Here is a 144,179-nt window from a genome sequence, read left to right on the forward strand (position 1 = left end):
CCAGACAACAAGACCCCCTCATCCTCACTGATGTGGTCCAATGGAAAGCAGAGCAGTACATCTGGCACTCTTGCATTGATGGAACAATTGCCTTAGTACTATGTCGAATTCCACCCCCTTTTTTCATAGATAAATTATGAGTCTGATACCATAAGGGCATTGAGAAGTTTTACTTCTTTAAGTGTAACAAACTAAACAAGCCTGTTCAAATACTGGCGAGTGTCAAGCATTTTATCACATAAAGCCATCTGAAAAGCAAACCAACTATCCAATACTTTAAGAGTAGTCAGCAGCGAAATATGAAATCATTGGGGGGGGGGATGTGATTTTTTAAAAAATAAATAACTTCAGTTATAAAAAGGTGGAGCACACTGCGGATATTCATTTATTTTCTCTGTGAAAGAATAATCATTTTGAAGCACACACAGGAAGGCTAATTCAAGTCTATGTAAATACTTTCATTTTGAGATAATTCCCTTTTATGGGAAAGTTGGTTAAAAAAAAAAATTCACTGGTTCTGTTTCCTTTTAGGAATAGGACATGACTACCAGTGGATTGGCCTAAACGATAAGATGTACGAGAGTGACTTCCGCTGGACTGATGGCAGCGTGCTGGTAAGAGACCTATAAAACAGTATCTGGAAAACGTTTCAGTTGTTTGTGACACTGCTTCTTAGAAAAGAAAATAGGTCAGGCTGCGAGAACAATGGAGAAAACTATATCCTAGCAAACAACCAGCCTGATTTGCTATGGTATGGTGTTCTTATTATTGTAATGTAGGGCAGGCAATAATAATGCCAAGGTAGTTTTGGATTTGAGCCCCGGTGAGTGTGACACTTCATGTGTTTGTACATAACTTTCCTTACTCCTGGTCCAGTCTTTCAAATTCCAGCTCAAAACTTACCTCTCCCCTTAACCCTTTTGCCTTCAACCTCCAACTAAAATAAAGTGGCATATGCTTGAATTCATCCCATCTTAGCATTTGCTCACACTCTTTTCTACTGTTGCCCCACCCAACTGAATTAGATTGCATGCCTGGGACAAAGACATGTCATTTGCTTGTATAATAGGGCGAAGTAAGAGAAATGGCTAAGGAAACAGCTTAGCAACTTAAAAACGTAGCTTATACACAACCATTGTATGGGCTTTATGCAAACGGCGGATAAACTGTGGCTCTCCAGATATTTCCAAACAAAGACTCCCATCAGCCCCAAACAGCATGGCAAATGACCAGAGATTATGGTGGCAGTTGTACTCCAGCAACTTCTGGAGGGCGTCAGGTTAGCTGCACCTCCTCTAGGCATTTACTTAAGCTAGGAGGGGTTCAGATTAGATCAGAGAGCCAGTGTGGTGTAGTGGTTAAGAGCGGTAGACTCGTAATCTGGGGAACCGGGTTTGTGTCTCCACTCCTCCACATGCAGCTGCTGGATGACCTTGGGCTAGTCACACTTCTTTGAAGTCTCTCAGCCCCACTCACCTCACAGAGTGTTTGTTGTGGGGGAGGAAGGGAAAGGAGAATGTTAGCCGCTTTGAGACTCCTTCAGGTAGTGATAAAGCGGGATATCAAATCCAAACTTCTCTTCTTCTTCTTCTTCTTCTTCTTCTTCTTCTTCTTCTTCTTCTTCTTCAACCTAAGGCCCATGGGCCACAAATGGCCCATGGGGGTCGTTTAACCGCCCCCAGAGCCGAGCTGCCTGCTCAGCGAGTCCCTGCGCGCTGTGCTAAACTGGTGCAGCGGGGTGCTGGGACTCGTTTTCGCGGTGCCGGAAATCGCGTCTACGCAGACACAGAATGCCAGAAATCGCGAGTGTGTGTGTGTGTGTGTGTGTGTGTGTGTGTGTGTGTGTGATCTGGCCCATGGAGGGATCTCCACCCGGGCAAGGACAACCTTACCGACCCCTGGATTAGATCTTTCTCTAGTCCCTAGTTTCTATGAATGAACCTAAGTTTTAATAGCAACTTCTACTCTCAGCAGAAGTCCAAGCCCACTACTTACCTTCACAAACCACCAGAATATACCGCCCTTCATCACAAGAGTGGTTCACAAGATGAAAACATGAGACAAAAGCACAAATAAATAGTTAAAACAGAAACAATGAATCAATAACTCCCCCTCCCACAAACACATTTAAAAGGCTGTGGAATCAGTCAGAGGCCTGGTTGAAGAAGAATGTTTTGTTTTTTTTTGGCTGGTGCCTGTAATAGATGTGCCAAGCAAACCTCCCCCCGGATGAGAGCATTCCACAAATGGGGAGCCACTGCAGAAAAGACCCGCCCTTGTGTTGCCTCCAGATCCCACATGGAGAGGAGGCACACGAAGAAGGGCCTCAGATGATGAATGCAGAGTCCTGGTCAGTTTGTATGGGGAGAGGCGGTCCTTGAGGTATTTCAGTGAGCTGCAAGCCCTGGATGAGTGAACATTTGCACTAACATTTCCTGTGCTCTCTGTTGGTACCTTTAATACGCAGTTATTTCCTAGGAGAAATGGAGCATCTGGACCCCCCTGAATACAAATTGCTGAGGCTCCTATAGTCCCAGCTGCATTGCACAAAGTCTGCCAACCTGCAGCTACAAGAATAGGTACCCAACGTCCCACACTGAAGTCCTTGCCTTGCGTGTATTCTGCTTTGGAGACTGAAGTCTTCCATGTTCTGTTCTTTTCTAAGGGCTTAAATGGCATTGACGTGAATTTTTATTTTATCCTAACCCAAATTGCCGTGGTGGTGTGGATTTTCTCTGATACCTTGGTGTGGGAGGGGAAGCTTAAATCTGCCCTCCACCCCATATTGTGCTCCTTGGAACAATTCCTGCTCCGTGCCTGGTATTTAATTTTTTAAAAAGCTACAACATGATTGCTAGTGACGTCTTATTCCTGCCCCATGTAGCCAGGCCCTAACTGGGATGGTGTGGGACATTCTCCAATTGAATAGCGTGAACTGAAGTCGGTTCACTCTCCGACCTAAACGCAGATGCTTTGCAACAAAATACTGCATAAATTCAAAAGTAAAGCAAATAAAACTGCTGCTCACTCAGCTGCCCCTTTCTTTTTAAAACAGGGTTTTGTTTCATCCAAGTCAAAAATACCTTTTTTCCATATGAAATATATATATATATATATATATATATATATATATATATATATATATATATATGATTTTTTAGCCTGTGGATTGTGCACAGATACTGGGGCTACGCTTACTATTTGCCTTCTGTTGTCAGGACTCCAGGAAAAGGTCTGGTCCTGGCATCACTTCTGACTATCACACATGTCAGCTTCAGAAAGAAGTCACTGAAGAATCCGCCTTGATTGATTACCATTTAGAGTTTACCAGAGGGTTTGAGCGGCTTTGTGTGTGTGCATGTGTTTGAAGGACTCTTTTCTTTAAGAGCTGCTATTTGCTGCAGGTGACAGTGTAGAAAATGAAAAAGGGGAGCAACTCTTTCCTTCTCTTAATGTGCTATATTGCTGACGTACTTTATTGCTGGAACAAATGTGCTTTATTGTGCCTTGAGGAGTAGTTTCTCTTGGCGTGTGGCAGGAGAGAGCCTGTTTCTCCCCAGGGCACCCTCCCACCCCCTTTTTTTCTCATTCTTGGAAGCCTCACGCATTCTGTCTGTATTGTGGGCTTGAATGGCCTTGTTCTCCACTTGCCATGTTTATCCTCCCCCCACCCTTTCATGATTGAATGCATTCTAGCACTCCAAGAATTGTATTCGCAAGATCAGCCTGTCTTCAAGCTAGTCAGTATTAAACATGTGATAAACCTCAGGGTGGGAGAGCCAAGAATGGCATGGAACCAATCTTCAGACTCCAGGAAATGAAATCCTAATTCAGGCTTTTGAACAAACCCGAGTGTTAAATTTTTAGCTTCTTTTTTGAGATGAGGAAAAGAAGGCATTTGATGAGCAGGATAAGGACATCTGCCAACAGACCTCTTTCCGACTGATCTCCATCCCATTTTTTCCTTCCTTTCTGTTAACCACTTCCCTCCACTTCTTTTCTTTAGAAACAATCAATAACGTTTATGCTTTTTCCAGCTTATACAAACAGGATTAAAGCCAGACTTAGCAGTGATTAGAGCAGTTCTACTGAAATCAATAGAACTTAATTCAGTCATTGCTAACATTAATGGATATCATCTGAGCATGACCAGTATTTTATGCATCCCAAAGTGTTAAACAGCATGCCTCTGAATATCAGTTGCATGGAAATAACAGGAGAAGATGCTATTGCACTCAGGTCTTGCCGGGGTTTCCCACAGATGTATTGCTGGTCACTGTGGGAAACATGATCCTGGACTCGACTGATCTTCATTTTGATCCAGCAGTGCTCTTATTCATTTCTTATGTAAACTTCCTGCCTTCCCAGCTCACTCAGCAAAAGAGAACTGGTCCCAACTTCCACTAGTTGCAATGAATATAATTTTAACCCGCCATCCTTCCAAACACTACAATTCTACGATTCTGTGCATCCTTTTTTATTTAAAGGAATGGGGAAATGTTGTGCGAGAGTTTGGAGAGGAGGAAGGCAGGGGACTAGGGTATATGAGAAGTAGCAAAGAAGTCTACCATGGCTGTATAAGCTTGCCCTCTTCATTGGCAGGGTGTCAAGAGCTGAGACTACAGTGGTACCTTGGGTTAAGAACTTAATTTGTTCTGGAGGTCCGTTCTTAAGCTGAAACTGTTCTTAACCTGAGGTACCACTTTAGCTAATGGGGCCTCCCGCTGCCACCGCCGCGCCGCCATGTGATTTCTGTTCTCATCCTGAAGCAAAGTTCTTAACCCGAGGTACTATTTCTGGGTTAGTGAAATCTGTAACATGAAGCATCTGTAACCTGAAGCGTCTGTAACCTGAGGTACCACTGTACATCTTATCTGCACATTTTGATGCAGCTTTTTCCAACTTTCCAATCAATTAATGAACGTGCACTGTGTTTTGAGCTGAATTCTGACACAGGTTATAGAACTGAAGGGAGTAACAAGTTCACCTGATAGTTCCTTGCGTTGTTTTATTAAGCAATGACTTATTTCCTAAATACCAGAGTGGCTAACCTGCAACCCTCTAGATGTTGCCGGACTCTATTTCCCATCATCCCCAGCCAGCATAACCAGCAGTCAAGGCTGATGAGAGCTGGAGTCCAACACTGAGTGCCACAGGTTAGCTATCCCTGCTGTAGATAGGAGAGTGGTAGTACTTCTGGGGGGATGGACACATTGTGCTCCTTCTGGGGTAGTTTATCCACCTTTGGTCCCCACCCTGCACTTAGCTGTCACCTGTGGTTCCCAGAAGCTGTTAGCAATGTCACAGCAGCCACACCCTGGGAAACCAGTGCAGTGATGCCTAACAAACAAAAGGGACTTCACTATGGATTTCATCCATCTGGGATATCCAGTGTATGTCACTGTGAGGCTCTCTGAAAGAATAATCCCACACTGGCCTAAAGGCACAACCTTGCTGATACGTCTAGTCAGTGCCTAGATGGGTGATAGCTTGGAAACTGCCTGTACACTTTCTTGGGCTCCATGATGGAAGAAAAGCAGAAGATAACGTATATTTTAAAATGTGGGATATGGAAGTGTAATTAGTAGGCAAGACAGACAGATAAATGAATGAATATATTCAACGCAGAGTTCTGAAATAAATTATGAATTGGCACAATGAAATATTTTCAGCTGCTGTCAGCTTTGTCTTCAGAAATTCTCTTCTGTCACTTCTGCTTTTGTTTTTCTCCTTTTCCTGGTTTCTACTTCTTCATAGGAACAGAACATTTTAATGGGAAACTACCATGGCAAATTATAGAATGTGCTTTGGGGTTGCTTCAGTGCAAATCTTTTTCATGAAGTTATTGAGGAAGTCCTCAGCTTTCTCATTCTGTCCATGTAAGGCAATTTGTTTGGCAAGAACTGGCAATATATATTTTTAGAATTGGATTGTGTTTTATAGGATTGGAGGAAACAGATTATCTAGTCCAGCTGTTTTTGAAGTCCAAGGATTCTCCATCACAAAGCTTTGCTCCAACAGGTTAAACTGGGAAGGGAAAATGAGCGGAGAGAGAAAGCCCCAGGATAGTAACAGTTGGGGGGGGGGGTTGTAGAACAGTCACATAGCACTTTTGTTCCAAACCATTCAATATTTAATTTATAGCTATAGTGATATCTTTTGTCTCCTGTGGAGAAGCATCTCTTATTTTCAAATCTTAGAAGAAAAATAAATTTTGGTTGAAATAATTTGTTTCTTGACAATAAAATAAATTTTTTGAACCTTAAAAAAATAAAAATGTAAATTAAATGAAATTTTTAACAGGTATATTTGTATAGTTGGTGGCTATAGCTTATTTAAAAACTGCAGCTCGTAAATGTTTGATCATTGCTAGAGTCTAGGGAATTGCACACAGAATCACAGATTTACAGAACATAATCATAGAATGATAGAATTGTAGAGTTAGAAGGGACCTCGAGAAATCTCAGCTAAAGCATCACTGACAGTTGGCCATCCAACCTATGCTTAAAAATCCCCAAGGGAGTCCATTCCATTGTCGAACAGCTCTTACTGTCAGAAATTTCTTCCTGATGTTTAGTCAGAATCTTGTAACTTGAATCCATTGGTTTGGGTCCTAGCCACTGGATCAGAAGGAAACAAGCTTGCTCCTTCTTCTATGTGATTGCCCTTTAGATATCTGAAGATGGTTACCATATCTCCTCTCAGTCTCCTCTTACCCAGGCCCAACATGCACAGCTCCCTCAACCGTTCCTCATCAGGCTTGGTTTCCAGACCCTTGATCATCTTGGCCGCCCTTCTCTTCTACCCAATTTAATCTTCTACCCATTTTTAAATAAGGAGATACTTGGAGGAATCTGCAATGTTCCAGAGATCAGTAGATGTTCATATACAAGTTTGTAAGACTTGCTACATATGTTCTCTGAGGGCATGGTTCATATTAACAAAAAGCTTCCACCTGAAATTCCCATTGGAGCCAATACTTGAGAGAAGACTTCTTTGAATCAGGAGAAACTAGTTGCATGCTGAAATACAGTAGAGTTTTCATTCCAATAACTTTATTGAATGGCAGCTTTTCACTCTTTTGCCCAGTAGTACAGTCTTTGCACAATGCCTTTGTACAAGTAAGGCTCAACTGCTATATTGTTAACTGAATACTTCATCAATCAATGTGTTAGACGAGAAGTGTAATTAAGAATCAAGGGTCTACCTGTTCATTTTCAGAATTCTTGGGTTACTTTTTCCCATGGAAATTATCAGCTGTTGGCAATTTACCAGAATTAACAACTGTAAAAATACCAGACTTGTGCACTGCATTTTTTTTTCATACCCTGACTGGAATGCATATGAAGTTAACAAAAATAATTCCAGTAAGTGGAGTAAGCTTCTAATCCATGAGGACTCATTGACAAGCAAAGCTTTGCAGGAAAAAATGCTTAGGTCACTGCAGAGCCAACCACGAGCTGTCACACTGGAATCATTCTTCATGGACCAAACAAAATTGCTTTCATGCATTTCACCAGTAATACCTCAAGTTTTTCAAAAGCTTAAAAAAAAAAAAGTTTGGGAAAACCACCCAAGAATAAAAAGGAGAGAGAGAGGGAGAGAAATGCAGTTCCTAGTATCTTGCACCCTGGAGGTGTCTGGAATTCAGCAGGGCTTCCTATATAAACATAGCTCTCTCTGTAGGGTTCATGCTTAGCGTTAAAGGAGCTTTATTAAAATTGCTGCAAGAGTTTGCATATGAACTGAACTTCATGAACAAAAGCAAGTTAAGACTTCTTACCAATGTAAAGGCATAATTTGCTGCAACTCTTGAGCCAAGCACTTTTGGTTTTTTTTATGAAATATTTATTAGGATTTTTCAAATTCAATACAAAAAAATAAAAAAGAACAAAAAAAGCAAAAAAAAAATAAGAAAGGAAAAATTTAAAAACACATAAAATTTACAGTTCCATATTTTCATTACCATAATTCCCAGACTTCCCCACACCTCCCCTCCTTGCATTCCAATTCAAGTTGTTTGTTCAACAAGTTCCTATCCCCAATTTTTAACCTTTTTATATTTAATTCATTTCTTTTTTTTTAACTTATTTTAACTTATAAACATCAATATTTGTACCTCAATACACAAACCTTTTTCCTAAAGTCGACCCTAATTCCATTCCACGAATTTCCCAATTTTCATATTAATAACCAAACAAAAAAAATAAGACAGATCATAATTATACACCCTTTGGATTCTCAAACCCCACCACCCCCTTTCCCGGTTTCGATCCCCAACAAATGTCCAGTCTTAATCTTCTATCAGCCTGGAGATCTCACGTCCGAGGCTCTTAATTCTCTCTCAGTTCCTCTCTGCTGGTTTTTTTTATAGTCGTTAATATTAAACTCCAAATTTCGGAGGAGCTCTGTCCCAATGAAGTCCAAATTTCTTCCAGCCAGACCTCCATACTTAGAAGCAAGGTCCAAAAGTCCAATTGTCACAAAAACTCCAGCTTCCACTTTAATCAGATTTGTAATCCATAGGTCTTCAGGTCTCCACACAAAGAGATCTCTCCATTCTTCCGTCACCAATTTAAACCAGAATTTCATCATCCAGTACTTATTTTCCTTTGTAGTCATCCTGTCAGGCCTTTGGTTTAATTTCTTGTTTCCCTTTTTGAGCATGATATCAGGCCTCTGGCTCTCCTTTGTCATTTGCAAAATTACAGCTCCTCCTTCCTTCTCCTCAGGAACAACATATATCTCTTTCTCCACACTTTCAGAATTCTCAAAGTTCTCTTTTTGTCCAGCTGCATGGGCTTCCTGAGTCAAGTCCTTATCAAGTTCCGTAATGTTATTTACTTTTAAGCTCAAGGTTGTTACATTTGTAGACAAAACCTCAATTTGGCCTTGTAACTTTCCCAGGAGAACAAATACTCTGTCCAGCCCAGCCTGAATTTTCCCTCTTCCAGCCATTCTTGTAGTGTCCCAAATCCCCCTCTAGAGGGATTTGGTAACTTAGTATTCTTTCCAGTTAAAATCCAAAAGTCCGGTTAATTTGTGTCAGTTCTTATTTATTTTCAAGAAAATATAACCAAATTACAGCAACTGTATCCAGCAGAGACAGCAGAAACAAAGTTCTCTTTTTCCTTTTTGACAGCTAATTTTGACAGCTGTCAAACTTCTCTATATCTCCTCAGCAGGCTCTCTCGCGAATCGCTCCCGGGTCCGGGGGGGGGGGGGGGACTTCAACTCTCAAAATTAACTCTTATCCTCCAGCACAATTACTTATACTTGTATCGCCAAATCGTGAAATTGATATCTTTTATCGAAAAGACAGTTCTCTCAACTTTAGTTAACTAGTCCTTGCTTTAGATCTTTTACAAGGCGGGGAGGCGGACTTCCTGTTTGCGCCTTCCCCGATTGTGCCAAATTCCAAAGAAATTTCCTTAAAAAGTCCAATTTCCGTACTACTCACAGGTTGTTACTTTTAGGGTCCAATTGTTCACAGGAAAAAGTCAGCGCCCTCCGACCATGGCTCGCGGCTTCACTCCCCAGGAGAAGCAGTCGACTCTCAGCACCGCGCCACTCACCCCGTCCCCCGTTCCAAAGCCTTTAAAAAGGCTTCTTCACAGGTCGGGGGGGGGCGCAAATGGTGCCCGCCGAGTCACCAAGTTCACAGGCTTCCGCGCCTGTGATTTCTAAGGGTCCCCGCGTCGCCGCAGCGACAAGACCCCACTCCTGAAGAGCCGATTCCCTCCGGAGCTCGGAGGGAATCCACCATTAGCCGTTCGCGCTAACCCGGAAGTCTTGAGCCAAGCACTTTTGAAAAGAATTTCAGGTCTCAGGTTTAATACCTGGTGTCCCCAGATATGTCCCACTCCTGGGATTCCCATAGGCATCTGGTTTGTCCACTAAGAGAACAGAATGCTAGACAGAATGTGAGACTTTGGTTTGAGCCAGAAGGACTACTCTTACGTTCTTATGGAAAGCTCACAAGCAGATCCAACTTGGACTCTCTTGTAGCCTGATTCGCCTTGCTCCAAGTTTTGTAGCAATAATAACTGTGTGCCTAAGTCTAGACATAATATACTAGACATACCATGGTTTGTTCTAACCATAGTTCAGAAGCCCCACATTACGATGTGACCTTCCAGGTGTAAAATATGCAAACTATTGCTTAGAGCTGCTTGTCTAGTGTTTCCCATCTGCTCAGTACTCAGCTTCAGAGCTGAGACTTGGATTAGTGCTGTGCGTGAGCCAACTCATTAAAGCTAGGGTTGCCATATTTCCAAAAGTGAAAATCTGGACACAAAAGTTGATTATTATTATTATTAAAATAATTTTTATTTATATACATTTCAGTAGTTTAACCATAGTTCTAACATTTCAAACCTCGACTTCCTTCCTCCTCTTTCTGTGCTTCCTTAAATTTATTTTATCATTTCCTGCATATTCTAACTTAACTTATTCTTTTATTCATCTATTTTGATTATATATTCTTTTGAAACTGCGGATTATTATAATAATCTAGCCAATGTCTTTATCTGTTGGACATAAAAGTTGTTCAAGAGCTTTTTTTTTAGTTTTGCCCAAAGTTGTTGATTTCTCCCCCTCTTTTTTCTTTGCAAAATTTATGGAGTTATTCTTAAGCAATTTTGCCAAAATCTGTGCTTCCGACGTATGGCAGCCCTAATTAAAGCAAGTCATTATTTACCTATACAGTGGTACCTTGGGTTACATACGCTTCAGGTTACAGACGCTTCAGGTTACAGACTCTGCTAACACAGAAATAGTACCTCAGGTTAAGAACTTTGCTTCAGGATGAGAACAGAAATTGCAAGGCGGCAGCAGCAGGAGACCCCATTAGCTAAAGTTGTGCTTCAGGTTAAGAACAGTTTCAGATTAAGAACAGACCTCCGGAATGAATTAAGTACTTAACCTGAGGTTCCACTCTACAAGCCATGGTGCCATGTGAAATCTGAACTACAAAAGGATTTGACCATGGGTTCTTCACATTTCAGTCCTGTTGGATTTCCTGGGGTTTCCTTAGAAGCACATGGGAATTTTATGATTCAAGTCTTGACAAGCCTGGGTTGCTGCCCAAACTGGGGGGAAAGCCTTTATCATATAAACACAGGGGCATCTGTTGATCAAACAATTCCTGTCTCTAAGGTTTGAGTTCCTAAAGTTCTGCTGCTTCCCCCTTTTAATTACTTGAATTCTTTAAAAGAAAAAGAAGAAAAAGATATGCACATGCCGTGAGTAAATAGCCCCCTTCAGACATCATTAGGAGGTGTTTAAAAACCTTGTAGGGAAATTGCATTTCAAATAATTCAATTAGATTGGCGAGTGCCAACTTTGATATCAGCAAAGCCTAACCATGTAAACAGAAAAAAAGCAGGTATTGTTTTTGGCACATTTTCCACTGAACTTGGATGGTTACCATTTTGCTATTCGGGACCTTTGCAAGCAGGCGAAGCTGTAAAGGAGTCCACTGGAACCATTCATGTTATGGATTAACTACTTACAGCTACTCGGGGTTGTGCGCTGGGCCTCTTTCTCACAGGGGGGAGTTATTCATATCCTTTGGAAAACGCTGCTGATAATTAGTACTTTGTATGGCAGTGAGCTCACTCACATTACACAAGATTAGTGCTTTATTAAACGAGCAGACTGGTCTCTGCAGCCAGATTGTGTCTCACCCCTGGCTTGCTGGCAGCAAGGAAACAGGCGCATTGCCACTTTAAAACTGTCCAGAGACCTATGCTCATTTCGCTTCCCTTCCATGCAGACACATTTCACATGTTTATAATATGGGTTTTCAGGATGCCAATGGGAAGAGGCAATGTTGCAACAAAAGGAAACAGAAGTTCTTTATGCGAAAAGAACAAAGCATTTTTTCTTTCTTTCTTTCTTTCTTTCTTTCTTTCTTTCTTTCTTTCTTTCTTTCTTTCTTCAGTTTTACCCTACACAAATCTGTGCCTGTGCCCCTTTCAGAGAGAGTATAAAGGAAGGTGGGGAGGGGAGAGAGACTGTGAGCCTTCCATGGAAGAAAGTTGCCTGGGAGAGTTAAATAAAACAAACAACCCCCGCTTGAGAGTGCTGCAGGCAGACTGCAGACAAAAAGCCTGTTGTGCCAAAGACCCCCGGGACCCTCGAATAAAAGGATTTTAAAACTTAGCAAATATTTTCATTTTTGGTTGGTACGGCTTCAATTTAAGATACCCATTTGACCTACTCTGAGGAAGAGGAGGGGGAAGCATGCCACTATAATTACTTGAAATATATTGTTTGGTGACAAAATTGTGTTTATTTTGCTCAAACTAGTAAAGAGGCCACTCACACAGGCATTTGTTTGGAATTTTTGCTTAGTGAAACAAGGTAGCCCATTACCTTCAAACAGCACATATATGGGCATTTTGCTTTGTTTTTTAATCTTTCAGCTGGAACAAATGAATCTTAGAAGGCAGAAGCAGATTTAGCCTGGAAGTGTCCCTCTTTTCCAGAAACGTCCCTGATTTAGAGAAGCCGTCCCAGTTTCTTATTTGACTCCAGAATGTCCCACTTAGGATGTACCTATTTTCATTGGATAAATGTTCAAGGCCTTAGTTTTAAAATCCTCAGTTCTTCAAAGACTCAGACTAATATACCTCCGTGACTTCATCTCCCAGTACCAGCTGCATGCTTCAGATCCAACCTTGCCATGTGAGCCAATAATATGTGCTGTGAAAAACAGGCCTTTGTGGTGGTTGTCCTGAGACTGTGAAGTGTTCTTGCTTTCCTTGGCCTCTTCCTGTTTTTTTGGAAAGGCTGCAAGGTGCTGCTTTTATGATTGCCATTTGGTATAACTGGATTTTTTTTTAATTGTTAATTATGCTTTTGCAAAGCTAACTGAATTGTCTGCTGTTTATCATGTTATAGTTGTGACAAGTTGGAAAAGCCATTTTAATCACAGAGACCCATAAATTGTGTAGGAGGGATATGTAGGCAGGCTGTTTCTTCATTGTCTGACAGGGCTGGCCCAAGATATTTTGCTGCCTGGGGCAAAAAGCATGGTGGCACCCCATCCCAGAAGCTGACTGGAGTGGCGGTCAAATCTTTCAACACTTGTGACAGGACAGCATCCTCCACCATATCCGTAACAGAGGACAGCAGCTGGGCTTAGAGAGTGCAGAGCAGGCTGTGTGGGACACACAAATCTGTCACTCAGCACCTTGTAGCCACTGCCTGCTCCCCTGTATCTTCCATCTGAGGTGGCTGCCCCCCTTTGCCTAATGGTAGGGTGGGTCCTGTTGCCTGTTGTGATACTATGGCACAAATGTCTGAAATGGGAATTTTTGAGTGTAGTCTTCAGTGTTGAATGGTTTGTTGTTGTTTTTTGTAAACTGCTGATGTAACAAAACCAGTTGCTTGAATCTGCATTTTATTAAGACTTGCTCTACAAACCCAGTTCCTCTCTTTGTTCTTCCTTCTTGTTTCCTCTCCCAGCTAGAGACACCATACCATTAAGCACACGAAGCTCGCAGAAGGCAATGGGAAGATTGTGATTGATTTCCTTGGTATTTGTGCTGAGCACTAAAGGAATCACATCTTTCCGGTGTATTAAAGCTCTTAACCTCCTTTAATCAAGGGCGTTTATTATCTTGGTTCAGCAACGAGTAAACAGCTCCATCTAGTGGGGATTTTCCGTGACGCTGAATAAGCATTTACACTGAGCTGATCTCTTCAAGTTTCAGTGGATAATAGCTTTAAATCTCCAAATGATTGCTCCCCAATAGCAAAATACAAATTCAGAGCATTTTATTTTTTATTTTTTTTACATAAGGCACTTTTTTATACCAGGAAATCATTGCGAGACATGTGGAAAACGTATCTCGGAAGATATATGTGCTGAGAGATCCACAGGCTTAAAATCTGGCATGCAGTCAGAAATTTAATAGTATCCCACATCCTAATAAGTCATGTTAGGCCCTTTCATATGGAGAATTCTCAGGTGTCTGGTGTGCAAAACTCAGTGTACCTGAGGTACACAAGTAATATTTACCCTAGTCCAATCAGCAGACTCCAGTAGGAGGGAGCTAATAAGATTTTATGTGGGTGGCACATCCAAAGTAGAGACTTGTATAACTTTTTGTCTGTCGTGCATTAAAGTATGCAGATCTGCTTTCTGAATGTTTCCATCAACTCTCTTATTCTTTTACTCAGAGTGGCACGTTTAACCATGCAACTAGATTAGGTCTATCCTCGCCGGATTCATTGCAGCCTCCTGGGGAATTCCAATGATACATTTGTCTTTTCCCACCTCTGTGTGTGAATATTGGCAGCACACATAGGTTCATCAATGGTAGCTGTTGGGATGGGAGAATATCTTCCTTCTGTTCTGTGCAACATCTCTGCCTTGATTCAGAAGGGGAAGGTGGAGTTTGTACACTTTTTCAAGTCTGGCAAAACCTGCTGGTTACACTGTACAAACACATGACTCCTAAACACACTGTTTTTGTGTGTGCTTACGATTTTTGAATGTACATAATAACATGTGAAGGAGACAACGCATCTGTCAAACTGGTACACTTAGCCATTGATCTTAAACACCAACTAGTGGGTCTCCAGCTCTTGTTGGACTTCATATCCCATCAGCCCAACCAGGGATGGGAGGGCCACAGGTTCCCTACCCCTGTGATGCAAACTGTGATGCCCCATTGAATACACTGCGACCTATTTCTGACAAGTCTCTTGACTCTCTTATCATTGTACCTATATAGTACATGTTGATAAAAATGTTTGTAGCTTGCACGCATTAGGTGTGCATTTAAAAACCGTGTTTGTTTTTACTACATCTAAAAAGTGCCATGGGCAATGTGCAGTGTTATACTAATTAAAAGCTGCCTTCAGTGGAACCAAAGCCATGCTTAGTTCATTATGAATCAGCTCAGTCTGAACTTACTAAACTAAGGGCACCCTTGATAGGTCAACTTGCAGACAAACCAGCTGTTCATGTGGGCAATGGAAGGACTTTACTTGAAGTTAAATAAACTTCAGAAGAAATTTACCCATGTAGGAAGCACACTTTCTAGATAAAAACCTGAAAGGTCTTATCTGCCTCAGTGGAAGAGTTTTTCCCCTAATAGATAGGAGGGATTATGGGAAAGACAACACTAGTTAATGAAGGTTTCCGGTGTTCAATTTTAAAGCACTCACTGATAAATGCTAGGCTTATTTTGCTTTGCTTTGAAGGTGTCCTTGGCTCCTTGGGTTTTATGAAAGGCTTGTAACATCCCCCCTGTGCACATAGACAAAAATTTCCAGGGGATAGTGGAAGGAAGGGAAAGAAAACCTCAGTTCTCTTAAGGAAGCATTTAAAGAAGCTGAAAATTAAATGACTGACTTACTTAATTTTGGGACGTGTTTATTAGAAAGAACCACATACTTGATATTGGATGCTCATTGGTTTCTCACACAACGGTCAAGTAATTATGCTTTCTGCATTGGCAGTTGATTTAGTCGCGGTTCATTACACTCTGTCCCATTGACTGCTCTGGAATGTGAAATCCCAACTATTGATCCCAGGCACTTGGTGGGGATTTCAGAGATAAAAGGGATAGCTGTTATCATTCAGTATCTATTGCATTGCTTAGATACTGTTCAGGACAGATTCACCTTGACAACATTCAAACAACTGAAGAGCCATGAGAATTACTTATTGGTTACCCAAGTAACTAAGCTGCTATAAAGCTAGACTAGGTTAGGATACATGCAAAAGATTTCAAGAAAGAAAAGCTAGAGTTGTATATTTTGGATGTGCGTTGTGAGTGAATGACAAAAGTTAGCAAGCAGCTAACAAAAACAATTGTTGTTTTTATCTTGTTTTGCCTAAATGCAGTTTCAAGAAAGGATTTCTGTATCTCTTGTGGCATGGAGCAGTATAATTTAACTGAAACTTAAATGTTAGATACCATAGAAATGGGTAGCAGTAGGAACACAGTCCTATAACTAATAAGGAATGACCACACTACTGTATATACTTTCTCTGAAAGAATGATAAATTATTGGAAAGTGGTGCTTAGTTGGCGATGCAGAAAGCAGCTTAAATTTCCTGTAATGAATCTCACCAAGAAAGATCTATGTGAAAGCCAGCATGGGATTATAGTTTGGATGTCCAATTAGGACTGGAGAGTCGCAGATTTAAGTCTATCCTTGACCATGGGCCAGTTAATGTTCCTCAGCCTAACCTACTTTACAGGGTTTGAAAAATATGGGTAGCATGCACCATCTTAAATGAGGAATTCTCCCAAACTGGGGTTGCCTCTTCTATGCTGGTGCCTTTTACAACACATCTGCATCATCTAAAAAACAAAGACAGTGTGCTTTTGGCTTCAGAACTCTTGTTCAATTAACTTGCAAAATCAATGTATTGATGAACTATTTAATTAATTAAAGCTTGTAAACTAATCAACTTAGAGAGAAGCCCCTGTTGGTGAAGCAACCACAATCCATTGCTTTGTTCTTTTCTTGTGGGGAGGCCCAGAGGTTGAGCAAAGTGTGTCCTTCCCTCCAACTGATGACAATGTGCTGCCATAGGATCGTGCCATTTCTGCATGTATTGGGAAATGGGCTTTGAACATGGTGCTTCCATGATCGCTCCCCATTTTTACCCAGCTTTCCTTCCCTTTAGCAGGATTCCCCAACAACAGCATCTGTCATCTAAGGTAGCTGCTTCAGTTAACCTAATGGTAGGGCCAGCAGTGCACCCACTTGTTTTTCAGGAAATGGGGTACAGGAGAGCTTGGGTTCAAATGGATGTCAAAGCTGGAAGTACCAAAAATCTGTTGAGAACATCTAACCATCTAGCTCAGCATCCTGGGTTATGCTGGTTTTGCTTCGGCATATGTTGTTTTATCTTTACGAGTGCTTTCCACCAGTTTTCCAGAGACTAATATTAAGAGAAGTGACCTGGAGAAGGATCCTCTTCCCCTCCATCCCTTTTTAATTTTTTTTAAAAAATGGTGTTACATTGGCTACTTTCCAGTCCTCAGGTATGGAAGCTGATCTTAGGGACAAGTTGTATATACTTGTTAGAAGACTGGAAATGTCACATTTCAGTTCTCATCTGTTGACACTTGTATGTGAGGATCACTCCCGTAAAGATCTCTGTGCATTTTGTTCCACATTCTTGATGCCCTGTATATATCCCCAAGTAGCACCACTCTGCACACACAGAACATACCCCCACATGCCATTGTATCTGTGGAAGCTTGCTGTTGTACCTGGATCATCCTTGGGTTGATTTAAGTACAAAAGCGAGACTTTTAGCTGGTGGCGTCATTCATCTATTAAAGCATAACACTTTATTTCTTCATTTATACAAAGATGTAACTTAGCTGGAAAGTAACTGGGAAAGGGGTATTGTTTTTGTATCCGCCTGTTCATTTGGCTGGCTAAGCTTCAAAAATATAAGACATTGTTCTGTGCCAAAACTGGAAATGAAACATTCTGTTTCTCTTCCATGTGTTATTTGAAAAATACAGAAATAGAATAAAATAGAAAGTACAAAGACATGGAGCACAAACCACAGCAATGTTGCCTGCAGGAGCCCTGTTGAAATTAGGTGATGGAAATCAGTTGAAAGCTTCTGCACAAGACACTTCCATGAATACACCAGGAGAAGCTCCCATGAAACGATGTCCGTTTTCACCTAAATCTATTAAAAGATATATCTGGATCACGTTCCCATTAGCAGCCTTGCTCATGCATCAGTTAACTGATACTGTGGTTGCTGAAATCCCAACCCCTAAGTCTTGCAGCAGATTGTAGTTGTGTAGCTTAGTGAAAGATTGAGGTCCTTTCTTCTCATCAGAAAGTTAATCTATCTACTATTATTTTCCATCCTACTAGGGAGGGGGGGCATATTATGCTGCTTCTGGGGTAGTTTGCCTACCTTTGGTCCCCAGCCTGCACTCAGCTCTTACCTAAAAGCTGTCAGCAAGTGACAGCGGCCACACCACAGGAAATGGTTTTGACTGGCAGGCTAAACTAGGTGAGGTAGCCAATGGGTCTCAAACCCTCAGTGAGTTAGAGATTTTTCCTGCATGCCAAGGCAGGCTCCAGTGGGTTGGGTGGGCAAGACCAATAGTGCGTCTAACAGTCATGAAGACACTTTCTGCACATGCTGTAGAGGGCAGTGAGAGGCAGATGGGGCTCATCAACCTGGGAAGGTAGCCCATCTTAGAGAACATAGGAGCCAAGTCTTAGGGGCTGAAGTCCCTTCACCCCACCCATAAAATATTTAAGAGGGCTTGGGCTTCCCAAAGTTTATGGACATTGTCATTCAAACGGTGCATGGGATCAATTATGCAGGGCAGGACTTACCTGGGCCACCCCAATATTTTATTCAAGTTGGTACCCCTGGAGAAGGAAAACACTGAAGCTAAACCTCCACTGCCTTGCGGGAGATCTTTGGGAGAAGAAAAGGTTTGTGAGCAAACCCTACACAAATGCAGAGCTGGATGGCGCCTTGTACACCTCCTTCCAAAAATTCCTGCAGCCTAGCTGACGCCCAACATATTGCTCTGCTTTGTTTGGACCACATCAACGAGGCCAAAAGAGAGGCCTTGTTGTCTGGGCAGCCCAGAACCTCCATACACACTGCAGGGCACCCAGGGGAGGTAATTTCAGCGTTGCTAATGTAGTAGTTGGACTTCACCCCCAGAGGCGTGCTCGATTATCTCTGGAGACAGGCGAATGCCAACAACAAGAAGCACGTGGTGCCGCACAGGTAGTCGCAAAATGTGAAACTTGCCTTGATCATATGAGCCGTATATGGGGTTTGCAGCCTGTGGTCCTCTAGATATTGTTGAGCTACAGTTCTCTCCATCCCTGGTCACTGGCCATGTTAGTTGGGACTGATGGGAGTTGGGAGTCCAACAACAACTGGAGGGCCACAGTTGCCTCACCAGAGCCATCTGAGCACCATCTGCACTGGGATCTTCCAATAACTGGTCTGCATCAGTTAAACCTGACTTCCACCCATATTTGTAAAAGGAGGAATCAAGCCTCCAATGCACTTGTCTTGTGCCATGTTTTAATGCGGGCCGAGGGAACCGTTTCTGAAGGCTTATCTCCCCATCAGTGATGCTTGCCTAAATAAGGAAATGGAAAAGTTCAATATGTGTAGCATGGAGAGTTAAGAAAGCATTTCAGGAGTCTGGAACCTCCTCTGTTAAGTGGTTCTGGCATTAGTAAAAAGCAGCATGCAGGTCAGAAAGCCAAAGTAAATGTGCGCAGTGATGATATCAGCTGTGAGGCAACAGCACGTTACGGCTGGGGATGTGGTGCAATCTTGCAAAATCCATTCCATGGGACTGAAGGGCCTTGCCAGCAGCATATGCAAGCCAGGGCTCACGGCTGTTATTGCAGGCCCTTGATGTAAAGGCTCTTGAATCTTTGTTGGCTGGAATGTAATGTCTTGAAATCCCAGGGCTGCCATTTCTGCCAGGAGTTGACCACCAGCATCCCCTACTAGCATATGGAAACTAAAATGAATGTTCAGCTATTGGAGGAAAAGGTGTTACTTAGAGGTTTGGCTACGGAGTGACTGAAGTCACTTAGTAGTTTTGGATGAGGTTTGCAAAATAAGCCCTGACTCTTGCAGTTATTTTCAGAGTTTTGCACCTGGTTAGAAAGCAAGTCAATTCATTGCTTGGGATAGAATTGTAGAGTTGGAAAGGACCCTGAGGGAGTCTGTTCTGCTGTCAAGCAGCTCTTGCTGTCAGAAAGTTATTCCTGATGTTTAGCTGGAATCTCCTAGAAGACCAATGTGTATTATACCATGATACCAGGCAAGAATAATCAATGAATAGTTTGACTCTATGCACATTTACATAGGAAAAAAGACTCTGTAGTTCAGTGGGTCTTACTCACAGATAAGTAAGCATAAGACTGTAGCCCTAGCCTTATGGCAATTAAAATGTTTTATAGCCTGGCACAGACAATACTTTTAATGCAGCCCAATTTAGAAGTCTACAGTTCACTTGCCTGTATACATAAAAAGCCATTATTGACATACTGGAGGAAATACGACACTAAAATACTATACAGTATTCAAAATACTATATTCCGCTTTTCCACAGCCAGGATAATTAAGCACCACTTTTGTGTGGTGCATTAACTTTATTAGTAAAATGTTCTCAGAAAGACATTATGTTTGGATTACTAGATAAAGAATTAAAGGAAAACAATTTGTGCTTTTTATAAACATGTAAGTGGACCAGCTCCAAGAAGTAAGCACTGAGATTAAATAAAAGCACTTGTGAACTGTGCCATTATGACCATTTAAGGGACAGAGTGACTGGTACATGCCAGGTATTTATGAGGATTCTTGCTCTTCTAGAAACTTATTTTTATCCACCATTAATTTCTACTTGAAATGAAAGTTTTGTAGCACCACAGAGAAAAGCTAAGAAGATTTCAAGTATTCTCCCTCTCTTTTCCTGATTACTCATATATCTGTATCTGTACACAAGACAAAGAATAGTACAATGTAGTACTTATTCTGCCGTAGTCCTATTTATTCAGATAAAGAGTTTTGAAACGTTGTTATTGTTTAGTCATTTAGTCGTGTCCAACTCTTCATGATCCCATGGACCAGAGCGCACCAGGCACTCCTGTCTTCCACTGCCTCCCGCAGTTTGGTCAAATTCATGCTGGTAGCTTCAAGAACACTGTCCAACAATCTCGTCCTCTGTTGTCCCCTTCTCCTTGTGCCCTCAAACTTTCCCAATATGTTTTGAATATGTTTTGAAACATATTCTAGTGCTATGCATTACAGAAATGAAAAAGGGATATCTTGGTAAGGCAAGCATTTTCTCTCTCTGGGCTATTTGAGAAACAAGACACAAGGCTGTAGTAGTGCATACTGGATAGTACAGAATGTCCACATGGCAATCTCTGATAGGTGCTTCCTTGTTAGACTCTTGACGGGGTGAGCTCCCATTGCTCTGTCCCAGCTCCTGCCAACCTAGCAATTCAAAAGCACACCAATTCAAGTAGATAAATAGGGACCACTGCAACAGGAAAGCAAACGGTGTTTCCATGCGCTCTGGTTTCCGTCATGGTGTCCCGTTGCACCAGAAGCAGTTTAGTCATGCTGACCACATGATCCAGAAAGCTGTCTGTGGACAAACACTGTCTCCCTCAGACTGAAAGTGAGATGAGTACCACAACCCCATAGTCGTCTTTGACTGGACTTCACTGTCTGGGGTCCCTTACCTTTACCTTACTGTATTTAATGTACACATTTTTTTAAAAAAATCAAATAAGAGCTATGGTACTCAGGGAAGGATAATTAGTGGAATACCAATGGGTGGAGAACCCTTCCCCATTTACTGTGATCCTGATGAAAATCCGCCCCCTGAAGCAGCTATTTGCATTGGGAGGGAACACTTTATTGACTTCAGGGGAAAATTTCTTCCCAGTGCAGATAGCAGCTTCAGAGGACAGGTTTTCCTTGGGACTACGAGGAGGAAGGAAATATTTACATTTCATTCGTCCTTAACTTAGCAAGCCCTGCTTGAATTCAATTTCTTTTAAACCATGCTTCTGGTATTTTTCTTTATCTTCTTCAGCAATATGAAAACTGGAGACCAAACCAGCCAGACAGTTTCTTTTCTTCTGGAGAAGACTGTGTTGTTATAATCTGGCATGAGAATGGCCAGTGGAACGATGTACCATGCAACTACCATCTCACCTACACTTGCAAGAAAGGAACAGGTAAGGATTTTCAGACCAGGGTCACAAACTGCCACATGAAATACACAAGAAGTGCAGGCTTGTGAACTTACACGTGCAAGTCATAATGTCTGAAGACTAGCATATTTCATTGCAGGCCGAGCTATGTTAGTGCTGCAGAAATCAGTGCTGGCTGTGTTATTGAAATTGGCTGCATGCCATTATTAAAAATATGCTGAAACAAATGAATGCACTCTAAGTAGAATTCTTCATCCCTACTTTAGCTTTCTTGTAATTTCATGTTTCAGCTGTGTAAGAGAAAAAGGCAATGACATATGACTGCCATCCTAACTCCACTTATTTTAATTCAGCACTCAATTCAATAGGCTTTATTTCTGAGTAGATGTGGTTAGGATTGTGTTGTTCCACTTGTGAGATCCTTCAAAGAGCAGAGTTCCTTCTCATGGGGCTTTGGTTCCAAGGCTCCCTCATATGAGCAAAAATGCCTATATGCAAATTACTCCCTTGGAACTGCCCCCCCCGAGCAACCCTAGTTTTCTGGAGCTGGCGCGCCTTGCCCCCCAAATCAGACAAAGAGTTTAAAAGCTCTTTCGTGCTGGGTAACCCAGGCAGACCTGGCATGAAAAGAGCTTTTAACCTCTGTGCCTTGATTGTGGGGCAAGGCCGTCGAAGCATGCTTGTTCTTGGATGCTCTCATGACATCTCAGGTCGTTGATGTTACTGATGTTCCGGTGAGATTTCACATGAGCCCTCCTAGCCTTCCTCCAATGTTATAAACTTCTAGTGACTATTTAGGAAAGGTTGAAAACTGTTGTAATCAAATTAAGTTATACTTCCGATTGACTAATTTAGTTTTTAAAAATGAAGGCTATGGGTCCCCTTTCATCAAACTCTCTAAAAATGACTGAGAACCCAGTCTGAATAGTGGGCTTTTTGGAGAGAGAAGGGAGCTTTGTCTGAGGTTGTAGGGTGGAAGAAAACCGACAATAAGTCTGAATTTGTACTTTTAGTTGCCTGTGGCCAACCCCCAGTTGTAGAAAACGCAAAGACTTTTGGGAAGATGAAGCCTCGTTATGAAATAAACTCCTTGATCAGATACCACTGCAAAGATGGTTTTATCCAGCGCCATGTTCCAATCATCCGGTGCCAAGGGAATGGACGATGGGATTTGCCTAAAATTACCTGCATGAATCGTGAGTTGCCTATGCAAAGGGATTTGTGATGGCCAAGGTTCAGGCTAGACCCTCACCAGTCTGTCAAATGTCTTTGCATGGAGGAGGAGAGACCATCCCTGCCCCAACACACCTCTCCACTCTACCCTGTAGATAGTGTTATTTCATGCAGGTGTTCCTTCCATACAGGTGTATGACCATTCTGATGCTCATTTTATTCCATCATCTTATTTTTATGATGTGGGAGAATTGTGCCAATTGGACATCTGCACAATTGGATTTCCAGACAGAGAGCCTGAATTGCATGTGACTCTAGGATGGTTCACAGGTTACCCTGAATACAGTACAAGCCATCTTTGCACTTGTACAAACATTTGTGTGAAAGAGTGTACACTTGTTCATATGAAGAGCTCTGCTGTTATATAGGCAGGTACACAGACTGTACACTTGCTGAGCAACACACATACAGTACTGTATGAGTGTGTAGCTCAACTATTTGTGCTCCCAGTTTCACAGACTGTACCCTCGTTGAATGTAATGTGTGAACACCCATGTTACCTCCATGCCCTCTCCTCCACCACACAAAGACTCTACACTGGTCAGGAAATGTCCGAACCTGAGTTGTGTGTCTAACACAGTGCATCTCTTCATCATGCTTCTAGTTTTGCTGGCATGCTTACAACATTTTCCTTCTTTTCTTTCTCTTTTGTTTCCAGCATCCTCATTCCAAAGGACTTACTCTAAGAAATATTATTATAAACATTCTTCACCAGGAAAGGGAAACTCATTAAATTCATCAAAACATTTTCATCGTTGGATCAGGACATGGCAGGATTCAAGGCGCTGAACGCACTCTGGCAAAAGCGGGATGTTCTCCATGCCAGCCAAAGTCCTAACTTAACTGTGCCTTTTTAAAAATCAATTATAGGAGTATTACCAAGCATTTTTATTTTTTTGAAAACTTAAGGACCTCAGAACTCTCAGCACACATCTGTGATTGCTACAAATGCAAAAATCGAAAAGGGAGACATTGCCAGCCATCTATAGCATGTTAATGTTCATATGTCATTGATGAGGGAACATTAGAGTCCCTGTCCCAGCGTCCTATAATAATTAAAACTCTTCCATTTTAGCACCAATGATAATGTAAATAAGATGATTTAATGGTGTTTTAATGTGTGTTACGTTAAAAGAACAGCAACCCTGTATATACAATGAAATGTCACACTAAGTTCAAGTTTATTTATGGCTATTTGGCCTCAGAGGTCTTTAATCGTTTTTTGTTTGTTTGTTTGTCTTGAGGTACTTCATCAGGCTGAAAATAAGTGTAAATTGCAGTCTGCTCTCTCTTTTCTTTTTGTAACCATGGGAGAAAACGGCTGTTGCAATGGCTGAAGATGAGCAAAGAAGCAGAGGAACACTGCTCTTTCCCAGCAGAGGTCCATAGAGAACTGTGTGATGAAACCTTACACATAAGGAGCACAGCAAGCAGGAACAACCCTGAACAATGGACTGCAATGTGGAACTTGACTTCCGTCCTTTTCAGCATTGGCACTGATTGAAAAGGGACTTGCCTGGAGGACTTTTTAAAAAAATGACAAGGAGGGCCTGTAGGAATAACAATAATAATAATAATAATAACAATAATAAGTGCTAATACAGTAAATCTCAACCAGGGCCACTTTTTTTTTTTAACGATGACTTTTACAACACTAACCGTGGGTCTACATTACAGCTCTCTGCATTTTAAGATGGAGATACGATAGACCTACAACTTTTGTTGTACAAAAACCCCCGAACAAACGAAAAAGTAAATAATTTTGTATATATAAATATATATAACCATTTTTAATCCTTTTATAAAGTAATGAATGTTTGTGTATGAATGCTGCAGCTGTGAAGCGTACCTAAATAAATGAAGTAAGCCATACTGATATAATTTATTGGATGTTCTTTTTATCTTGAAATAGCTTGGTAGCTTGTTTTCAGCCTCCAAGCTCATCCTGATGCATTTGGGAGAACTAGAGTTGGCTTCAAATGTTTTTGACTTGACTTGAGAGAATATATCTATATCTATATAATAAATGGGATCATGAGTGAGAGCTGTGTGACTTGTAAGCAATCAGTACCTTGAGTTGTGAATAATCTCTGTGTTCCTAGAACTATTGTAGATTTTTCTGCCTAACAGGCCTAGTTTAAGGAGGGGATATGTCTCCTTAGCTCTTCTCGATTCATCTTCCATGGCCAGGTGGGGTACACTAATTGTAGAAAGTGGTACTTTCTAAGGGCTAGGCTGGGTCGGTACTTTCAAGGGCTAGAAGTATCTTATCTCCAGGTCCATGCCATGCCTGGGAAGCAAGGGTGTGTCTTCCCTCTCCACACTTCTGGTATGCCTTCCTCACCTCCAAAGTTGCCACTGCCCACACAAGTGTGTGACATTCTAATCTGGCCTTGTGCATCAAGTCTAACACAGGACAATTTCTGGATTTTATCTGGGATATCGACCACACAAAAATGGGTCTGCTCTGCATGGATGCCTGGTGATATCAGAGAAGCAGTATAGGCATTCCAGGAGTGTGCAGGGGGATGTAATGTACACTCTCTGCGTCAGGCACAAATGGTGGATCTTCGAACAAGTATGGTCCTATCTGGCCCAAAAGAATCCCCCCAGTTGCAATATTCTGTTTTTATCTTTGTTGAGGAGAGAAGAAAAGATCTGAAATGTTCTGTCCAAAAGCGTATTAAAGAAGAAAAATATTCTAGTTGTATCAGTACATGTGAAGTTTGTAAGTAGAAGGTAACATTAATCAGTAAGGGCTAGCTGATAGACTGACCTCTTCATAATCCAATTCTGTTGTGTACGTTTAGTATGTGATGTAGCTATAGTTGTGAACAGAGCTCACGTGTACTCTCACAAGTCAGGAAACTGGCCCTGGATTGGTGCAGCAATGTGTCTTCCCACATAAATGTTGTGCGGCTAGAATTTCATATAGATGCAGCCTCAAGTGGTGTGGATTATTTACTTGTAAAGGGCTTCCTCTCAAGTCCCAGGTTATGGTCTGAAGGCACATTTTGCTGACACTAAGCAACTCAGTGCCTGGATGGGAAGACTTCCTGGGTCCTTTGGTGCCATGATAGAAGAGAGGCAGGATAAAATGTAAGAAAACAAATAGTAACTCTGATTTTGGCATGTTCCCCTAGGTAGTTTACAGTTTCCCACTGCCTGAAACCTCTTTCAGCTGAATGAATGCACCCTGAGAACTTGTGGTAACCATAGACTGATTAAATAATGTGTGAATCTATGGTAGATTAACACAGTATCTTTCCCCTGTGCAACATTCTGCAAACAAAATATGGAGGAATCTAAAAGAAACTGGGCCATTTATTAAATGAGCTTCAAGACAATGATGCACAATATCTGGCTGGCCAAAAAACCAGAGTTGGAGAGGAGTGGTGAGATCCCATTTCAGGTGCCCTGTTGTGTGATGATCAGAAGCAAAACTGAACCATGCTGTGGGCAATAGGTGTGCTAACCTTCCATGTTAAGACAGAGGTAGTTGGCAGGTAAGCTTGCTCACCAAAGGTATACAATGAGCATAAACAATATATAGCTTCATTTTGTTGCACATTCAGTAGCTTCACTCTTACAAAGGCCCAGGGGTTCCCAGACTGGGACCAGTTTTGTGAAATATAAAATCACATTGAGAAGAATCATGGTCTCTCATAAAAAGCTACCACTGTTTTGAACTGTACATTTCTTTCCTTTTCTATACCCATAATACTTTTTTCACTATTTGTATTCTATTTTGTATGGTGTGTAATGTGAATATTTTGGGGTTTTTTTGTGAAAGAACTTTAGAAACCTTGTTAATTTTTTATATATATCAGCGTCTGGCTCACCAAAGAAATCTTGTTTTGCTCTACTGTGATATGTTCTGTTTATTGCATGTCTTCAAATTTAAGTCTATGTAATGTCAAGTTCTACTGATGAGTCAAGTCAAATAACCAAGAACAACAAATACTGAGTGATGCAAACACTTTCATAACTTTTTTCTACATTTCTAATAATAACTTTTTAGCTGATTAACCAGGGTCAATTTTTTTGATTGACTTTTAATGGGAAATTGATTTGACCATAGTCAATTAGATGCAGGTAATTTATGAAATCTGTTTTATAATATACCATATAAATATATATATAAATATAAAAAATAAATCTTGTGTAAACTGAGATTATTCTCAATAAACAGTATATATATGTCCTTTTGTACAAAAATACACTAGTGTAGGTTTTATCACTGCTTTTCACCATTTGTACTGAAACAGACATTTTGATTTTGTTGGTACCAACACAAGGATTACTGCTGTTATTCCTGAGACTCGCTGACAAATCAAGGTAAGTGGGGGAGAGGGAACTGAAGAATTGCTGAACCTCAGCTCAGCCAAATAATAATACAAAGACTTCAAAGGATTTGAAAGTGGGGATATACTTTGCAAAGTAGAGGTGCTCTATCATTACAAAATAAAAAATAAAATCATTTGGCATTGTGCTAAGTAAGTGCATGTATTTCTGAGTCATGCCTGCCCTCCTCCTTAGTTGATTTCTTTGTGAAGGTTGGTCTTTGAAACAGTTTGCCAGTCTTAGTGAACATATGCACTGTCTGGCCCTTACACCACCATGGTGGCTAATGTTTGGCCCCCCAGATTGGAGCTAGACTACAACTCCAATCTTCCCTGACTATTGGCCATGCTGGCTGGTGCTGATGGGTGTTGGGATACAATGGCATCTAGAGGGCCACAGGTTAACTGCCTCTGCTTTACACAATAAGCCCATGTTCCTATTCTCAAAGTCAATGGTCTGGGGCATTGGTAGGCAAACTAAGGCCCGGGGGCTGGATCTGGCCCAATCGTCTTCTAAATCCAGCCCGCGGACGGTCCGGGAATCAGTGTGTTTTTACATGAGTAGAATGTGCCCTTTTATTTAAATTGCATCTCTGGGTTATTTGTGGGGCATAGGAATTCGTTCATTTCCCCCCCTTCAAAAGGTCTGAGGGACCGTGGACCGGCCCCCTGCCGAAACAGTTTGCTGACCCCTGGCTCTGGGTAATGATCTCAGTTCACTGAATCAAGGTTTGCTGGATCAAGAACAGCCTTTTAAGTCCTTGCACTCTTGCTTGCCCCTCCCCTTGTCTCTTTTACATCTCGTTTCAAAGAAGGTACTAGGAATGCATGAACATTTTCACACTAAATTCTTTGTGCACAAGCCAAGCAACCACATCCAAAAGACTAGTGGTTTCTGTGTTCTCCAAGCGGTCGTGCACCAGACACCCACCGGGCCTCAAAGGGCTTGCCTTCACCATTGCCTGATCCTGTTTCCATTCAGTGGCCTATTTACCTGGGTTTGGAGAAGGAGGGTACAGTGGCGGAGCTTCATGCTCCGGCACTGGGGGGGGGGGTGGAGAGCAGGTGGGGGCAGGGCTGGTGTGCACCCTGGGGGCGTGGCGCCCAGAGCGGGGTGTGTGTGTGTGTGTGTGCAGCCGCGATGGTACCCCACCGGGATTGCACTGCCAGGGGCTGTGCACTCCCTCCGCACTCTCCTCCGCCACTGGGAGCATGCTTCAAATGTGGTGGCAGGCTTGCCAGTTCCTTATCAGGCTATTTTACCACCAAGAGGGTTCACAATATTAAGTTTCAGCATCCCTGTCAGATATCTGACGCCCTGTGTGCTCCTTATCCCTAAAGTCTGGCTAAACCTCCTCTAAGCCAGCCATGCCCAGCCTGTGGATTGCAGCCCACTGGGCAAGTGGGTCATGGACTTGGTAAGTAAACCCCAAATAATTATTGCATTTACCGTATTTTTCGCTCTATAAGACGCACCAAACCACAAGACGCACCTAGTTTTTGGAGGAGAAAAACAAGAAAAAAAATATTCTGAATCTCAGAAGCCAGAACAGCAAGAGGGATCGCTGCGCAGTGAAAGCAGCAATCCCTCTTGCTGTTCTAGCTTCTGGGATAGCTGTGCAGCCTGCATTCGCTCCATAAGATGCACACACATTTCCCCTTACTTTTTAGGAGGGAAAAAGTGAGTCTTATAGAGCAAAAAATACGGTAATCCCTAACTCATAGGATGAATATCCCTTACAGCTTTTTGTTTGGCTGGCCTATTATAATGATGTGTTGATACTTGTAACTGAACATCAGCAAAGCCCAAGGCTTACATTTTAACACATGGGAGCTGCTTGCTGGTGGCAGAGCTGTTGACAGTTTGCCACAGGCTGCTCATGCAGGGTGTGCATAGGTGCCTGTGATGTGCAGGTGCTTGTCACCAGATCTGCTGCAGAGAACAGCTTGTAGTTGAGCCAAGGGTGATCTGAAGTTTGCTTAGGTGAAATAATAATTAAAAGCATTAGCCAATGTAACAATAATGATTTGAGAGTATGTCTGACAACCATCACTGACCAACTCATCGGCAAAATGCAAGCTCAGCCATCCCACTGATGCTTGCCAAAATGGACTCTATTGTAAATAGGATTAAAAAGCTTACTAGTTCATTATATCTAACGCTGCTTGAGTAACGTTTTAGAATAAAAATTGTAGAGCTTACGGAGCAATATCCTGCAATTAGATGGTTGGTGTTTTTACGTTCCCATGAACAAAACTGAATAACTTTGTAAGTACTATAAATATTTCAACAAATTCCACATTAATAGAAGCATTAAGTAAATTTTTGTTGAGGTGGTTATAAATTAGGCAAACGTGCAGTTAAAATGCACACAGCCAATGGCTGCCAAAGACCAAAGGTCCAAAATTCATGTGACGATAAAACGAAGGGTCAACCTACCAAGTAAAATTGGACTTGTGGGTTGCCACACCAAAACAGTTGGGAACTACTGCTCTATGTCACTTCTCTCTCTTTTTCTTTGTTTCTATGCTGTCACTTTTGGGTTTTTCTTCCCTTAATCTGCATTTCCCTCTTGTTCCACTGACTTCTCCTGTCTGCTTTACTAACTCTTTTACTTAGTTCCATTAACATTGCAACACATTGCCAAAGGCTCCATTCCATCTTCTGTTTTTTTCTGTTCGTTTACCCTGCAATAGTTCATTGCCCACTGATTTAACACTCTACTGGGTCTTTTGTTCATTTAATTTAAAGATAACCTTGAAAAATATAAGCACTGCTCACATGTTCCCTGAATGCTTGTACAGGGCAGAATGGGATTGAACCAGCTTGTGTACCTCCTGGACCTATGAGTGCTTGGTGCCATGTCTACAAGAGCCTAAAGCCATTCAAACTGTATGAGCGATAGGCTCTGTTAATGTGATTGAGGACCTTTGAATGGGCAGGGCCAACAATCAAATGAACAGGTATGTTTGGGTGTGCAGTTCATATACACACTGGATCTGTCAGACATGCCAAACACGTATACAAGGCAGGAAGAAGATTGTGAGTAGGCAACATGCAACACAAACCCAGAGAACATCTGAACAGGGCTATAGTTGTCCTACAATATGCTTTCAAAATATACTTCAGCAGCTGCAGGGTACGAAATTGCATGGGTCTGCTTTAGGCAGAAGATGTAACCCAACTCAGAAATGATTAGAACAAACCTGGCAAGATCAGGGTCTTCATGCTGTGGCAGTGTATTGGAAATAAAAGCTGACTTGTGAGAACCTGTGTTGATATCTGCAGCATGCTCTCAGCTTCCCACCACACACATTTACAGAGCTGAGTGGTCCAAACTCTCTCCGTTAATGGACACCTACGTTTGCTTTCCTACATTATGTTTTAAGTTATGGGCGCAATCCAACACCACCTCTTTGTTTATAGGAAAGGTTTTATACACATAAATACCGAACTTGAAATGAATAAATGCCAAGAACACCAGGATTTGCTGAATAGCACCTGGGTTCTCAGCTTGCCTTAGCTTTTAAAGGAAGCGGAGAAATGCATAAGCTCTTCCTGTGCTATGTTTGTATATATGCAAGAAGAACATTCCTTCGATTTCAAAAACGTAAAAGTGAGATGTCTGAAAGACTTAGGAAACTGCTGTTTCCCTGCAGCGTATACTGAACACCTCTCCTTCCAACTCTACCTTGCTTCTTGCTTTCCTTCTCTCTTCCAATACACACACCCACAAAACATGCACATCTCTTTGCAGAGAATCAGAAAGGTAACAGCTCACAGGACCATAGGGAGTCAGTCGCTGGTCCATTTTGCTCAGTTTTGTGCACACTGAGTGGCAGAAGCTTTCCAGGTTTTTCTGCTGGGAGTCTTTTCCAGCCCAACCTGGAGATGCCAGGGACTGGAACCTGTAAACAGTAAACCACCTTGTGATCCTCAGGTGAAGGGCAGCATATAAATTTAATAAATAAATAAACCTGGGACAGCGGCGGAGCATATGCCTGCACTGCCCAGGGTGGGCGCACTCCCGAGGGGGGAGTGGCACAGAGGGTGCCCTCCCAGCCGTGAGATAGCCGCTCAGGTGCCCGGAGTGGTGCGCTCACCCTGAAGCCAGGGGATGAGTGAGCTGCCCATGGCAGACATTTGGTGCGCCACCCGCCAGTGACTCCCAAGCCCCCCCCCAAACTGTCAAAATGAAGGGGGGAGGGGGGAATACCGCTGGTTACAGCTCAGGGTAGGCTTGGGAGTCGTAGGTGGGCGGCACGCTGAATGTCACCCCCCTCAGTGAGGGCACCCGGGGTGGTTTGCCCCCACCAACACTCCTTCCTATGCCCCTGACTTGGAACCTTCTGCATGTAAAGTTGTATAAAGTGGTACCTTGGGTTAAGTACTTAATTCGTTCCGGAGGTCCGTTCTTAACCTGAAACTGTTCTTAACCTGAAGCACCACTTTAGCTAATGGGGCCTCCTGCTGCTGCCGTGCCGCCGGAGCACGATTTCTGTTCTCATCCTGAAGCTAAGTTCTTAACCTGAAGCACTATTTCTGGGTTAGCGGAGTCTGTAACCTGAAGCGCATGTAACCTGAAGCGTATGTAACCTGAGGTACCACTGTATGCTGTACCACTGAGCTGTGCCCACTCACCCAAAGCACTAAAATACAGCCTCCCCAAAGTTTTGCAGCATCCTTCAAGTCACAGGTTCAATCTCCATTCAGAGGAGCTGAGATAGTAGGGGTGGTCTGACTCAGCAAAATATAGCTTCATAAGTGAAAATAATAGTCCTAGAATTTGAGTTTTTTTCTCAGGATGAAAAGATTAAATAAATAGCCTGAAGCATACCTGCTGAAATGTAGAGGTCAACTGCACATTATATACAAATGCACATAAGCTTCAACTCTTTTGTGTTTTTTTTCCTTCCTGAAAAGCAGTCTTGAGGGGCTGCAATGTTGCACAGTGGAAGAGCAGTGTGGGGAGCCTGCTTAATCCTTTCCCCACCAGCCGTATTGTCAATTAAAACTGCCCACACACCACAGCTCCCCGTGCACGTCCAGATGTATGACTGCTCTCATCAAATGCATCTTCCACGCTGCAATTTAGAAAAGGAGCTTGGGACAGGCATGATTGTAACTGAAAAACAACCAGCACAGAAAGGAACATAGGAATCTGCCTTCTACTGAATAAGACCATTGAGCAATCTAGCTCAAAGTAGCCTACTGTCTCCAGGGTTTCAGACGTAGCCCTTCCTGGAGATGCTATGAATGGAATCTGGGACCTTCTACATGCAAAGCATGTGTCCTGCCATTGTGCTAGAGTCCTCGCCTTTCAAGGGTTCATCACTTCCCCACTCCTGCACCCAAATGCACAGCTTTTAATTTCCAAGACTGCTTTTAATTTAAAAACCAACAACAACAAACCAGAGAGAGAGGGGGAAGAAACATGGTTTAGTACAGGCATTTGTGTGTATATTTTTGCCCCTTAAGCTCAAATCCCACCAAAGTCTGTATAATATAAACTAATATAGTTTAACTTACTTAGACTGTGACATTGCTTTTCACTAACAGCACAAAGCATGGGAAAACTTGATCATTTCTAAATACACATTTTTTATTTTACAAAAAGTTAATTGTGTTGCAATGAAGGAAAAAAGCCAAAATTAATAAGGAAGCTTTTTAAAAATAATAATAATAATAATAACTTGATGGCTCAGGATAGCTTTTTGATTCACGGCGCCAGAGTCTCTTCCAAATGCAGTCCCTCTGCGTCCAAGAAAAGGAGTGAAAGCCAAGAAACAGTGCAGAACCATCTGGAGGTTATTAGGGTTTAAATCCTTGTGTTGTAGGAGTGATGCCTCAGACAAAGCAAATTTGCGCCAGCAGCTGAACAATAGCTATCAGAAAACAGTGCCAGGAGGACCACCCCAACCTGTCACAGGGCCCTGAAACAGCCTTTCTTTCTGTAGGCTGAAGGCACAGGCATCGAGGGACCACCAGAAAAGGGTTGCTGTCACTTCCATATCCTAGCATGAAACTAATTCTTCTGTCCTGGCTATTGGTACTAGGACTCTTGTCCCTATTCCCCACCTCCCAGATTGGTGTTGCATTGTGGGTGGATTCTGCAATATGTTCTTGGCATAATACTAATGCATTCAGGTGGATTTATTCTGCTTTCTTCTTTATTTATTTCTTAAATTTCTATACCACTCTTCATCCGAAGATCACAGGGCGGTTTACAATATAAAAACACCAAAAAGCAAAGGTAGACTTTGGCAATATGGCCCCCTGAGTGAGGACAAAATCCCCCTCCCCTGAATATTTCTTATTTTAACAATAATTCCTTTTGGTACAGTTGCTTATTAACAGGTATTCTCAGTAGGTACCTGTTATGTACTGAGTTGAATAGGATCCAAACTGCAGCAGTCTGATTGGTCCTAGAACAATAGGATCCAAAAGGCAGCAGTCTGATTGGTCCTAGAACAATAGGATTCAGAATGCAGCAGTCTGATTGGTCCTAGAACAATGCAGCAGTATGATTGGTTGGCAGGAACCACCCAATCATGCTCCAGATAGAAGTGAATCCACAACCTGGTTGGCTTACAGTAGAATTCCGGAATTAGCCAATCATGTGCAGCCCATTGTGTAAATAATGTATATAAATCAGATACTTTGAGGGGACTTTCATTCATTCCTCCTCACCACTATGAGCTGAATAAAGAGCATGAAATCACTTTGCGACTCTGAGTATATTTCAGTACCCATATAAAAATAGGCTTCTTCTTCTTCTTCTTCTTCTTCTTCTTCGTCTTCTTTTGTGCTTTGTCGGCTCAGCGCCCTGTGCAGGGGAACCACCTGCACCACCCAAAATTCGGCACTGCAAATTACATTCCATAGTAAAACAGCAACAACAACCTGCCCCCTCCTCGAATTGCTACCATATCATTGCTCTCTGGAAGGGTTAGCACAGTAAAAGCAAGGCACCACCTCCCAGAACATGTGTGGTCTGAAAAGCTATATGATTTCAGCAGGACATTCAGTGATTGGAAATGAAGCCATAAGAGTTCTCTGAAATTTTAGTAAGTGCAAATGTTGTAAAAAGTGGGATTGTGTATGATTGCCCTGACAGCATCACGAGTACAAGTGAATTCCCAATAATTTGCACATTTAGTAAAAATGATAAGTAAAAATAATAATAAAGTATAAAATGAGTGCACATCTGGAGGGGCCCCTTGGCTGCAATTATCAACCTGGGCAGGTAGCCCACTGAGGTGAAGGTGTAAACACTGATCCTAAACATCTGCTGCCTTGCTTCGAGAGTAAATCCTGAGGAAAAACCTGTACCCGCTGCCTTGTGGGACATCTATGGGAGAAGAAAAAGCTAAGGAATAAACCCTACACAAATCCTGAGTACGGACTTTGGATAATGTATGGCAAATGCAGGAAAACAACTTTATAATACAGTACACACTTGAAGTAATGGATTCAGCTGCTGCAAAGGCCCTGGAACGCGTTCCGGTGAACTGAGAAATCCTAGTTCTGTTGAAAAGTCATGCCTATTACGGAGGCACAGTGGAAAGACTGTTATTTCCGTGAGCTGATCTGCCACACGTAGGTTTTAATTTCCTTCAAGAAATGTGATTTTGAACACATCATTTTTAAATTCCACACACTGTAGTTTGAGCATGCCACCACTAGATGTCAGCCACAGGAGGCTTTATTACGTTGGATCTGTTAAAATTGGTTTTGGAAAGGGCTAGGTTGGCTGTTGAATGGAAGAAGGGTAACTGTTTACTCATAACACCTACTTGCCGAGAGGCATTTATCTCCCTTTTAGAATTCAGGGAAAGCCTGCCACTGATTATTATGAAAATGAATTGATTCTCACAGAGTCCAGTGAAGTGGGCTATAGTCACTGAATTTGGAACAGCCACAGCTGGAGTCTCCCAGGGTCCAAAGTTTCAAAACAACATTGTTAATGGGTGCGGCTTGCAGTTTGGAGCCATAATGGAAGGGACACGTTGTTTTCATTTTGAGGAGAGGCACTCCTCCAGTCGGATTTAGGAGGGGACATGGGCCCCCCACTTTCCAATTCACTTTTGTGACATTGACATTAACCTGCCAATGGAAGTAGACCCGGGTATTATTTTTTTGTTCCTCAGCTACTACTGTTTCCCACAGATAATGTGGAAGAAAAGCACACCATTTTCAAAAAGTGGAAATACATGTGTTACAACAACAGCAAAGTCAAAACAAAATGTGTGACTGGAATCATAATTTATACTGCTACAAAGGAAAATGGCAAGTTTAAAACCTATGGGGTTTTATACCGACATGATGAATTTTGTATTGTCCAGCATAGGACTGTAAAATGGTTAATGCATAAAACTTGATTCCGAATGGATCTACACAGTTCTGATGCAAATATGGAAACGAAGAAGATGGGGCTGCTTTACTGAAGCAGTAACCTTTATGTCTGAATATTAAAAGGTTATGTATAAATTATCTGATTGTGGAGAGGAGAGTCAGGCATTAATAGCCTTTGCCTGAGGGCACTGCAAAACAGTTTCTCTGCCAAGTAAACTTATTAAATAGCCTTTTAATCAAATCAATAATTCACAACCAGTGGATAATATTACAATGAGCTGAGACGGAGTCAAAGATTAATAACACAAAGAGTGTGGTGGAGGAAGGCTACTCTATCGCTGATGTTGCTTCAGATGTCAACTTAGCTGGAGAAATACATTTTTGGAGTGGGAGGAGTTCCTTATTTTTTCCACGTCCAGTCAGGATCAAGACCCAGTGCTAAGTACATTACTTTCCTGTAAATCTTGTGGTAATATAGTGATCATTTTAATACCTGATGACACACCTGTAACATGACTGACAACACAATATGTTTCCTTAGAATAAATGCCATTGAATTCAGTGGTGCATACTCCCATTAAAGTCTGCACAGGATTGCAGCCTCGGCTGTGAACCTACATATACATTCCTGCCTCATTTTTGCCACAGTCATTGCTTCAGTTCTTAGTAGGCCTCAGTTCTGGAGTTGTGGAGAAATGGTTGCCCCCCAACCCACTACACCATTACCTCAGAATGAGTCTTTGAAAATATAGCTGTCATAACCTGTGCTAGACTTTGCTGGTTTGGAAGACAGCAATGAAGCAAATACATGACACACATTAAGCTTATAATGATGGTGAGTCACTGTCCAGCTATATCAAGCTGCGGTGGACACCATCTTAAAAGCCTTAGAAAAAGGAGGGAATGGCCCAATAGATTTTCTTCACTGTTGGAAAGCAAGAAAATCTTCCAAAGGTATTCTAAGATTTGACAATGGCACGAGCAAATATATTATAAGAGATATGTGTGGGAAATAGGGCACTTTGTCCTATTTACTTGGTGCAGGATTCTTCTTTAGCTGTTGCAGAACAAACAGTGTCTTGTGCGAGTGCTAAAGGCCTGGAAAGAACTAAGCTGCCAATATGTCATAAGTGTAATTCATGAGCAAATAAAGAATTGTAGACACATAGAGAAGTGTTTTCCTGTGTAAATGTTAAGGTTCCCTCCTCTGCAACATCTCCTGTACTTACTTACTTACTTACCTACCGTACTTACTTACTTACATTTCTATACTGCCCTTCATTTGAGGCAGTTTTCCTTTAAGTTACAGGATTTCTCCCTCTATGTCTCTCTCTCACTCTCCTTCTCAACCATTTTTAGATACTCAAGACAAGAAAGGAGTAAAGAGCCTCCCAGGCTTCACACCTTGCCTTACTTTACTAAGATATCCCGGAGAAGAAACAGAGAGGCACATTGTGAGAATAGAAAATTTTGATTAATTGGCTTTGCTGTGTGGCCGTGTGTGTGTGTGTGTCATATAAAACCAGCTGCAAATGCCTGGCCAAACCAAGATGATCACAGCCAAAAATGTCAAGGAAAGTGTTTCTGGTCTCCTTTTTTCCTACCACAGTGGGTCTGAAATAGTCATAGAAAATTCCTCTTGAGGGTAACTGCAGAAATGTTCTGTGTAAATGTTTTGTTTAAGGGTGGGGAGAGGGAATCACCTTCCTCACACATCCTAGAAAAATGTTGGGGAAAGTGGTACGTTATTTTGGACGTTTGCTTCAACACTGAGGACAAAGACACACTGTTACTTCGTTTTACTGGTTGGCTGAGTTGCTTGGATGGTTTTTGCCAAGGACAAGCTTATACAGCTTATTCAGTCTACACAAGGAAGCATGTACTTAACTCTTCCATCGAAATCAATGGGACTTGAAAGTGCTTAATGTTGGCTGGATCACACCCATCAAAAGAAAGAAATGACAGACAGAAAGTAAGAAAGCCTTGAAATACTTCTTTCCATCTCCCTCAGTCTAAATTTAATCTGCAGGCTGCGGTAGGTTATGTGAAATATGTTTGCCATGTGTGGAGATTGCATGTGTCAGATCTGGTAACTTTCAGCAGTTGTGTGTAGAAATTGGCACAGCCAGTCTAGGCACCCTCACTCACTACTTGAGGAAGTAACGTGATTTGATGTTCAACGAAGGCAACCTGGTATGAGTTAATCACCAAAAAAAGACATGTAAACCAGCCCAGAGTTGCTCCTACTTTCAGGGGAGGGAAACCTTCCCAGCTGGTGGGTCACATTCTTTTCTGGGGGGCCACACACCAGAGCTGGGCAGGGCCAGAGACAAAAAATGGGTGGAGCACTGGATGTGACTCTTATTTCTGTACAGTAGGCTACATTCAGATGATGCACACATCTCCCTTTGTCCAGGCAAGCAAGAGCCATTATCACAATTCATTCATGGACACATTTCAGCCAGAAGAAATCTCTTGAGGAAGCTGCAGAGCAGGACTAGAGAGGGTTGTTCCCTGGAGAGACGGGATGTGGTTCAGGAAGAGGCATGGCCTGCAGGTAGACCTGAGGGCCTGAGAGAGGTGCCTGGAGATTACCACTGGCCCCTGGGGCTGAGGTTCCTCATGACTGCTTTAATCCAAGGTCAATGGACCCTGTCATGTTGCACAAGGAGAAGAGAACCCTCGGGTGTATTTTCCTTTGCTACAATGTCTTGGTTCCCCCTTCACTTTGTATGTTCATAAAATATTCTGTTTACTGTCTGCATAAATTATTCTGGCATACCCAGAGAAGAAAGAAGGATTTTCTAGGTGTATGACTTGGCTGGACTGACCATCTAAACATAGAGCAGAATGCTTGGTTAAGCTCTTCTCTTGGAAAAGCAAGGGATATGGCAACCATGGCAGTGTGTAAAAGATTTAATTATGTAATTAACAGTAGTCATTCCAAAAACAGTTCACAATGGTAAACAGCAACCACTTTAACTAAATCAAGCTGTATGAATACAGAAGTATGCATATATTCAAGATTCATAACCACATCCACTCAGTTCTTCATGAATTTCTAAAATTCAGTATGAAGCCTCACTGTGCACAAAACCTTTCCTGTAGTTTTGTACACTGGATGGTTGGTGGATGATAACTCATCGGAAAAGAAGGACACTCTCTTTCCACAAGCTCAGAGGGATATTCCAGGGTGTGGTCTGAAGGCATGTGATGCAGCAACCTTGCTGAAGCGAAACAGGTGTGGGTCTGGTTGGTGTCAGCATGGCAGACTGCCTGGGAACTTCATGTACACCAGCTTGGGTTCCACAACGGAATAAAGTTGGGTTGTAAACAAATAAAAACTCTTCTTAAGTGTGGCTACTTCGAACATTCTGGCAGTGACCGTCTGTTCAAGGATTCAGCTCTGGCTCAGTTTGTGCTGGGTCCAGTTTAACGGCTGCAGTGTCAATAATATACATATTGCTGCATTAGAGGTTGGCTAGCCTGCTGTGCCTCCTGACATGGCAAATTAGCACTACTTGCTGAAATGGTGCCACCTCATCCCTGTTTCAGCAGTGCAGCTCAAAAAGTGGCTGTTGCTGAACCTGGAGAGGAACTGGTGTCAGATCATAGCTTGATGCCAGAAATTGTAGCATCATTTGAGTGCTGGGAGCCTCACACCTGCTGAATAGACCTTTAAGGTAGTGTTTGTTCTGTTCTGTTTTGTTTTTGCAGAGAGGGCAAAATTGTCAGCAAATTCAAATATTTGCACGCTCTCCTTCCTGCAGCTGGCAGAGTCAGGACTGCAGCAGCATAAAGAATGATGCTTTTTTCTAGTCCTTAATGTGTTCTATATCTGAACAGGCTCAGCATCTAGACCACTGGGCTGGTTATAACTGTGGATGTGGGTGGTCTGGATCCACATTGGATCTGCGCTCATGAAAGTTATACAGTCCCTTAATTCTGGCTGTTTTTTAGCATGTGAAGTGCTGCTCAAAAGATACACTATTGGGGAAGAAATATCTGGGTATTTATATTATTTAGCATCATTTGCATAATTTATAGTTTCTTAAGATTTTTTCCCCTTTCCATTTCCCACAGCATACTCCTATATTGAATTAAAAAAGAAAAAAACCATTTCCATACCACCACTTCCCTGTTTTAAAAACTGAACTTGGTATAAATGGAGCACGTCTCTTCGTACTGGAAACGCAAGAACCTTTACAATAAACTGTTACCACATACCGGTAATTTATTTTTACAATATGAGGCTATGCTAATTGACATACCTCAATTAATACAAAACACAATTTAGTATAACTTTATGTAGATATTTATTTGGTAAACAGATGAAAGAGAAACAGGTCCCATTCCAGTATATCATCAGCACTGGGGAAACATCTGCATTGGTGTAGCTCTCAAACTTCAGGATCCATTCTGAACCACCTTAAGCAATAGCCTTATTTGCATTTCACTTTAAACCATGGTGAAAATGATATAAGCTATGAAGGTGAAGCTGCAGCATGCTCAGGCATGATGCAAAAATCATGAGTACTTTGCTCACCTGTTGCTTCCATGCTGCTAGGATCTAAGCCATGGTTTTGCTTAGCTTTCTATCCAAACCTGGGTTTATGGTTTGTTTCTCTCCACATAAACCACAAGCTCTAAGTAATGTTTGTTCTTAAGTTAGTGCTTGTGTTTGTTTGTGGGAAACAAACCCTGAGCCTGGGTTCAAATGTAACACTAAAGCAAACCATGGTTTCGCTACCAGTGGTGCAGCACGAGGGATGGAATTCTAAACACATGTATTACTAATAATTTTAATGATAATAATGATAGCAATAGCATACACCACCTTTCATCTCAAGAAGACAAACCAAGGTAGCATTAGGAAGTAAGCGGAACTTACTTCTGAGTAAATAGGTATAAGATTGCACTGCATGCAACCTTGGGAGACTTCTCAGCAAAGTCTGCTTCACATGGATCTTGGCAAAGGATAAAAGAGAATAGCCCCATATTTGCCATCCTCAGCTACCTGTAAAGTGTGGAATACAAATGTGATGAATAAAAGACAGATTAAAAGTGCATGCAGACCTTTCATAGAAGAATTCCCTTGAAGTTCTGTATATGGGTTTCTCTAGAAGCAGCATTCAAATTCACTTCATCTCTCTCTCTCTCTCTGTGTGTATCTGTTAAACTAATGTGGTTAGTTGTACAAGTTTTTACCTCCCCCACCACGTGCCCAATTATAGTACTTTCAAAAAGCAGAGTGGAGCTTTCCCCGATGGCTCTAATGGAATACTTAAATACTTTATAAAGGCAGAGCCATGATCGGAAACACTGACCTGTGTTGAGTGTGCTGGCCCACAAGTGTGAAATGGATAGGCAATCCGATACGCTGGAAACAAGACTCTTCGATGTCAGTAAGATTTCTAGGGCACCCAAAACATGTTTACTTAGGCAAAGGATACTTGCCAAACCCATGAGGAGTAGGAGAAGACTGGAATGTGTTTCTCAGAGATCCAAAACAATGCACAGAGGATGCTTCTAGATGGGGGTTAAGATTGCATCATTCAGATATCACAAAGGAATTACTGGCAGTTTTTAAAAGAGACTTTCTGGATTCTTTCCAAGAAAGTATAAATCAGGGTTAAACAAAGGGTGATGGTGGTGGGGAGAAGCTGGTATTTTGCTGTCAATGGAGTGTAGGTGCTGTGAAAAAATGTCTGCATGCATCCATCCCACAATATGCTCTTGCCTGGAACGATCTGAACTCTACTGGAATGTAGAGTAAGAGTGAGAATTCCATAGAGACAATGTGTGTGATAGTATCCAGAGCTACTAAACTTACATTAGTCAAAGGTGTTTTTGAAAGATCTGTAAGGCATGTATGCCTAAATATATGGCTATATTTTCACTTCAGATAAAGCTGTTGATGCTTCAGGTAACCATGGTTAAGCAAAAGAAGTTCAATAAAGCACAGATATATATATATATTCAGTAAGGATACTATTTTTATTATTTATGGAGGAGCAATTTGACATATCCCAGAGATGAAGCATATCTGACTTCCTAGTGGTTCCTTGGAATAATGCACACTTTATGACTACACTGTGGCTTCCACTAACCCTCTGTGATAGAATTCTTACAGTGCAATCCTAATCGTGGATACTAGGATTGAAATCAGATGGAATGTCATATTGAACTCAGTGAGGCTTACTCACAGGCAGGTGAGGTTAGAATCGCAGCCTTAGGCAATCAAATCTGCTCTGGAGTCCAAATAAAGCATATCTGTAAAAAGTGTTCACCTCGTGCTGTTGGCAGGTTGCTTAGCTACAAGACACGCACATTTGCAACAGGGGGAAACATGGACAGGGTCAGCGGTCATTTGAGAGAATGAAGCATGTAGCGACATCATCCTAGTGTAATTTGTGACATATTTGAGATGGCAGGTCTTTTTGTCCCTTGCTATTACAGTGCGTGGCGCTGTGGGTTAAACCACAGAGCCTAGGATTTGCCGATCAGAAGGTTGGCGGTTCGAATCTCCGCGATGGGGTGAGCTCCCGTTGCTCAGTCCCTGCTCCTGCCAACCTAGCAGTTTGAAAGCATGTCAAAGTGCAAGTAGATAAATAGGTACCGCTCCGGCGGGAAGGTAAACGGCGTTTCCGTGGGCTGCTCTGGTTCACCAGAAGCGGCTTAGTCATGCTGGCCACATGACCCGGAAGTTGTACGTCGGCTCCCTCGGCCTATAGAGCGAGATGAGCGCCGCAACCCCAGAGTTGGTCACGACTGGACCTAATGGTCAGGGGTCCCTTTACCTTTACCTTTATTACAGTGCAGGTCTTCATCTTCAAGACAGAAAAAGTGTGTGCCATGCTATAACATAAAAGTTATATTGCTTTCTTTTAAATGCTGGAAAAGCTAACAGGAGAGAGTGTGTTTTATTGATAATGGAGAACATTAATTCTCAGTGGCTCAGTGTGTCTGCACCAGGTGTCATCATTGTTTAATCGAGTGGGTGTCAGGCCTGTGTTCAAGATGCTTACCTTTATATTGATATTTCTCTAATCATTGCTTCTCTGCTAACCTTCTTATTGGCTAAGGTTGTTCAGAAACTACTGAAGAAACCATTGTTTTCCTAATGGAAGCTTTCCTGTTTGGTTTCACAGCTCAGCATGTACTGAAGATGACATTGGTCTCTGTTTTCAGTAAGTGAGCATGGATGATTCCAAGTGGATGCTTATTTTGGAATTGGTGGTCTTCATGCATGCAAGTTTTTTCTTTCTTTCTGCAGCACATACGTGGCATCATCACTTTATCAAAACGCCAACCCACATTTCGTCCCTTTTAATATGGGTTTACTTTTTCTGGGGGGGCAAACCTGTTGCTATTTACATGTTTGCAATATCTCATTTACAGCACCAAGCCCCTGTCTGGAAGCTCCCAAAGTTTAATTACCGTATACTTGAAGCTCACAGGGATACTGAAGTAAGTGGGAAGTAAGTTTGCAATGGCACTCCTTTGCTTCAGAATTTTAGAATGAGATTCTGTTTCATTAAAATGAATGGGAGTTGAACCACAACATCAGTGGAATTGGAATCACACCAATGAGGTACAGCAATATCTTTTCTTGAACCAGGTCCTGGGCTGGTGCCTTTTTTCACTAACGAATGGTAGTCTCATAACGCAGTGTCATGACTAACTCACCAGAGCTGTATGGCCACAGAGAGACACGTTATAAGGTCATTGCTTTGAACGCTGAGAAGATTTGTGCTGAAAATATATTTTTGGTTAATGAAAAGTGTAGATCTAACTTGTCATTATTTATAAACAGCTGAGAAACTGCAGGAAATTGCAGTGGATGAATGAAATGGATAAAGGAATGAAGGAGAATTACTTTTTAAAATCTTCTTAGCCATTTTAACCTCTATACCTTAGGTAAATAGACTGTTTTTCTGCTGGGTTCTGACCCAGACCTGCCCAAAGCAGGCTGTATACTTGTTTCTATCACCTGGTTCTACCACATTTTTTTTTTTTGTTTCAAAAGTTTGCACTCCATCCCTCCACTGTTGCCCTGCCCACTTGCCTGTGTGCAGTTCCACATACTGACCTTCTTTGAATTCTTTGCTTCTTAGGGCTACCAGGCTAGTGCTTAAATGCAAGGTCAGATTAAGCCGCAAGTGTGCACAGCCCTATCTTGGATTGTGATCATGGAGGGCTTATTATTAATTAATTAATTAATTAAATTTGTATATTACCCTTCATCTGAAGATCACAGGGCAGTTCACAACATAAAAATACAAAATGAGAACATTTTGTGAATAACTCACCTCTACAACTAAAAAAAGTCCAATCGCAGCACCACTTAAGAGACATATTCTCATCTTAGCCCAAATGGGCCAGATTCACATTGGGTTGAACTCAGAAGAGACTGGGGTAAGAAGGATAAAATATCACAGTCTACTTCTTTCAGTTCAAGACCTGGGAGGGTGAAGGGATTATTTCATTCTGCCCACGCTGTCATTTGGTATCTGTGGAACTGGTGAGATGAGATAGGCAGCTAAGAAGCTCTTTTCTCTAGTTTCTGCTCGGCTGGTCTGAAAGAGATAGGGACTTGCCATTTATAGCAGTAAATTTTCTTTTTGATCCAACATTTAGAAGAGTGAATTTCTAGTTTATAGTCTGCACTTTCATTCACGTGTCACTGTTAGTAGCGAGTGGGTGACTGTGGGGTTTTCTTTTGTGCACTAATGGTGGGTTGTGTCCAAAATGAGAAAAGTTCTGTAGCATTCCCTCCAACATTTGGAGGGTATGAAATGTCCCCTCCAGCATTTCTCCAATGAAAATAGGGATATCCTACCATACCCTCCATCATCCAAAGGAAATAGGGATGTCCTAAAGAAAAGTGGGACATTCTGGGATCAAATCAGACACCAGGGTGAAATCTACACACATATAAAAACCATTCTGAAAATGCTTTTTTTTTTTAAAAAAAGCATTTTTAAAAATACCTTGAATTTTCCATAAGGCTCACCATCGCCATCAAGTGTCACATTGTGTATTTCACTTAAAACACACTTAAAAGGTTCTATTTGCAACTGTGTAGCTGAGTCCCAGAACAGCATCTGTAAATCTGAGACTGTCCCTGGAAAATAGGGACACTTGGAGGGTCTGCTGTAGCTGCAGTCACACCTTTACATACCCTCATGTTCTTCCAGTTAATACCTGTCAGAGTTATGAGCATGCACATGAAAATTGCCCCTTTGTGGGTTGTTGTTGTTGTTGTTTTTAATGCCTAGTGTTCCAGAATTCTACTCTTGTGGGAGGCCAGATTAGAATAGGAACTACATGTCTGCTTGAGCTATGGTAAACCTGGTTATTGTGATGAAATTTTGTCTGCAGCTAATGGTATCATGGGTAGTACTTTGACTCAGTATTATAGTTTTCACCTGTCATTTCTGCCCTCTGTTCTAATCTCACAAACTGACAAAGATGTGTGAAACATGTCTCCCAAACTGTGCCCACCAACTCCCAACCCCTCCACACAGAAATTGGATAATACACATGTCCCACAAAAGAACCATTCTGGATCTTTCCTAAATGTCAGATTATTATTTTTTCAGTAGAGGAAAAAGTGGGTTTTTGAGTACATTATTCTGGTATAACAGGTGAATAATGTCACTGTGTAGCATCATGCCAATAAAATGGGTGTGGTTGGGTGGAAGAAACTATACCACTATACATGGTAAGTGTGGAAAGTGGGGGAAAGGGAGAGAAAATACCTAGGGGAAACTCTTCCTTTTTCAATGCTTCTTTTCTAGCAACAGATTGTCTCAATTCAAGTATTCCATTACCCAGCCAATCCTCAGCTAGATAGTTTGAGCATGATTTGTTTTCAGTTTCCATAAAATCTTGCATTTGAGGTCTGGTTACGCAATAAAACTCGTCATGTAAAATGAATTGTGCTATGCCATGGCTTGGTTCTTTGTATACAGTTGAACATATAAACAAATAAATTAACGAATGCTCAAGAACAAATATTTGATCCACATAACCTTTCCTGCTGCAATTTACTTTTAGCAATTGCCAATAAATCTTTTTATTACTGAGAAATAATGTATGAAGCATCCCAGTAAAGTGAAGAATGGCTTCATTAATAGGAGCCTCTATCAGTCTAAATGTCAATGACTCACACTTGCTGTGGGATATTACAGTATTTCAACACTGAATTCAGACAAGGCTCTGTAATGGCAGGTAGCAAAAATAAAAGTTGTGTTAATAGATGCATGCTTGCAAAATGTAAATAAGCATTAATATTTGTGAGTCTGTTATTTGTAGAGAGAATGAATAAAATGTATCAGTTCTGTTCCTTAGAGAGATTGAATACCTTGCCTAGGGATGTCGGCCTAGCAATGTACTTTGAGACGCCCGCTATTACTTTTGGAGATTTAGTTACCATTGTGAACTATATTTCAGTCAAATCTCAGATATCTTCTTAGGTTTGGGAGAAGTGGAAAAGTGTAAACACTGCCATTCCTCTTTTTTTTCTTTTAATTGAATTTGTATGCCACCCCTCAGTGGAAGACTACAGAGTGGTTCACAACATAAAAATGCAAAATGAGAAATCCTTACAATCATTTTAAGTAATGTCATCTCTATGTAGTTTCTGGGCAAACTGATTCTGAGATAGAGATCCGAGGGTCAACCATACTGTGCAATAATAGGAAAGGAAAGGAAAAACACATAGATAATTGTTCCATTGGTAACACCAATGGGCCATGAAAACACTGGCCGCATACCGCAAGGAGAACAAACTAGAACTTAATTACCAGAAAACAAAAATCATGGTATTTGCCAAAAGGCCCAAATCTCGGTCATGGTACAATGATGGCCAAAAGATCGAGCCGGTCACCTGCTTCAAATACCTTGGCATAGCCCTTCATTCCTCGGGAAGCAGAAAAGCCCACGGGGACTAGGTTGCAGGGAACGCCCAGAGAAGCGCAAAAGCCATACTTAAATATCTCAGGACCAAAGGTGGCCACTTCATACCTGCAACCCTCAAATTGTTTAAGGCAAAGTCAGTTGCGCAGCTGCTATATGGTGCTCAACTGGTACCCCCCAACTGCACAACATTGGAACTGCTACAATCTAAATTTCAAAGATCAGCCCTACAAGTGCCCAAAAACGTTTCCAATGCAACCCTACACCTAAAAACTGGACTTGTAAGAACTGAGGCTAGAGCGTGACTTGCCACACTTAATTACTGGTTAGACTATCCTTCCCATGTGACCTTGTTCTCCTAACTATAAAGGACGACTGCCAAACAACTTGAAAACGAGAAGTGTTAAACAAAATAACAACCCTAGGTTTTATCTCACAAATTTTACTTGACATGGGATATGAAAAAGCAAAAAAAAAACCCCACCAAACAACATATGGAAGACATAGAATACAAGCAGACCTAACCAGATCCCCCAATTTTTCCATCGGTGAAACCAAAAGATACCTCAGTTCCCAAATGCTATATATAACCAACCTAGAAATACCCAAACAGTGAAGGGCCTTAACTTTGGCCCGATGCCAGGACCTCCCCCAGCTATCTAGGAAGGCCGTTTTAGAAATGTACTGTACGAGGAGAGAAAATGTCCCTGTGGCTCAGGGCAACTAGAAACTACTGACCATGTCTTCTTCCACTGCCAATATTATACAGATATATGAGTCAGGTTCATCCCGCCAATACTACACAAATTCCCTGGAGAGACAGAACAACTCTATAACTCCTTGCTTCTTCAAGATGCAAACCCAGACATAACATACTCAGCCAGATTTTGCACTGCTATGATGGTCATTCGCACCAGACCTAAACTGAAGACTTATACGCAAGACCCGTTCCCTCTCTTGCACCCTCCCTTCTATAGTTACTTTTGCAACTCTTTGCTCTTAACCCTCTAGCTGATTTTAAGTCTCCCTCACGCACCCCTCCCTTCTTTGAGTCATTCCTTTTACCCATTTTACCTGTTTTATTTCCTAAATTACTGTGTGTTTCTATTTTAACATGCTGGTTTGTGACTGTAATAAAGATGATGATGATGATGATGTTCGAATGGATCCCATTCTACTAAGAATATTCCAATGTTTATGCCTGGGTTTCGGATGACAAACATTTGGATATATCTAGGGTTCAAATCATGGTATTAGCTCCACCTCGACCCCAATTTTGATTATTGTAATAATTTTCTGGATACCAAAGAAGAGAAAGAGTTGAAAATATATTAACTTTTATTCCTTCCCTCACTCATAAGTCCTTGTGAGGGACAAGTGACACAGATAGAGATTTATTTACGAATAAAAGAGACGCTTTGCTTATAAAGAAAGAAGTTCTCATTTTGAAAAGATCAACATGATTTAATTGTTGCCATACGAGGGGACATTAAAATTCAGATACATTGTGAAAATACAATAAAATGACACAGTGCATTAATTCATTTCTTATTATGATCGAGGGTGGTTTCTTTCTTTCCAAGAACAGTAGCACCGACATAAAACCAGTTCTTAAGCATTCCCTTCAGACACTGTTGAAGCACCATTTCCTCATAGAAGAATGCTCTGCAAGTCCCAGTAATGCTGTAAAGCTCATGTATTAATATTCATATTAGCAAGTATATAAAATAAAAATTATTTCTGCTTACTTTGTATTGATTTTCTTTGTGAGCTTACATTTTATTATTTTTCCACCTAACTCCTTACAATGTAAGAAGTTATTTTCTGCAGCCTTATATGCCAGCACTATGACATCACTTGGGATCCGAAACTACTCTTACTTCAGTTAGAATATATGAGAGAAAATGAATGCATCAGGTCTTTAATAATGTTAGGCACAGAAACTGATTTGAATTGGGTGCAATGCTGGAAAGCTGCTGCAACTGTATCTAAATGTAGAGCTCAAATGAAATTGACCTTAATTATTTTGGAATGGCTTACTCTTGCCTTGTCTCTTTGCCACATTTTAATATTTCTCTGGTGCTGCACTGGTTTGTTTGGATGCCACCCTCAAAATCATGGTTCTACCCATGCCATGTTCAGGGATGTGCTAATAGCTTGAGGGAAAGCCTTCTTGTTATGGGCATACACTAGAGTTACCTTCAGTGTGCCCTGATATATTGGCTTTAGGATTTGGTCACCTTTAGGATTTGGGTGCTGCTAAGGTGCTGTAAGGTTATCAGATCCTACATACAGCTGATTTTGGCCAGACTCAAATTTCAGATGGTGGGATTCATCAAACAGACCCTATCAGTGGAATCCCTGTGCAAAAGCTTTCACTTACATAACATGACATCCCTCTCCTCCCAGGTGCCTCTACACTGAAATTAGATCAGGGGGATTGGGGGATCCAGCTGAAATCCCCAGTTGCACATGGGAGAATGGAGGATCATTCCATCTGTCAGGCTACGATGCTTGTGCAGATAGAATACTTGCAATACTACTGAATTCCACCCAGAGGGCCCATGTCTTTCAAAGTGTTGTATCTCAATATTGGAAGAAATTGTTCAGATCAGGTTATCCTATGCTAAAAAATAAAATGAATGAAGCTTTTTTTAAAAAGAGCTGAACTCAGAAACCCAGATTCCCCAAGAGTCTAGGTTGTTTTGTTTTTTAATGTGGGATTGTATCATTTTAGAATTCAGGTAGGGGATCAGTGTTTGAATGTAAGTAAGAAATATGCAGACTCAAAAGCCGTCATGTTAGAACCATAATATTATATCAGTCTACATGATAATCTTTGACATTCTAGCTTTCCATGGATAGGGTGTTACTGACAATTCAGAGTATTCATACATGTAATCCCCACAGGCATTCTAAGTTGGTACAAGCCAGCAGGTGTAATTTGTTTGTGAATGCACACATCAATGTGTGTGGTCAGCTCTTGGGAGAGACACACAGTATATCATTCAATGTCATTTGCTTTCTCTAAGCCTTTAAAAAAGAAATTACCTCCAAGTACATGGGAGTGAAGGTACTGTATGTGTGCAAATGATTGTTTAAAAAATGTGTTGATGTTCCTTCTAGTTAAAGAATTTGATAGATTTGGGGGTTTTGTTTTGTTAAAGTATTTTAAAGCACACAGAAATGCCCACCCTTTAACTTAAGTTAAACAGAGTTTCTGGTTAATGTTTTAGTGTAACTCAGTCTCATTATTAAATAAAAGGGATGCACTGCTGTCCAAGTGATCTCTTTCCCCCTATATGTGTTTCTCAACTGATAATTAAGGACATCAAGGAGCTTAAAATAGCTGCATTTTTTCATCAGCTACAAACCAAAAGCAATGTGTAGATTTGACGTACACAATCACTAGTACACATGGCTTACCTTCAGAAGAAAACGAAAAACCCCAAACCCTAATATGAACAAGTGGCAGAATGGAAAGCAGTGTTGAGAGCAAATTGAACCAAGTCCAAAAATCCATAACAAAAGGATGGGGATAAAATTATTCTTCAGTGCAATCCCATGACCATAACCAGATAAATCAGTACCACAAAATCAAGGGTAAAACTTGTAGAGGGGATTTTAAATTAATCTCCAATACAATTACACTGTAAGCCCATTCTAGAAATACTCTCAAGAAAATTAAGCAATTTCGTTCACCTTATGCTTTTACACATGTTAACATTTTCAATTCTTTCTTTTTTTTAAAAAAAGGTATTTTCAAATTCATGCAAAGATGCATTTGGTATTATGAGTTTGTTTGGAACCATAATATATCACAATACTCTAATACACTCATACCGCATAACCTAGTTAATAGATCTTTCAGCTCATGAGGAAACTGATTTATTTATTTGAAAAAAAACTGCACAGAAATATTTGTGAAAGCATATCAGCTGTGCTACACTACAGAATATAATCACATTTAAATGTGATCAAGCATGGTTCCAAGGAAAGAGTAGTATATGCCCTTTGTCTTAACAGTAAACTGATGAATGTCATTTTTTAAAACAACCATTGTTTGGTTCTGATAGCTTGGATTATTATTCTATGTATGAGAGAAGCTTTGGAAAGTGACTTGATACTTTGCAAAGGTTAACTTTGCATTCTTTACAAATAAAAGTGCCTCACAGCTCAATCCTATAATATCAACTCAAAAAGTGAATCCCAGTTAGTTAAATGGGTCTTACTTCCAGTTAAGTAGATATAGGATTACAGTCTCAGGGTGCTAAAAAAGGCAGTGTAGCAACTGCTGAAATATAGATTTTCCTTTAGCCAATGGAAAACTTTCTCACTCCTGTTTTCTTTAGAACAGACTTTCCCAACCTGGTGCCCTCCATATATTTTAGACTACAAATCCCAACTGTGCAAGCTGGGACTGATGGGAGTTGTAGTGGCTGCTTTAGACTATAAACTCTTATCCCATTAGTTCTTAGCTTCTCATATTTTTGCTGCATGTTCCTGAAAAGGAAAACATATTAGGCAGGATGCGAAACAGATTTCCCGTTTCTTTCTTTTTTTTTTCTTCTTTAGTGATTATCTCTTTTTTTCATTTCTCTTCCTCCATATATCCCATTGTTGCCCTCTCCTCTCCCCCTTCTTCCTAACATCTTGGGCCAGATTACAGAAACCTTCAAAAGTCAAACTTTCTAAACACAAATTGATGAATGAATTGCAGCTGCTCTTCCACTCAGTAAATTCTTTGGATGCTTACAACATTTCTCCCAGATTTTAGGGTTCCAAATTATATCTGATCTTGCTTACAGTGTCACCAATGCATTAGTGACCCACCATTCTGTTTTATTTCCAGACTTTGTTCAAGACTCTGTACGGGTACAGATACTCTGCAGTCTTAAAGTGAGCACCAGAACATTTGCACGTTGATTAAAACTGCACAACAAGGAATCTTGAGACAATTGCACTGTATTTTAATCAATGCATGCACATGCCCTTTCCTTTGATTTTCTTCCTCCTCCTCATATTTTAGTTATAAACCACGTAAGATTGCCCTGAGCTGATTACATTGGCACCAACTAGTACTTGACATTCTATGCCTCCTATCGAAAGAATGGCCAATCTGGGACACAATTAGTACATCTGGTCCCTTCAAATAAACCAGTAAAGATTACAATCAGTTGACTACACTGCTCACAAGTATTTGAATGCTGTGATATGTATATCAAAGCACAGGCATATATTATAAGGCTACCTTGCGTGGGGAATAAGAAACCATGCTTGATATAGAAGTATGAAGCCACTGTAACTACTGAAAAATTGATTCACTGTCAACTGTCCAGCTAGTTGGGCTGAAATCCTAAACCTGCTTATCTGGGAATAACTGGAATGGGATTTACTTTTCAGCGGACATGTTTAGAATTGTACTTTAAGTTCCACTGAAGGCCACGGGACTTTAGTTAATCATGACTAACTTTTCCCATTAGTTTCAGCAGAACTAATTTTTGTCTTCTAGGCAGGTCTGCCCACCCTATTGCGTTTGTTGCTCTTTTAATGCTTTCCCTCAGGAATATCATGTAATAGGTAACTTTTCCTGGGTTCTGTAGCAAGGGATAATATCCCATAATCGGAATACTGATCAGCTGGAGAGTCAGAAATAACTATCTGGGTGAAGTAGATAATATTCTTCCTGATCATTTGTGGGCATGGGGATTCCTTGCTCCTTCACTTCAGTGGAGAGACAGCACCATAGGCATGACATTGCCATGAGTGGGGAAATGCAAAGAAAAACTACATTTGCAAATTGGAATGTACATGGGGAACTGATTACAGAAATATCTTCCCCTTTCATAATTGGGATCAGAGGTTTTTTTTTTTTCTTTTGTAATCATAGAGTGGATAAATATGTTTCAAGATTCATTCAAATGTTTGTCTTTCACATGTATAACTAAGAAAGAAATATTAAATATTTAAATGCTTCATTTATAAAGACAATACTATTTTAAAAGCTAACATGAATCAAGCTGCTAAATTTCAGACATTTGTGTTTCTTTCTGTCCAGCAGTTCATTTATATATAACTGCCCTGAGTAAATGCTGCTTAGCAAAATGGCCTTTAGAGTTAAAAAAAGAAAAGAAAAAGAAATCCTCTCCGTAAAGCTACTCAAAGGTAATGCAATACATCTCAGGCATATTTAGTTTGCATTAAGAAGAAGGTAGGGCCCATCCTTTAATTATTCATACACACATTATCTACTACATACACAATAAGACTGGGAATGACGTTCAGAAGATTTAGCTGTGCTTGTTGGAATGTTATGAGATTATTGAGCAGGTTTTGATAAAAGGCAGGATTTTAAATAGTGAAGCAGTTCTCGTATTGCAGACTTCAAAAAGCACTGTCACTTTAACTCGTGTTCACATCTTTGTATTTAATTGCTCGCAAAACCACATGGCAGTCAAGGAAAGATTAATGTAGTTCAGACCTGCAGATCTCATTATTCTATTTTAACATGATGCAAATATGTAAACTCGGAAAGGTGTCTGCTTTGAGTAGCCTTACATTCCTTAACTTAAGTCCTAGCAATCATCAAGCTATTGCATGCCCCATTCATGAAAAAATATGCTTTGTTGGAATGACGTAGCTTAAACAGTTACACTTCAAGCACTTCCTTACCTAGAGCTTCCTTTAAATTATATTAATTTAAAATATCTATTGAATGATAGTTTTTTTAAAAAATAACCAAAACAAATTAATAGGTTGGGGTTTTTTTTATGAAAATGACTCTTTACAGTAAGTAAAAAAGATTTATCACAGTTTTGGTAACTTGCATGAGTTCGTTGAAACAAAATCCTTCACATGATGGATCGGATGTTGTTGTGCTCTAGGTACATTCACTGGTATGACCTAAAGCAGTAGACACCATAGAGCTTGTGCTTTTTATCGGGAAAGCCCACAAAGCGGACTGCTGCTTCAGTAGGACTGCAGCGTTTCCTTGGCCTGGAGATGGGGTAGCGGACGCTGCCATCAGCCAGCCAGCCGGCATCACAGCGGTCGTATCCCAGGAGTTTCCAGGCTGCAAACATTTGGCCTACTTTAGCAATCTGTGCACCATCTTTGAGGCAGGCATGCACTGCTTCATCGTAGGTCAGCTTGGTTGGGTGTATTAGGTAGTAAAAACGGCCTAATGGAAGCAGAGAAAATACCAAGAACAAGATAAAGTTATAATACGTTTTCTTTACAGTTCTTTAAAGCAATCACTGTTGAGCAATGAAGTTAAAATTACAGTTCTCTTTTCATAGAAAAATTACTTATTCATTTGCCAGCTTTCAACAGATCTCACTATATAATCTTGAAGTGACTACTGTTGTTTGTGTAAGAGCAGTTGCACAATGCCTCTCATTAATAGTGCTGGACATTACATTGCCTTTTGATAAACAGTGGGGTTGTATTTACCTATAGCCACAAACCAGAAGCTTGTGTTGATATTAAGTGATGCACCATGTACTGAAGTTTTTAAAAAACTGAAATATGGCATGCAACTATGAACCATGAAGGTTACAAAATGTCTATATTACACAGCAAAAACTGCATTACCATAAATATGAACACATTTATTTATTATACCATGAGCTTCCTTGGATTAAGGCTAACTTTATCATTACATGGAGTGAAATCTCAATTCACTTCATGCATTTGGTAAAACCGTGCCATAATAAATACATTTGTTAGTCTTTAAGTGACACAGGACTCTGTTAATATTGCTGCAACAGACATGGGGCTCATGCAGATTTCCTTCTGCGCTGCAATTTCCAGGCACAAGCCCAGACTTTAAGGTTCCGTGCCCAGCTCTCCTTCAATTAATGCTCTGCCTTTTTAAAATCCTTCTTGGGTGTGGATTGGGAAACTACACAATCCCTTTCTTCAATTGACTTTTAGGATATGGAAGAGATTGTGTTCACATTTAGTTCCGTCTACAACCCCTTTAATTCCTATACCGGACCACCCATCCTTTAGCCTTACGGATGGAAGGCAGCAGAAGTTTATAGAATTAATGATATTCTTTCTAATAGTCTTCCTGTTTCCATGTCTGTGCATAAGTTGTTGGTTTTTTTTAATTGAGATGCTAAGGAAGCAGTTTGTTCTATTACATAATGCAAGCATGCTCACACATCTGCACATGAAGAAGGGGCATGAAGGAACCAGACCTTACAGAGTGAAATGAATTTTCATTGCAATTATTCAAAGGCTGACTAGCCCTTTTTCATGCCTGGTTGTTTGTTTATTATTTATCCCCTTTTCTACAAACTGCATAAAACTGCTTACATGGCACAGGATTTATTTGCATTAACTTAACCATCCCCTTCTGGAACAATTTAGCTGGATCCGGATCAGGTAAACATTTGCACAATGTTTTAACTCTGGTTTTGAAGACTATTTGTTTTGGAAAAGCAAACTCAGGATTGCTCAAAGCAAGAGAAGTATTTGCTCTTTGCATGTTTTAGGGCAAATAAATTTAATTGTCAATACCCAGAGCGTGTGTAAGCGGAGAATGTGAGCATCTCTGAGCTCACAGGCTACAGGCCAAACATCTGCTCCCCAACATGCATACAAGTTAAGACATATGGGAGAGGCCCATGCTTGAGGAACACAAGACAGTCCAAGTTGTTGCTGAAGAGGGAAGTCTGTTGTGTGATGGTCCTCCCCTCCTCTCCTAAACAGACCAGTGATTTCCAGGCTATATAGAGCAATTCAGTTGACTTTGCAAGTTCATTTATTATTGTATTCTAGCACTGGACAAAAAACACAACTACCCTTTAATTTCATTGCCCCATTCACACCACACCCCTGAATTCTGAGCTGAAGGTTCCCATTAGGATGGAAATATTTCAATAACATAAAATAAAATGGTATCAGATCATACTATTTATCCACCAAGCCCAGTATTGTTGAACCTCACTGGCACTGTTTCTCATGAAAAACTACACACTACAATTAATGCATAGTGTGTGACTGTGCCTCTTGTTCTCCTTAAATTAATTACAGATTATTTGATTGTTATCAGGATTGAAGCATGCAGGGAGTGGAGGCTTACTCCTTCTCTCTCCAGCTGTGTCCCCTCGCCCCCAAAAACACCCTCCCATAGGCTAGGAGGCTTAGCAAAAAAAGTTCTCAGTGGTGCCAACTCTCCCTTCCCTGCATGTTGCAATGCCAATAACAACTGGAGCCCCCTACAGCTGTAATTAATTTAAGAAAAATCACAGGCATAGCTGTGCAGTGTGTATTAACCATAACACAGAGCTTGACCCTCAGGGTCTCCAGCAGAGGCCTTTCCCACCAAACATTACCTGATCATTTTAACCAGAGATGCCAGAGAGTGAACCTGTGACCTTCTGCATGCGAAACATGTGTTCTACCAGTGAGCTATGATCCTTTCCCAAAATGAGTAATAAATTGTTTCGGCTTGTCATTCTTTCCCCCTAAAGCACCAATGGGCCCCTTTGAAAAGGGAGTCAAAATTCCTTACCATTAAAATGGGATGTAAAACAGAAGACATCGTATCTACTTTGATCTTTATTTGAGAAGCCATAATTCCGGATTCCAGGCACTGTATTTTTCCCACCGCAAGGCTCCCTGGGATGCGTAATGGGATATTGCACTGACCCGTCGCTGAGCCAGCCAGCATTGCACCAGTCCAGGCCTGCTCTCCACGCATCGTACAACTGGTCAAACGAAGCGATAACTGCATCTTGGTCCAGGCAGGCTTGCTGAGCCTCGTGGAAGTTTAAGTTGTAACGACCCAGTCGTGGGAAGTAAGGGAATACAATGCCTGAGAGAGAAAATAAAATAGAAGTGGGTGAAATGAACGGTTTAACTATAATTTTAAACATGTGTGTATTCACACATGAATGTCATCAGAAGAGGTGCAAGGAACATTTGCTGGAAGTGTAGGGTTATGGTGGTGAGAGAGTTACATGTATATGATGCCAAAAGAGCAACCTGTTAAGCTTTATATCTGGAGATATTGGCTGTCAGCGAATGAGCTGTTTAGTCTGAGAGTTCTGCCTGTCTCCGCAGACAGAAGGCTTCTCTCTCAGACAGAATCACACCCTTTCCTGCTGGAATGCCACCAATCCCGCATGCTATTCTCAAGTGTGGGCCATCACCAATTAGAAACATTACTCTCATTGATCAGTTCTATTCTCCACAGAGCAAGCATACCAAAATGGAGAAACCTAGGGAATATCCAGAAGAGCAAAGGAAATCAAGTTGGCAGAGGACTGCTTCATTTAGACAACAACAACAACATATGGAGAACTGGGCAAACATGTTCTTTGGTATGGGTCATAATGAACAGTTATCACATAAAGCATTGTTTCATGTTGCACCTTTCAGCACCATCTCTATGGAGCAAATATATCAGTGGTTGTTAGCTATGATACTGTAGCTACATGAAACCTGTATCTCTGAACAGCAACCGGATGTCTTGGTTCACACATCACACACTAAACCAAACAATGGCTTAGCCCCAAGGCATGTGCATGTGTGCTCCCAGATTATGGCTCTGTGACCATTCTGCTGCTGGGTTAGCATCAAAGGTAGGTTAGATGAAGAATGATTACTTGGGTTTTTCCCTGCACAGTGACCTTAAACTGTTTTTATGAAGATTTATTGAGGGAAGTCAACGCCAGATGCTGGTGGGGAAGCCCTTTTGGGAGTTTCTTAGCTGAACAGGTGAGTGAAGCACTCTTCAATACAAGGGGCAGGATTCAGCTAGCAAGTCCCATCAGTGGAAGTGCTGCAGAAGGGCTTCTGCTTGCTCAGTGGGGCTTTCCCTTACTCTTCTATGCCTGCACATGCACACCCTGCAAACCATACTCCCCTCCTTAAATTGGCTCAGGGGTCAGGGGTTGAAAATAGACAGGACCGTTCCATCTGGCAAGCCAAGATGCTTGTGCTGGCGGAACGATCACCTCAGTGCAATGTTGAATTCCTGCCAAGGTCCTGAACTAAATGGACCTTTCCGCCTGAACCAGAATTTTTTGAATGTTCTTATAGTCTCAATATTAGGGCAGGTTCTTATGTCAAATGCACAGCAGTGCATTGTGGGAATGCAGAGAACAATCTAAAACAAATACACATGAAGTCCCCCCCTTGAGAATAATTTAGAATAAACTAAAGTGCAAAGAGTTAGAAAGGAAAAATACATTGCTAACTAACTCTGTGCCCATATTCTAAACGGTACAGTGGGAACAAGGCATTCATATTTACACAGTAACTGTTTAAAATTTTCTAGTTACATTTTTGTAAAGCATAGTTAGTTCATATTCAGGGCTAAATGCCAAACTGGCATCTTTCCCAAGTAAACAGGTCTGCAGCATTTCTGTGAAAGATACCTTCCTCCACTTCCTTCTTTAAAGGAAAATTTAATTCAAACTGAAAGCAGAGCCTATGTACTGGAATCAACGTCTACATTTAAAAATTCTGCCTATTTTTCTGAAGATGCTCAAATTAAAACAAAGCCTATTTCTGTATTTACAAAGTGTATTTGTTTATTTACAATATTCCTTATTCTATGCCCTTAATATGGCATCTGAAATTATGTACAATGCAATTAAAAATTAAACTGTAAAAACATGTATCAATAATAAGACATTTTAAGAGCTAGCAACACATATTAAAACTTGCAACAACCCAGAAAGGAAGCTGAACCAAAAATAGAAGGGAAATGTTAGGTGTCACTCAGTCCTGTTAAAACAAGAGTCACAGCATTCTCTGCCAGCTGAAGCTTTCCAACCATCCTTGGAGAACTACTGAAACATGGGATGACAAAGATAAATCCAGTGTCTGGGCTCTCACTTGTGGGGTGCCTCAGGGTTCCGTCCTCTCCCCCATGCTTTTTAACATATATATGAAGCCACTGCAAGAGATCACCAGGGGGGCTGGGTTGGGTGTTCATCAGTATGCAGATGATACCCAGCTCTACCTCTCTTTTTAATCAGAACCAATGAAGGTGATGAATGTGTCCTGTGTGAGTGCCTGGAGGTGGTTGGAGGATGTAGGATGGATGACGACTAACAGATTGAGGTTGAATCCTGACAAGACAGAAGTACTGTTTTGGGGGGACAGGGGGCAGGCAGGTGTGTGGGACTCCCTGGTCCTGAATGGGGTACCTGTGCCCCTGAAGGACCAGGTGCACAGCCTGGGAGTAATTTTAGACTCACAGCTGTCCATGGAGGTGGAACTAAAAAGGGGCCCTCTACTGAACTTAACACCCAGGATTGTTTGTAGGGAAGGAGATGATCTTTCAGATTTGGGGGGGGCCTAAATAATTTGAGACTTTAAACATTACTGTAAGCATCTTGAATTGGGCCTGGAAATTTGTCCTGGCACCAAATGGAGTTCTTTTAGAATAGGGGTGATATGGGTTCTAACAGCAGCACCAGCTGCTGTATTTTGGCCACTGTATTTTGGACCAATTGAATTGTTGAGTCTTCTTCAAGTAAGCCTCTAAGGTACTAAGGCTCAAAAGGTGGTTATTTAGAGCAGTATTTCAAAGGGAAGAAATGGATAAATCAGATATATTGGGTATAACTTATTTACCTATAAAATGCAAACATTTTCCCAACTGCTGTTGTCACTTGATGTTTCTGGTCATCCAGTGTATTGTACAAGAAACCACTAATTGCAGTTGTTCAGCACAGTGCTGATGCTAATAATCTAGCATTCTTAAATGTGTGCTTTTTTAAAAAATAAGCTGAGTCTCTCTGACAGTGAAGTGCTATTAGGTACCACTGGAGAGCAATATCTAACATCTGCTTTTCACTATAGAATGAATATTGGTCTACTAAGCCAAAGACTTAGCTAATAAATATTAATGCGCCCTATCCAAAGCTCTGCCAAAATCTGAATGCTGAGGAACACTTCTCTTCAGCTTGGAAGACCCAGCCAACAGAAAAGGCTATTTTTCCCATAGTCATGTAATTCCATCTTTCTCTCATTTGGAGGCTCAGGTTACCAGCTGCATACAGTGACATCCATTTACTTCTTCCAGAAATACTGGCAGAAGATATTCTGGAGCAAAGAACAGTCACATAGAGACGTTTGATATCCACTTAACATTGATCACTGCATTTTGAGAAGCCTGTGTTGTGGAAAACAATATGCTTTGATAGATACCATTTTCTAAGGACAAATTTTAGATTTAGGATTTTAACTGTGACAGTTGCAAAGGGTGCTGGAGTTGCTGAGTTAACACTGTAGTCAATTATCAGTTTTAAGAATAACTGGTCTGTATTTACAGAGAGACTTAAATTTCCTGTACCATAAGTCCACATGGAAAAAAAGAGGCTAGCCTCAGCCAGAGTAAAGAAATTGGCTTCCTTTGGTGCTAGTCTAAACAAAAATGTCAGACTTCTCATAGCCAGAGTCAACATGGGATACAGTAGGGCTTGCTGCAGTCCACCATAGTGTAATAATCTTAACCTGGCATGCATATTTGCCTAACAAGCATTTTTCCAATTGATGTTACTGTAATACTGTGATTTTTAAAAATCTCACACCATAATTCATTGCTCTCCCACAGCTGCATTCAGGAAGCAAGGTCAGGAAAAGAGGAAACTGCCTTAGAGTCAGATCATTGGTCAATCCAGGGCACTCTCCACCAATTGGCAGCAGCTCATCTTTCCCAGCCCTACCTGAGGATTTTAGAGCTTGGTTCCATGACCTTCTGTATGAAATGCATGTGCTCTTCTGGTGACCTAAACCCCTTAAAACTATTTGTCCAGTATCATCTACCCTGACTGCTAGCAGCTCTGCACAGTCTCTAGCAGATTTCTGTCACTTTAGTGCTATATCATCCTCTTAGATAGAGATGCCAAGGACTGAACCAGAGACCTTCAGAATGATAAGCGTGTGCCCCAACTCTAAGATATGATCCCTCCTTCTGCCAAGGTTCTCCCATCCCAGAACAAACTTTGAAGTTTTATTAGTGCTGTATCTACAGGATTCCGCCCCCCTCGTTGATATGATGACCGTATGTTGTTGGACTACAGCTCGCATCAGCCCCATCTAGCATGGCCTGGTCAAGAATGGTGGAAACGGTGGTCCAACACCATTTGGAGGGCACCACAATGGTTTTACTTGCAGGGCTATCCCAGGGAATCCACAAATTCAGGGAATTCGGGGAATTCACAAAGCCAGGATCTATAAAGCAGCTTACAAACTGAAAAATTAGCATCAGGAGAAGGAAGCCCCTTGAAACAGAGAGTAGATGTCATTGTTATGACAAATATGGTTTCTGAGTGAAGTTACATATGAATGATTAACTGTTTTGTCCAGCTTAGAGACATTCCTGGAAATAAATGTTTTTGTCAATCTGCCAAGCATCATCCAATAAGACCATTATCTAGGGACAACTGTCGTATTGATTCACAGTTTCATCAGCGGTTACACTTGTTCCATCAGGCAACTGAAGACTGTGTGCAAGTGTCATGTAGGAAAGAAACTCAATTGTTCTAAAAGAAAGATAATGCTTTGCTGAATTGTTCTAAAGGGACTCTTTTGCATTTTCAAGTGTAAATTTCCATAACCATGGCAAGAAGTTAAACATTCCTGTAGAATGTAAAGAGAAGAGAGGAAAGTATGATTGCCATATAATTGAATGAGGCCCTTTTTTCTAGATCAAACCAGCTATATATATATGCTTTTTATAAACCTATGGTCATTTTTATCTCAAATATGGTGACTTCAGCTGCAAGCCTAAGGAGAAATGTGGTTTGATTGCCTCATTTAATATCCTACCTGGCTCTACCAGCAGGGCAGAAGGAATTTATGGGCTTTGGATTTTTAAATCTTTTAGAAATTGTAGGTAATGGGGAGGGTAAGGTCTAAGCATGCCCAAAAGCATGTCTAAATAATGCTGTGGTTTGGGGGCATGGCAGGGGACTAACAGAGCTTAAAATTCTTACAAGCCCACCAACTTCCATCTCATTCCTTTTTGGGGCCTTTGCAGCCTTAGTCTCTTTTGGAAGGGACACAAAGTAAAACACAGAGATAAATGTGAATGGATACCAGAACAGGACTGAAAAAGTAATTTTTTAAAAGCATTATATAGAAAAGCCATTTGTGCACAATCATGTATTCTTCAATGTCAGTATTGTGGCAACTTAAACGTGTTTATGGCTTGAACGCACCTTGTTGCAGTTGGTGGACCAGATTCAAAGTGGGAGAAATAACCCCCTTTCATGTTATTGCTGAGTTCACCACACAAATCAAAAGACACTCCCTTAAAAATGTACCAAGACCAAAACTTGATTTTATCACAGACAAATCCAAAACTATTACTAAAATGATTTATAACTAACTTGTGTTGACAGAACGGAAAATGAAATGTGCCACAACATTAACATGTACAGAGAACTTGTAGCTGCTTAAATTCCGTGTGTGTGTGTGTGTGTGTGTGTGTGTGTGTGTTTTCTGTTTCTTTAAAGACAACAGATAATTTCATGGCTAAATAAAATAAGTCACCTTAATTTCATGTCAACTTTTAGTGGATATTTATTTATTTATTGGGAAGCAGATTCAAAGTTAATATTTTCTAAGAGAAAAAAATAAATAAAATAAGAATGGCAGACATGTTAGCCTGCAAACTGCAAGACAAAGAATTTTGTGGCACTTGCAAAATTACCTGGATTGTTGCAGCATGAATAATTGTACATAATGCCATATTTCAAATGCATCCCTACAAAATCTCATGCAGCATTAGATCTAAGCCAGTTAACGAGGGTGACATAACCTTCCTTGACTAAGAACCAAACTGCATGTGATGTAGTTCATGATATCTCCCCTTGCAGATATTATTTCTGAAGTAGGTAGTTCAGGGCTCTTGATATACATTGGCACACTGGTGTGGATGTAGGGGGATTTATCAGCAGTTAAAGTTGTACATTTTCTAAAGAGCTCTATGTATGTAAGCTGTGAAACAGGGTCTCCAAAAGGTGTGTCTGTCATCTTCATTGTATAGCTTTCACCATAAGCTGAAGACACACACACACACACACACACACACACACACACACATGTATATATGATTTTTATATTGTATTTTATATTATGTTGTATGTTGTTTTTAACCTGCCCCAGGACCTTAATGGTGAAGGGTAGATAAGAAATATGACGACAACAACAACAACAACAACAACCAACACCAGCAATTCCAGGACTACTTGCCTTCTAAGTCCAGAGATACGACAGTTGTGTCATCTTCTAAACCTTCAATCACTTCACATTTGTATTTCCCATAATCCTCCAGCATTATATTTGTGATTACAAGGGAGGCATCGTTTTCAGTGCTTTTCTTCAGGAAAACTCTTCCTTGGTAATTCCCATAGCTCTTTTTGTGATATCCCATTTCAACATAGACATCCACTTCCTTGAGGTAATCTGAGGTGAGTTTGGTCCACTTGACCCGAATTTTATGGGATCCCGAGTCAGATGATCCATGGTCACGATAAAATTTACATGGCAGTGTAACATTGCCACCCCGTTGTGAGAAGATTTTTGTTTGATCTGCTTCCACAAGGAGGCGAGGTCCATTTTCTGGTCACATATTTGGAAGAAAAGAAACAATTAGTTTGGCATTCCATCCTACATTTCACAAATTTAAAAGGGGGCATTCCTGTGCATGGTTGTGGGGGTGGGGTGTAGGGTGGGCAGCTTATGATCTTTCCAAGCATTGTTAGACTTCAGTTCCCATGAGCCTCAGTCAGCAAGCTCATTGATCAGGGATGATGGCAGTTGTCATTCATTAATATCTGGAGAGCTACAGAGACCCACTCATGGTCTAGGAACATACGTGCCAGCTGCACAATACTGGGGATAGCAGATTCCAGACTCAGATATGTCATGAAGATAAAGTGGAAACTAAATGTGTGTGCAGGCAGATGGTTCCAAATGACTAAAGCAGTGAGGCAAGTCACACAATGCACAGCAAGCCAAATACCAAAGTCCTTTAAAAACAAACAAACCACTATACTGTGCTTATACTATTTAGGCATTGATCTCCCTTTACATCTGAGTAAACTGAGGCACAGCAATGTGGCTAGTGAATACATGACACAAATGCTTAAGCATGATAATGCATAGTAATAAAGAGAGCATCTCAGAGAACTTCTCATTTGTAGTCAAATAATTGTAGTCAAATTCAGAGTTTCCTACTGAGAATTCCTCCCCCTCTCTGTACAAATGACAGTCCTTAACCTTTAATGAAGGGGCAATTACAAGTGTAGATAAAATGGCCTATCCAAAACAATTTGTCTTTTCCAAGTGGTCTGCATTAGCAGTAGATCACCATCTAGGGTGCTGTATTAGGCTCAAGGACATGGACTTTTAAATCAACTTTTTGTACATAGCATGCAAAGGAACAGAACTCTTATGCTTTGTTCAATTGCTTGCTTATATTTAGAGTTTAATGTAAAACAATATAGTCCTATGAGAAATACTATCACTCTAACCTTGCATAAAATTAAATTTTTGATGGTATAAAGTAAAGTGCATTTATATGAAGCTTGCTTTTTCATCCAAATTTAATGGCTCCAATTCATTGGCAAAGTTTTGGGTGGCTAAGCAAGGAAGGTGTCCTCCACCACTGAGTTTGGAAGGAGAAAGACCACTGTGTGCCTGCAGCACTTCCCCTGACATAAGCAGTAGCAGGACAGCAACGTGTCATTTCCATACATAGTTACCATATTATAATTACATAGTAAGTCTTCCACTGCCATGCATCTTGCAATCCTGATTTTTTTATATATGAACGTAATTTCATTGCTTGACACAGGACTAAAAGTGGTTTTGTGGATAAGGGTCATAGCTCAGTGGCAGAATATCTGCTCTAGGACGCTTAGTTTGATCAGAATCGAGTATACACTTCCAGAGTTAATGCTAAATACATTACTTCTGATAAATGAGCCACTGTAGCTGCTAGAGGGCCATGCAAATTTGTGTCCTGGGCTTTTTAGAGTGGTCTGCCCACATACTATCTGAAACCCAAGGGGCACATTGGTTGCCAGATGTGTGCTTTTCCCCATCTCTCCTACCCCACTACTTGGTTTTTATTATTTGGATTGATTTTAGTAATGAAGAATAGACTAGAAATATTTTAAACAAACAAACAAAAATAAGTAAATGGGATCCTCTTTAACGAGGGTCCTGGTTGCGCACGGGCCCCTGAGACAACCACCACCAGGTTGAAGGTGCTGGGCATGGCCCAGGCCTTGTCGGTATGGTCCCACAATCACACCAGGCCATTTGGAGCCAATCAGTGCAGGTGGCGTGATTGGTAAGGGCCTATAAAAGCAGCAGCGCAACATGGCTGAGGCACGGTTTGGCGGTTAGGCATTGGCTTAACAAAGTGTGTGGGAGGGGAGGTGCGGCCATCACCTGCCCCTCCATGAATAATGGTAAAGGAATCTGGGGGTCCTGGATCTCGTCCGAAGTCCGCTTGATGGGCTAGGGCCATGCCAGGACCACAGGAACCCCGGGGTGAGCTTTGGTTGATCTTCATCGATTTTGCTCCCTCGTTTGGTGCTTACCCTTTCAGACTACCAGCCAGAGAGGCAGGAGTCAGTTACAGTCTGTTGCCAATGCCTAAACCAATACCAGTCACTTTGCTGTAATCAATAAAGTTGTAGCCTAAATTTTGCCCATTAACTTAAACCAAAATTGTGTGCAGGTGTGAAGTTATTTACTTGGGAAAGGCCTTGGGGGCCTTGGGGCACAACTATTTTGAAACACATCCGAAACAGACCCAATCAACAGATCTTTCTTCTGTTTCATACTTCATGTATTGGCAATTACTAGCATAGGATTTATTTATGCCTTATAACAGATTTCAAACTTTTGGTGACTGGCATGTCAACATGTTCAGAAGAGTTGGGCAATACTTCTTTGCAAAAACCTTGGTAGTTTGTAAATCATGTTTCTGCCTTGGGGATAACAGTGGTATACCCAAAGCTGAAAATGACACAGCCCAGCTGGTAGAGTAACTCTCCTCCAGTGCCCTTTTGATCCCTGTTCTCTTACATATTTTGCAAAGAAAACAAAAACCCTGGCTTCAGATACAACTGTCTCTTAGCATTACATATACTGGGGAAGACAAGCCAGTGAATAATCACACATCCTCATGCTGTAAAAGAAATGGTGATCTCACTGCAGCCTGAAAATGGTTGAAAAGGAAGTGTTTTTGTTAAGGAGGAAAAAGCACACACATGTGGCTCTCACATGTACCACTGAGAAACTGACTCCTGAAAAAAGTTTCTTAATTTAGGAGAGGGATGAGGAACATGTGGCGTTCCACATATTGTTTGACTACAGTTCGCATCAGCCCTAGCCAGCACGGGCAATGGTAAGGGATAATGGGCTTTATAGTCCAAACATCTGGAGAACAACAAGTTCCACATTCTCGATTTAGGACCTGGAGTGGGGAGGCATCTAAAGCTGGTAGTCACTTAAATAGTGTTCCATATTCAGTTACAGAGAGAGAGGCTAGAAATCTGCACACCAGATTAGCAAGGAAACAATAAAACAGCAGGAAAAGTATATTTGATGGGAATAAGGAATGAAAGCAACATGATATATGTCTGGGAATTAGACTACAAAGCGTTCAGACTGGTTTCTAAAAGATGAGCAGTTCCACAGTTCTTCATTCCTTGTACCCATGCATGCCCATGGATGACATGGGGTTTTTTGGTGGGGGGTGGGGAGAGAAGCAGAAGTCACATATATTTATCTACTACTATACTTATAAAACAAATTGGGTTAATGAAATTTTTAGCATCAGAGGAAAAGACTGTGCTACAAGAAACGTGACAAATTAAAAGCCCCAGGGATTGCTGCTTTGCATAAAAAAAAATTTCAACCCATATTTATGTTCGACGTATATAAAAGAGACAAGCTGATATGAAAACTGTCATGCTTTGAGATTAAGATATAAAGTTTCCCAAACACTTCTAGATTGTTGGTGGAAAAATGATATGGGGCAAAAACTTTTAATAGTCTATACATGAAATGAATCTATATTTTTTATATAAACACTATGCTAGGTAAATGTAGCTTTCATTACAGTCCACATTTTCTTAAGATAAAGGAACCTCCCATATTCCTGAGACATCTAGACCTGCTGCCTTTTGGGAATAATCCTGTAGGGGGAAACAGAACGTTTCTCTCAGAAACTCTTGAGAGGGCATGTCTGACACAAGTTATGCACAATCCCATGCATGTCTACACTGAAGGTAAGTCCCACTGTTTATAAGGGTTTTACTCCCATGTAGGTCTAAACCTTAAACTAGTTTAATGATAAGTCCCCTTTACCATGGATTCCTAGAATTATTTGGGCGAAGTCATGAAAATTAAGCTTTTATAAAACTTACACGTAAGTTTATAACGTGCTTATGCTTTTAATCACTATTGTTTGACATATATAGACCAGTGCAGCCAAAGTACTTGGATTTTTGTTTATTATTTATTTTGGCTTCAGAAAGACAGCACCAGCATAAATCAGTAATTTTGATTGAATTCATTTGTGTACCAAGCTCAAAGATGTACGACCATGTTAGCTATTTAATGAATGTTTATTTTCAACTGTCCTGCATATTGTGACTGTTATATTGAGCTCAGTTGGATCCTGAAATAATACTTATTCATTGACAACAAAAACTTGCATTACTGAGAGGCAAATATTATCATAATATTTAAAGATGACTGGAAGTTGTTGTTTTTTAGTTCTTGAACATGAACCGTTTTGGGTCCAATTGATTTTTGTGTGGCTAAAGTAATTACATTTGCTCAAATAAGTACATTAGTTAACATGGTTGCTGTTTGGGCTAAAGTATCCAGGCATCACATTTTTGCATGAATGTACAATGCACTTTCTACCAAAAATTAGTCAACACCATCAATTATATTTTTATCTCACAATTCCACCAACATTTCAAGGTGGCATATATGATTCAACCTTTCCCCTCTTCTCATTTCCACAACAAGCAGGTTATGCTGATAGTGGCTATCTGGGGATTTGAATCTGGGTCTTTCAGGTTAGAGGGACTTTAAACCACAGGTAAACAAAACTAAAGGTGAACATGCAGCAGGCTGGCGCACACTGCAGATACTGTGACTGCTTCGCTCCTCCTCCACTCCTGCTGCAGTCAACTAAGCCATAGTTTGGCTTAGTGTTACATCCAAACCTGGGCTTGTGGTTTGTTTTCCTCAGACCATGAAAACTAAACCAAGAATAAACCTTGGATACTTCTCATGCTTTGTTTGAAGAAAGACACCACAAACCTGAGTTCAGATATAACGTTAAGTCAGGCTATGGCTAAGTTCCTAGAAGCATAGTAGGAGCAGAGAAGCACCTAAAAATTCAGCAGTATGCCTCAGTACTTTCATTTAACTATAGTTTAAAATGATGTGCAAACCAGGCTAGGATTGTGAACAACTGATGCTGTCTGATAAAAAGCTGAACTTTCCTTAATATATAAAAAGTGTCCTGAAAATTGGGTCTAACAAAGTAAAATCGCATGATTCACCTTTCCACACCCAATCTTCTCTTTTGCTTGCAGAAGATATTTTAATTTTAAATTTTAAAAAGACTGTGAGTTACTTGGGATCACAAATGAAACATGAAATAAAACAGAATAAATTGATCTTAAGTGGCATACCCAATGACCCAGATGTATTTTCCCCATCTTAAATGAAGTTTATTCCCAGGTAAGTGTACCTGGTTCTCAAAGTCATTAAGGAGCATTTCTAGAGTCATTTTAATCTAGGCTGGAAATGGTCCCCCATAATGCTGACTCTAGATGAAGGCGAGCTGAGGAGAGGTGGGTGCCAAAGGGGGGCAGATGAGTGCAGGGCAGGCAGAATTCTTAGCTTGCCGCTGAAGCCTAAACCCAGTTAGTTGTTAGATGTGCCCTGGCTCAAAGGATGAGCTCAACATTGCTCTGGGGTTCTTTAAGTAGAGGATATCCTGTGTAGGACAAGTGAAGAGAGTGTGCCCAGTGAAATGGATCACACAGTCCATTCACAGTTATTTCAATTCTGGTGAGTGTGTGACACTCCATCACATGTCTTGGTCAAGGCACACACTGGCAGGTTGTGTCTCTCCCGGAAAGTGCTAGTGCCTCCCTTGGGAGGCCAGCTTCACGGCTTTTAATTTTGTAGGGGTTTCTTTTGCCATGTTTCTGAACTAAGAATCTTTTGGTATCAGATGCCCAGTCAGCAAAATCATTTTATATTCATTTGGCTTCTTCAGTCTGCTTAGTTTATTTCTGTCTATGCTGCTATTCCTAAGCATATCAGACTTCCCTCCCCACTCTCCACATTATTGTTGTAAGGATTAATGCCAGATGGGGCCTCTGATACACAGTCTCTCATTAGCTGGAGATCTAGATGTCAGATGGAACAGACCGAGTTCAAATTAAACTGATCCTATCTGTAAATACAAATATAGATGGAAGAGGAAAGAAAGACATTACATCCTTTAACTGTTTAACACATCCACAGTTTAGCAACTGCAAACTGTGTAAAATGGCAGGCTGTTGTTGTTGTTTTAAAAATCTATCCCACCCATTTCTCTAAATGAACATTAACTAGGGGCTGCCATTGCTGCTCACTTTGCTTTGCTTGCCAGCCCCATCTAACCCCAACCCCTGCCCCCAAAACCCATCTCCTTACTTGTTGCTGAAGCCATCCTGTCCCCTCACTCCTCACCAAAGTCGTCTCCAAGCCTTACAACTTGCCAACCTACATCCCCCTTAAAGCTTGTCAAAGACCTCCCCCCACCTTCCCCTTAGACCAGGGATGGAGAACCTTTTGTCATGGAAGGACCAGATCTTTATACCCCCTGTGTTGGGTGGGGCAGCCCAAATGTCAATCACCTGATGTCAGCATGATGCTGTAGCCCTCTGTAGCAGGGATGTTTACAAAGCCCTTTCACAAACACACACTACTTCAACTTCCAGCTGTGCAAGTTTGAAGAAGATGGATGGTGGTGGGAATGTTTGCTGGGATTGCTATATTAGCATTGGCTTCTGCAAGTGTTGGGACCCTGTTGACTTTGCAAGGTGAGAACTGGGTGATGACTATTTTATCTAGTCCTACCCATACATACACGGGACACGGGTGTCGCTCTGGGTTAAACCACAGAGCCTAGGACTTGCTGATCAGAAGTCGGTGGTTTGAATCCCCGTGACGGGGTGAGCTCCCGTTGCTCAGTCCCTGCTCCTGACAACCTAGCAGTTCAAAAGCACCTCAAAGTGCAAGTAGATAAATAGGTACCGCTCTGGTGGGAAGGTAAACAGCATTTGCGTGCGCTGCTCTGGTTTGCCAGAAGTCATGCTGGCCACATGACCCGGAAGCTGTATGCTGGCTCCCTTGGCCAATAAAGCGAGATGAGCACCGCAACCCCAGAGTCGGTCATGACTGGACCTAATGGTCAGGGGTCCCTTTACCGTTACCTTTTACCCATGCATAGTAGCCATGTGACATGCCTGGACCATAGGATTTTTCTGTCCATACTTGGTATTAAATACTCACTGGCACTTGAATCTTGTTTAAAAAAACAAACAAACCAAAACCCCCTACAATAATTGTAATTATGCTGTGAAAAAACCACTGGCTACAACCTAGTCACAAAGTACTCTCAGAATCTACAACACTATAGAAGTACTTTTAGGAAATTACCAAGTGGTATATGCTAAAAACTGAGGGATGCAAATTACTAAAGAGAAGATTTCACTTGTGTGCTGCTGCAACATTCAGTGGTCATAATTCCACCACATCTGGAGCCCTGCCTTCTCTTGCATCTGATCATGCAGGTCCTTCCCTATATTAGCACACTGTTCAAGGCTACTCTCCCCTAGATTATTCTCTGACATTCCCTACCACTATGATCTACTTCCTTTTGGTTAGTTACCTGGTGTTAAGCTGCCCTTTACACCCTTTTTTTGTTTACCAAACAAGTGGCACCTTGAAGTTTAGCACATTTTAATGGCATGAATGACATTATTTTTTGTGTCCACTTCATCAGATACAGAAAGTGTTAACCTCAGTTCCAGGTACACCACCCATGGATTGTAAGCAGCAAGTTCAGGGGGAAATACAATGCAGAAAATGTCACACAGTGTCCATTCAATTCAATTAAAATAAAGACTTGTCCCTTCACAACAGTAATGATAAGTAATAACACAATCTGCTTAACAATGTTGTTAATTAACATTGATGGACAGGAAACCATTGTTTCTGTTTGGACCCATAGTGCCTGGCAATCTTGATGAATTGGATTTCAGTGGCTTCAGTGGTTTGGTCATCTTAAAGACCAGTAACTGAGAATCCTGGTAGGCTACAATGTTCTTCTAATAGATTCTTTTATTTAGCGCAACCTCTGTGTTAGTCAATGGGCAGCTTAAAATGTTAGCAATGTGTACAAGAGAGCCATGAACAGTTAATCATAAAAAAGTAAAGAGAGTATGTCTACCACTCTGTTTCTTTTTCAGACGCCCTTTGTACGGAGGAAGGGTATAGACTGAGCCACAGGATTAGGGCTGAATAGTGTGAGAACTAAAGTTTTCTGGACACGCTGAAAGTTCTGCATTTGTACCTGTGCACTGTCACTGGGAATACTACCAGATAAATTCCAACTGCTGTAGGTTTGCTTCAGAAGCAGCTCTTTTGTGCTTTATTACTAACCAAGGGTTCAGCAGTAGTTTGCTGCTTAAAAGGAACATTACAAAGAGGCAACAAGGTTTCCTGATAGAATTAAAATAGAAGTGCTGTCACTTGCAAAGCCTTTTATTACATCCCTCTTCCCTAATTCCTTCAGAGAATGTCATGGTTTAAGTTCATAGTGAGGACATGCTCTGAGGTATAAGTAACACATCTACACTAACAAATTAAAAGCAACATATTTAAAAATATGTTATACATCAAGTGTTCAGAAAGTTTCCTTTGCTCAAGAGGCACGTGCCGATAGGAAGTTATAGTCCAAAAAGAAATATTATCAATTAGACAACACCTGCAAAGGAAAGAGCTAAATTCTTCAGAATGAACCAGTTAATACACACTAAAAAGGCCATTGCTTTTGTATTTTGATTTACACCTTCTTTTAACCACTCATCTTGCACTCCTTTCCAGTGTCACTTTCCATTACCACACCAATCCGGTGCAATTTCTTCTTTGACCTTGAAGCTAGTGTCTGGTGCCTGGAGACTCTCGGCTCCTGAAATCTTCACTGAGAGAACTGCAAATGCTAAACCCTTCTTGGTGTCAAAATGTAGTGTGGTGCGTGTTTATAAAAAGTGCAAACACTGTGGGGATTTTTTGGTTGCTTTTTTTCTAAGTAGCATGGAACCTCTAAACTTTAAATGGCACCCATGGGCTGCATTATTTAAGTTGTCAAAATTGGATGTATACAAATGAAAGAAGCTATAGATGTATTTTATTCTGCCTGTCATTTTTGCATAAATAAATGTTTTGGCTTGCTTCATACAGGATGACCCTCAACTGCTAAAACTGGAGCTGAAAAACAGCTGCATTGCACTGCAGCCTCAAAGCTTCATACAGCCAGCTGTAAGCTTTAGAATTCAAATAGATATACACGATTATGCAGAGGGACAACATACCACTGTATCTGAGTGAAAGCTATGGGAAAAAAGCATCTATTTGTTGAGGTAAGTCACTTTTTATACTGCTTGAGTTTTCAACTGATGCCTCATTTTTTCAATACAGTGTCTTAATAACCAGTCATTTACCTGTGAAAGGGAAGTCTTTGCTTATATGATGTGTTTTAGATCATATCTTTTCTGCAGTAAGGCCAATACTTTTCTGGCTAAACTAATTGCTTGCTTGCTTCTTTCAATATGCATGCACTCTTATTTTAACAAATACTGTTTCTGTCTCAGAAATAGTCATTAGATTGCACACTGAAAAAAATGCATTTCAGATTTAAAAGCAGGTTTCATTGCTCAGAGTACAATAATGCAGCACAGCAGCAAGCTATCTAATCTTTTTCTTTTTTTAAAAAAGATGCAAGTCATAAAATTTCAGCATAACATCACAAGTGCAGCTTAAATTCCTTTTTTAACTTACCGTGGATGTGAATAATTCTGTCATGCTCCAGTGTGAAGTTGGCAGCATGATGATCAGCCCAGCAGAAAGAAATCAACACCAGGAAAAGTAGACTCTTCATCTTTTATAGCTCAGGAATCTTCTTTACTGTAAGAGTACCACATAGAAAGAAGCTGGTGAAATTTGGAAAGCTTAACAGTGATGCAATGCACAACTTGTTACAGCCCATCATTTTCTCATTGCTCTATGAAAATTTAACCCACTGTGCTTGAAAAGTTAGCAGCGAGTGACTTTTCAAGCAGCATTTTAAAGTTAATCCTCTTATTAGAGAGTCAGCTGCAGAGACTATTAACTGATGCTTAATTGAGATATGCTTGCAGTTGAATAACTTTGTCCATTAAAAGTATAATAAGAACTGAAATAAAGCAATCATCTTCTCCAGATGCTAAAATAAGCAATGGTTGTGATTCTTAAATGCATAGTGGACTTTGGTTTGTTGAATTTATTCTATTTATTTTCTTTAAACAACCATGTTCTATATCTCTCCGATATAGTATGTATTACACACACACACACACACACACACACACACACACAAACTAGCATATGGTGTAATGTCTTCGTCAAACCTAAGGAGCATAGAGGCTGACCAATAAAGGCATACTTTATTTCAGGTACACTTACCATTTTAGAGTCTACAGTGAAATGTTGAAAACCATGCACAAAGTAGGTTAGAGTTGCATGTGCTGCCACTGCAGTTGCCCTGATTGATTTTTCATTCATTTCTATCTAGAATGCTGACGCACTAAATTGTGTGCCAGGTAGGGTCTCTGCAGTCAGCAGAGCTGCTGAGCGCTGCAGGGGAAATCTCTGCTAGCCTCAGAGTAGTAATTAGGCAAATGAAGACCCGAAATAGATAAGAGGACACAAAATGCAAGGGCTCTGATGCAGAAGGTTCAGCCTGTCATCTTCTCTAGAGGCATCATTTTCATAACTAGGCATTCACTGTCCTTTTCAAATGTGCTTGGAAATAATTTATTGTGGCCAGAATAGATTCAGCAGATAAAAAAGAACAAGGCCAATACAATCTGCATCAAAACTTAGGGAGTATCTGCACTTAGGGTGCAGAGCAAAACTACAGATCAAAGCCTCGTTAAATTTGGAGGCAAAGAAGCTCCGTCAGAATCTTATTCTAGTCCAGATTTTACAGACTACGTCTGCATTCGCTCCCAGCTGTTTTGCAGGCTAACATGAGCTGCTGATCTTGCAAATACAGCAAAGGCTGTTTGCAGTCGGATGCCATGGCCTGTACACTGCAATGGCATCCCGAGCCAATCTATGATGTTGTACTGCTGCAGGAGCATACTGGCAGCATTGCTGCACTGGCAGTAATCACTATAACTCACAGCAGCTGGGCACAAAGCAAAAATTACAGAGGGAAGTCTTGAGGCAATGTGAATTCCATTTCAACCTCTGGGGAACTGGCTGCATGAGTAGAAGCCTGTCTACTTAATATATTTGGTACTAGGAAAACTTAGAAAGCTGCAGCTGGCAGCCAATAGAGTGCAATGATTTTGCCCACTTTCTAAGTGCCCTGATCCAATGGCATGTGTATAGAGTAGTTGGGATAATGGATGTGTAGTCCTGGACAGAAAATTGATCATAGTGCTGATCAACATTCCACAAAGAGGAGGGAACAGTTTATTTGAGCTGCAGGGCCTAAGATTCCATCAATGCCAGTACAGTATATATATACATATACATACATATATATATATATCTAGCTAGGGTGCACAAAAGCTCACAGGGGCCAGGTTGGTGACCTTTGTGTATTCCTGACATCCATGGAGGGGCTTATCTGAATTGGGTATGCTCTGTGATTAAGAGGGACGTGCTTAGCTAGAAAGAGACAGAGCAATGTATGTGGGGTCTGTGTGCATGTGTCATCTGTCAGACAGAGGGAGAGATGCAATTGGGCACAGAAAGATGGAGAAATTTACAGGTTGTCTGTAGGGCTGGGTGATGTATCAATATATCATCCAAAACCGCTTTGAAGTCCATATCATGATAACAGTTTCACAATTTTCGACCTGGCAATATATTGTGATGTGTCTGTGTAGCATGGGCTACACAAAAATCACAATGTGGAAAAACCATGAAGCCAGCTGACGCTTCTCTTGATTCCTGCAGCCCATGTTAACTCTGCCAGCTCAGCTTACCCCTGCCTCATGCAAGGGGCAGTAAATCACAAGAATAGGTGCTGGCAAAAAATCACGATACAGGGAAAGCCATGAAGCCAGCCAAAGCCACTACACAGCTCTATCATTATTTCAGGCATTGTAATATATTGGTATATTGCAATGTTAAGTTGGTGATCTATCACAATGTTGAAAACCAGATATTGCTCGGCCCTAGTAGTCTGTAAGGGGTAGGGGTGGGGAAGGAACGTATATCTTTGAGGTTTATGAGAGAAGGAGCGATGTTTGTGTGCTGTGTGTGCAAGAGACAGTATGGTGTGCCCATCTTGTACACTTTCCCCTGGTCCTGGGGGATGCTCCCTTTTGTTATTAGTCAATAACAGCATCATTCTCTCTCTGTGTAATTACACATTGTGTATTTAATTGCTGCGACTTGCCCAAAGATCACATGTAATGAAGGGCAGGATATGAATCAAACAAACAAAATCCTCATGCAATAAATACCTCAAATTTCTCCTCCATCCACTTCTTTTAGGACAATTCCAACAGTCTTGTGACTGTTAGAAGAACAGAAGTGGTTCTCTCAAGGACGTATCAATCAACACTAGTTTATTTTAGATGCTGCAGGTCGTATTTATTTATCACATTCTCAACTGACTGGCAGCCTAAGGAATTGCAACAGAATTGAGAAAACATTTGGGATGGCCTATTCCAAAGGACCCCTTGATTTGAATACAAGAGGTCTGACTCACTATCCCATGTAGGAAAAGTTTTACAATTTTATAAATTGGCTTTAATTGGTTTTGCTTTGCCAAGAGACACAATGTTTGAAAGACGTCTCATTTTCCATTACAGTCACTGATTTTTATGCCAATGATGGCTACAGAGGGTCTAAAACACAGTGAGGGCTTCAAGGACTTAATGGGGCATGCCAAACTAGATAGATTTTTGACACTATATGTTTACCAGGGGTACATTCCTGCTTGAATTGATAATGGGCAAGTGCTGTTAGAGACGTAGAAAACCTCTCCCTTTATTTCTGCACAGTATTCTGTTTTGCGTTACAATCACTGTGCTCTCAGATATCTATGGAAAGTCTGTAGAATGCCTCAAGTGCCCTTGTTTTTCCAAACAACTTCTGCACATGAGGAACTTCTTTCCCCTCATAAAAACAAGTTGCACAAACTGATGTAGATTATACAAGCAGGCTACTTCATGCAAGTTGTCATAGACAAACACATGCATGATTTGGTTGGGTGCACAACTTCCACATCTGCACGAGTACATGCACAGTTCAAGAAAAATTGTATCTGCAAGCAAATGCACAGAAACAGTTTTGCAAAGTTCCAGGTACAGGCTCAAGGAAAACTGTTTTGCTTGGTAATTATGTAAGTCAAATTAAATGTTCCTTGCCTCTGTATGTTGTTTTGATTTACTGTGGGAAAGATTCATCGCACTGTTACTGAGATGCCTGTAGACACAATATTTTATATACAATGCTAATGGATTTTGAGGTATTTTTTTTTAAAAAAAATCAAAGATAAGTAGGATGAATTACATCCCTCTGATGAACTCTTTTAGTCTTTATTCAGACTAAACAAGACATTGAAACCCGGATTACTTTTTAGGTTGCATTTCCAGAATGTTAGAAATAGACAATGAAAATAGGTAGATAGGGCACTGGGTTTCAATATTTTTTAACTGATGGCTGATATATTTTCTTTTTGTGTTTTGTACATTTCCCTAAGGTCCTTTGGAGGAAGAGCAATTCATAAATATTATAAATAAATAAATAAAATATAACATTGGGTGGCTTTAACGAGCAAAAAAGAAAATAGGAGTTGGCCCAAAGAATAGGAAAATAAAAAGAAGAGGCAAGAACACCTTAAATTGGTGTTCTTAAAATTGGAAGTTGATTATGGGGTGTAATACGCTGATTACAGCCATATTCAGCTTACACTCTCACACTTTTCCCCCCAATGGAAAGTTCTCTAGCTGTTCATTCTTCATATGCTTTTTCAAATGATGTTTTATCAGATCAGTGTTGCCACTGGAACAAGGCAATGCAAAATTAATGTTACCCCTGAAAATACTAGAAGTCAAAATGCATTGGCCATATCATATACCAGGTCAACAATTTTTTGAGCACCAGTTTGAGATCTTTCCTTTACCTTTGGTTTGACCTTGACCAAATCACTTGGCATCTCTATTTTAATTTCCCTTGGGTGGTATTCAACAAGCGTTACTCAGAATACACCCACAAAAATTACTGAATATTAATGAATTAGGTTTATTAATTTCAGTAGGTCTACACTGAGTAAAACTTAGTTGAATACCACCTCTTGTCTTTGACGACAACACATTTTTGGCATGAAAATTTGAAATGGAAGAATAATTGAAGGCCATAGTTTGTAGCCAGCATATAAGAGGAGTTGCCATTGATAACATGTTTACTATTTAACCATTAATTATCGAGTGGCAGTCTTACATTGCACTTACTCAGTTAGTCAATATATCATTAGAGTTGTATCAGCTTTTAATTTTTACAGAATTAAGGATGGATTTCTTTTTATAAAAAACTTACTGTAATTTTCTGCATGTCCAATTCATAAATCACAGCATGGAAAGTAAATGCAGGAAAGCCAGTTTTTCTTGTGAGGACATTAGCAATTTATATCGACAGCTTTGATTTTCATTTGATGGCCTTATAATCCACATCATGACTGCTCTGGGATTTTCCTCATTCAGTTATTGCAGGCGATACGATGCCGCCTAGTCAATTCAGCATTTGTGTGGTGGAAGTAATAACCAAAAGAAGTCCAGCCTGTTGATATAATGCAGAGGTCGGCAACCTTATCCGAGGATGGGCCAGTCGATGCTCTGTCCATCGGAGGATGGGCAGGAGCGTGTGCGCATGCGCGCTCTTCTGGGTCGGAAGAGTGTGCGTGCACACACACTATTTCCAGCACACATCTAGGTTGGAGGAGTGCCAATGTACATGCCCGGAAGTTGGTCCCTGCACCGCACCGTGCCACAGCGGTAAGAGTGGGGGGAGGGGGCGGCAGCGGTCATCATGGGCCGGTTAGACAAGCTTCGTGGGCCTCTACCGGCCCATGGGCCTTAGGTTGCCGACCCCTGATATAATGTAATGCTGGTGCAGATATTTTCAGGTCTACACAGTGACATTTTGCAATCAAAACATAATGGCTGCATATATTTGAAAATGCTTTGTGTGAATTTTGGAAAACAGCTCTACAACACTCTCAAAAGCTTTAGTCAGATGCACAAGCAGTTATGGATAATGTGATCATTCAGGAGCAAGATATGTGGGAGAGTCATTTGCATCCATTAATTTAGTGTTTGCATCCAAACTGATTCTTCTTGGAGTCATTCATGAACACAAACTGTTCTATTAGACTTCACTCTTAATTTTACAATGGAAGCTAGGAGGAGAAACAGGAACACTTTTTATTTGATAATTTGTGTAGCAGTGATTCGTTAACTCTAATAAACCACAGACAAATTTTGAAATGATGCATTTATGAAAGATAAACATGTTAACACAGATACAGGGTTCTTTTTGGTGGAAGATCTGTTGCTTCAGTAGCATTGCTTCTCTTTCCTAAAACAAACATGAGACTCTCTAATAACAGGGTATAATGTACTGTAATCTCTCCTAATTCAACTTTTCTACTTACCCTGCCTCTTTCTAAAAGTGAAAGGGCACACAAGTTTTTCTGACATACTTTATTTAATAGTGCATTGTGTGTGGTTGTTTATTTACTCACTGTCCACAGTCCCACTGTATTCAATGGTGTTTATTCCTAGGTAGCTTTCAAGCCTAAAATTCCTGCCTAGATATTTAATCTAGTTGAGAGCTGATAGTTTGCTTTCTTGAGGTCGGGTGACATTTTGTTCCTACAGGAGCACCTAATTCTACTAAACATCAGTGCAGTATTTTAACATGAAATACAACTTCCTCTAGGAAATATTTATTTTTCAAAAATAGTAGGATTCAGCACTTTGAAAAGGATGACAGGATTTTGTAGGGAAAGGATTTTTGCTCAAGATTTTAAGAGTGTTTCAAAAATTGCTTCTTATATAGAAATGCAAATCCCACCCACAATACAGTACAGTGAATCACAGTAAAAATAATATTTATGAAATATTCTGAGATTTATGCTCAGTTAATGGTTCCCATAATTAAGTGATTCTAGCAAAGTGGAAAATTATTACATTGGCTTCACTCAACTACAGAGCAGAGCCCTTACTCATGCTACTATTCCTGCATTGCATGGGGTTGAACTAGATGATCATCACTCTTCCAACTCTACCATTCTATGATTCTACTTTGAAATGTTAAGTACTACAGAGCATAATTCTTATGTTTTTATTATTATACTTTGCCACCTATCCTTTTAGAAGACATATTTACATTTTGGAATGTGATATTCACAAGATCATAATAGTATATTATATCATTGTCCATATGTCTTTTGAAGTACTTCTGTTATGCACCCTTATAATAATGCTGGAATATTGTAAGTTCATAAGAGGTAAATAGTCTTCACACCAAAGAAGACTAATGAACTGATTTTTTAGTTTATTTTAGGCAAGACTAAAACTATCATCATAATTCTTGTTCTGCAGACAAAGAAGACCAGCAGTCTTACTATTCAAGGAAGAATTCAAGATATTTTTTAAAACCACAATACACAATCCATTTTAATAAGGTATTAATCAATTGCATGGAGGGTAATCTTTGTGACTGGATCTCATCTCTTTTGTGTGAAGTTGGAGGAGGAGGAAGAGAAAAGGGTCTACTGCATCTGTGTCATCACTCCCATTGCCTCAAAATCCCTCCAGGTTCCCTTTACAAATCTAAGACTGCATACATGGGGAAGGAAGTATGTGGGGAGACAGTCACCCCACCTGAGAAGACCACAGAGATTTCACAGGAGAGGCAATACAGCCTGAAACTATGGACTTTTTCTGCCGTTGTCTTTTGTGTGGTGCAAGCTCCAAAGGAAGTAGTAGTAGAAAAGCATAATGTGGCTTCGCTGGAGTTGCCTGACCAGGAACAGGAAGAAAGCCACAAGGAGATTTGGTGCTAATTATGGAGAAAGTGCACTGCATGCTTTTATCCAGGAAGTCATCATAGAGAAATCAATGTCATTGATTCTAATGCTGAAGCCAAAGGTAGGAACAAGGAAAATGCCTGCAATAACCTAAAGTATCCTGAGATGCTGTTGGAAATGATGCTCTCAGTATGTTTTTCCATCTAATGCAAGAACCAATTAATGTTGTTAAGGATGTGGAAAACTATTTCTTGAACAAGTATTGTTCTTGAATAATAGTTGATCCCAACTCAGTTATTGCCAGTAAAGAAGTTTCTTAGCCATCAGGACCAGCTAACTCAACAAAGACCCCTCTACATCAAATTAAATTAAATGAACCAGATACTTTAATATTCTTTTCAAGATTCTGTTTTGCTCTTGACTGGCTGGCCAAGTGAGCAAAGATACTTTATTTAAAAATATAAGAAAAACTCATTGCAATGAGAGAAGCTGTGTAAGTTAACCCAAGATACTGAGATGCAATTGAATACTCTTCACAGACACTGGAGAAGATAGTGTTGATAATAAAGCCTTGGCTATATGCACAGCACAGAGACAGAAAAGTGTAACGGATTTAGCAATCTTGCCTTTGTTCATTCATAAGTTCCACTTGTAAACCTAAAAGGATTCTATAAAAACTTATGACATTTATGGATTATCAGTCAAATGCCCCTTATAAAATATTGCTAGCCAAGCAGCAAAAATCAGCATGATTACTCAACAAAGCTTAGAAACCCGCAAAATCCTGGACATTTCAGTAGCTTTTGTCTAACTGCTCATCAATTGTTTTGAAAGATGCAGAAGAGAGTCTATCCTTCAAAAGATGCTTCAAACATTAGAAACACAAGCTAAACATCTATATTCCAATTCAATTAAAAAGTGGCAGTGAAAACAAATGAAACTCTGCCTTGAAACCTATGTTGATTCTGCATGTTACCTTTATGCCACCCTGATCTGCTGTATTGGGCTCAGTTAGAATACTTTTTTGTTATGGTTATGAAGCTTCCCTAGTGGACTGATACTTACTCCATTAGCTAACAGAAGAAAATGACTCTGATCTCTGCTGCTCTCTAGAAAAGGTAAGCAAACACTTATAGGTGGCATTGGTCCTTAGGCAATCTGCTTTGGCTCATCTTGCCCTGTACTATTTCTGTAGGTGAAATATAGGAACATAGTGATATAGATTTGGCCTAACAACGTCTTGTCAGCCTGAATTCATGAACATCTCACAGCCACTCTAACTGCCTCTCTATCATCTTCAAGACTATTCTGGATGCAAGCCTTCAAAGTCCAATTATTACTTGCACAGAGTCTTGGATGCCTGAAACTTTGATAAAAATATCTTATAAATCTCTACCCAATGTCTTCCTCCTACAGAAACTGGGTCCAACAAAGAAGTATTCGTAACAAAGATTTTGCTATGTCTGGCCACACTCCGGAAGAAAGATACAACGAAAAGATTTCTGAGAAAAAAATTATAATTTTTCTCAGAAAATTTATTACACGTCATGTGCATGGAAGTTGCCAAACCAATTAACCAGCTAGAAGGATTACTGTTAATAGCACCAGTTTTCCTATAACTTGATATTGCTGGATAGTTTTGATGAACTGCAAAAGCATTTTTAGTTTGCTTTCTGTTGCCACCCTGGAACTTTTCTTTATTAGTGCCACTTTGTTTTCTACGATTCCTTGCAAATGAAGGAAAACAACTTTTCTGCTTGTATATGTTGATAATATAATTTTGGTTACTGAGGACAAACAAGATTATACAAACACAATATTGGGTGCAGGCCTGGCCAGGACATAGGTGTCCTGACTGTGACAAAGGTGACCTGTGTGCTTGCTTGCTTGCTTGATTAACAACTGTTGGGACCTTCAATGTCCCTGCTCTCCCTTCTTATGGTCTTTGTACTGGACCGGGAGACTCCAATAGAGAGCATTCCATGTCAAGAAGGAGGGCAAGTGGGCACTCTATCAAATGACAGGGCAGGAGCTACATGGAGCAGGGCCTTTTCACTGGCGGTGTCCATTGTATGCCTCACTCTTCCCAGACCTGCTCTCTTTTGGCCTGTATTTTGGAGCTTTATAATTTAGGAAGAGTTTGGAAGAACTGGTTGACAAGTCTTATCAGTTGCTGACGTATGAGCGGATTTTATTTCCTGCTATTCTGGGCATCAGGGTTTACACCAGCATAATAGAGTTGGCCAGGATGCCAGAAGGGATACAATTTATGAGTTGACACCAGGGACCTAGAAGGTGCAGGGCTTGTCAGGCCAACCCCTGCACAGTCTCATCAAGGCTGACCTTAAGGCAATTGGCGCAATTGGGCCAAATTGGGTCCCGCAGGCTGCTCCTAAGGGGGCCCTGCACCAGGGCAATCTAGATGGATTTTATTTATATCTATAAGATTTTGCAGACTGTGAACTGGGGCCCTACCAAAAATAAAAAAAATCAAAAAATCAAGTTGTGCCCCACTGCTTCAAATTGGGCCCCACTGGCTAGCCCTGAGTCTCATAGTTGCTGGGCCTGAGTTGCCCTTCCCTTGCATGAAGTCATGGGTTTGCAATTTTGGGAGAGGGGAGACTGTGGCACTGGGGAGAGGGCAGGCTGGCGAGGCCCCCTAGACTTAGAGGCCCTAGGCTTCAGCCTACTTAGCCTATACATAAATCCAGCACTGGACCTAACCCTGTCTGAAGGGTCTATTAAAGACATGGCCATCTAAATACATATTTTTGAGTGGGTTTCTATTCTGAATAATATTTGCCAGCTAGATGCACTGTGGTATGAATGGGGATATGAAAAACCTGCTATAGGAACAGCGTACTTAGTGGCACTTCACTAGAGATTTAATGCTGTTTGGTGATACAGATGGGTGATACAGAAATAGTGACCCTGTGAAGGTTTGTGTGATTAACATGTGGAAAAGTCATTTGTGCTATTCGGTTACCATCAGCAGAATGTGGCTGAATTATAGACTCCAAAACCATGTTGTAGAACCTTGTCCAGAATATGGGACAACTGGCTAAATACACCTCAAGTCACCAAGTCTGGCAAAGAGCACTGGAGAACAGAGGATCTTTTTTTTTTTTTTTTGCACTCTGTTAACCTTCTGCTGTGGTTTTTCTCACCTTAAAAAACACTTGGTACATGTTGCAAATGGCACCAGCAAGAGAAAAATTATAAGGCCTAAGTTTTGTGTAGTTCCAGGTAAACAATTTAGTCACACAACGTTCCACTGAGGGGGAAAATAAATAAGAAACTTCCTGTCTGGGTGTGACAGAATGAAAAGCACTCACAAGAAAATCCCAAATGGGCAAAGCACATCTGTTTACATGTGCATGTGTGCCTCTGACTAGGGGAGCATAAAAGACCTTCTTAACAAAGTGTATTGGTTCTGAATACTCAACAGGGAAAAAATGCAGACACATTATTTAAGGAAGTGGAATATTCATACAGCAATAAGCAAAATCTTTCCCAAGTGTCAAAGAGTGTTATAGATTATCATTGCTTTAGTTCTGATGCATGGCTAAGCTACATTATGGATTGATAGCCTCAGATGAATCTATATTTGCCTGGGCTTCACCGATTGGCAGACTGAAGTACTGAAAATGCTAGGATATTTCCCAGTCTGTTAGAAAGAACCCTGGAATTTGGTAAATGATCCAAGACTTCTTGTTTATTAGACAAGTATAAATGACACTGATGCTTTTTCTCCCCCAAAACAGTAAACTCAGAAACCCTACTCAGGTGTTCACTTCCATAGGTCCCCAGAACACTCTCCTCCATTGTTCCCTTCCCTGCTACAATGTATTGAAAAGTACTGTAGGTCTGAACAGGATATCTTGATGTGTTAAGTGGAACATGCTCAGAATCTTTCACATGAATGGGAATCCTGCATGGTTGGGGGATCCATTCATATGGAGGATTCTAAGGGTTGACAATACAACACACTAAAGCTTCCCCCTTCAGATCTTCCTACTCAAGATGTAAAGGGCTGCAGCTGCAGCCCATGGGAACAGGAATGGCTAACATGTATCCTCCCTCCCTTCAAATCCCTGAACTGGTTACAGAGATTTTTCCTTGGGGGAAATTCCTTGTTGCAAGCATATAGCCCAAGACACCACTGATGATGCTAAAAATCTGAAAGGCAGACAATTGTGCACCTGTCTCCTAGAACAGATGGAATAAAAGTGAAGGGCACTCATGATGTGAAGAAGTGTGGCCGTGCTACCGGCCTCATTTCTGACATCATATTCTTGGGCTAGAACAGCAGTGTGACCCCACTTCTTGCTGTTTCTGGACTTCCTTTACACCATGTAATGTGTGAAGGGAACTCAAGTGTACACTGAAACACTTATGGCATTTACTCCATGAGCTAGGAAGCTGAAGCTTTGTACATACACAGTCCAAGATACCCTTATTTCTGTAAAAGTCTGAAGGGGAGACATTTATGCAACAATTTCCTGAGCTAGGAGACTCCTAATATAATTTGAAATGGAAACCATTAGTGCCAAATTTTCGCACAGGCTAGGTAAACTACAGCTCAAGGGCTCAGACTATGAGGGGCCTCTAAATACAACCTCACCAGCACTAGGTTTTACATAATAATGCACTTTTGGGATGGGGAGGAGGTAATATGTGGCTTCTAAAACTTGACATAGCTTAGGGTCTCAGCATGTCTTAATCTGGCCCTAGATATCATACCTTCCAAGCCCTTCAGAAAGGTAAAAGTTCCTACACACGTACAATATACACTGATAACTAGAGAAGTCTGAAAGGTAGACATTTGGCTCTCCCTAGAAATAGGGGACAAGAACTGTACCCCAAACACTATAGCTCTGTAAATGAAGTATTTTCAACACAAATCTAACAGGTTTCCAAAATTATTCTCAATATTCATCATTCTGCATTAATGGTAATGTAAGAAAACAGGGAACACCTTCTCATGCAAATGTGTTTGCTTACACTATAGACCTAACTAGCAGGTATTTTTAGAAGATGGTCACTTTGAAGACGAGAATGCATAGCAATGGAGGAAGAAGACTGGTACTCCTCACAGATTTGGCCTCAGGACTTCCAATTGCATATTCCAGCACTATAATGTGTATAATAATTCTACATTATCTGTTATGTTGTGCTTATTAGGCCTTGATTACTGTATATCTTTATTATATTGAAAAAATTCATATCCTTTTATCATTGTTGTGTTTTGTTCTTGTAGATGTAAACTTTCTTGCAAGAATATCTATTCTCATATGTATGGTAAACAAAAAACAAGCCTATAAAACAGAATAAAAACATACATGAGGGGGAAAGTGTTCTTGTAATTTCTGTTCAAGGTAATTTTACACATTATGCATGGGATTCAACTAAGTTTTAATCAGAGCAGATCCACTGAAGTGAATGAACATGCCTAAATGAGGCCTATTGGTTTCAATAGGTCTACTCTGGGTAAAAAAACTTGGTTGAATAACAACCAGCTGTCATTTATATCAAGTGGGTAAATACATTGCCAGGACAGGTAGACATTTTGTAATACAAATATCAAATCAAATCAAATCTTGAGATGTCTTATAAAAGAAATCTGAGTACAATGGATACCTGTTATCATTTAAATGTGTGGTGGATATAAAGATGTGGTAGTAAGCAAATAACGTGTACAAGCTCCTTGCCAACCTGCTAGGTTCTACAGAGGAGAACAATAGGCTGTTTTCCAAATAACGAAGTATTTCTCAGCTTCTACATGTCAGATTTGTACACACACAGTCCCACATATATTCTGCCAATCTAATTCTAGGTAATGGATTTGATTATATCTGACTGAATGAACACCACTGAACGTGAAGTTGTATTCTTTGTTCCTTTCTTCTAAAAGTAGGCACATTTTTTTTTTTTTTGCGGGGGCAGTGGGGTCTGCCATACTCCAGGAAGTTTCCAACAATTTGGGTAGCAGACAGCCTATGATCAAACACAGTAGCTGCATGTAGACGTTTGAAAGCCATGGATAAGACAAAGCAAGATCCTTGATTAAGATTCAGAGACCCCAGTAGAGCTATGCACATACAAGTATGCTGCATATGTACATTGATTCTCCCTGTGCAACTGGGAGCCTCTCACTTGTACTTCTATTTGAACATGCAGAGTGCATGTGCATATAATTGTTCAGATCTATGTAGGAGACACTGAGAGTGAGGATGGCAGGTCCGCCACTCTCCATGTTTACTGAACACCTGAAAGGGCTTGTTGAATGGAAAGTTGTCCTTCACCCCCCCCCCCCCCACATCATCCATATTTAAACATTTGTAGCTGGCTAGATAAAATCATATGAAAAGCTGAAACTTACTTTAATTTCATTTGCAAGCTCTTTAAGCAGTGGAGTGGTGTTGTTCTAAGATTTGGTCCACCAGCAAATGATTGTTAATCTTGGGATCTACCAAACACAGAGCCAATATAGCATCACTATCTGTTATATTCTGCTGGCACAGCAAGGATGTTTTATCACTAATGTGTAGGTTTGCTGAAGACTCAGCAGCTCATGTAAATATGCATCAACAGTTAATAGAATAATTGTTTTACAATCCTAGTGCATATTTATTAAAGCATACTTGAGCGGAAGTGCTGACCTATCTGATTTTAAATAGTCATATCTTTGCAATATTTAACTTAAATGCAAGCATCTTGCTTGGCCTAATGGTTTTGCTCTTGCGAGTAAGCATATGGCTTGGTGCAGCTGAGATAGCTTCAGTAATTATTATCAAAACTTGAACAAGATGTGCATTAGCTTGCAGTCTGGTCACATATTTTGTAGCATTCAGGCCTATGGATTACTATAGAAACCAGGCTGCAATGAGATTGCGGTGGAGGTTTTTTAAAATAAATAAATTATGGAGTTATTTTGGAATTGTAGGTGCAAACACACATATGCCACCACCCAGGCCATGAGAACTGTGATTCCAATTTCCAAATCACAGAGCAGATCAAGTAGGGCAGGCATCTCCAAACTCGGCCCTCCAGATGTTTTGGGACTACACTCCCATCATCCCTAGCTAACAGGACCAGTGGTCAGGGATGAGGGGAATTGTAGTCCCAAAACATCTGGAGGGGCCGAGTTTTGGGGATGTTATAAATTTTTAGCACCCTCATTTTTGGAATTTTAAAGTTGAAAAATTCAACATGCCCTACCAAATGACACAGGAGGTTGCAGGAGGTAGGAGAATTGGCAAAAAATTGGGGGGGGGGGTAGAAGGGCTAGTGTAAACCCACCATCAGATACAAGAAGAAAGAGAGTGGGAGATGCCCCATGAACCAAAATATACATGATGGCATCATTTCAAGAGGAATGATCAGAGATGATGTTGAAACAAAAGAAAGTGCTCTGACTTGGAGCAAGTGTTTCCCAACAGATGGTTTTTTTAGGGATGGACTCCAAAATCCATTTACATGCCTTGAGCCATAATGGCTGCATTCTCTAAAGCAGTGAAAATAGCATATTTGTCCTTAATCCAGATCAGTCTGATTAGAATCAACATGACTAACCTTGTTTTAAGTATGCTTAAGTATGCAAGCTAGAGCACTTTGTGGATCACTACTTTGGGTTGCATTTTCATAGTCGGAGGACATAGCTCAGTTAGGTTCAATTCCTGGTTGATTCCAGTTAAAAGGCATCTCGGCTTGAAATGGCCATTACGAAATTTGGGACGAGGTGCAAACAGCATGCCGATGATGCTCAGCTCTGTTTCTCCAAAATATCTGACTCAGGAAACACAGTATAGGCCCTAGGCCAGTGTCTAGATCTACTGGTGGCCTGGATGTGGGGAAATAAACCAAGCTCATCTGAGCAACTGGCCAAATGCCCACCCTAGATGAAGTTTTTATCTCGTTTTTTGACAGAATTACAAGCCTGGTAGATGAAGGGAACGCAGTGGATGTAGCCTACTTTGATCTAAGCAAGGCATTTGACAAGGTGCCCCATGATATTCTTGTAAAGAAGCTGGTAAAATGCGGTCTTGACTATGCTACCACTCAGTGGATTTGTAACTGGCTGACTGACCGAACCCAAAGGGTGCTCATCAATGGTTCCTCTTCATCCTGGAGAAGAGTGACTAGTGGGGTGCCACAGGGTTCTGTCTTGGGCCCGGTCTTATTCAACATCTTTATCAACGACTTGGATGATGGGCTCAAGGGCATCCTGATCAAATTTGCAGATGACACCAAACTGGGAGGGGTGGCTAACACCCCAGAGGACAGGATCACACTTCAAAACGACCTTGACAGATTAGAGAACTGGGCCAAAACAAACAAGATGAATTTTAACAAGGAAGAAATGTAGAGTATTGCACTTGGGCAAAAAAAATGAGAGGCACAAATACAAGATGGGTGACACCTGGCTTGAAAGCAGTACATGTGAAAAGGATCTAGGAGTCTTGGTTGACCACAAACTTGACATGAGCCAACAGTGTGACGCGGCAGCTAAAAAAGCCAATGCAATTCTGGGCTGCATCAATAGGAGTATAGCATCTAGATCAAGGGAAGTAATAGTGCCACTGTATTCTGCTCTGGTCAGACCTCACCTGGAGTACTGTGTCCAGTTCTGGGCACCACAGTTCAAGAAGGACACTGACAAACTGGAATGTGTCCAGAGGAGGGCAACCAGAATGGTCAAAGGCCTGGAAACGATGCCTTATGAGGAACGGCAAAGGGAGCTGGGCATGTTTAGCCTGGAGAAGAGGAGGTTAAGGGGTGATATGATAGCCATGTTCAAATATATAAAAGGATATCACATAGAGGAGGGAGAAAGGTTGTTTTCTGCTGCTCCAGAGAAGTGGACACGGAGCAATGGATCCAAACTACAAGAAAGAAGATTCCACCTAAACATTAGGAAGAACTTCCTGACAGTAAGAGCTGTTTGACAGTGGAATTTGCTGCCAAGGAGTGTGGTGGAGTCTCCTTCTTTGGAGGTCTTTAAGCAGAGGCTTGACAACCATATGTCAGGAGTGCTCTGATGGTGTTTCCTGCTTGGCAGGGGGTTGGACTCGATGGCCCTTGTGGTCTCTTCCAACTCTATGATTCTATGAAGTTGCACTCTTAGTGGAGAAGGTACACCAACTGGGGGTGCTCCTGGATCCAGCCTTGTCACTTGAGGCCCCAGGTTTGCCAAGCCAGCTAGTCCAACTTCTGCAGCCATTCTTCAACTGGGGTAGCATGACCACAATAGTTCAGTCATCGTATATTTCAAAAATGCAATGCACCATATGCGGGCCTTCCTTTGCAGCTGGGCTGGAAACTGCAGTTAGTGCAGAATACCACAGCATGATTGCTGAGAGGAGTCTTACCACTGCATATTACATCTCATAGAATCATATGATTGTAGAGTTGGAAGGGACCATGAGGGTCATCTAGTCCAACCCCCTGCAATTCAGGAATCTTTTTCCCCAAAGTGGGAAACCCTGAAATTAAGAGTCTCATGCTCTACCAACTGAACTCCACCCAACAATCTGTACGGCCTTGCCAATTTGCTACTGGGCCAAGTTCAAGGTTTTACTATTAGCATAAAAAAGCCCACAACACCTTGGGAGCAGCTTGTTTGAAATATCACCTTGCCCCAGAAGTGCTTTGATCTGTGTGAAACTTACACATCTAGAAGTGCCATATTATGGCCATTCTGTATCTGTTAGGAATCCATCTCTCAGTGTGACAGCACTTAAGTCTTGGAAGTCCTACTCTACTCTTAGGCAGGCACCCTAGCTATCATCTTAAAGGTAAAGGGACCCCTGACCATTAGGTCCAGTCGCGGATGACTCTGAGGTTGCGGCGCTCATCTCGCTTTACTGGCCGAGGGAGCCGGCGTACAGCTTCTGGGTCATGTGGCCAGCATGACTAAGCCACTTCTGGCGAACCAGAGCAGCGCACGGAAATGCCATTTACCTTCCCACCAGAACGGTACCTATTTATCTACTTGCACTTTGACGTGCTTTCGAACTGCTAGGTTGGCAGGAGCAGGGACCGAGCAATGGGAGCTCACCCCGTCGCGGGGATTCAAACCGCTGACCTTCTGATCGGCAAGCCCTAGGCTCCATGGTTTAACCCACAGCACCACCCGCACCCACTATCATCTTAGATATGTCCTAAAAACATATATATTTTTTAGAAAGTCTACCCAGACACATAATTTAGTTATGAATTGTGGGTTTCTCTCTCTCAAAAAATGCTCCTTTTATTTGTATATTATTGATAATTATTTAATATTGTTTTATGTGTACCTCTCAGAGGTTGTTTGATTAAGAAGTTTATATAATTCTCTAAGCATATGTATATACACACATATTCTATTGTTTATGGACAAGTTAAAAGGTACCAGTAACAATATAAATCCTTGGAGGACTCCACTTCTTACATCCGTTTATTATGAGAACAGTCCAGTTGATTCCTGTTCTCGCCTTTCTGTTTAACTAAGTTATCAACCAGTATCCATCCTATTCTCCCACGATGACTGCTACATTTACTTCAGCGTATTTGGTTATCGTAGGTGCCCAGGTTCTGCCCATGCAATCAAGGCCTCTTGAAGGAAGGGCTGGAACTCAGTGGTAGAGCATCTTCTTTGCAAGCAGAAAGCCTCAGGTTCATTCACACTAGGGCTCAGAAAGACTCCTGCCTCAAACCCCACAGAGCTGCTGCCAGTCATTGTACAAAGAAATGAGCTAGATGAACCAACACTCTGACTTGGTATAAAGCAGCTTCCCATAAAAAGGTAAAGGACCCCTGACAGTTAAGTCCAGTCACGAACGACTCTGGGATTGTGGCGCTCATCTGGCTTTACTGGCCGAGGGAGCCGACGTTTGTCCGCAGACAGTTTTTCCGGGTCATATGGCCAGCATGACTAAGCTGCTTCTGGCGAAACCAGAGCAGCGCACGGAAACGCCGTTTACCTTCCCGCCAGAATGGTACCTGTTTATCTACTTGCACTTTGACGTGCTTTCAAACTGCTAGGTTGGCAGGAGCTGGGACTGAACAACGGGAGCTCACCCCGTCATGGGGATTCAAACCACCATCCTTCCAATCAGCAAGCCCAAGGCTCAGTGGTTTACACCACAGGGCCACCTGTGTCCCACAATTTGCCATAATATGTATTATTGTTTGTTGTTGTTATTTGCATTTTTATATGCATTTTTATATGCATTTTTACACATGTGTAAATCACATTTATCACATCTTAGAAAGGTATAATAGACATTCCAGGAGAAAGAGAGATAAGCAAGCCAACCTCTGTATTCAGTATCCTGGAACAGCCAAGTGACCAACAGATAGTGCTGATCTGGTTTCTGTTCCTGCACCTTCACAATTAATGTTCTTTAACATTAACAAGTTCCTTTCTTCAGCACTACCTGCCATATTGTCTTTGCTGGAGGCCATCATATCTCTACCTTCAGATAGAGTGATGATAGTTAATTGGCCCCACTGCAACCCTTCTTTCCCGTTTTCATTCCTGCTCATCACAATTGCTTTCTTTAGCCAAAAGCTCAGGCATCAAACACAGCATGATGAGAAGAGCTGGTCTGATTCACTGAACCACCTGTTTCTTTTTCTACTTACCTTGATGGTAATGTTTCACAGTCTTTAGTACTGTATCGTTCTTTCTCCAAACTTTTTTTTGCTGGGAGGCTAGGTATTTCTTCTGCTTTTTCTCCAGCAGTGAAATACTGTAGCAGAATCTAATTTATTAGTATATTCCACACATCTATGCTTTCTTCTAGATAATATGATGTATCTTCTACACTTTCATTTTGCTTTAACCTTGCTTGTTGTATACATTGTAGCAATGTGGTTTTAGGAGATTAGCACAAGATGATAAAAACTAGCTCACCCAGGTGTGTCCCAAATGTAAATAGGAGATTAGGCTCTGCGAGTTTTCACTATATGGGATGCAGAGAATGATCTGCACTAGACAAGAGCTATAGCATATTGCTATCTAACCTTGAGCAAAATTGCCAGAAAAGGAATGCTGGAGACTGCAGTGCAGCTCTGCACCATTCTTTATGAATGGTTATGCCTAAGGATACAACGTGTGTGCATTAATTTACAGGACAAATGGCTACCAATATTGCTGAGGATCACAAGAACAGCCACTCTTTCCAAATGGGAAAATCCTCACCCATATGACCTGCACACAAATGTTTTAATTTCCACCCTTCAATCAAATGATCCAGAAATGGCAAATTGCAGACACGTTTGTTTCAAGGAAAGAGACTTCAACCCTAATTCACCCCTGCTAACGTGTCTATTTATATCTCTTAAATGAAATTTTATTGAGAAAAATTATGTTGACACAGAGGGAGATGTGTTTCTTTCCATCACAGAAACACATTTCCAGCTTACAGACCCTATTTAACAGCTCTGTTGTAGGGTTTACTTTTATGTTTCTAAGAATGGTGTGTGTTTTTTGTGCCAGAAAGATATTTTTGAAATCCCTCCTTATTATTAACTAATTCTTTGCTATTTCTTTAGTCTGGCAGCAATCCAAAGTAACTATCTCTAGCTTGGGGTAGACAATGTGCTGCCACCCACATGTTGCTTGAGTATAATGTACTGCACTCTAATAGTCTGTATAGCCAGGAAAATAATTTTCTCCATTGAGATGAACTCTGCCAGTAACTTGGTCAGTTGAGAAGAACTGCACCAATGGCATAGACCAGGGATAGTCAGCTTGCCCCCCCATCTATCATTAGACTACAGCTCTCATCATCCCTGATCACTAGCCATATTGGCTGAGCCTGATGGGAGCTGGAATCCAACAACATTTGGAAAGCACCATATTGGCTACAACAATTAACAAACGTTAACAACAAGCAAACAAGAAAACTGCAACAAATTAATTTAAAAACTGAAACAAAATTGAAGCAGAACTCAATTTAAAATGGAAAGGCCTAGAGAGACATGACTTATTTAAAGGTCTGAATAGAAGAGTCACTTGGTGCTCAAAAGGCCACAAAGATGATGCTGGTCTAACCTCTGTGGGAAGGCTGTTCCATAACCCAGGACCCCTCTCCCCAAGGGTTACCCACCTCATTTCATTTTGTGGGTGCACTCAGAGCATGACCTTTGAAGTGGTTCTTAAGTTTCTGGTAGGTACATATTTCAGGAAGGTTCTTAGTTAAGAAATGCTTCAAACATCACTCATTTTCTAACTTGAAAATTCCTCCATCTGGGGAAGTCCACGCCAATAGATTGCCATGCATGATGATTGCACACCACATCACTGGATGAACACATTCATTCTTTCTCATTGCTTTTTTTTTTGTAAGCCATAGGAAGGTTGAAGTACATTAAGATTATAGTGAGGTTGAATTACAGGGTGTGGACAAGACTAAGGAATGGATGATTTTTATGAACGCTTCCTCTACAGATAATGGAGGGAATCACCCAAAGAAATAGATGCATTGTCAGATGTAATGACTTTGTGTGCTTTATTCACACACAGAGATGCTTGCCATGTTGGAAAAATGTAGCATCCATGGTGCCTCCACATATGGATAATTTAGCAGCACCCAATCAATGCTGTTCCGATTTAAGCTGGAAGTGGAATAGCAACTCTGTTTCCAGATTTCCAATACTCTCTAGCCAAATGGGAAGTTCCCCTTTGCCCAGCTCCAAATGGGATAAATCTTGCAAACTGCATAGTCATGTGTGTGCGCGTGCACACTCTCCCTCTCTTAGCTACCTGCAGATTCAAGCCTCTGCAACCCGGGGAGGGAGGGAGAAGGCACACAAATCTGGAGGCTTCAGGTCAGTCCTGGGGGTTTGCCAACAGCATCCCCACAGCTGATTTCCTGTGGGTACATTGCACAACACAGGTGAAACATTTACATAACAAGAGTCCTGCTGGATCAGACCAAAGGTCCATCTAGACTAGGATTTTGTTTCTCACAGTTTCAACCAGATACCCATGAGAAACCTAAAAGAGGACCCTGAGCACCAAAGTATGCTCCTGCTCGTTATCTTAAACTGGGCTGTATTCCCAGCAAGGTTACCACAAAAGGGAGATCAGCCCAGACTGAACTTCTTTTGGGACCTGTGGTAACTCTTCTGCAAGCACAGTATAAAATATGTCCACATGGAATATTCATCTTCCTTCAGATTTATTCCCAAAATAAATGTGGATTGCATTGCAATGGAAAGCTCATTGATTCAGCTGACTTACAGTGCAGCTGACCTACTCAGAAGTAAATTTTACTAGTACCACAAAGCTTACTCACAGGAAAACAGGTAGAGAACTGTAGCCTTAACTGGCTTTTAGACTGCAACTGTGAGCTGCAATCACATAGATGATAGATAGATGATAGATAGATGATAGATAGATAGATAGATGATAGATAGATAGATGATAGATTGATAGAAGATAGATGATAGATAGATATTATGCCTTACTTTCAGAAATTCAAAGCAGCTAACAAAATTGATGGATTGGGTCCAGACAAGTTAGCCATGACTAAATTAAGTGCAGTGGATTTCAGTGAGTCTACTCCAGGTATGATTAAGGGGATAATCCAAATTCTAGATGCCAACTGGTGGGGCTTTATGGAGCAGCAGGACAATAGCCACAGCTGCAGCGCTGCTGCACATAACAGCTGGAGTAGAAGGCAAGGGGTGCAAAACCATTGCTACACTACTTTGGAGCCAGTACAGCAATCGGTACCAGACAGAATGCAATACTGTCATGTGACAGAAGTGGGATCAGCTCGTGTTTCAATAGATTTTATGCCAGCCTTCAATGGCAGAGCTGGGTGCAGGAACATCTGTGCCTAGGTCAAACTCCTCACCCAACCCAGGAGAAGAGGGATTGGATTACTATGGCTCTCACCCAATAAAAATTAAATGAAGGAAGAATTATATTGCAGAAAAAAATAAAACATTGCAAATAAATGGCAGCAACAATTAACTAACAAAATACGAATTCTAACAAAGTAATACAATTAGCCTTTATTAAATACTTTGCCACTGGAAGAAATTAGGAGCTAATATATTCCATACACATGCTATTTATATTATAACATCCCTTTTCCTGCAATAGCGGAAGAGTGGCTATCCTGATTCCCATGCTAGACTGGCATATATTTAGGTGATTGCCTTGGTCATTGTTGCTCTGAGCATTTGATTATTTTTTTTTTAAAAATGCATACCTGCAATTTTGAAATGGCAGCTGCAGATTCCTTGGAGGTGAAGCCTCCTATTTGCTGGTATCGCAAATTCACCTCTAAGAATCCTTAATCCCTGTGGCTGAGGGTTAGGAGACAGAAAAAGAATTGTATTTGGAATATCACTACCTTTGCCTGATAAGAAATTCTGCCAAAATTCCTGCTAGTATTAAATTGAAATCTGTATTTTAAGGATATCATGACCTTTCTAGTCCTTAACTTATCTATTTCATGCAGCTGTATCTTTGACTTATTCCTGTGTCATCTATATTTCAGGAAGAATAAAGAAGTTGCTTTTCCCAGAAGCATTCGAATTGGGCTCATTCAAATAATTATTCTGAGCTCTGCAACCATGCCAAGTAGTCAAGCATATTTACAGTCACTTTGAAGTTAAAGATTATCACCAGCTGCCCTTGTAAGTAGGGATGCTGCTTCACAGAGGGACAACACTAGAGGCTGAAGCCAAAACCTACCAATCAGAAGCTGCTGACTAGGTACTGTATTAGGCAGGAAGAAAAATCCTCCCTTCACTGAAACTTTTCTACTGTGTCATCAGTGCTTGATTCAAGCTTAAAGTTGCCGGTGTGGGACCCTTGAACCTGAAACTTCCATGCATTCATTAGCAATGTTTTTCTTTCTGTGTTGTAACTATCACACTAGTATCACAAACATATAGGATATGCTGTGTTTTTGGATAGCATTATCTTTTACATACTCTTGATGGGAGCAAACCTACATGTGCCCAATGCATATATTTCACTGACAATAAGCTGTGGTGTTTTAGATGTACTTCATTCTTGCACTTAGAAAGATACTGATCCCCCCCTCTGCCCCTTCATCAGTGGACAGGCTTCTTTCTTGCAAATATGGGAGGAGTCAAGTTAGTATTCCACTTTGCCCCGTTATTTGGAGCTGAGGGAAGGTGCTGTGCTTTCGAAGCAAGGGTGATGCTTCCTCTACGTCTACCACTTGCAGCACTGGCGGTATCAGCATGGATTGAGGACATCATTAGTCTGCATCTTTATGGAATTGTGAACTCCTCTCAAGGCATGGAGCTTACATCTGATAATGACAGGTTCCCCTCATCCTGTCAGTTCTAATTCAGTTCTGGCAAGGAATAAGCACATTAAACTGGGTCAACCAACTATGGTCATAGCTTGGACTCTTGCTCTGCCCTTTGAATACCACCTAAATAGGTCATTCTACCTATTGGAAGTGCAAGGGACGTGGGTGGCGCTGTGGGTAAAATCTCAGCGCCTAGGGCTTGCCGATCGCATGGTCGGCGGTTTGAATCCCCGCGGCCGGGTGAGCTCCCGTCTTTCGGTCCCAGCTCCTGCCCACCTAGCAGTTCGAAAGCACCCCTAAGTGCAAGTAGATAAATAGGTACCGCTTTATAGCGGGAAGGTAAATGGGGTTTCGTGTGCTGCGCTGGCTCACCAGAGCAGCTTCGTCACGCTGGCCACGTGACCCGGAAGTGTCTGCGGACAGCGCTGGCTCCCGGCCTCTTAAGTGAGATGGGCGCACAACCCTAGAGTCGGACACAACTAGCCCGTACGGGCAGGGGTACCTTTACCTACCTATTGGAAATAAGCCTCCGATGATTAGATCAGTATTACCTGATTTGAAATGAAGTGATGTGTTTCACACAAGACAGCATTTCTGCAAGGGCTAGAATACTTCCCCCCCCTGATAGTGAGAGACTATTGTCTATCTTTTATTCAAGTGACATTATCTCCTAATTTCCTCTAGACAACCTTTGGTTGTTGACAGCAATCCATTTTGAAGGATTGTAAACTCTGGATTTTTATCAGTCTGTTTCCTAAAATGCAGAATATTATAACAATGACTGTTTGGATAACATGAAAAATAGGATCACTTAAATTAAACCTAGAGCTGGGAAGCAACCCTAAGAGAACATTAATGATTGCTGGATGTCAGTAATTTTGTCACTAATGTTGCCAATATTGTTGAGTCAGAGGTGTATCCTGGGTTGATACTGACTACAGCCAGGGTGGCTAAACTGTGGCACTCCAGATGTTGTTGGACTACAATTTCCATTATCCCTGATTACTGACCAGGCTGACTGGGCACCTCCAACAAGTAGTTTGCTACTCTTGAACTCAGGGGCGTCTTACCCATAGAGGCTAGTGGCGCGGGGTGCCAGGGTGCCAAGTTCTGGAGGGCACCAGGGAAGAGGTGGAGGCTGGAAGCAGCGCCTCCTGGCATCAGCTCGCTGCCCTCGCCCGCCTCTGCCATGCAGCACTGAAGCAGCGCCGCGCCCGGAGCCTCTGTCTGCCGTGGCCACCATGGCACGAAGTGGCCAGCAGAGTCAGGAGGTGCCACGTCCAGCCTCGACCTCTTCCCCGCCAGAAGGGCCGCCCTCCAACCATTGCCCACCTCCTCCAGCCCTGCTGGCAGCGCCATCCTCCCTAAGAAAAGGTGGACAACTCTGGGAAACGGGGGGCAGGGCACCAGAGGGAGCTTTGCACCACGGCGCCGGATATGCTTAAGACGGCCCTGCTTGAACCAGAGAATACTGAAATGTTATTAATCAGATTCCATCCCAAATTAACAATCCAAATTAACCACAGATCATTACGCCCTGCTCCAGAGATAGTTAATGCCATTGCACTAATTAGCGGTGAAGTGCAATTAACTTAAACCCGCTAAATGCAATGGGCCTCAAGCGCAACTATCTTTTCATTGGGAATATCATGTTTTGATACTGGAGAAGCAATATTCTCCCCATTTCTGTGATGCAGCTTAAATTTTAACTTACCCTGCTATGACAACAGATAGCAGGAAGGAGATTTTGATTATAGTGGGTATTTCCCCCTTGTCTTCTAGTATTGATTGCAACCTCAAAGTTACTGCTTCACCTTGTAAGGCAGTGTGAAGCTGAGAGGGATTATTAGCCTGCATATGCTATTAACTGTGTGACTCTAGGGCAACTAATTTGAGTTCATTAGACTCTATGTTGGAATGAACCTTCAAAGACATAAGATATTACTGTTGAAAATGTTCTGTTTTGAATGTGAAAAACAAAGTCTCATTTCTTAGCGAGTGGAATCTATGGTTAGGAATCGTCTTACTCTGTTTATCAGTGGAAACAAATCACGCAAATAAGCAAGTACACTGGCATAAACATTGCTAAAACCAGGTTCGAAGGCACACATTGCCAGAAATAACTGCTGAAGGGAGTTTATGAGGGGAGGATCCTGAGTTAGCAAACATACTAACATAAGTCAAAAGAAATAACTGATGTGTCACAAACATCATTTACAAGAAAGGCAGAACAAATATATAATTGAAAATGGAGCTTGAAATGCCATCAGTTCATAACAAAACCTCAAGTCCAAGCTTTATTTAGACCAAGGTACTTTGAAGATGATTTATGCATTTCATGCAAACATATTTTTGCAGCTTGAAGTAAACACGAGTTGACTTTTTCCACTGGATAAACACCATAAACTATTCCATGGCATAAACATAAATTTATGGTGAATTGTTTTGTGAATGGTTCAAGCATCAAGATCATGAAATGCCGCATCCTAAAAGTCTTCAAAAATAAGGTAAAACCAGAATGTGGTTAAACATGTACAAATCTTGAAGGAGCTCAGTTTGTTGACTCCCATTACTCTCTATTTCCATTTTGAACCAGACTATGCACACATTCACCCAAATGCTGTGTTTGTCTGACTGTGTCTGATCTGCACAGTCTACAAGAAACACTCACATAAATCCGGAGATCCTGTAGTCCAGGCCAGAGGTAGCCATTGTGGTGCTTTCCAGAGGTTGTTGGGACACCAGAATGGCCAGTGGTCAGGGGTTATGGAAGCTGGAGTCCAACTATATCTGGAGGGGACCAAGTTGGTTACCCCTAGAGCACAGGTGCAATATCTTTCAATGAACCAAAGGAAAAACGAATTTTCCTGATTATACAGATGCAATGATGTATTGAGGATTTAATTATCTTACTTGTTCTGTCTTGCACATTTATAATCCACCTCACAGCTAAAAGCTAATGATGCAGTGTACAGCATGACTAAATGAGGTAAAATACAAATGATACATACTCAATAAACTAAAAACAGTAAGATCATTTCTGTAATTGTACAGTTAAAATTCCATAAAATGACTGTTAGGTTTCTGTGACTTAAGTAAAATTAACACTGTGCCCTAATTTTCTGGGAATTCTGAATTTTTTGTTTTCTGAAAAGCTCAACTGGTGTTTTCAAGCAGAAATGACAGTGTCAACTTTTATTGTATCATGCAATAAAAGAGCATGCCACTGGGTGGAAGCACAATGTACACTATTATATATAAATTAATAATGCAGAATTAACCAGAACATGCAGTTTGAATTCACCAATAATGATCATATCCCCATTCAGTTATTGCTTCTGATTTGCTACATTCATAATTTTGGATGAATATTATACAATTTTCAATTCAGCTAATAATGCCAAAAGTTTTTTTTTGTTATTGTTAGGTACTTATATGTTCCTCATAACAAGGGTATGGTAGTCATAATAAGGATATGATAGTCAAACATTTTAAAACATGGAGAAAGAAAATAAAGACTGTTTTTTTCAATAGGGTGGTGCATGTTGAATTTTCCAAAATGTTCATGGATTTTTACAAGATGGTTTATTCTTCTAGCTCTTGTGTATGCTACAATTCCAAATAACCCCAAGCATAATGTTAAGTCACAATCACAAAAATGTTTTGTGAGTTGGACAAATAGCCCAGGATAGAACAGTCTCTCAAGACTGAGACATAAATTTCCAGCACCAATATTTTTCTTTATACCCAAGTAACCTTAGGAGATGGGTAAATTGCTCAAATAAAAAAAAAAAGTACAGCCCTTGAGAAAGGCTTTGGCTACTGGACCCACACATGACTGTTCCATTGTAAGCAATGATGTTGAGGCACATGAAGTTCCTCTTAACATTATGCCCACCGATCAGGGGACGAGCAGGTGAGTCAAACGGTGTCACTGAGTACTGTGGGGATCCTTTCTAGTACGTGCAAGTGTGAGCTATGCATGATAACATGATTTCCCTACAATCCATCCTATATTCCTTTGAAAACAAATTCTTTTTCATTTTTAACCAAACTTTGGGTCCACCAACCCAATGAATTTACCAGTATCCCTTCAACACTGTAAAATCCATTCATATCCTAATGCCTTTCTCACGCTTCTCTGATATGTTGATCAAGTTCTGAAAAGCACATTTGTGTTTCTCTTCCAGGAATAGTTGTACAAAACCTGACACCATGTTTTGCATCATTTATTCATGGGACTGGTGTTTAAATGAATAGGTTTGCATTGTGATGTGAGCTTTTCGGAAATGAGCTTTAAAACAGTAACAGTTGGTACCAGCCTCTAGCCATGCAACAATGAGGTACCAGTTGCGAATCAATGGGAATCTATGGCCAGTATGCAAAGAACCATAAGTCAGCAATAGTGTACAGGCTAAAACAATAGGCTCTCAATCGGGAAGAACAGCAAAAACAACCTCCATGTTCTGAATGGTTTGTTTTCAGATAAAACCATTATGCATTCTGTACAAGCATATAACTACATATGCATATGGATGTGTATGTCTGTATAGTGGACATAAAGAGATAGCATTAATAAGAAACCTGAATTTGGCAAGGAAGATATATTTGTTAATATCATGCTTTGATATCAAAGTAGTAGAGAATGCAAAAGCTCTTAGGTTCAGATTTCCAGATAGGGATGTAACTGACTTCTGCTTGAGACTGGAAAGCAAGACAATACTAAGCTAGATGGAAAATTGGTTTAGCTCAGAATAAAGTGCCTTCCTGTGTTCTCATGAGACACTGTAAATCCTTAAAATTCTCTAGTACTACAAGCCTTGTATAATTTGTACCATATTGAACTCCTTAGATATTATTATTATGATATAAATGAACTAGTGATTATGATTATATTCTACCACAAGGCCTCCACTTTATCGTTGTGAAATACAGACCATTCTAATCTGAAGCACTGTGAATTGCCACTGCATTCTCACTTTAGCCTCTCCACCTGCTCTCTCTGTAGCATGCAACACTCAAAAAAGAATCTCCATAGTGACACACACTATATAGCTACCATGCAGTGGCTTCCCATATGGTGCTTGTAACTCATTGGTCTGACTTGTATCAAGCAGTGACTCTATATTAAGTGTTTGGATAAATATATCTCATCTGAGGCTTCATATCTGAAGTGGCAAAACATGACCAAGGGAAGCCAATATGCCCAAGCTTTTGCTGCACACCACACATCACCATGTTAATGGTGTAGAAGAACACCTGCCAATCCTATATTCGTGCTAAGAACATAGGAAAAGCCCTGCATCCTGTTCCCACAGTGGCCTGTGCAAAGCCCACTGGCAGGACAGGTAACCTGACAGCACTCTCCCTGCTTGTGCTCTCCAGCAATTCATGCTTCTAAATCTCTGTCCCTCCCCCAAGCTAGCATTTGTTTCTTTTGCTACTCAACAATCTGCTATGCACACATTTTATCTACCTTGTCTCCACTGTCATTCTGTTAGCCTTTAAAATAATTAAGAGATTTTGTTAATGGAATGCTGTGGCAAGATAATAGTCCCTTGCTACTAGATAAAATGTCAATTTGACATTTATTTTCTAAGCAGGAGGCAAGTATCTGGTAACAGTCTCCTGAGCTATTAATTTTGTTTCTGTTAAAGATCTCTTGTCTCCACCCATGAACTATGAAATCATATATATATATTGGCCCCATTATCTGCTTGCATTTTATGAAGCACAGTTGCATTTTGCAAATTTCACCTTTCTCGTGAGAAAGGAAAGCTCTTGCTTACTTCAGCCATTAGCTCATACCTCATACCAGCAGCTTATTAAAGTAATATTTCACATAGCTCTGGGTTTTGGTTTTAAAAAAGTTTTCCAAGCACTCAGAATGGTCTTCAGACGGATTGTTCCTACTGCCTCTTTTACATGTTTGATTTTAGTGCAATCAGTAATGTTCAGGATTTCCTCTGTTGTATTAATTAAAGGAAAGCTACCTGTTTTGAAGCTGAGTAAAGGGGGCAAGGAATCTTTTCACATAGTGGCAGTGTTGCTGTTTCCTTCATCTCCCCATCCCATGTGACCAAAATCCAAATCAAACTTGTGATGTTTTGTATTTTGCAAGTATTGCTGAATCTTAGTATTGAAAAAGAGCTTCACAGGCCACCTAGCCCTGTCCCTATAGAATGATAGAATATTTTATATATAAAACAATTATCCATAGGCTTACTATAAATGAGAAGGGAGTCATAAAGTGTCTACATTAAGAAACTCTAATAACCCCATACAGTGGTACCTCGGGTTACAGATGCTTCAGGTTACAGACTCCACTAACCCAGAAATAGTACCTCAGGTTAAGAACTTTGCTTCAGGATGAGAACAGAAATCACGCGGTGGCAGCGGGAGGCCCCATTAGCTAAAGTGGTACCTCAGGTTAAGAACAGTTTCAGGTTAAGAATGGACCTCCAGAATAAATTAAGTTCTTAACCAGAGGTACTACTGTACTTGCCTTGCGCCCCTGTATGGCTTCTAACCAACAGGAGGATCCTTCACAGCTGTAGCTTCTTTCTAGTATTTCCTGCTCTCCGAAGCCTCCATTTGCTGCTATAGCCTGTGAAGACTGTTTACTAGGTGGGATTCAGTTGAAGATGCAGTAGACTTCAGGGGTAGCCCCAGAACTGCAGAAACTGCCTCCCTCAAGTTGTGTCTTGCCCCAACTGCACAGGCATCTAGGTGAGCGCTAAAGACCTTCTTCTTCAATGCTGCCTTTTATTGAGTCATAATTAACTAAGGTGCTACAGAGCAGCTTTGTAATTATTCCTGTATGCTTGCTAATGTGGCTGTTAAATCTTTTTATCATGCCCTGCTCCCGTGTGAACGTTGTTTTGTTGTAGCTCTAAAAAGCAACTAAAATACTTTAAATACACAAATAGATTTATAGATAATTGCATAACTCCTAACCTATGAGTTGGAGAAGGCCTTTTAGGCCATGTAATGTCCAACCCTTTCTGGATGCAGGAAATCTGGAGCTTCTGCATTCCCAACCCATGGCTGCTGAAACTGCTTGAAAATTTCTCCATTGAGGAAGAGCTTAACAACTCTCTAGGTGTTTGGTTCCATTATCAAATTTCTCTTCCTGGGCAACTGAAGTGTGTTAGATCTAGTTCTGCTTTCTGCAGCAGCAAAAAACAAATCTTTGCCCTCTACCATGTAATAGACAGTCAGGGTTCTCTTCTCCTAGCTACAGATCCATCAACATCTCCTCATGGAGATTGTTTTCCACACCACTGGCCAACTTCATTGCCCTCCTCTGATTCTGTTCAGATTTGCCTGTATCAAATTGGGCTGTTCATAAATTAAAAGGGGCGAGTCTAGAAGATTATGTCCATTATAAAAACCAGGATTTGGCCTGGTTTGTAGCCAAGTTTACCACGCCAGGAAATGAAAGGGGAGAGGAAATATAACATAGCATGCACATTGACAGAATGAAGAAAACAGGAGCAAAATCAGAGAAGGAGGAGAGAAGAAAAAGAGGTGACAATGATTGGAAAGAGAGGAATAATCTTGGGAAATGCTATAAAGGTGGTCAAGCCTTTTGTCTGCAAAGTTTGAAAGGGGAACACAATTATTTTTGACAGGCATTGCTTTCATTTTTGCGATGAAGTTTTGAAAGAATTATTGGCATTAGCTCTGATCGTTGGCATTTTTTATATGAATGTCTAAAACTTGATTCAGATAGAGCCATTGCTGTTACTGTATGTGTGGTGTGACTTCAACCCTTGGAATTAGCAACAGAACAATAAATGCCCTGCTTCGTTAAACTAATGTTATTATTAGTGGAAATAACTGTAATTTCTTGAGGAAATAAAGCCAGCCAGGAGCTGTTAATTACTTGTTAAGAGTTCGTTTATATGCTGGATTGGCTACAGAAGTGTGGAATTTTTTTTTTGAGGAAAAACGTGTTTTTTAAAGGTAGTAAAATCCTGTCAGATCCACTAGGTGGCACATGATGACCATGGTTAATACATTATACTGCCACAAAACCTCCCATTCATGTCATAAATAAAGACCAGCATTATTAATTTATACCATTGCATCCACTCTGCCCCCAATATTTGTTTAGCCAGCTGTTTCCTCTAATCCTGCTTAAGTACCATTGACTAAAATTCCAAATACATTTGGGGTGGGGTTTCCCCCCCAAAAAAGAACATTTTGTTACCTACAAATCACAAGCTGCCTTTTCAAGCACATGCCTGCATGTAGCAATTGCAAGCTGTGAAGCCAGAATGTCTGACAATTCCTTAGTAGAAACACAAAAGGTTTGTGAGCTGAAAATGATTCAATTAAACACCTTACAAAATTGAAAAGGCTTTTTAACATATATTTTGACAGACAATATTTCTGATTTTCAAATGTCAAATAAATAAAAAGTGAATCTACTTTCAATGTTTTAAGGCATTTTAATTGTCACTTGAGCAGAGAGGCAAATATTATTGCAGATGCTTTTAATTCTTCCCTTGGCTTGCAAGCCAACTCTGAACAATCTTCAGGTCTTTGATCCTAGTGATACATATAGGAAGAAAGCTTCACTGAACTGTTGGGAAGCGGGGAGAAGACAATCTGGAAGCTATGTTGCACAAGTGGATTTCCACTGCACAAGTGAGTGGACATCATTGAATGGATTTTTGGCACAACGTATTCCATCATTATTTTCATCAGAGCTTATTTTCATCATAGAGAATTCAGGACCAAAACTTTAAAAGGCACAATAGCATGAACAACAAAAGGTTTGTGTGCCATTTTTCTCCTTTTACAATTGTACTTGTAGAGCTTGTTCCAAGTACTGACTATTCAGTCTTGTGACTTAGAAATGAGCTACATTATTGGTATGTTTAGAAGGCTATAGAATAAGTTGCCAGTCAAGATAGGACTCAAAACCTAACCCATGTAACAGACTAGTCAGTCTAGAAGCAGAATACTGTCTATACAGCAGAATCTTTCAGGGTGCAGAACAGGATGCAGAAAATGTGAAACAAGTCATTTTAGGGCAAAATGTGTATTTGTGCCTGCCTGCCTGCCCATTAATGTAGGGGCAGCCCCTACAGACAGGCGGGTGCAAATCCACCTTTTGCCCTAGTGGACATTTCCCCCTTTAAATGCAGTGTTTCCCAAATCCACAGAAAGCCTGAAATGGCCACAATAGAAAACCGTGCATTTAAATGGGGGTGGGGAGAGGAGGTCTGGTGCAACACTGGGATGGGGAGGATATCATGTGGATGCTCCAACATTAATGAAAAAAGAGTCAGGAAGGTAAAAATACACATTTAGCTCTCATGTGGACAAGGCCTCAGACTGTGAACTTTGGATATGGGGAGGGGCAAGCTCAGATTCCACATACTGCTTTTATTGCCCATACACCCCTTTCCCTTGGTGTTCCATCTCCTTCAGCCACCCTCTTCCACCACATACTTCCTAGACACTGGTTGTAATAATAGCGTGTGTAGTTTAGATATACTCTTTTAGTGTTAAGAAGTTGGTAATGACAGGTCATGTGGACGAGAAGTGTGGAGCAAGCACACTTCTCCCACTGGTGGCTATAGGTTTGGGGGTTGTTGGGGTTTTTTTAACCTTCTCACAGCAGACAAGAGGTAAGCAAGCACATGCATGCATATTCATTCTTCTGTACAAGAAGAATTTTCCTACACACAGAAAACTGATGATATGTACAATAATTCTGGTCTATACACTTGTGCATAGATACCCAGTTATGATTTTCTGATAAGCATTTATGAATCATTGCACTGGAAAAATTAACACATGGTGTGGTTTTCAGAGTCACAAAAGGCCAATGCCAGAAGCTGTCAACTTTTGGCCAGAGTCCAGAGACTCATTAAAGAGTTTGGGGGCCCACAAACTCGCTTACAAGGTTTTGCTCCCCAGCAGCTAAGCAGATAAGTCATCTTCCTGTGTTCCCTACACATTGAAAACTATTTAGAATGCAGAATTACTGTTTGGAGCATTGCTGGAATGAGGTGCCTCCCTCCCCATGATCTACAACACAGCCCTAATGTATCCAAACAACTGCCATTCTTCCTCATGTTCCTCTTGGTGCATTTGAGGAACCTACAGTACTTCAAGGAAAAGGAAGGAGTGGTTATTTTTCCTTTTTTTGTGGCCTCTTTTTTTACTGTTTTGATTACTCTTTTTCCCTCCAAGCACTCCCCCACCTACCCAGTTTTTTGCGTATTCCCTCTGTCAGGTGATGATGTGGTTGGATAGGACAGGAGTGATGTTCGCCAGCACAGGTGTGGTCTGTGGTCTCCTAGTGTGAATTTAGGTTGGGGTTGGTTATGACTAACATTGGGAAATGTGACTAATGCTGTGGCGACACCCTGTTAGAGAAATGTTAGATGAGAAACAGAGCAGGCAACTCTGCATCACCTTTGCACACACTGAGGATGAGGAATGGTTGGCAAAGCCAATAGGCTGACTGTTAAGTTTTTGTACCCCTGATGGGCCCACCAAATGAAATTCTGCTTTAACTCTTTCCTGGTCCAACCAACCTGGTCAGGCCCTGCTATAACAGAAAGTGAGACTAAGCCTATGAGCATCATGTCACAGGACAGAGGATTCTGGGGCAGTTTCATACTTCTCTCACATGTCATTTTATAACCATGGCTCAGCTTTCCAACCCATCCTCCCATGAAGTGTCCTTAAAATGCTAGTGTTGGTCCAATCAATTATAAGCTCAAATTCCACTAAACTATGGCTTACTATTAGATTTCTACTTTATGGGCCAAATTCTGCCTACACTAATTTGTATTCTTTACAGTTTTTGTCACCCTAAGTTTGAGTACCATTGCACTGATTCCATTAGAATAGGACACTATTCTTTACATTGCTTATCTTCTCATGAACTTCTGGTTCTTCTTTTTACCATTTTTTTAATTTTCTTTCCTGAATCAGAATATAGATACAGTGGGGCTAAATTGCTACTTTACAACAACAAGGTCTCTCTCTCTCCCCCCCCGACCCACTTTTAAAAAAACTTCATATTCAATGTAAACTTGTTGGGCATTAAGGCTAATTAGATAGACAATCCTCTTGGCACCTATGTGCCACACAGAGCAGATGTTTCTTCATTGCACCACTGAAGGTTTTAGAACTTGTTTCTTTGAAGGAGACATTTCTTCAATACTGAATTTGAGCTTGTTGTTTTATTTTGCAAGGCTTGTCAGTTTAAGAGTATGCATTGCAGTTTAATAGTTCTTGCTCACTGAACTGAAGCGAGCTGGGCCATCAGATGCTGGCTGAATATCAGCCTCCACTAACAACACAAAGCTGATCCCCGCTAACATTTTAAGCTTATTTCCTCATCACCTTGATGTGGATCATTGCTTGTATAGTGCTAAGATAAATGGGGTGGGGGGAATCCAGGGAATTTTACTTTGCGTCCTGCTTCAGCACTTTTGGAAAGAAATGTGCTGGAATAGAAACCCCACCTATTATTCAAACATTGGACGAGTTCCACTCTCTAATTCTGCCTTCCTGGTCTCCCACCCCAGCTCAGTACAGCAAAACTAAGAGCCAGTGTGACTTGGAGAGTAACACCCACTTACCTTCATGCTTAGAATTAAGCATTTTCAAAATGTGCTGGTTTCAACGGAAGAGTTAGTCAAATTCTTGAAACTAGTGCAACTGAAAAAAGACACAACTTTGCTGAAATGTGCCCTTTTTGTGCTGTTCAGCACAACTGAATGAGTTTCAAGAATGCACAAGAAAAAAATGTAATGCATTTGCAAATCTGAAAGTGCTAAATATATTGAGCTGAAGAGATCTCATGCATCTAGGCCTGGCTTAAATTTTACTCCATTTTAACAGCTCATCGTGTCAGCCTGTAACTTTAATATGCAAAAAACCTGACTTTTGAGAATATAGTTATTTGAATGGCACAATAATACCAACCAATTCCTTCATCCTCTGGGAATGTGCATTACAAGGCACATTGCATCACATCATATATAATTTGTCCAGAGCAGAATAACTGAAGCTCTCATTTTGCTACCACCTTCTTGCTTTTTACTCTCACTAAAAGTGTTTCAAATTGAAAATATTAAACTCACTGTTATTAACTTTTCCATTAAGCTCTTATCACAGAGTGTAACATATGTGTTTCATTTCATGTAATTCTTTTTTTTCAACTGATGTTTAGAATTCAGGGAAACTATGTTGGGATTTATTTGATCTTTATAACAACCCATTGAAACTATATACATGCCTTTTCCACTTTGAAAAATCCAACCAACAACATATGTGGACTTTCTAGAGATTATAATCATACATACATTAATCTCATTTACACATTGCTTGCTGTATAACACACTACTGATTCCAAGACCTGCATCTACCCAACTCTTGCAAAACTGTCAGTTTTGGAATGTGTGTTTCGTATTATTATTATCATGAAAGCAAAGCAACAGCAACAAATACTTTTTTAGGGTTCTTGAGGTAACACTGCCGTGAGTCTACTACTATCATCCAATAACAGCCTTTTGATAATTTATTTAAGTTTTGATCATAAGTAACTCAGTGCTGGAAAAATATGCAACACATTTGGGACTAAACCATTATGCCATTTTAATGTGTTGTGGACAAATACATTGTGGAGGCTACAGTCATCCCTAAAGTGCAAGGGAGGATGGCACTTGCTAGAAGTGTAAACTTCTTCATGCCCCTTTCATCCTTTTCATACATGTTCAGGAAAGGTACTTATCCATGCAGCCCTTCCTTCTCCCATGAAATGCTGCCAACTGTAGGGGGCTAACTCATCTTGGTGACAAACCAAGCTAGGGACTTCCACTCGTTGAAAGCTTTTCACTCTCAGGAGGATTGTCATTGCAATATAATTTATTCATCCAGATTAATTACCTCTTGTACTGAGGTACAAGATCACCCTATCATACTGGCATGAATGGAAATCCCCCTTCCCCCAGTGTGGGAAATGAAGAAGAGTGGTGGCTCTTCTAGACTCAGGGCTCCCAGCCAGGTGTGAAATTATGCATGTTCCTTCAGAGATGTGAAAGTTCACTAGGGTTCCTGTTTCTTTCCTTCCATTCTGCCTCCTTACATGTCCATCGCTCGGTGTGCTGCCCTTGGTTCCTCTTGCTGAACCAAAACGCTCAAATTATTTTAGCCCTTGCATTAGGAAGTCGACAATTCCTGTTGCTTCCATTGCTGTTGCTGTGGTAATAAATGTGGTCAATGTGAGCAGTGGCAATGGCTAATCATATTTGACACCCCATTTTCATCTCTCAACACTACCTGAGATTCCTCAGAAAGCTATCCTACGCAGGGAGGGATGGGGCATAGAACTGTGGTTGGAGTTGGAAGGAACCCTGAGGATCATCTAGTCCAACCCGACGTGATGCTGTCATCCATCAGCCCCAGCCAGCAGGACCAATGCTCAGAGATGATGGGAGCTATAGCCCAACACCATAAAGATGACCACTAATTCCCCAGCCCTGAAATACAGGTTTGCCTAGTGGTAAAGATTTCCCCAGCACAGAGCTGAGGCGAGTTGCATCTGTTTAATTCCTGCCTGTCTTTGTATCTGTTAAAAGCCAGAGGAGCTGTCAGAAGGGGCGGGCGGGATGGCAACCCCTATTCCCTGAGCGCTCCACGCCTCACACCAACGGAGAAAAGTTGGTTCCAAGTCCTCCCTCACACGAAGTTCGAGCATTCCCAGGAAAACTGGCGCCTTCAGATTATGCTCTATTGGTTGAGAGCAGCTTGACGGGACTCCCTCCCTCTCTCCCTACCTTTTCCTCTCCCCCCCCCCCTCTCTCTCTCTCTTTTTTACCTTTCTCAAAGCTCCAAAGCGAAGATGCCTCCCCTCAAAAAAGCAAAATAAAGTCTCGCGACGTTGGTCCCTGAGCGCGGCGGGCTCTGCGGTGGCCGCTCGCCTGGCGTCGTTTCTGCGCGCGCTCTGGCTCGCGCGCGGGGAGGCTGTGAGGGCGAAAGTCCCGATCCAGGCGAGAGGAGCGCGTGAGGCGGGAGAGCGAGCGAGCGAGCGCCACTCTCGGTCGAGAAGGCACCACGTCAGACGGGAAGGACGTTCCCCAGAAAGCTCGGCGTGAGCTCCGTTCAAAACCTCAGGAGCGAAGGGGAAGAAAAGTCGAAAGTAGAACACACACACGGAGAGAGAGAGAGACACCCACAGAGTGTCCGGCGCAACAGCGTCTCTTCACACAGTGGCCTCTTGTCCCTGCTGCCCCCGTGTCCTGACTGACGCCCTCTCCACTTACCTCAGGGTCTCGCTAGGTGCCCTGCCCTCTTGGCTCCGCCGCTTCACAACTCCCCTCACGCCACCCGCGCCCACGCCCCGGCTTTGCCCAGCGGGTGGAACAAGTTGTCAAGAGTTTCCCTGTGTGAAGGGATCGCGGCGGGGCGAAGGACCGACACCTTCTCAGGAACACGATACTCCGTGGGCTCTGCCCTCCTCCTGACGCCCCCACCCCCTTCCCCCTCTTCTTGGGATGGTGTCTTGGAGCAGATCAAGAGCGGGGGGAAAGGAAGAGGGGAGGGAGAAAAACGCCGAGGAAATTCTGAGAACTAACGGAATCCCGTTGGTTTACCCAGCGAGTCTCCCAGCAACTGGCCCCACACAGGAACATGTAGGATTAAGGGCGCGTGCGATCCCTATTTGGGGAAATCGCTGGCAAACTTTAGCCCTGAACTTCAGTCGGTTGCATCCTTGGATCATCAAGCATGGGAACTATTCTTTGTGCTGTAGAGATCCCTGGTCAAGATCAGGAGCCTGAAATCACAAGACATGTTCCCACCACATATATTAAGCTAATAATGAGCAAAGGAGGGTAACAGAACCCTGGTAATATTTAACTCCACATGAGAATTTAGTGCTGCTGGGGTAGGGGGAGCAAGTAGGCATATCACCCACGGGATGAGGTCCTTGCCAAAATGCTGCCTCATATTATGTTCCCATTTAATCTTGATTTAGCATTTCACCTATAAGTAACAACACCTGTGGGAATGGTAAACCCAGATTAAATTGGGGAAGGGGATGGTCATTTTCATAAGATTGATGCTGAGAAAAAATTGCCTCCATGAGCAACATCAAATCTCCAATAATCTGTTGCATAGTAGTGACCTAAACCGAGATATGAATTAGCTAGGCTTTGCATGGCTTGCTTCCCTTTCCCCTGAACCTGGCAATTTGAAAAAAAAACTTGGGCTGTGTCATCTTGACAGTGGGAGAAAAATATTGCATTTTGCGATTTACTGGCGGTGCTTGCAGATGACCTCATGGATATGGTACATGGCTCATGCCTAGTTATAAATCCAAGCTTTTGGAAATGTTCAAAAAGCAAAATAATGTGTTTGGGATGCCTTTTTACCACCCTCACCCCACTGGGGTGTGGAAGTGAATGGGTCTTGATCCCAGCATCTGTAACACATGCCCCGTCAAGGCCCAACAAAAGTGACTGAATAATAATAATAAATGTTTGGACTGTCATAGCTAAATGCAAACCCTTACCCTTGCCCTCTGGAGTTCCCCTTTCTAAACTCCCACCTTCTGTTTGCTTAGGTGCCACATATCTGCTGCCATGGTGCAGCCTCGAGACATCATTTCTCTGCAGGAAGAGGCATGGCACTATGGTGGAATAAGCTATTTATAATGTGTTCTGTACTGTCTGGGTATGAATATGTGCTACTCCTGTTTGGCCACAAACATAAATGATATTGCCAGATCCAGCAGCAATATTTTGGTCACAAACAACTAGTTTACTTGAACAAAAAACGTTCTTTAGTAAGCTACAGGTACATATTGAGTTTGTGCTTGAAATGTCCATATATAGCTGTAGATGTAATAAGTTCTGCTGACTCACACCCCAATGCCAAACACGCTAGGAACATTCCCAAAAGGGTTAGCTGCAACTAAGTCTTACTGAAAGTGGTACAAAGAGTCCTTGTCAGGACTAAGAGGTGTGGAGAGATAATTTCAGCAGTGAGCCCACTGTTCAAAAACACATCACATACTGAGCACATGCACTATCCTCTCCAACAGAGCAAGCTAAGTGGAAACCTGTTATGCTTTCCAGCAGATGCTGATTTTGTTCAGTGAAGATTGGCTAGTCTTTGAGTTGCTCAGTGTTGATTGGCTAACCTTTGTGTCATTCACAAAGTGGCACCCCCCATTGCCTCCCCCATCTTTGGTTTAGAGCAACACATTGCTGATTGACTGGCTGCTGCATCAGTCCTAAAAACAACTTTCCCCATCCCCAAATAAAAGTGGAACAAAAAATGCTTGGGTTTTTTAAAATGAATAACTCACAGAGATGAGGAAGCAAGGGTCTTGCAGAATAAACACACCATCCAAAATATTGGAGGGGGGCAGAAAAGAGGCAGTATCAGGTCCAATTATTTTACTTATATCATTACAGAAGAAACCTTACAGCAGAAAAAATACAGATGCTCCTGTTTTAGAATATGTTTGTATGCCACTGATTTCAGTAGGGCAGCCACTTCACACACAATGTTTTCAAGATACAGTATACACAAAAGTGTTTTAGTGTACACCTAATCATGACTGCATAGGGACGCGGGTGGCTCTGTGGTTTAACTTGCTGATCAGAAGGTCGACGGTTTGAATCCCCATGACGGGGTGAGCTCCCGTTGCTCAGTCCCAGCTCCTGTCAACCTAGCAGTTTGAAAGCACATCAAAGTGCAAGTAGATAGATAGGTACCGCTCCAGCGGGAAGGTAAATGGCGTTTCTGTGCGCTGCTCTGGTTTGCCAGAAGCGGCTTAGTCATGCTGGCCACATGACCCGGAAGCTGTACGCCGGCTCCCTCGGCCAATAAAATGAGATGAGTGACACAACCCCAGAGTCAGTCATGACTGGACCTAATGGTCAGGGGTCCCTTTACCTTTAATCATGACTGCAACAAATATGTGTTTGCAAATATGTGTCATAGAGCTATGCTAACCAAGAAATTCAAATTGACTGTGACTTCCTGTCAAATGCATGCTGGGTAGCAAACCTAATTTTGCTGCTTGTCATGTATAAAATACTTCTAGTCACAATTAAATTTTGCTGGATTGTTCCAGTATTTGGAGTGTGAACAAACTGTCGGTAAGAAAGGCAAACTGTCTGGGTTGGTATTGGAGTCTTATCTTCAGTTCCAGAGAATAGCACTGAGGATGTGTGTTTGACCCCATGACTGCTGTCTGGTGGGATCACATAAGGTTCCATCTTCTCTTCTGGGCCTTTGAACACATTGGGAGTTGGGAGTGGTCACCAGGAGATGTGGGGTGAGATGTTATCAACATGTCTCAGGTGATGGGTACAGGTGAGATCAACTTCTACCCCATCACATGTTACCGCATTATGGTGCACCTCTCCAAGCAAGGTTTGCTGCCTGCTCTTCTACTTTGCCTCACTCTAAGTAAGGTCTCTGGAGAGAAGGTATCCTTTTCTCTTTTTTCTTGCCACCTTGCCCAGAATACCTGGCTCTGAAAAAGGAATCCCGTGTCTCTTTCTCAGAGCAAGGTGAGACAGGCACACGATGGTGGCAGAGAAGCCACTACCACAATCACTGCTAATGCAGCAGCCAAGTTTTATTTTTATTTTAAAGTAAAAGGGAGAGGAGGAAAGCATTCAGGTAATGAAAAGTTGGTGAGTCATCTGCTCCTTGGCATGTGTTGATAAAGATCCAGTCATGTTTACCAAGAGTTTGCTCCTATAAACAAAAAGTACAGGCTCACACTCCAGCTATTTAGTGAATGAGAAGACACTTCACCAAGGGGATGGGATCCATGCATTTCTACCATCTTTGGCAACCACCTCAAATTTGTGTTTGCCCAAAACCATACACCTCCCTGAATGAGAAGGCTTTTCCTCAACATAATACCGAGCTTTAGAAAAACCTAGAATGCCTTTGAGTCCCAGGGCTAGCATAAAGATGAAACAGCACCTCTCCTGCTGAATTCTGACATAGGGATGGACAGGAAGTTCCTCCCTATCTTGCTCAGTTCAGAATCTCTAGTACTTCTGAGGCCAGCACAACCATGGGGGTCTCTCTACTGGGGGTGGGGAGGGCCCTGTCCCTGTTGTGTTTGCTCTAGGAAAATGCAAGAGAATCAAGACATCTCATTTCTTTGGGGACATTTCTTATTCCCCAGGCTAAGCTAGTCCTTCTACGCAATCCTTCTGTTTAAACTGTGGGCTTTTCCAAATACACCAAATTCCTGCTTCCCTCCAAAATGAGACTTTTTGCAATGAGGAAAGCTATGGGAGAAATGCTGGAAAGTGTGTGGGATAAGAATTGCTGGACATTGCAAACAATCCAGGATGAGTGCTCCATAAACCACCGGCGTTTGGTAACCTCCCCACAAACGTTGTTCAAGAAAATCTGGATGAATCCTCGATCAACAGATCATCTGGGAACAACCTTTGCCTATTAGTCAGGCTGCAATCCTATATCCACTTACCCGGGAGTAAGCCCCATATTACACAGCAGAACTTACTGCGTTGTAGACATTGGTATGTTCAACCTGGTTTGCTTCATCTGCCTACCAATTGCAGCCCCAATAAAGAGAAATGCCTTGATCCTACTGACGGATTGCACGTGCATGCTAACAACTATAACAACATTTATTACATGCCACCCGTCTGACTGGGTAGCCCCTGCCACTCTGGGCAGCTCCCAGAAATATTTAAAAACACAATAAAGCATCAAACATGGAAAAAGGCTGCCTTCAGACGTCTTCTAAAAGTCAAATAGTTGTTTATTAAGGCTACACACCACCTGCATATACATATCTATGTTGTGTCCCTTACAAAGTTGTGAAATTAGTATCAACAAATCAGCAGCAGCAACTCCGAAATTAAGACCCAGCTGTCTTCGGGTTGTGTGCATTTTGGGGGTGTGCGTGGGGCGGTGAATGGAAAGCGGGGTGGGCCCCGCTCTTCTTGGAGAGGAGAAGGGGCGGCTGAGCGCGGCGGCCACAAGGGGCGCTTGGAGAGGCGCGCCTTCCCTCCGAGCAGCGGCCGAGCGAGAGGCGGCGCGCCGCCGCCCTCCCTGCCGAGCAAACAGGAGGTATTTATTTATAAGGCCGAGGAGAATATATAGGGGCCATTGATTCCCGCCTTGAGCAAAGCAGCTCTCGCTGGAGAGGAAACGGCTTCCTATTTCAATAACAGAGCGGCCTTTGATGGCTCCTGGAGCCGGAGAGAAAGCCAACGGAACCCGCCCTCAGGAAACAAGGGGCGGCTCGGGGGGAGCGGGAGGCCGAAGCGCCGCGCGAAGGCGCAGGAAGAGAGGCGGGAGGGCGGAGAAAAGGACAGGCGGCTCGAGGAAGGTCGAGAGCAGAGGAGGGCTCGCCGCGTCCAGTTGAGCTCGCGCCTTCGCTTTGTTGGGCTGGCCTGAAAGCAAACGACGCGGCGCAACCCGCCTATGTCGGCGTGGGATCTCTAGGTGGCGCTGTTGACTCAACAAACAAGCCGCAAACGCGCTTCTTCCCCAGCCGCGCTGAGCGAGGCGAGCCGCCTTCTGCAAAGAGGAGACCGGGAGAGATTCTGGTCCAGCCCCGCTGTCGCATGCCAGGCTGGTGGCACAACTAGACCCATCATTTGGTTGGACTCTCGGGTCTGACCCAAGGAGAGAGAAAATTATTTAAATTCTCGCACTTTGTCAAAAAGTACCCAGGTTAGGTAGCAGTTCAAAAGCACGTCAAAGTGCAAGTAGATAAATAGGTACCGCTCCGGCGGGAAGGTAAACGGCGTTTCCGTGTGCTGCTCTGGTTCACCAGAAGCGGCTTAGTCATGGTGGCCACATGACCCAGAAGCTGTACACCGGCTCCCTCGGCCAATAAAATGAGATGAGCGCCGCAACCCCAGAGTCGGCCACGATTGGACCTAGTGGTCAGGGGTCCCTTTACCTTTACCCAGGTTAGGTAACAAGTGAAGCAGCAAAATCAGAAGCCAAGGAGTGTAGTGGAAAAGCAGTTTTAGCACATGCCTTTCTTCAAAGAACCTTGGGCAGATCCCCCCTCCTTCACTGGCTTGCATTTTTTAAAAAAATATATATTCTGTATATAATACAGATCCCAGGATTCTTTGGGGAAAGTCATGTGCATTGGATTTGGTGTGGATCTGCCTGAAAATGCACTGGGAAGTGTTGGATTACATACGTTTGATGCAAACTTACCTAATCTCCCTCAAAGCAAATCAGGGTGAATGCTCCTGAATGCAGGCCATTTAGAAGCAACCAAGGTTCCAGCCACACAGTCACCAATTGAGGAATGCAATCACAGGCTATCCTCTACTCCAGATTGATCTGAAGGGTAAAGGTAAAGGACCCCTGACAGTTAAGTCCAGTCATGAACGACTCTGGGGTTGCGGCACTCATCTCGCTTTACTGGCTGAGGGAGCCGACGTTTGTCTGCAGACAGTTTTTCCGGGTCATGTGGCCAGCATGACTAAGCTGCTTCTGGCGAAACCAGAGCAGCACACAGAAACACCGTTTACCTTCCCGCCCAAGTGATCTTATTTATCTACTTGCACTTTGATGTGCTTTCGAACTGCTAGGTTGGCAGGAGCAGGGACCGAGCAATGGGAGCTCACCCCGTCGCGGGGATCTGAACCACTGGCCTTCTGATTGGCAAGCCTTAGGCTCAGTGGTTTAGACCACAGCGCCATGCAATGTACCGTACTTGCCCATGTATCCCAAAGCCACTGTACAGGAATCACTAAATTATGAGAACCATTATGATGATTATTACTCGAGTGCACCACAACATATTGCTCTGGCAGACCTACATTGGACTTTGGTTCAAAGAAAAATGAAGTCAGATTTCAGAAAGCTAAACTGAAAGGGCATGAAGGAACAACATCTAGCTATTTTATTTGACATTTTAATTGCACTTTGAATCCATCTTGTTGCTGCTACTACTGGGTGTCCTTCTGCTTGGGGATTGATTTTTCCATGATCTAGCCTTTGGAAGAATGTGCTAGGAATACCTGTTTAATTTTACTTCCCAGCCAGCAGGGAATTAATTTATCATTGCTTCTTGTTACTCATGTGTCCTTGGTTCCTGTGGGTTATTTTTCCAAACAGCATCCCCCTGCCAGTCATTATTATGGTAAATAATTCTGTGTCCCAAAGTATTCCTACAACAGCCCAGGAAATATATCACATCTGTTTACCTACTGCAACTTATTAATTTATCTAGATGATTTTGGGTTCTTGTAAACAGGATCTTCTTTCTCCAGCCTAAATAACTGTGAATTTGAATCTCTCTGAAGTCTAGTAATTAGCTGAAGGCAGTGAAAACACCCACTGTCAACTGTATCATTTAACAGGGCAAACTGGCAAGATCCATGTGGAATTTATTTGTGTTAGCTCAGGGATGAGAACCTTGTGGCCCTACAGATGTTGAAGACCAACAGGGCAGTCCTGGGACATGATACCCTAGCACAGACTTTCTGAACCTGATGCTCTCCCAATGCTTTAGACTACAACTCCCATCATCCCTGACCATTGGCTGTGCCATCTGGGCCTGATAGGAGCTGTGGTCGAAAACACCTGGAGCATATCTGGTTGGAAGAGCCTTACTTAGAAGTACTAAAAAGCTCCTAAAAGGGTAGGACACAAATTTAACAAATAGTAGTTAACAGTTTATGTATGGGATGGCTAGGATCAAATGCCAGAGTTCTGTGATTCATAATAAGTGTTCAGTTGTGCTGCTTTGACTGACAGCCATAGGATGTTGCTTGAGCTCTCACAGTGCAATGCATGAATTCCTTCAGTTGCCTAGAAACCTTAAATTACTTGGGAAAATGTATTAATGATGGTGATTAAGGACCAGTCCATGAATACGTGATCTTCGTTCATTGACTGATGATGGATGACCTGCGAGTGTGAATGAACCATCCCAGATTAACGGCCACAAATACTTTCCTCTCACCTGCAGCCGAAGTTTTGAACAGTGCAAGCTCACACAGTAGACTAGGGTTTGGGAATCTGTGGCCTTCCAAATGCTGTTAGATTATAACAATCCCTGACCACTGGTCAGGCTGCCAGAGACTGATGAGAGGTGGAATCTAACAATGTCTGGAGGGCCATGGGACCTCTGTCCTTGCATTAGATTGAAAGTCATCTTGCACTTGGGCCCTAAACATCGAGAGACCAAATAGTGCACAGCCTTCCCACAAGTACTGCCAGCATCTTAGAACCAAATAAGATGAATTTGTATCTTGCCACTTATAATAAGAATTTCAACTTTTCTGTTTCTCCTTTTTAATCTTCACTTAACACATAAACCACGAGACATGTGGATAGTCACAGTACATTTTGTAAACTGAATGCTGTGATCATAGAGACCTTCCTGGGAATTGTGAGTCGAGGACCCACCACCCACAAAGGATTATAATAAGACACAAAGACACATTATTTTAGGTTAATGGGCAAAATAAGGCCACAACTTTATTGGTTACAGCATATGAGTAGTATTGGCTTAGGCATTGGATAAAATAGCAATACATGACTCCACCCCACTCAGCAGGGAGTCATTTCAGGGTTGTTAAACCAGTGGGAGGAGCTTGTTGATGCAAATACAACTGGAAGCTTCCCCATGACGTCACCGGGGGTCGTGCCATGGCCCTAGCCACCAGCAGGGCATTGGACAGGATCCACGACTGCCAGATTCCTTTAACGGAATACCCAAAAGAGGAGGGGTAGATGATGGCCCATACCCAATCCTCCAACACAGCACACCTATTTCAGTGCCTAACTGCCAATACCAGAAAGTTGTGACGAGTTGCTACGAGGTAGGCAAAAAACCCAAGAGGCTGGTGCCAGTTTGTCAAATGGATAAAAAGTTCTACCAGGCCCCTTGGGCAACCAAGGCAACCAACCAAAGTCCATAGCAAGGTCAATATGCAAAGGAAGCTGACCTAAAAGGGAGGGAGGGCGGGAGATCCGATGCAAGCAGGAACCGACTGGGAACAGAGCACTGCTGCGGCTGCTTAAATACAGCTAACCCCGCCCACCAGCCAGCCCTATTGGCCAGCTGAAAGGCTTGGCTGCGGCTGCAGAGGCAATCAGAATACGCCTCCCTGCAGCTGTGGGAAGCTGCTCCCACTCACAACCCATCCCCTCTGGGAGGAAGAGAGGCCTTCTCAGCCCCCCCCCCCGAAATTAGGCTTGAAAATCAGGGATGCAAGAAAGCAGCAATTCCCATTCTGACTTGTAATTGTTACCATCAGTGTTGTTTACATTCCATTGTAGTTCATTTTCAGCCAAATGCTACATTATTCATCTCGCTGTCTGCTTTTAAACGTAATTTACATAAGTTACATAAGTATTTATGTAAGTTACATAACTTGTATTCTTTTCAGTGTAAAGAAAACAGCAAAACAATGTAAAAAATGTCATTAATTACATATCATTAGCAGACTTTAGAAAAAAGTATGAATCAATACCAATCAAGTTCACTTGACTGATTTCCATTCCTGACTACGGTTTGGGCGTGCAAGGGCACTCATAACTGCTAGACTCAGTGAACGTTAGAAATTCATAACTGATAGAAATTTGATGATATTTGGAATATGGAAAGGTTTGGTTTAATATGCAGGCTAAACCAGGAAATTGATTGGGGAGAAGGGCCAACAAAGGGTAATTACTGGACAATGGTCAATCATTGACCCTATGCCTGAGCTCTGGGTGAGTAGCAGAGTTGGGAGGGGGAGGTTATTGGAAGTGTGGTGTCACACAGGAAAAATGTGTCCTTTTGAAAAACAGGTCTGGATAAGGAGGGCAAGCAGACAGTGGGGAGGAGACACTTGAAGCAAAGTTCTTGGGAAGAAGAAAGGAAGTGGGATGAACTCCATGCGTTGCTGTGAAAACAGAATCATCTTGGCAAGTTGGGACAGAGGCATGAAAATGGTGTGCAGGATGCCTTGGACTCCAATGCTGCATTGCTGTGGGGAACAAGCCCCCCTTGGGATGTCATGTTCTCACCAAACTCTCACCAGAGTATACCTAGTTGTAAATATGTGTACAATAAACCACTTTTCTTAAGGACACAAGTCTCTGTTGTGCCTTGATTTCCCAAAGGAAACACAATCCTGGGTGAGTGCCTGGAACCCCCTGGAACCTTGCTGTCAGGAGTTTAGCCTACACTCAAGTAGGACCCTGGCAGAGTCACATGCCCGACTGGCATGTTCTCTCCCTCCTGGTTGATCGTTCGGGAGCTTCATAAGCTTCTTCAGCCCAAACATCACAGCGACCAACGCGAACCGACATTGGCACACTTAGGGACCCGCAGAGTTTGCGCACCTTGCGTGACAGACCTCAGCAACTCAGCATTTGGGCTAATCTGCTTTATTTACATATAAACACACGGAGCACTGCAACATGGCTCCCTCTCTCTCTAGCATCAGACAGCAAAGAGAAAAAGAACAAAGGACAATAGTCCCACTTCACGGAACACAGTAATACAAACATCCTGTCTCCGTCACTTCCCACTCTGTGGAGTCAAAACATATACTGTCATGTGATAGACAACAATCCTAAGGCTGCAATCATGGATTAGGAATTCTAACAGAGATTGGGGGTAGCTCACAACGTCTGCAGCACCATTTCCATTGCAATTACGTGACATCCCTTGATGCTACTTGTATGAAGCATTCTGTACCACCAAGTGGTGTGTGCTTGATGGTGGTGTGTGTATGTATTGTCCACCACAGCTTTGCTGATTTACATGAAGCATTCTACCGTAGACAAAAGAATAGGTTGTGGTATATGCTTGGTTGCCATGTGCGTACATGTGTGGTGCCCAGAACATTTTCTTTGGCTTGTAAATGGACCCCAAAAGGCTGCCAGCCCCTTACATACAGTACGTATTCTTAGAAATTCAATTGCTCACTTTTCAACTTCTTAAAGAAGGGTAGAACTTCTGCCTTTCATCAACAGGAGATCTCCTTTCATTTATGGAAGGTTTTAAATTTAGTGGTGGATTTCACTGGTGGCAGGGGCAGTTTTTGCCAATTGCCCCTTCCTCCTAACCCACTCCCTTTTCTGGAGGGTCTCTAACCCTCAGGAGCAAGGGGCTTTCAGAGGATGCAAGGGGCTGCAGGGAGACTGCCTCTTCAGGTGGTCTCATGCCCTCCATGACAGCTAAACCAGACCTTCATGTTCAGAGGCAGAGTATATATGCCAGATGTTGTGAACAAACAAGAGGAAAGATGCTGCCTTCATGTCCTGCCTGCGAATTCCCAGAAGCATTTAGAGCTGCCCGCTGTTTGAAACAGAATGTTGAACTAGATGGACCTTTAGTCCGATTCAGCAGCATCCTTCTTGTATAAATAAAACTAACCCCAGTATATAAATAAATCCAAAAAAAACCCTATATAGCTGAGCTCTCCAAGTGCAACTAGCTAACGGCTTCCTAGATATCCCTGCTGGGTCCACATCCAAAATAAGAAAGTAGACTTTGAGTTCTTGTTTCACTAAGCATTCTGCATACTGCCAGCTTTTAAATCATGCCGCTTTTATGAGACTTCCCTTGCATTTTCTTCCCCCTTTCAGATCCTGCTTTCATTACAGTTGGTGTGTGACTCACAAAATGAAATGCTGTAAATGTGAGCTATCTGTGCTATGACACCAGGAACTAACTCTCTCTCTCCTGGTGCCCTTGAATAGATAAAACCATGTTGCTCCTGAGGACTGATAGCCCTTCCTTATGGGCAAAGTTGACGGTTGGCACTTGAGATAATAACAGTGACAGCAGCTCTCTGCAAACAAGAAATTGATCTCAGAGGGTGTTCAGTGCTGACACTCCAGTAGTAAACCAAAGTTTGGTCAATAATGAAAAGGTACTATTAGTTCCCCCTGTGAATGCCTGGCAAGCCACTTGGGTAGGAAAGCAACTTTATATCCTAGTCTGATGGGCAGCTCTGTTTACCACCTCCCTCAACCTCCTGGTGTAAGCATGAGACCACAAAACTAGGTGGAGACCTGTGTTCTATTCTAAGCTGACTCCATATATGTGTGACTTCAGGCCAGCTTGGGCAACAGTAGCTATTTCTTTTGCAGGACTGCGGGACATATTTCTATTCACTAAATGTGGCGTTGGAAAAATCTGAACATACCTGTGGGGTTTTATTTTGATCCACTAGTCCCTGTCGTGTCTAAAATAAAATCATTTTCAATAACTACATTCATGCAAAGACCAAAGCACATTGTAAAGGAGGTTCTTATATAAGCAGCAAATGCAGCTCCTTCTGTCATATACTAGCATTGGCACCCTAGAGGAATTTCACATACAAATATAATACCTTGTGAAATAGTCCCAGAGTCTCCTTCAGAGAGTTTTCAGTAGTACTGCACTGAAATTCTGCATGGTGTCCCCGCCCCCGTTCTCTATCAATTAAAAAGTAAAGAAATTACATTTGAAAATGATCAAAGGGAAGAGAAAATTCTAGTGAAATGTTTTGCAGATGGGGTGCAGGTTTTTTATGTTTTTGTTGCAATCATCTGACTTAAAACTGGATAATGTTTGTGAGCGTCCTTTCACCCCACAAATTATCTATCTTGAGTTCTGCATTCTGCAGCCTCCCTAGGTACCCACACTTCCTGGAAACCCCATGACACCCTCAGCTGGGCTTCCCTGTAAGCATAGGAAGTCAGGAAGGCTGTAGAGAACTTGAGAACTGTTTAATGGAAATGATAAGGTAAGTTCCATTAAGCACCCACCAATATTCCAAGGGGTGTGGGTGGCTGGGAGGCACCAAATTAGCCACATTTCTTTTAATGTGTAAGTTACTAAATACAATAAAGGGATCTGAGACTCAGCTAGTAGTAATGACATTATCCAATTAAGAAGAAGAATTGTGGCTGCAATCCTAGGCACATTTCACTTGCAAATGAGACCCACTGATATCATTGAAACTTTCTTCTGAATATAAAAGCTTAGGGTCAGGATGCTGTTCAAACAAAAGCATTCACTTGTAACCGTATGTGGAGCAGAGCTTCTTTCAGCTTTGTCATCAGTCAAGGCAGTAGCTGTTCAGTTCTCCTGAAGCATCGCCTTGAAGACAGAATGAAGGGCAAATCTGCAAGTGCGTTGCTCATCATTAAATAACTTGCAACATCAACGGACACTTTGCATGTGTGGAATGAGAGGCAAAGATAGAGCACCACAAATAGAGATTTCGTATCAATCTCTTTAAAAATGCAAAACATTTCAGCTGAGGTGACTCGGTATTTGGCTGAGAGTCATCAGGTGTTATTGACTGAATGTAAATGTTGCATGTGTTTGTTTTATGAATGACTCAGTTCTCAGTCAGCTTGCTTGCCCAGCAGAGTTCATCCTTGCCATTTACACAGAGGGATGAAAAAGGAATTGATCAATGGAAAAGGAAGTTGCACAGCCCAAATGCTGCATGGGACTCTGAGACAGGCAACACATTCCTGGCTGGCCCAATGAAAGGTGGGTGTGACCAGGGCCAGCCTCCCCTGTTGTCTGTGCCTCTTCTCCCTTTGGGCCATAACAAAGTTGCCACCGCCAGTCCCATGGTTATGTGCTGTAAATGACAAGATGGAGCTTGCAGACTGAGCTGTATGTTTTGTGAGCTGGATTCAGTTTGCATAGCAGCAACTTCGAGTTTTTGCAATTAAAGTGGATGTGGGGCGCACATGTAAGAAACCGGCTTCCTAAATAAACAAAAAGGGCTTTTTTTTTGGTAATGAAAGTTATAGGAAAAGCACTGGAAAGTGTGGGGGTAACAATTGATTGTTGCAACATTGTTTAACTTCCTCACAAGCCCATCTGAATGAATTCGGAACAGACATTATACAATTTTTTAAAAAATTGATACATTATTTTAAAAATGAAACAAAAAACAAAAAAGCTGCAGTCATAGAACCTCCTTGCAAACATTGTGCTGCTGCTGTGTAGCAGCTGGAATTCAGAGGCCCAATGCAACTCATTCTGGATGTATTATTTAGCCATCCTGGATAGTACACACCAGTCTTATCTTCCATGAATTTGTCTAATGCCCTTTTAATGCTGTTTCAACAGGTCTTCATCATGACACCTTTGGTCTGATCCAGCAATGCTCTTCTTATTGAGGTTCTTAGCCCTCACATCCTACATGATTGCTGTTCTCCAGCCCACACCAGGTCCCCAATGTTGCTCTGCCCACCTGTTTGCATAGCGAGTGGGGATAATGTGCACTTTCCTGTCCGCTCAATGCATGTGCAAGAATGCCTGTGATCCATCAATTCTCTGTTGGCATTAAAACAGAGGCGGGAGGAGTTCCCATGCAGTCACGTCTTCGATGGCTTTAAAACAATTAATCATCATCCCGATCCTGTCTTGTGATGCCATGCTAATGCTCCAATGCACCAGAAATCAGACAGCGCTTTTCTTTTAACTGTTCGATGGTCATGAATCTGTTCAGGTAATGGCACAGCTGTCTGCTTCCTTTGAAGTCAAAAGAATTGCCCTGGGATAGCTCATGCAGTCATCACTTCTAAGGTAATATTGTAGGAGTGACTGGTTGTGCTCTACAGGCAATTCAATATCAACTGACATCGTCTTGAGAAGCTGTTGTAGTTATTTGTTTGCTATTGGAGTATTATGGATTATTTGATTCTCTACCAAGAAAGTTCACCCTCTGCGAGTCTATTAAATCATTATTTCTCAGGAGCTTTCTTGCTGCTGTTTAACTGTAACATAATGTTCCTTTGTTTCCAAAGCAATGTTTTTATCGGAACAAATAGCCTTCAGATAATCACAGGGAAAATTACCTATTGAGATTAATCATTTCAGGGTTTTTATACCTACACGGACATTTGGTCTGCTGGGCCACCATTGCAGCGTTTATTAGCGCCCTGCAGAAAGGTAGTTGTAATTATTCACACTTCCAGGTTTGTCTCTAGGGAAATTACTGTGAGACAGAAATATCTTGTATAACTTGCCAGGAGTGAGAGAGCCACTGTCAGTATTGCTTTTTTGGCTGCCGTTTGTGGTTTCTGCCATGCCAAAAAATTAAAGGGGAGGAGGATAAGATCAGGTCCAAGGCTCTTTCACTGCTGCCATGCTGCTTCAATCAGTTTTGTGTGGGATATTTACAATGCAGTCAAACCAACAATGTATGTTTGCTAGATAGGCACATGCTTAAAGCATCCTGGATTACTTAAACTAAAAGGCTAAAATTAGCCCATCTAACCTTCTCTGTTAAGCTGCAAAAGGATGCACTCTGCTGAACTCACAAAATTTTCATGCAGACATGTACATTTCTGCACTGATGCACCTGCATTGCTGTAAAACCTAGTACGTCTTATGTGGGTAAGAACATAAAAAGAGCCAAAGGCCCATCTAGTCCACCATTTTGTTCTCACAGCAGCCAACCAGATGTTTATGGAAAGCCTACGAGTGGGAGCTGAGCACAGCAGCACTCCTTCACCTGCTGTTTTCAGCAACTAGTATTCTGAAGTACACTGCCTCTGACTGCAGAGGCAGAACACATCCATCAGGGTTAGTAGCCTTATCCTCCGTGAATATGTCTAATCCTCTTTTAAAGCCATCCAAGTTGGTAGACATTACTGCATCTTGTGGGAATATGAAGGGAACGTTTTGAGGGCTTGTCTGTGGAATGACAGTACTAAATCCAGTCTCATCCATTTTAGCTGGATCATGGACACTCCCCGTGTTTTATAAAAACAGAAAAAACCATGAATATTAATAACAATATATAGGCCCACAAATACGTTGGTGTCGGTGCTACAGCACTTTCTGCTGTGTCAATGAATTGCATAATGCAGCATAATTGATCGCAGCTTGGCTTCAAGTGAGATGATGAAGGAGAAAATAGCAGAGTGTTGTGCTGATGTTTCAAGCAGAGATGCTGCTCTGAAGCCTGTAAATTGCAGGCTTAGAATATGGATTCTTCAAGATGAGGGCAAACATTGTGCCCCCAAGTTTAATATTGGCTAGAGAATAAGTCTCACACACCCATGCACCCCCACTTGTTTGCTGCTGTCGTTGCTGCTCTAGAGGCGTCAGGGACTGGGCAGAGGAGGAATGGCGGAGACCGCCTCCCCCTCCTGAACCTTCCAGGGAGGAGGAAGAGGAAGACAGTGTAGATTTACAACAGGGGTTTGAGGGAGGTCACAGCTCAGAGGTGGATGAGGGGGAAAGTTGGGAAATAATGGGAGAGGAGAAGGAGAGCCAGAGCAGCTGGCTGACACGTTATCACTAGAAAGCATTCCAGACCCCGTCCTCTCCCAGAACCCGGTGGGCACTGAAAGTAGGAGAGCAAAGAGCTCAAAGACAGAGGGCATATAGCAGCACCAATAGAAGTGACAAATGAGGAAGTGGGAGAGACAAGGGGTGGGGTGGGGTGGAGACTTACTCGGGATAATGCCATTATCCAAGAGGCTGGGTTCTATAGCCTCTCTCTGTAATTACTGAATAAAAAAAGGACGGTAAGGAACCTTCCCTTGTCTTTACATTTTCCTAGGCCACCAGCTGGGAGCCACTGTCAGCATCCTGACAAGTGGAAGGCAGATGAGAAAGGAGCTGCCTCCTCTATTATCCCTGGCACATAAAATGCTACAATTCTTAATTTTCATGAAAGAACAGTGAATGTTGTTTGTACCTGACCAGGTACCCAGTTGCCATCAGTCAGCAGGATGGAGCTAAGTGCAATGCCAGCTCGTGGCAACACATCATACCTTCTGTTTGAGGGTTGCACTTTAAATATGCAAATCCCCATCATAATTCCATTATTTTGTAATCATTCAAAAATGCATCTTTCAGAAATCAGCTATCTTTCCCCATATATATCGTAAAATAGGTTTTTTTTCATACGCGGGATGATCCAGTTATGAAGAAATGTGATCGTTTCACTTCCCTTTTTTGATGGCGGCTGGAATCTCTCCCACATGTTTGAGCGTGTAATGAGAAAATGCTGATTAAACTTTTCATATGGAAATATCCTTACTGGGCTCAGCAAGACTCTTCAGGAATTCAGAAGCACTTTAACTTAAATAAGGGAGAGGAACAATTTTTTAATATAAAAAAGTAAGTGTGTGGAAAAATGATATTAATAAAGAGGGAAACCCAGATGTGTGCTGAATAGCAAGGCCTCAGGTATTTAAAATTTAAGAGGAATTTACGCCACTGAAATTTTTATAAGTGGGAGGTGCAGTGCACTGCTTATGGAAATACCCCTTGATTGCCAGTCATTTTTAAAATCTCATTCCAGGATTTTTATTTATTTATTTTTGTCTTAAAAAATAAAATAAAACACACATTCTAAGGGACCTGGGCTCAGATTCTCCAAAGTGCAAAGGAAGGGTAAAAAGTAATGCTGTGCCAAAAACGTCAGATGCTAAAGGCCAGAGTGCAGATGTCTGTAGAAGCAGTCAGGAGCATAGGAGCAATAAGGTGCTCAGTTGGCAGTTGCTACAGTTTCCCTGCCTCCCACAGAAGGGAACATACCACTATCATCACTCTGCAGCTAACTTCTTAGAGTGCCCCCTCTTCAGTCTAAAGTGAAAAGTGCTTTATCTGGTTGGAGAACTGCACCACAAAATTCAAGCAAGTGTGAATTTCAAGATAGCTGGGGGGGTTTTTTTGGTTCTCATATTGTTTTGGAAAGGGGGCATTTGATAGATTCAGCTACTGAATTGAATCAAGTTTCTCTTCTATCACTATGTATCCTCAGTGCAGGGTTTATCCCCTGCAATTTGTTGCAGTCACGACTCTACCACCAATGAACGCAGGATCTTCAGGCTTCACAACAGAGGGCGGTATTGAACTAACTCATTTGGTTAATGCAAGGATTTCTGCTTGCATAACAGAACGTACCTCCCTCCCGTACCTCTTAAAAATGTTGAGTCCCCACCACCACACTTTTGGAGTAGATTTGGGGAGAGCCCAGGGCATGCACAGGGTCTGGGAGAGGGGAAAGGGGATGTTCTGTTGCACAAGCAGAAATCCTTGCACTGATGGAATGAGTTACTTTACAGCTCTCCAAACATTTAATGTTGCTGACACACTTTTTAGACATGCATCATTTTGCGACACAGTAATTCAGTTTTGCTAGCAAACTGGAGGTTAAACTAAGCCCTTTCCAGCCCCGGGAGGAGTGAGGGAGTGTTTGTGCAGCACACCTACACACTGCATCTGACACACTAATGTGGCATGACACACAGTTTGGAAAGCTCTGAGTTACTTGGATAGCACCTGAAGTTCCCTGCTGCCTGTAAGTCCTTGTATATGGCTATAGGAAATGGCCTTTTACCAAGTCAAACAATTTGTGCATTTAGTTCCATATTGTCTACTCTGGTGTCCTGAAAAGCCATTATTTTGAAGAGGCTTTCCATGGTCTCAGGCTGAGGAAACAGAAACAACAACAACAACTTATACCCTGCCCACCTGACTCTGTTGCCTCAGCCGTTCTGGGCTGCTTCCAACATAATATAAAAACCCAGTGAGACATCAAACATGACCTGCTCTCTGTTTCTTTTAGCTGGAAATGTCTGGGACCTTTTGCATGCATGTACCAAGCTACAGTTTTGATATTATTCAACTTCAGGAAAGGAACATTCTTTGAGAGATGGGATGTACTCTGGGCTCAAAGCCTGTTCCCTCACGCTGCCAGAATGTAGGGTCCTTTCATCTCCACCTAATATTCACTCCGGATCAACCTGGCAACATTGTAAGAGTGCTGAGATATGTGGGGGTGTTACAACACTCCAAAAAGGGCATTTTTTGTAATGTCGGTCTGCCAGCTCCAAAGGCTTAATTCCTAGATGGAAAACTAGCGTAATTCCATCTTAATATAAAAAAATGTCAGGCAGCGTGTCTCCTCAGAGTGGCAAATTATTGGCATGCGCACACACACAACAGGAAGTGTCTCTCTTGTCAAAGCACAATTTTAGACTTTGAACTTTGCATTGGGATGCTTGCTCGATCTGATGTAGCGACACGAGCTAAATATCAGTTGCTGAGTTTGGATTAGCCAATGCAGAACTCCTCTCTGAAGCTGGCCCAGGTGCAGGGCTAATTGCTAAAGGTAAATAGCACAGAAAAGGAATCTATCTAAAGAGGGATGATCTTTATTGATCATCACTTAGCTGGATATTTATCAATTGATTGCCTAGTCAGGCTGGTGCAAAGCATCTGGGATTCGAAGCTATACAATAGCTGTGTGATGCAGGCTCCCTGGAGCACAGTTTCTCTTTTCTGGAATATGACCCCTGTCAATTTGGGGATAAGTTTTTAACTGATTGAAAGGATGTCAACATTAACAAGGGAGTTTCTCTCTCATGCTCATCTGCTAATTCTGGCTAATGAATACAGGTAAATGCACAATGTTAGGATATGATGCTAGGAAAAGGAAAGAAAATTGTGGTTCTGGACATGAAAACAGTTGTTGGTACAGTGGTACCTCTGGTTACAAACTTAATTTGTTCTGAAGGTCCATTCTTAACCTGAAACCATTCTTGACCTGAGGTACCACTTTAGCTAATGGGGTCTCCCACTGCCGCCGCCGCGCGATTTCTGTTCTCATCCTGAGGTAAAGTTCTTAACCCGAGGTACTACTTCTGGGTTAGCAGAGTCTGTAACCCAAAGTTTTTGTAACCCCTAGGTGTTTGTACTGCTCTTTGCAATTTTGCTCTTTGCTGCTGTTTCTGGCTTGGTAAGTTTGTGTTTTCATGGTTAGCTAGATCAGGATTGTTTTTGGGGGGAAGAAAAAAGTGGGGATACTTTTTACAAATAATAAAATTGTTATCAATGGGAGAATTTGGGACCAAATCTGTGTCCTGGCCTCTGGAAATTGCAGCAGTACAGTCTTACCCCTTCCACATGTTGATGGCGGAGGGAGAGTTAGGATGGCATGAAGTTGCCTCGCCACTGCCAGGCGCTGACAAGGCAGAGACAAAAAGCTGACACTGGCAGTTCTTATGCCAGTGGTAGCCAGTGGGAAATCCTGAAATGGGGTGTTGGAGCCAAAGCCCCACTAGTCCTTCAAACTTTGGGCCCCCTGCAGTAGCATTTTTTTTAAAGCTGCCTACCTTTAGAAATAGTGGTGGAGCTGCTGCTCTGCATCTCCATCTCCAGATTGGATCGCTGTGAGTTTATAAGAAGATGCCCCCTATCCAGTTTTTAAGCTTCCCTTAAATACTATTTTTTTTAATGTGAAAGCAAATATTCAAAATTATCTAGAATATTCTGTGCTGGAAGTCAGGCACTGTTATTATTCACGGCACCCTACAGTTATGTAGTAGGTTAATTTCCCTGACCTCAAATGATAATCTAGAGTATAGGCTTCTACACCATCAGCAACTGCTAGGAATTCAGATGCCAAATAGTGTCCTCTCATAGTTTTTATATAACCTTGATATAATTTGTTCTAAACCATTCTCCTTATTTCAGTCTGCAATAAATAGGATTCCCACTTTTCACAGTTTCTCTGTAGCTGTTTGCTTTCCTGCATGTAAAATATAACAGATTCTGTTGCTCTTTTCATCCCACATCTCCCGAGAATGCTTTTTATATATATATCTATTACTTTACTTTCATAAGAAAACTCTTTTCTGTTGTAACACTTGCAAATCAAGATCTAAGCAATTTGCTGTTACCAAGCCAAGGGGTAATGCAATTTTCAGTGCACTCACTGGAAGTAATTTAGTCTTTCTCCATGTGACAAAAATTGATTTTATTCATTTTGAAATCAATATGTCACATTTGCTGATTTCTTGACTGGTGAATCCCTTTACAGACAATCTCAAGGGGTGCAAATCATATGTTTGTGCTTTTTAAAAAATGTTTTGTAGAGCTGGGCCTCATGATAAACCAAGAGAAAATATGCATTCACACATGCAAGGTGAACTTTTTTGGAATTTTGTTTCCCATAATTCATAGCGGGAAGGCTTCAGGCTTTTTAGGGAAAGAGCGTTTAAACATTTTCTTAAATTCATTGTAAATCAATGAAAAAAACCCTAAGGTTTGTTTTAAAACACAAATTTAAAAAGTATTTCATCCAGCAGCAAAATGACCCTAAAGAAGGTACCAGATGAATCTCTCAAGGTGCCACTACAGAGCAGTCTTTTCCACTGTAGCCTCAAAGGCCAAGTCAGACATGACTTCACATGGATACCAATGGGATCTAAGTCTGGATCCAACTGGTGGTGTGAATGCATCTCCCCTTGAAAGCTGCTTGGAGGTTTTAGCTGCTATTGGATGTGATATATTTTCTTTGCCCTCACTATGGGGGGCAGCCACCCTGATTTGCCCCAGAATGCACATGTATTCCAAAAAACTAGAATAATGTCTCACTCCATGGGTAGCATTCAGCCTAGCAACTCAAGAGTAGACCCATTGAAATTCATGAGCACAACAAAGTTAAGTCCGTTAGCTTTAATGAATTAAACACATGCCTGTCCACAGCAGCCTGCTCTACAGCCTCCTGCAGCCTCTGCCCCACAAACAGAGAATAAATAATCACAAATATAGCAGAGCAAGCTGGGATAAAGCACTTTGCTGCTCTAATTGTTGATAAGCATGCTCCAAAGCTGCAGTGCATCAAATCAATATGCCAGAAATAGCACTATTTGAGAGACAAATTAGAATGCTTCTGCTTTCAGTTTACAGCTGAATGCTGGAGAGCGGCAGGGGGTGTTGAGAGGTATGATGGCCGTGCATTTTTTGCTCAAATTATCAGCTCGATCCAGTTTCTGATAGCTTAACTATCCTTTCCACCATTTTGGGCATCTCTGCTAGTCACAACATCACTGCTGCAGTAGCCTTTTCCTTCCAGTCCCCTCACATCCTAAATAATGACAACAATCTGTCCTGATTTTTTAAGGTGCCTTACCCACCTCTGTCATAGGAGCATAGGAAGCTGCCTTATAGCAAGTCAAAACATTGGTCCATCTCACTCACTATTGCAGCAGAAGCTCCATAGGGTTTCAGTCTTGGATGTTGGGGACTGAAGCATAGCTGTCAAGTGTCCCTTATTTGAAGGGACAGTCCCTTATTCCAGCGCCATGTCCCGCTGCTGTCCCTTATTGATGAATGTCCCTTAAATGATGTCCCTTAAATTTCAAAGGAAGCAGCTCCTCTCCCTCCCTCCCTGCCGGCCAGGGAGGAGGGAGGCTCCAACTGTGCTGCTTGGCTGTGTTGCTCACCCAGTAAGAAGTCTAAGAACGACTGGGGGGTGGAGCTTTCATGCCTTGTGTGTGGCTAGTTGATGCAAGCTGAGGGGTTTTTTGAGTGCTGGACGCCATTTTGTTGCACGTGCTGCTGCAAACTTTGCAGTGCAAAGCCAGGTCGGGGAGCCATCTTAAGTTGAGGCTGCATAGGCCTTGTGGTGCATGTGATTCAGATTTTATTCAGTTGAACCTCTGGTTACAAAGTTGGTTGGACAGTGTTCTTGAAGCTACCAGCATGAGTTTGACCAGACTGCAGGAGGACAGGAAGACTGGAGTGCCTGGAACAGGTGAGGCTGCAGGTCCCTTATTTTGGCTGCTGGTCCCTTATTTTGGCTGCTGGTCCCTTATTTTCAAGGCTGCTGGTCCCTTTTTTTCAATTCTGTAAGTTGACAGCTATGCTGAAGTTGGGCCCATCTACATGCAGAAGAGATGCCTCACTACTGAGCAAAATCCCCTCTCCTCCAGTTTCCCCCTTGTCTTCTTCAGCATGTAATAATGTCGCCAAGCCTGACAAAAGATTTTGTTGTGTCATGACGTAAATGATACAGCAGCTTAAGAGAAGAGATGCTGTTCTTTGGTGCCGGTCCTGTGTTGCCTCTAACGTTTACTTCAGCCTTCACACAGCTCTGTGGGGTTTTTTCTGGGGAGGGGCAGTTGGCAGTTGGCATCACATTACGACAGCAAACTCTACAGAATACATACTTGCAAATATATGATTCACAACCCCTATTTCCCCAGTACAAAATGCTCAGAATGTGCAAAGCTAGCCTGCAGGGTCGTGATATGTGCACAATGCCATTTCTCATTTTCTCTGTTTGCAGGGAAATCTGTGGAGAAATGAGAGGTGTGGGCAAATTCACCCCCTACTGTTTTGGCATTTATTTATTTATTTAGTTCAAGCAGAAGAAATAACTAGGATGAGGACTCTACACCCTCCAAACCCTTCCTGAGTCACATGAAATAAATCTTCATGGCCCTGTGAAGGTGGACAGGGTGCAAAATTTGTGAAACTTTCACAGCAGTCCGAACCTGCCAGGAATCTGAATGGGGTGGGGGGAATGGACAGCAGGAATAAGTGTCCCCTACTGTCTGGAGTTCTGAATAAATCAATGGGTAATTTATTGATCTGAACATAATCAAATCAGATGATACATAAAAACCACCCACTCGCCTGGGAAAATGCTAAAATTCTTTGTTCATACTAGTGAAGATCTAGTATTAACCTGAAATATTAGCAATGTTCTCTTGATTTATACATTCAGTGAGGCACCCGCCACTTTTTTTCCACCACCAGAAGATTGTTTTATCTTCCTGAAATTCAGCTTGAATTTTTCATGTTTGTTTCCATATCATTATTCCAGCTAGCCTTCTTTTCTCCTTTCTGCTTGTTTTCCTCTAATAATTGCAGCCTGATGCTATGCACACCCTATTAGCTGTTTAGCACAGCAAGCTTTTAATCTTTCCAAAGAAATCGGTCCTTCCAGATTCAGATAACTAGAATTTCCCCCCTCCTTTCACATTACAGACTATGCTGGGTGTGGAAACAAATGCAAATATCCAGGTAACAGAATATAACCTTGCATTGCACACAATGCACACCAAGAATTAATAGCAACTAGTCTCCCTCCTCCGCATTCTAGTTTGCTATTATGGGGTGGGGGGGAGAGAAAAAAACCCTCTTCCTCATGATAAAAATAAAAACAGTCATTTAAAGACAATTTGAATAAGCTGAGGCACATCTGAATACATTTTCCCTCCTGCGAGTGCTGACATAAATCTAAGAAAGATTAATTAGTTGCGTGATCGCTATTCTTGTCACTCTTACACTTCCCAAGAATTCTTCTGCTTCACTGTTACTCACAACTTACTTTGTTCACACCCTGTCACTTTTAATCATTAGACATAAACTAAGCTCACAGTACACATTTATTACCATGTCATGGATAGCAGAGAAGCGTTACAACGTTTTATGTTCCTGTCTTTCTCTTGCTCAGTTTGTCTTACTTGCTGTTTGGATAGCTTTGCCGCACGCACACAAACAGAGCAACAACCCCGCCACGGTTTCCCTGCTGTCTTCCAAACTCAAGCCGCTGCTGAAACACTGCAGAAGGCTAGACCTGGTTTCCTGAGTTGTGTGTGGACGAGCAGAGACTAAATTCTGCAAACTGCTAGTTTAACATACCCAAGAAAAATGTAAGTCATTGGCCAGAGAGTCCTTGGTTTGAGGGGGCCTTAGCTCAGTGCTAGAGCATCTTTCTTGCGCAGAAGAAGTCCAAGTTTCAATCCCCTGTAGCTCCTGAAATCTGGAGAGCTGCTCCCAGTCAATGTTGACAATAGTGAGTGAGATAGACCAATGGTCTGACTCAGTAAAAGGCAGCTTCCCAGGGCTGGATTAACCATTAAGCAAAATAAGCATGGGCTTAGCGCATCAAGGGAAAGGAGGCACTACAGAACATTTTCGTTGCCTTATTTACCATGGACCATATGTGGCAGTTGAACTTGATTCCATAAAAAAGGTTTCCACCATAAATGAAAAAAAATACATACAGTGGTACCTCGGGTTACAACGCTTCGGATTACAAATGCTTCAGGTTACAGACTCCGTTAACCTGGAAGTAGTACCTCGGGTTAAGAACTTTGCTTCAGGATGAGAACAGAAATCATGCGGCGGTGGCGCAGCAGCAGCGGGAGGCCCTATTAACTAAAGTGGTACCTCAGGTTAAGAACAGTTTCAGGTTAAGAACAGACCTCCGGAACGAATTAAGTTCTTAACCAGAGGCACCACTGTACATATATACACAATAATTAAAAACTAAATAAAACAGCAATAGTAAAATAGTAATAATAGAGATTGATGATATACATTGATATTGGGAATACACCAAAATTAAAATCTGGTAAAATTTTATTTCACGGTTTATTATTGTTTATATTTTGAGTTAGTTATATATGGGGGCACCAAAATCGTTTAAGTGCATAGGGCCTCTAAAGGTCTTAATTTGCCCCTGCAGCTTCCTACGCTACTATGAATTTTATTGACTAGGAACCACCTCTGGTTTTTGCTAACCTTTCCTGTTTCAAGCAGGGGTGTAATATACAGTACAACTGCATCTTGCAAGTAAGTAACTCACACAATTCCAACCTTGTGTGGTTGGAAGGAGGCTGGTTGAAATGTCACAGATTAAACACATATGAGGCAGAGAACTTAAAAGTTCCTTTTGTGTTGGGTTTGGAAGGTAAGGATGGTCGTATGGCAGTGGTTTGGGTATATGATATTTTGCATACATGCATCCTCCCTGGAACGTAACCCCACACCACTAAATCCAGATTAAATAGTGGAAAGTTATGGTCTGGTATTTTGATGACAATTATGCCATTTGGATGCTGCAAATAATGTATGAAGAGCATGCACGAGGAGTATTGATTCCACAAGAAACATGTCTCAAAAAGCCCCTTCTATCTCTGTCTATTCTGATGCAGGTGCTGTTTGTGGTGCAAACACACCATAATAATAAACAGATTTGACTTCAATGTGGAAAGCTCAAAGGAAAAACTGCTGCCACTGTATGGTGCGCAGAGTCAGAATCAATACAACTCTGAAAGAATTGTTGTACAATTACTAAATTAGACTTTATTAAAGCAACTCAGGAGGGTTAGAACTAGTTTTGTGATCAGAAACATCAGGGATTGTGAAAACACAACTGTCTTGAACTAGGCTATAAAGAGTGAAGCGGATTTTGTACTAGAATGATGTGCAGCATTGGATATTCACATGACATTAAGCTGCTAACTGTGGATTTTCGACTCACACAATAAATGGCAACCATTTACTCTAAAGCTCTGTATAATCTTTCTTACAATAGCCCGAGGCACATTACTGCAATTTTACAAACCAGAAGCCTTGCATTAAAACAGTTTGGGTTCAGTGTTTTAATTTTCTCTCCTGTTTAGAAGTAGTTTGGAGGAGGGTAGAGGGGGAACCTGAGTGAAAATGTCAGAAACACTTCTAGAAGTAGTCAGATAATTGGTTCTATACAGAGAGGCATCTCCTAGGTCAGAGGTCCTCAAACTACAGTCTGCAAGCAGCTTTCAGGTGGAAAGAGGAATGGCTGCTAGGCTCTTCTAACACTAATAGGTTGTTCATACAATGTTTGCCATTTAATATAGCCCAGTCTTTATCCCACTCTGCGTTGTTAAACGTTTTTATATATGGAATTGTTTTTAAACGTTTGTATTGGCTTGTATCCAGTGCAGAACTAAGTAAGCACTCCATCAGTGCAAGAATAGTAGATAGATAGATGATGGTGATGATAGATAGATGATAGATATAGATAGATAGATAGATACAGTACTTACTTACTTACTTACATACATACATGCATAGAGATAGATAGCTAGATGATAGATAGATAGTGTTCTTCCTCCATGTAAGACAAATTTCTTCTCAATTTCATATGCGGGACTTCCCTTCCTCCTTAGAATATATTTTGAAACATTTGAAGGGGGTTCAAAGACTCTAAACATCAGAGCCAAGATAATCTCATTTGATTAAAATGCCATAAAGTTGACCATAGCCCATCCAAATTGCACAAAGCATTATATATGAGCCAGTCTTGGGATGACCTGGTGCTGAGACATTTTGGGAGGCAGATTTACCTGAAGCTTTCCCCGCAGAGCTCAGTTTGGCAGCATATCTGCAGCTGGCACCAAGTCCTCCGCAGTAGCACAGATGTCATATTTTATAGTACACTCAGTGAACTGGACACCTGTCAAATTACATTGTTCTATCCTCTCAGCCTCCAAGAAGTACTGGCCCTGTAGGAATAAATGGGGAAATTTTTAACAGAACCATTTGCAATTTTATAGTGGTTAATGACCTTAGAGAACAAAAATGGAGATGCCATTTGTGGATTGTGGTGGATGTCCAAGCGCCGCTTCCTCCTTCTGTTTAGGTGATTCTAAATTCAGGCCTTGCACCTTTCCTGCGGAAACAGATGTTCCTCCCTAACAAAGTTTCATTACTGGAAATTAGAACTCTATGACTGGCTTAATTTGTGGAAGATGTTGCCAAATTGGAGAGGGCTCAAGGGGAAGCAGCAAAGACGATCATACATTTGGAGGGTAACTCAAGTTTTAGAAGGTTGAGGAAGAGAAAACAATATAAGGAATGCAAAGTTTTGGGGGCAGCCACACTGAGGGCATCTTTTCTTCTGCCCACAAAAAACAGAACCCCAGAATTCCTGGATCTGGCACTGTACAGTTTGCTCCTGTGAAATATAAAGGATGATGCAATATGAGATACAGAGCATGTGGCTTCCACTCTTTACCCTATGGATAGGTGTGGGAACACTTTCCAAGGACATACAATGGAACAACGTTGCCTTTGATGCAGGGAGGGGCAACCTGTGGCCACCCTCAGCTTAATCTCATGCGTGTGTACCCTGAGCCTTATTTCATGCAGGTTGAGAGAGGGGGGAGCCCTGAAGGACAGAAGGAGACTAGGTAGGGGGAAATGGGAGGGGGGAAATGAATTTGTGGAGTGATGGCAAAAGCCCTCTGTGAGTGAGCCTTTCAGACCTCTGTCAAGTGCTGGGTGAGAGTAGGGAATAGAGAGAGAGAGAGAGAAAGTGGTGTTAGAAAGACAAAGGAGGGGCTGAAAGAGAGAATAAGAGAAAAGTGGCCCTGCCTACTGTTGCCTTTAACCTGTCCACTACTGGCCCACAACACCCTCAGCATTAATTAATTAATTAGGATTTATTGCCCACCCTTCAGTACAAGTTGTTGTTGTTGTTAGGTTGCCCCAGCCACTCTAGGTGGCTTCCATCAAATTAAAACATCAAACACAGTAAAATATCAACCATTAAATATATCCCTAAAAAGGGCTGCCTTCAGACGTCTTCTAAAAGTCAGATAGTTGTTTATTTCCTTGACATCTGATGGGAGGGAGTTCCATAAGGAGGGTGCCACTGCGGAGAAGGTCCTCTGTCTGGTTCCCTGTAGCTTCACTTTTTGCAGTAAGGGAACTGCCAGAAGGCCCTCAGAGCTAGATCTCAGTGGAGATGTTCCTTTAGGTATACAGGGCCAAATCTGTTTAGGGATCCCAGGGTGGATCACAATATCAAGTTATAAAAACAAGGTGAACGATTATAGATATTTATACAAGCAAAACGATAAAATCATTCCAATGAAAAACAGAAGACTATAGCTACTTCAGAAGAGGTGGGACCCACAGGACAAACTGCCTGAACAGTTGAAAGGCAATTAAAGGTAAAGAGGTGTATTCTCAACATACAGGGGAAGCTGTACAGCAAGGATGCTAGATGCACCTCCATGGGGAAGGAGCTCCATTTAGAGACTGTCCCAGGCCAGGAAAAGGTGGTTTCCTCACCCCCAGTTGAAGGAATAGATGTGTATTTTGTCTCTGAGTAACAGCTCTATCTTTAACCAACTTGGCAGTCTACATTGTGCTCTGTTATCTCACCCAGATCAACAACGTGAGAGTCAGCAAGGACACGGGATCACTGAGTCCATGGAAAACATTTCACTAAACTGTTTAAGTGTTGCCAACTCACACATAGAAATGTTATGACTTGAAGGATGGGTGGGATCGACACAGGCTTTTTCAGTGTCTGGGATTGGAGAGATTGGTGCTTGGAGGGGGGGGGGGGCAGGGGAATCACTGTTTACAGCTCTTGCAAATGCAATACCTGTCCCAAAGCCCATTCCTTATAATCACAGCAATTGGCTCAAATCTGTCACAGTCTGTGCAGCGTCGAAATAGGGGCATGGCATAAACAAGATAAACTAGGCAAACAACAAGTGTGCAGCGTGGGGGGAGGCGTGGAGGAGCAGATAGAGAAAGATGCAGCTCGAACCCCCAGTGGTGATAATAATAACTTATGACAGCTGAAGTAAATCAGAAGTCGACAGGAGGAAATGCTCCACCGTTTCAGATGTGATCGTACATAAAAAGCACTTTATTGAGGCAGACGTTACAGTCATAAGACGGGGAATATTCTGATGTAGCCACACAGAGACCTCTATGGTCCGCAGATGACAAGGGAGCAGCCAAAAGATACCCAGAGAGCTCCTTTTAGGAGCAGTACTGAGATGTACCTCTTTACTGATTTTGTGAATTCATATTGAAAAGCGAAAATGCTTATTTTCAGGGAAACCTTTCAATTAGGGAGGGCTAGGAATGGGCAAATCTGTCAGTTGCGGCTTCACCCAGTTTCTCAGTCTTAAAATTCAGTTCTCCATATTTACCCATCAGTTTGCACTTTTTTTAAGCTCTCATGAAAATTCAGTATTTTAGTGTGAATGATTCCTAATATACACACATTTTATGCAATTTTGCCTAATATATGCATTATTGCAAAGCAGTTGTCTCTAATATGACACATTTCTGTATATTCTTTTAATTCATATGTGCATTTTTATGCCAATTTCACCCAAGTATTAGTGTACACATTACTTGGCTGGAGAATTGCATTGCAAAACTTGGAGCAGTGTGAATTTTGAAGGTTGGCTGTATTTCAGTTTGCATACTGAACAATGGTGCAGATTTTACAGCAGGAAGGGAGGCGTAGGTGAATTGCAGTCTGGGGTCTTTATCCGTGGTTCCAAAGCCAGCTCTGAATGCAGTCCACAGACATCAGCTTTTCAATTACCCTCCTTAAATTCCACCAAAGATTACAAGATTATTGCGGAGCACTCTAGAGAAAGTGGTGTGTGTTCTCTTCCATTTATTTGTTCTGTAACCTCTCCAAAAGCCTTGAAGATGCAATTTCTACTGAGCTGAACAATACAGGTCTGTAAAAATAATCAAGTGGAAAACAAATAATAAACCAGCATTCCTATAAACTGCTCAATGTGGTATAACACTTTGCCATGAATAATGAATTCATGTAGTAAAATGGTTCTAGCATTTCAACCATACAGCTATGCATAAAAAAGGAAAATGAATAACATGAGGTCCAGTGTAAGGTTCTGTGCAGACTTTTAAATGTGACCATGTAAGCACTACCACCTGGAAACATGATATGGGAACTGTGATATTTTTCAGGTGGGTCCATTAGTTGGCTACTATATTTGTCTTGGGTTCCATTCCTGGATGTCAATTTAGGAAACTTGCATGGATTGTGAATCTCCATGTCAAGTACTCATGATTAAAGTTTCTGCCTATGACCAAAGAGAGTTACATTTGAAGCAGCTTGGAATTTTATTCATATTTATGCAAATTAAGATCCACATGTGATCATGCAATTAAAACATATTCCAACTACTTCAAGACTGTTCAGGTATATGGATGTTTTCACATGTCACAAAAGGTGCTCTAACCCAGAGTGTTCATGTCCTCTGTATTCACTAACCATGTAAGAAAAATAAGGCAAGATGACGATTAAAATACATGAGCACTCCAAGTTGCCTTGCACTGATTCAGATCATTGGACCATCTAGCTGGAAGTGGTTCTCCAAAGTTTCAAGTTACAATGGATGAAAACTCCCAATTAGACCTGGAGTTATGCCAAACACAATTTCGAGCCAAATGAACCCCTGCTATTTCTCCCTACCCTCCATGAGCTCCCTTCTTACATGGCTTGATGCTTCAGGAACAGCAGTGATTTGGGAAGGGGAGATGGAGCACAATCTATCTCTCTTCCTCTCATCTCTAACACCTAACAGTTGTCAGTAGCACTGGTGAAAGACTCCTTGCTATATCCCACTACCACTGTAGTAGCAACTCAGATAAAGGGATGATGGAAAGGGTTTGGAGGTAGGTTGAGGTAGGGGACAGGGACAGGTGTTTTCCAGCTTATGATTAAAAACTGGATAAGACTTTTGGGGGGGCTGTAGCACTCACCTTGTATTTGAGGCAGGCATTATCATCCAACAGTGTTCATATTTCCAGATTAGGAAATATATTTGGCAACATCACCAGTTCAAATAAATCTTCCCCATTCATGCAACTTAATATCTTTTAATGGAGCTGCCAAAGATCTTAGGAACATACAGATTATGCCCCATCCCAAGGCAACAAAACAATGCTACTTCCCTACTGTCTTTGTTATTGATATTTTTTGTTGTTTCTTAATATTGCAGTTCCTGGCCAAGCAAGTTCCTAGGCCAAGCAAGGACTAAGTATCTGCAATCATGAATTTTACAATATCTTAAAAACCCAGAATTTCATGTTGATTGATGTCCAAATTTCTTCCTATTTCTCTTTTTCATTTTCTTGATATTCTCATGGCTCTTAGTTACAGAACGATTTTAGGAACATGAGAACAACAGAACCCTGGTGGATTAGCCCATAGTCCAGCATCCTGTTCTCAGAGATGAGGGCAACAGCACTCTCCCTGCTTGTGCTCCCCACCGACTGGTATTCAGAGGCAAATACTGCATCTGATTATAGTTATCATGGCTAGCAGCTACTGACAGCCTTCTCCTCCATGAATTTGTCTAACCTTTTAAAGACACCCGTTAGTGGCCAGTACTAGACACCTGGATGGCTTTAAAAGACAATCTTGGACAACACAAAATCCCTGAATTGCTTTGATCTTTTCTCCAGTGAAAAGAAAAGTTTAGAATACAAGGAAAAAATTATGCTTCTCAGCAAACTGTCAAGCTTGTCAGTTTGGCTGGGGTGACACCAGAGCTATCCTCAGTTAACTTGTGATCACTGTGTATAAAGGCCTTTTGGAAAAGCTGTGTAAGCTCTGACATTATAAAGAGAATATTTATACATATTCTTAGTCCTCACCTCTGTTTGAGTAATGATTCACATGAATAATATGCATTCAAGTACTGAGGTTTTATGGCTTAGTTTTTAGCCCGAGAGTGTGTGATCCTTTCCCTATTTAAATCTGCATGTTTATTCACAATGACTTTGCCATCGGCAGAGAATGAATGTGGAAAATAGTATTTTTAAAATATTACAGCTTGTTTGCAGCGAGTCTGGGCTTTTGCGGGGGTATATTTGCTTGTGATTTCCTTGCAATTAATTTATATCATCTTTTTTTTTTATTTCCAGGGTATAAAACAGAGATCTGATTGCTTATGTATTCAGAGCAGTTATTTGTAATTTAAAATACAGAACCTAATATTGCCTTTCCCCTCGCTTTGGGAGACTTTGCTCTCACAAGTAGCCATTCATCACTTGCTTTTAAGTTGCTTCAGGCGTACTGAAAGAGATGAGGTTTTATTTTCATTTATGTTTTCTTAATACATGTTGATAGAAAGGAAAAATTGTTAGCCGCAAATACCTCTAAAGAAAATGAGCAGGAATTTGACAGCCACTGCTAGTTTGGAGAAATAAAACATGGTGCCTCAGAAATTATATGGTTTTCTTCCCTTTCAAAGTCCACAACTGATGATCTAATGAAGAAAAATAATTGAGTTGTTTGATATCGCCCCAGAAAACACAGGTGGTGAATACTGATGGAATTGGGGCCATAGTTAGGCCACTGAGAAACAAGATTTGGCAATTGCCAGATTTGACCATTTTGAGGATGGCGATTTTGACTAATTTCAAATTTAGGCTGGATCTACACTGACTGTGTAACGTTATTAGAACACTATTAGATATATCTTTCTAAAACGTCACAGGGCATACTTATAAAATAAAATGTTTCTTACCTCTGTCAAAGCAGGAAAGGTTCTTTTTTTGTTTTCTCCACATTATTTCCCTGGTTTCCAGTCGCTCTGCAGCACCCTCTGGTGTCACGTTTTAATAACGTTAAGAGCAGAACGTCATGTTGGCCATAAGGTTATCAAAACCATTCCTTAACCCTTTCTTAATGTTAAAAACCACGAGTGTAGATCTGCCCTTAGTATCATTCCATGGGACGCATAACTGCAAATGTCACCACTCCTTTAAGTAAGAAAAAGGAGCAATCCTGACCCCCTGATGTTGTCGGTGGTTAGGATAAATCAAAAGCCTTTTTCAGCAGACAGAAGCACTGCTAATGCAGGGAGGGGTGGAGGCTCTCATGCAGAGGAGGCCTAACTTTTACCTGAGTGAGTGGGATGTGCAGGAACCTAAAATAGGGGGTTTGGGAGATGGGTGTATGTGGAGCTGGACTGGCCAAGAAGCCATGGGATTCTTTGCTGGCATGCTGCCTGGTGGAGAGGCTTGATCTGCCTCGGGCTGCCAGGTAAGGAGTATCCCAGAACTAGAGGTTTCAGGGCCCAAACCTCAGACATGGGGTCACAGGAACAGAGCACCATGGGGCCAGAGACCACTGAACAGAAGAGAAAATGCACACTAGGGCCAAAGCAACCAAGAGGTGACTGGCATGCAAAGCACTGAATAATGAGATAATTCATCAATCTGAGGCCTTGCTTCAGCTGGTGTGGGTCAGGGATCACAAATTAGAGCCCCTGGGCCTCCTCTCAATTGTCTTGGCGGCTCACTTGCATATTCCAGGACGGATCTACACTCATGGTTTATAACGTTAAGAGAGGGTTAAGGAATGGTTTTCATAATGTGATGGGCACATTACGTTTTGCTTGTAATGTTAATAATGCATTATTGAAATGTGACACCAGAGGACGCTGCAGAGCAACCGGGCACCAGCACTAAAGGTAAAGAACGTTTTTGATTCACCAGTATGCCCTGTGACGTTTTAGAATGCTGTATCTAATATCGTTCTAATAATGTTTAAAGG

The 144,179-nt window shown here is 41.6% G+C and overlaps 2 protein-coding genes and 1 long non-coding RNA gene across 10 annotated transcripts in view; 2 read left to right on the top strand and 1 right to left on the bottom strand.

Moving 5' to 3' along the window:
• VCAN (versican) overlaps window positions 1–24,837 on the top strand; it is a 126,438-nt gene extending 101,601 nt beyond the window's left edge. For all 5 annotated transcript variants that reach the window (XM_083576423.1, XM_083576425.1, XM_083576426.1 and 2 more), the window contains 4 exons: window positions 532–614; window positions 21,606–21,750; window positions 22,740–22,922; window positions 23,618–24,837. In XM_083576423.1, the coding sequence (XP_083432549.1) occupies window positions 532–614; window positions 21,606–21,750; window positions 22,740–22,922; window positions 23,618–23,748 (542 nt within the window). In that variant the 3' untranslated portion in view covers window positions 23,749–24,837. The remainder of the gene's footprint in view (window positions 1–531; window positions 615–21,605; window positions 21,751–22,739; window positions 22,923–23,617) is intronic.
• Window positions 24,838–48,030: 23,193 nt separating this feature from the next.
• Window positions 48,031–110,785, bottom strand: HAPLN1 (hyaluronan and proteoglycan link protein 1). 4 transcript variants are annotated; one of them, XM_083577097.1, is made up of 6 exons: window positions 110,565–110,734; window positions 110,120–110,410; window positions 72,718–72,843; window positions 62,809–63,177; window positions 56,105–56,407; window positions 48,031–53,761 (listed from the first exon to the last, which is right to left on the bottom strand). In XM_083577097.1, the coding sequence occupies exons 3-6, from the start codon at window positions 72,815–72,817 to the stop codon at window positions 53,472–53,474; spliced, it is 1,062 nt and encodes a 353-aa protein (XP_083433223.1). In that variant the 5' UTR covers window positions 72,818–72,843; window positions 110,120–110,410; window positions 110,565–110,734; the 3' UTR covers window positions 48,031–53,471. The 4 variants fall into 4 exon arrangements, with proteins under 4 accessions (XP_083433223.1, XP_083433224.1, XP_083433222.1 ...); XM_083577098.1 differs by lacking the exon at window positions 110,120–110,410 and having other exon boundaries at window positions 110,565–110,785; XM_083577096.1 differs by having other exon boundaries at window positions 110,120–110,734.
• Window positions 71,825–81,747, top strand: LOC310745116. Its single transcript, XR_014539952.1, has 3 exons — window positions 71,825–71,910; window positions 72,121–72,299; window positions 79,545–81,747. It is a non-coding gene; the product is annotated as an uncharacterized lncRNA (long non-coding RNA).
• Window positions 110,786–144,179: the final 33,394 nt, after the last annotated feature.

Source organism: Podarcis filfolensis (assembly GCF_964270895.1).
Source record: "Podarcis filfolensis genome assembly, chromosome: 11".
Classification (NCBI taxonomy): domain Eukaryota; kingdom Metazoa; phylum Chordata; class Lepidosauria; order Squamata; family Lacertidae; genus Podarcis; species Podarcis filfolensis.

Excerpts from the sequence above, each read along its gene's own strand:
- HAPLN1 (XM_083577098.1), bottom strand. The coding sequence starts at position 72,817 with ATGAAGAGTCTACTTTTCCTGGTGTTGATTTCTTTCTGCTGGGCTGAT. Across the intron at positions 63,178-72,717 it reads CAGAATTATTCACATCCACG|AAAATGGACCTCGCCTCCTT; the intron begins GTAAGTTAAAAA and ends ATATGTGACCAG. Across the intron at positions 53,762-56,104 it reads TTTTACATCCCATTTTAATG|GCCGTTTTTACTACCTAATA; the intron begins GTAAGGAATTTT and ends TGCTTCCATTAG.